Source organism: Symsagittifera roscoffensis, chromosome 8 (genome assembly GCF_963678635.1).
Source record: "Symsagittifera roscoffensis chromosome 8, txSymRosc1.1, whole genome shotgun sequence".
NCBI classification, from domain to species: domain Eukaryota; kingdom Metazoa; phylum Xenacoelomorpha; order Acoela; family Convolutidae; genus Symsagittifera; species Symsagittifera roscoffensis.
In genome coordinates, this window is record NC_087069.1 from 51,930,211 (window position 1) to 52,074,389 (window position 144,179).

A 144,179-nucleotide genomic window follows, 5' to 3' on the forward strand; every position below is an offset into this window, starting at 1 on the left:
GTATTTCATACCGAATTGGCCAGGGTGAGATTCATGTAATGTTTTTAAAACGGCGTTTCTAAGTGTAAACGGAATAACTAGTTTTCCATCCATATATAATAGTCCGTCGGATTCATGAAGTTCTTTCGAAAATTGGTGTAGATAACGGGAATTTGCGTTGATGTTATCTACTTTTTTCTGTAGAGCTTTAACGATTGGGTTTAATAATTCATCATCTTGCGTTAATAAGGCGACCAATTTTGCATTGAATAATGTATTTAAATCCAAAGGTCTTTCGGGTAACTTGAGATTTTCTCGGAATTTAGTTACTAACTTCTTGTGTTCTGATGAAAGTTGAAAATCGATAGAGACCTGTATCCCGGAAGTGGAAGGATTTACTACAATTTGGTTATTTGACATATTTACACTATTTATAAGTTTGAGATCCAAAGGATTACTAATTAAGCTACTGTTAAGGATTAAAAAATATATAAAAGCTGAATTTGATAGGATAATTTTAGTAAAATCAGTGTTTGAGAAATCCGAAGGAATACATTTAGAATTACAAAGTTCTGTTCTATAATGTTTCTGATTGCAGATTGAAATGGAAGAGCTGACGAAATTCAATGCTGTGATTATTACGTGATTTCGTAATTTCATGTAATGGGAATTTTCCGAAATCGAATTAATTGAATTACGTAATGTGTTTTCATTATCCGAAGGATTGAGTGCACTATAAATTTTTTTGGTAGTAGCAACTACAAATTCTTCGTCGTAGTGTGATGAGGGAATTGCTTTACCCGAAGGAGTTCTTGAAATTAAGTCTGTAAAACCCATAACTTTTCCCGCTAAGTGTTTGATAGTAAAATTGAATGGTAGGAGACGATCTACCCATCTTGTCAATCGGCTATGGTATGTTTTGTTTCCGTGATTTGGTGACAAAGCGGAAAGGAGAGCTTTGTGGTCGGTGATAATTTCAAATTCGGAGCCATAGAGATAATTTTTGTAATGTTCAACCGCCCATACAACTCCTAATAACTCTAATTCGTTTGTTGAATATTTCGATTCGTGCGGATTTAAAAATCTTGAAGCAAATGACACTGTTTTCCAAACTTTCTCATGAAGTTGTTCAAGGGATGCACCTAATCCATTATGTGAAGCATCTGTTTTTACTCTCGTGGGCTTTTTTACGTCGAAATGAGTGTTTTCGGTAAGATTTACTATTTCAGATTTAATCTTGACAAAAGCTTTTGAGTGATCTTCATTCCAAAGGAAAATTGACTTCTTGTTTAAAAGAGGTCTAAGCGGACTTCCGAGGGATGCTAGATTTGGTACAAATTTAATGTACTGATTAGTTGACCCGAAGAATGATCTTAATTCTTTTAGATTCTTTGGGGTTGGAATATCTTTGATTGCCTTGGTTTTATCGAATAATGGGGCGATTCCGGATTTCGATTTTTTAAAACCGAGCCATTCAATTTCTTTTTGGAAGAATTTGCACTTCGACCATTTAACTGCGAAATTGTAAGTGTCTAACGTTGATAAAATTTTGTAAACGATTTTCTTGTGATCGTTAAAAGTTCCTTTGGAAGCGACTAATATATCGTCGAGGTAGCAATTTGTAAAAGGAATGTTTCCCAAAGTTGAGTCCATGACTCTCTGAAACTCGTTTGGCATATCGCCGAGTCCGTAAAAACCCGTTAAAAATTGATAAGTGCCTGTTATATCTCCGCCGACTAGACTAAAGTTGCATTGGCTGCTAGTAAAATTGTCCAGTGCGAGTTGACTATATGCGTTCTTTAGGTCTAGGTTTGTAAACCATACTTCTCCGGCGGAATTGTCCGAAATTTGAGCCGCCACGTTATCAACTAATTCGTGTATATTAGGCATCTGATATTTGTTCTTGTATATTTGTTTGTTGATGAATTTTGAATCAAGGGCTAGCTTTATCGATTTGTCTTTTTTACAAGTAATAACTATCGGACTAATAAATCTGTCCTCGTCACAGTTTTCTAATTTTTTGATGTGTCCTTCGGATTTAAGCCTGTATAATTCTGTTTTTACTGAGTCTAGTAAGTGTAAAGGGACCCTCCTGCCTTTTAGTTGAATTGGCTTTAATGGTTCATGAAAATGTGTTATTTTTGTTTGATTCTTTATTTTTCCAATCCGAAGCAATAGTTGTTTGAAGGTTTTTCCAATCATTTCTATTTCATTATCTATGTCAAGTGAAATAACGGAATTGATAAACTTACAAGTTCTCTTGTTGGTGAGTGTTGCTTATTGTTTTTGTGAAACTTCGATTCCGACTTTTGGTAAATTGTCGTTTCCCAAGATGTTTTTTTCATGACCTTGAGTTAGAAAGAAGTGGCATTCCTTGTTGGACCATCCATTTGAGAAAATTGGGACAATTACTTTTCCAGTGATATTTATTGCATTGTTCGTAAATCCACAATAGAGTTCCTTGGTAGCTTTATCCACTGGATATATTTTCACGTAGGGGTCTCGTAGTCTCAACTCGTGTAACACATTCTGTTTAAGGAAGCTTACAGGGCTTGCTGAATCCACCTGTATGTTCAGAATTACTTGGTTTTCATTTCCTAAGCCGATATTTAGTAGTTTCTTCATCTCCTTTCCTTGATCATCGTAGATAGTTGTTACGTTTAATACTGAGTAATCGTCGTTATCGCTTTGTCCAGACTCTGACCATGCATTTATTACTCCACAGCATTCTCTATTAGCGTGGTCAATATGTACATCTGGTTGTTCCGAAGGATAATGATGATCCGTATTATTTACAATTTGGCTATCCACAATATTTACATTTTTACGGCGTGATTTACAAAGTCTAGTAAAATGTCCTCGATATTTACAAGTCGTACATGTTGTATCTTTAGCCGGGCAAACCGCTAGATGTCCTTTTGTAAAACTTCCGCCGCATTTCATACATGTGTTGTTTCTTTCGATGTTTAGGGTGGGTTCTCTTTTTACATTAAAATGATTAAAAGATTTGTTGGAAGAATATCCGCTGGATTTAAAAGTACTCGTCATCTTTATGTGGTTTGTAATTCCTTTTTCATCAATCAGGGCTACGTTTAAGGCTTCTAGTGGCGGTAAGGTTTCCGTGAGAAGTTTCCGTTGGATATCTGAATTCTTCATGTTATTAATAAAAATATCTCTGATCCATTCGTCTTCTCCTGTGGGAATGTTACATCGTTTTGCCATTTCAGCCAGTGCCCCCCAGAATTGTTCTAATGATTCTCTGTCCCTCTGTTTTCTGTTTAAGAGTTTGTGTCTTTCGAAGGTTATGTTTGTTTTTCTCATAAAAGCTGTGGACAAATTGTCCCAAAATTCTTTGAAAGAAATTTGTAGAACTTTGACTCTTGTGAACTTCTGGCCGAATATTTTCTTTCCTTCGTTTCCAAGGGCTAGATAAAGTATGGATCTTAGTTTTTTGTCCGCCTCTTCCAGTCTCATACCGTTGAATTTCTTGGTTTCTAACTTTATTGAGGCCATTTCTTCATCATCGAATCTCTTTTGTTCTTGGATATTCCTCTCGATGCGTGATGTTTTTTGAGCGTCGGATTCGTTTTCCGGCGGATTTTCCAATGTTGGGGGAGGTGGATGATATCGTTCCGTTGGATTCAAGAGATTTTCGATGTCGATATTCTCTTTTGCGATTATCGCTAGCTGGAATAGATCGCTCCACTCTTCCCAATTTAAAACTGATAAAATGTTCCTTTGTTACGGTTAATTCTACTTAGTTACAACTAAGATATGTTTAAAAAGTGATTTAATCTCTAAGTTAAAACATTTAAAAAGTGAGCGGTCATTCTCTCCGTCGGAGAGAATGAAGATAGCAAGGTCAAATCAAGATTAACCAGTTAAGATACTTTAAAGTAATTAGTGAAATAAAACAAATGGTAAGAATCACAACAAAAACTGAATATTTAAAACTTGACAATGGTTTCAATATTCGAATTAACCGCTGTTTCATATACATCATGCTGAATAAAAATATCTAATTTGTGATAACGTTTTTGATTGGAAAACAAAGTTTTGAGGTTTTACAAATATCTTGAAACTAGCCACAAAACTTTTGCTTTTGTTGTTTTTCCGACTTTCGTAACAAAAGTAACGAACTATTTGTGCTCGGGGTGGTTTTTTTTCTTGAGACAAATTTCGGCTTTTTAAATAGCCATTTTTGATGGATTTTTTGATATAATTCAAAAATCATTCTTGCCCTGAGCTTAAATTTGAAAAGATATTTCATCTGTGATTTTTTTTGTAAAGTTATATGGGCTTAGAGACTGCGATTTTGGCCATTTTAGGACAATTAGCGCGCTGATACATTTCGCGCTATTAACGCGTAAGCGGAGATTTAATCCATCTTAGAAACTGTTCCAAATTAGTTTAAGGAAGGTTGTTTGTCATAATTGATTTGTTAGTAGGAGCAAAATCTATCACTTTGTATTTAATATGGCGTGTGGCGTGATGATTTTCTGAAAAAAGGCTCCAATTAAAAAAAATTATTTGATTAGTTTGTTTTATTTGAAAATATGGTCGATTTTTGTGAGCGTTGCGTTCATTTATTAAATGGTGCATTATATATTCATTTCGGGAAGAATAAAAAAAACTGGTGATTTAAGGTTCCAAAAGTTAAACCAAAATCGAAAATAGGTTAAATTATTGCTAAAACAGATGCTTATGATTTCAGTCGTTCGAGCTTTGCTAGGCTAAACTGGAATGCCTTACCGCTTTGCCCGCTTACCCCAAATTCTACTGATAAATTTTTCACGAGAGTATATAGGTATGGCGACGGATAGGGTATTCGAGCCCACATGCAAAATGCTTTTCAGAGTTTTGTCGAATAATGATTTTTTTGTGTTAGCTGCTCAAGTTTTTATCAGACTTTGTTGTTGGCTGGTCTGTTTGTGGATGTTTATAAACCACATTCTTGAACATTTAAATTTGAGAGCCGATGAAATTTGACAAACATGGTCTTAGTGGGCTATATGTAAAACTTAAGCTACCATGGCCTTAAGATAAGGCACTGGACTTAAGATGCAATGGTAAGGCGCTGGCCTTAAGATGCAATGGACAATAGTCTACCTGGGTTCAAATCCCGGTGGTAGCAAAATTTATCTAGTCGTAATACAAAAAGAGGAAACATCATATCTAAAAAAAATAAATCGTCAGAAATTGCCAGATTTTCTTTTCATTATCAAGAAGTTTTGTTAGCTGCTTAGAGTTTGATCCGAAATTGTTCGTAGCTGGTCTGTTTTTGAATGTTTATAAGCCACATTCTTGAACATTTAAGTTTGAAAGACGATGAAACTAGACGAATATGGTCGTAGTGGGCTATATGTAAGACTTAAGCTACTATGGCTGAGTGGTTAAGGCGTTGGACTTAAGATCCAATGGACAATAGTCTACCTGGGTTCAAATCACGGTGGTAGAATAATTAATCTAGTCGTAATACACAAAAAGGAAACATCAAATCTAAAAAAAATAAATCGTCAGAAATTGTCAGATTTTCTTTTCATTATCAAGAAGCTTTTTTAGCTGCTTAGAGTTTGATCAAAAATAGCTGGTAGCTGGTCTGTTTTTGAATGTTTATAAGCCACATTCTTGAACATTTAAGTTTGAAAGACGATGAAACTAATATGAAAGACGATGAAAAGACGAATATGGTCGTAGTGGGCTATATGTAAGACTTAAGCTACTATGGCCGAGTGGTTAAGGCGTTGGACTTAAGATCCAATGGACAATAGTCCTCCTGGGTTCGAACCCCAGTGGTAGCAGAATTTATCTAGTGGTAGCATATAAAGTGACGTCAAATCTTCAAGCTGGGATGGCAGAGTGGTAAAGGCATTTTAATTTAACTTTTAGTGAACATAGTTCTAATCCAAGCAGTAGCATATCTTATCTAGTGGTAGCATATAAAATGACGTCAAATCTTAAAAAATGAAAACGTCAGATGTTGTCAGATGTAGCTTTCTTTACCAAATGTTAGAACCAATGTTTTTATGGTAAAAAGTAGTTTGGTTGAGTGCAGAGTTTTGAATGCTCGTCAATGGTTTTTCTATTTTTCAACTAAATGCATTGTTGGTTTTTCATTTCTTTACAAACCTAAAGCAATCTGTGACAAAATGGGAGCTCAACAATGAACGACAAGAAAAAAAAACAACGTTTCCAAAAATGTGAAACGCATGACAGATTAGATATGAAATTAAGGCTTCTATAGCTCACATTTAGTCCCTCAAGAACAAGAGTTAAGATCAAATTGGACAACACTCCTTCTGGCTTAAAAGGTAGATTTTTGAAATGTAGATTTTTAAATGCCCTTGGATTAACAAAACATTAATTAATACAAATTTCATAAAAATTATTTTACCATACAGTTTCGTACATACATAACATAATGAATCTTATGAAAACATAATAAATCTCGCTGATTAGCATTTTCACGTTGTAAAAACTGTATGAGAAGCTTTTTTCTTAAAATGAAAATTGTATGATAAACAATTTTTTGAAAAAAGAAGTCAATTATCGATGCTGCCGAAACTTTCTAAAATTAATAAATTTTACTGCTTTTCTACAGTTTTAAGGTCCAAAGTCAAGTTATTTAAAAAGTTTAGGATCAGAAGTCAGAAGTACGTAGTGGAGAAAAAATGCTTATCATACAAAATCCATTTTATCACGAAATTGTTTGGTACAAGTGTTTTTCATCATCCCTCAGATTCCTTGTTCACATCAATTGAGTGAAAGCATTTCAGCGTAATGCCCATTCCTTGAAATGGTTGGAACGCAACGTTTAAAAAACCACTCTTTCCACTTTTGCACGAGTATTCTATATCAACAAAGGTTCCAAATATGGAGTTTTTAGGCACTTTTTTTCAAGTCATCGTGTAAGATAGGAGCAACTCGATTGAATTTCAAGGCTATAAGTAACCTGCTTTTTTTATCTGCAGCATTTTGTGAGCGTTTCCATATCTGAATCGAGCTTAGTAGCAGCATAGATTTTCTGTTTTTTTCGTTGAAAAGCCTAAAGGTAGCTTCAGAGCTGGGATTTTTGTTTGAATAATACTTCAACACTGCACTTGAGTTTGGAAGCTTTTTTCTTGGAAGCTTTCTTGAAAACGTTAATTGTTTTCAAACCAATAGACGTTCTTAACATTAAAATTATTTGAAAAAGAGCCAATAGTTTTTTTCCCGAGCCAATTTGAGCTTTGAAAAAATTTGAATCACTTCAAAGTTTATTTGCTTGATGAGATTGTTCAAAAAGCTAATTTTTTTGCAAAGTGTTTGTAACTCTATGTAATTTGTCCGACTTTCGATACAAAAGCAACGGAAAATTTGTGCTCGGGGTGGGTTTTTTCTTCAGACAAATTTCGACTTTTTAGCTGGTCATTTTTGACGGAATGTTTTTAAGTCCTTCGGAAGGTAATGTTGTCCTGAGCTTAAATTTGAAAAAATATTTTACCTGTGATCAATTTTCGTAAAGTTATGAGGGTTTAAAGATTGCCATTTTGGCCAATTTGGGACAATTAACGCGCGATATATTTCGCGCTATTAACGCGTAAGCGGAGAGTTAATCCGTCTTAGAAATCGTTCTAAATTGATTGAAAAGAAGCTTATTTGCCATAATTGATTTGTTACAAGGAGCGAAATCAATCCTTTTGTACTTTATAAGGCGTGTGGGGTGATGATATTCATAAAAAATTTCAAATTAGAAAAAAGTTTCATTTTGTTTTATTTCATTTAATTTTTTAACCTAATTTCTGCTCCATAAACCTTAAAAAGCAGTGGGAACATTCGGGGTTTTGCCCTGATACGAGCAGTCTTGTTAGTTTTAAAGTTTTAATTTTAGTAGCTCTATGAATTAACTTAACGTTTTTAAGCTCCTTAAATCGGTTCGAAAAAAAAACAGACATTATCCATTAGACATTATTAATTAGGATGATTATAAAATCAAAAATTTAGTTTCGCCAAGTTTGAGGCAATAAATTTAAATAAATAGGAACTTCATCATTCAGTTTTAAATAGTTGGGAACTTCTGGCAAGCAAAGTTATATCTTGCAAGCAAAGTTTAAATAGTTGGGAATTTCATCATTCGATTACCTAAGTTGCTTCGCGTTTTTATCTTTTCAGCTAACAACTTCTTGCCTTGAATTAACTTGAGGTAACTCAAAACTTTTTGCTTGAAAAGGTTGCTTAAAATACTCAGATTGTTGCAAACCGGTGGATCATGCATTGAAATTATTTAAATTTTTCAAAGATTGCTTGATGAGCTTGATTTGAAAAAAAAAACGAAGTTCTTGCAAGTTGATTTGCGTTCTGAAAAATATCAAAAATTCAACAGCTGGAATTTTTTTGTTTCTGGAAATCATTTTCAAAAGTTTGAAATTTTTTCATCGCGTAGTGATTTTCTCAAAAATTTTTTCTTTTGTTTGCATTGATTATTTATACTACGGATATTTTTTTGGAAATTAAACCTCCCCGGGAAATCTCTATAGACGCCTTTTCATAAGGGAAGAAATTGTAGTAATTTTTAGATCTTGCGCGACCATTTACTTGAAATTTTGAAATTTTTTCATAGCTTTTTCGGTGCATGGCTGACATTTTTACGTCTGAATGTCAGTCATTCTTAGCTGATGCACTTGATACTCTAGTTCTTTCAAATTACTTGTAAAAGCAAAAACCACTAGTTAACCAACAATTTTATAAAAAAAAATTGTTCATGCAGCTTATTACCTTCGGTAGCTTTTAGGTTCACTAAAGCTACCTTAAATTCAAATCTTAAACTCAAACAAAAAAATTTCAATTTTTGATTGCTTGTTGAGGACTGCTGAAAAATCTGAAGACACAAACGATTAATTCTGTTTTTGCTGAGATAACTCACCCTTGAAGATGTGATCTCATTAAAAGAAATAAGAGAAACTTATCAACAGTGTCCGATATCCAATACCTAAATTTTGAGGCAGTGCATATTTTTGGCTAGGAGTCTTCAATGACACAAAGAAATCAAAAATTGCTATTTTTAATAGCAATAAATTTTTCAATTTTTCCATGAATCGTTTTAATATTTTTTAAACAAAATGATGGAAACTAAACCTCCACGGGAATTCTCTATAGACGCCTTTTCATAGTGGAAGAAATTGTTGTAATTTTTTACCTCAGGTTTTTATTGCTTAGACTCTTTTTTCGGTTTCAAATATACCGGCTAAAGTAATTTTGACTTAGTTGAATCATATTGCGTCATTTGAGTTCTGCCTGAGAACAGCTTCTTTTCTCAATTGCAATTGAATTGCAACAAAATCACAAAAAAAAAATTATTTGGTGAAAAATTGAGTTTTTTTTTTGAAAAAACTAATCGATCATAGTGTGAAATTTCTCTTTGTTTAATGACACTTAAAATTAACTCACAAAAAATGGAAACACAAACTATCGTTGCGTTTTTTACCTAATTGAAGAACGTAATTTGAGCTGAGGTTGAAACGTTTTTTACGTCGTATTCCATAGCATGAATCAGTGTGCGAAAAGGTATTCGCACATTTAAAAACTGTCAATTGAAATCACTTTCAACTCAAACGATGACCATTTGAAATCTCAATTTATTTTATCATTTCTAAACATGAAACGGATTGCAGAAAAAAAACTAATTTTAATTCAAGCAAGTGGACCACCAAGACAAAATCTGAATTTTATAAGAATCTGTTTCAAGCGTATTCAAAATTTTTAAAGTAAACTTGTCAAGCCATGAAATTTTGAAATAGTTGTCAAGGTTTTTCACTAAATGGTTTAGTTCGCAATAAATTTGAGCTTCACAGCATGAATCTTTGCTCAAAAGTAAAAAGTTTTTAAAGCAAGTTCTGAAGCAATGAAACTCGAAAGTTTTTAAAGCAATCTTTTGAGCAAGCAGCGTAAAGAAAAGTTCAATTTCCCAAACTCACTCGAACATCTTGATCGAAAAACTTTGATGCTCCCAAGCTAAATTTTGTTTATTTTACGACAAAAGAGAAAAGTTTGTTTTTCGTTTGCTCGCCGTAGAGATAAAACGTTAACGAAATCAAACAGACAAAAAAACTTGAAAATACTGTCTAGCCTTGAAAAAACTTGAGTTGATCTGGACTGAAGCGCTGCTGTCTTCAGCAGTTTCTATACTATTCTAAATTCAGAGAGTTCCAGAATGTCATTGGCATCTTTTTTTATTGTTGCACTCGACGTTAAGAACATTAAAATATTGTATTCATAGTGTCTGCTGACTTTCACTTAATATATAAGATGAATTGAAGTGTTGGGATTGATTTAAATTTGTTTCTGTTTTTTACATGTATTTATGAGTAGATCGCGTGTCCAAGTAGTTTTAGAAGCTAGAGTATTTACTCTGTTTAAATGCGTAAGCCTGTCCTTGTATAGGAGATCCATGAATAAAAATTGATTATAATTGAGTTTCACTGCCAGTGTTCACAAAAAAATTGATACTAATCAATGAAAAATGGATTATATCATTACGATTTTTCGAGCTTACAAAAATCATTTTTAATCCAATATAATCAATTTTTTTTTCACTTTTGTGGACACTGAAAAAAAAACTCAATTATAATCGATTTTTCTCCATTTTTTTGAGATGCGAATTTCACATAAAACCTTTTCTACGTTATAAACTAAAGTTGGTTATTTTTGATTATTTTAAAACATTGCTAATTTTGTTTCTTTTATGTTACTACCCGCTTCTATCCCCTCCTACAAAGGGCCAAACCTTAAGGGGGAGAGGTCAACGAAACGTTTTTGCTTTTTCAGTTTAGGTTTAGAAATTGAGAAGGCCGTACTCTCAGTTTGCAAAGATTTTGCACTACTCATTTTTTAAAAGTGGAAAAAAAACCCATTTAAATGTGATTTCGTACTTTTTTATAATCCGTTGTAATGGCTTTCAAATGAATTATAATGCAATTTAATTTTGCGAGAAAAAATTCATTTAAATCTATTTATTTGTCCAATTTTGTTGTCTAAGTCTAACATGGGAATCGTTTATCTTGAAATTGTTTTAGACCACAAAAAGCCATTATAATCAATTTTTTTTTTCACTTTTCTTAGATGCGGGTCCATTTCTGAGCCTGAGCCCGACTTGATAACAGAAATGATAGCAAGCGGAGATTTTAAAGTCGCACATTATAACTGTCGCACATGACTACCGCTACCACATAGAACCACAATGTTATGATTATTTTGCGGTTTCTGCTCACAATTTAAGGATTCCGCTTAAAGTTTGCGGATTCCGTTCACAGTTTGCGCATTCCGCTTACAGTTGCGGATTCCGTTACATTTTGCGGATTCCACAACAATTCAATTTAGTACACATAGATTTTATTGTTTGTTTGTGGATTCCACAAACTGTTCCGGAATGAACAAATACTGTTGCGGATTCCTCAAATGTGCATCTTTTTGGAGCCTTTTTGAGCAGTATAAATTTTTAGCTTTTGTTTGGGGAAACCAAAACAGCAAAGAAGATCAAAGAAAAGTAGCAATGTTGCGGATTCCGCGAGAAATCAGATTTTGGCCTGCTGCGGAATCCGCTTAAAATTCACAAAACGCACAGTTTGGCCTCGTACTGATATGCTAAAATACCCCAAAAATCCCATCTTTTTTAATAATACCAAAAATATAGACCACACAGCTGTCCAGCGAAATGCCCTAAAATTTTCCTGTTTCAGGAAGTATCTGTGACCTGCATGAGATGTGTGACGTAGCTCACAAGTACGGAGCCCTGACTTTTGTGGATGAGGTGCACGCAGTGGGTCTGTACGGAGAAAGGGGGGCGGGAATTGGGGAGAGAGACGGGGCGCTCCACAAGATTGACGTCGTATCCGGAACTCTGGGTAAAGGAATACCTTATTTTTGGGAAGTTTTAGTACAACGCTTTAATGATCTTTTCCCATTAAAGCCCCCTCCCAAAAAAAAATCAAAATGAAAAAACCACCACCGTGTATAGGAGATGTACTTGTTTCTAGGCTAGAGGGTATCAATAAAGTTAACAGTAAAAAAAACAAAAAAAAATAGTTGTCAAAAATAATCCATTATAATTGAAGATTATTGCAAAAAAGTAATTAACTACTTAAAATTAAAAAAAGTAATTAACTAAAAAGAAAGTGGACTAAGTGATGATAGTCCACTTTCCTTCTTTTTCTAAAATTGGTTATTTTAGCACAAATATTCAATAAAAATAAATTAGAAAACATAACAATTGATGTTTGTCCAGGCAAGGCTTTTGGAAACATCGGAGGCTACATCGCGGCTAACAAGACTCTAATCGACGTCATCCGAAGCTACGGTTCTGGCTTCATCTTTACAACATCCCTTCCCCCCTCAGTGCTCTACGGGACAATCGCTGCCATCCGAATACTGAAAGGGGAGGAGGGAGAGGTGTTACGTAATAGGCAGCAGGAGAATGTGAAGTTGTTACGTAATAAGCTGTTGCGAGTTGGACTGCCTGTGATTGATGCGCCTAGTCATATCATACCAATTCATGTAAGTTTTTTCGTTGCATTTTTGTTGTTTTCTAATTTTTTGGAACTTTGTTTTGTCACAATTTTGGTATAACTTATTCAAAGTTTGTGAGATTTCAGTCTGGCCATCAAAAATTTCAACAAATATCATCTATTTGTAGATAAAGAAGTTTTTGATCACAGTGCTGATGTTATGAAAGAAATTACAAAAAAAAATAGGTTCAGATCTGTCTATTTTGGCAAAACTATCAAAAACATTTAAAAAACTCTACTTTTCTGCGGAATAATTGTTCTGACTGTATGCTTCATCTAGTTTTGTACTTAATAAAGCGTGGAGGGGATGGTTTACAAAAAATCTCAAAATAACGGAAAACAAAATTTGAAAATTTCAGCAAGTTTTTGAAAGCGAACTATAAAACAGTACTTAAAAAGCAGTCGGAACATCCAGAGCTCCGCGCTAATACGAGCAGTCTTCTTGTTGCTTTTTCGCAATTTGAAGCTGTTTTTGCCTTTTTGTGTTTTTTTTTGTTGGATTTGATTAAGGCCATCAAAAATTTCTAAAATATGACCTCTCACATAGTTATAAAAACTGCAATTTTGATTGAAATTAAAATAAAAATATTCAAAATTAAACACTAGGTTTTGGAAATTTGCTTGCAAAAAAGTTAAAAAATTATTATTGAATGATGTTTTCTGTTCAGGAATTGAGCGGTGTCATTAAAAAAAGTTTCTATAGACCAAAATTTTTACCAAGTTTTGCCGGCGAAATGGAAATTTTTGTACCAATATTTTTAGGTTGGAAACGCAGAAGCATGCACAAAAGTATCCGATTACCTTTTGGACAGACACGATATCTACATCCAAGCTATCAACTACCCTACTGTAGCCAAGGGAACTGAGCGACTTCGGATTGCACCCTCGCCGCTTCACACGGAGGAGATGATGGATGAATTGGTGGGGGCTCTTTTCGAATCTTGGGTTGCGAATCGACTGCCGCTTAATGTTTTGGTGTCCCCGCCGCAAGGAAGTGACTTCTGTCGTGACAGGGCAGAGGAATTGCCATTGACTTTCAGTCAGAGCTGATTGCCTGTCAAAAATGGACAATGAAGGCATATTGTTACGATTTTCATATGTTAACGTTATTGATTAAATAACATCTGAACTGAATTATGTGCAAACTTGGGAAGATTTTAAACTTAAATAGTTTTCTTAATTTATGTTTGAATGTCAACCGAATGAAGCCTGGAATCCATACTAGCAAGCGTAGTCGGTTAGTGAGCATAAGTAGCATGAAAATCAGACCACACTCAGAAAAAAAATCGAACATGAAGACCAAAATATAAAATATCAAGAATTTTTTGTCCAAAACTTCTGTTTTTGTTCGTTTCTTAGAAAAGACTAGTGAATTAAGTGGGAAAAAAACAAGTGGTAATAATATAATAATATAGTAATAATATAATAGTATAATTGGTAAATAATAGTCGGTCGCTGTGCAAGTAGCACAGAAAACTCGTGCAAAAAAAAAACAATTCAAAAATGAAGTAAAAAAATCTAACTGATGTTTTGAGGACTGGATTGATTAATAGATATCCACTTTTTTTGCCAGCCCATACCTTTCACGTAAATTTTTTTTTTTCAAAGAATCGATTTATCTACGAGAAATTGAAATTGTTGAATATCACCTGCTGATTTGAACAAATTGATATGACAATGATGTGTGTTGAAATCAAAAATTCGAGACCGTCGACTCAGCTGGTATAGTTTGTGCTTGACATATTTTTTATTCAACTCTTTATGTCATCTTGCAGTTGCATCTTTTACGAACTCTTGGTTTTTGTAGTTTTCTTCATACGAGTCATCAAAAACGAAAAAAAAAATGTTTTCTAGGTTGTAGAGAGCCTCTAAGTGTGGAGCTGCATAAGAGCTGTATTAATTCATTTCGGCACTTTTCCGTTCATTGGTCGGTTTTATTTGAGCACTTCACTTTTTCCAAATCCTGATTGACATTCGATGTCCATCAACACTCTCGTTTGTGTATCTTGAATTTTGTTGAAATTCTGGGGTTTAGTTATACGTATCCAACTAAATCTAAAGATAACTTAAGTAGGCGAACAATCAAAAAAACTACAATTGTTTCTCTGTTAAAAAAAACATCGTATTTAGGCGTGAGTATACAAACATCTATCCAATGTTTCCAAATTTTTCCCTCACAATCTACTGAATCATTAAAACTTTCTGCTACAATTGTTGCATTTCCATATATGAATACTGTACGAGAAGCCTTTTTCTTACTAAAAGCAAAACTGAGGAAAGTCCCTAAACCTGTTTCATGAATAAAAATACGTTCTTCAAAAAAGTCCACGCAGAGAATTTCTTCACAGAAGAATCAAAAACAAAAAGAGTAGTCTGTGTATTGTCAGCAGTTTTGTCTTTTGTCTCTAGATGATAGCAGTAAACCAACAAAAACGACTTTCAACCAGTTTTTTCAAAAGGAAGCCTCCTAGACATAACCAAAAAAAATGTTTTTTTTTCTTAAATAAAATATTGAAAAAAACTTAAAAGATTAATTTAATAAGCGTCTATCGGTACCTAGTTTAGGCTGCAATTAAATTGTTGCCTAACCTATTGGTTTTTTTTGTGGTCATTCAGGGCATAACCTAAAATATAAAGCGAAACTTGAAAAAACTGCAGAATAAACAACGCTTGTCATATAATTTCATGGCATAGAACGAACGCTCATCTTGGTTTTCCTAATGCAAATGTTTTAAATCTTTGTCTATCTGTGGAATTTTTTGATAAATAGCATGCTATCTATAGTTTAAAACTGTAGTTTAGAACTGTTTTTGTTTTAGTTTAGAGCTGTTTTATAAGCACTTTTTATTAATCCATGAAAACATTTTTTTAAAGAATACGAAACGATACAAACATCTCTTTGTAGTTTGCTTTAAGGTGTGAGAGATAGTTTATTACAAAAACAAGAAAAAAGTGTTTTTTTGTCGTTTTCCTTCAATCTTTCAACCAAAACTTATTAGTTGGCCTCAAAACGCAATCAGAATAATTATCATCATAATGCTAATCAAATAATCATCAAGAAAACCAACTTAAATCTGATAATTTTGATAAACACAAGATACTTGCTTCATCCAATTAGAATCCCGTTATATTGATGTCTGGTACACGTGTTTATCATTTTGAAAATCACAGGAAACTAAAACTCCTTCAATTTGATAAGAAGTTTTTTTTGTATTCAAAAACTTTATTATTGTGCCGACCCAGTCTTAGGACGTTTAATTTTAAAAACACAGACTCCTGGACCTCTTTTTGGAATTGGGTTCTCAGTAAAAAGTCACCACTCAAACTCCTGGTTCATGCCGTCAAGTATTATCTTTTCGGATTCATACTTTCGGTAAAAAGTCACACCTCTATTTCTCGAGAAGTTTCTGAATACCACGAGAAGTTCGGTAGCCAAAGGTTTGGAATAAGATAAGTAGAATCAAGATACATCAAAAGTTACTATTTGAATTGATTCCAGTGGCTAATTTGGAATTTAATAGCACTGTGAAAAAACAAACCCCTGGACCAGAAATAATTATAGGGCTTGTTGCTTAAATAGCGGCCTCAGTTGATAGGTACTAGTTCTGCAAAATCACCAAGGTAGAAAAATCCTTCTGGGATACCATTTGGAGTTTTTAGTTTTTTTTTCCAGAAGAAAGGACACCATAATTTAAAAGATTGATCACTTGGGAAGTATGAATCAGGTTTGGATAAATTTGGTTGGACGCTATAAAAAACCCTGAATTATTTCTAGCTGACTGAATTCTATTGATTTTTTCGCCTGAAATTGTGCCAAATTTTATGAGCTGAGGCCTCAAAACTACAAAAAAATACCACAACTAGCAAGGAAAGTAGAAAAAGGAATCGAACTCTGGAAAAAAGAATTGAACTCTTGGAAAAAGGAATCGAGCAGCTGCAGTGCAACTGAAAATGAGGCGAATACATTGTAAGTGAGAGTTTGACGTTTGCCGAGAAATGGGTGACAAAACTTGGTTGTTCGTAAAAGTGAATTGATAAATTAGTTGTTTAGATTCTTAGTTCCAATTTAATATTTGTTAGTCAAGCTTTGACTAAGAGGAAACATAGATTGAGAATCAGCATAAATATACACCTAGCAAACGATGTAGCAAAACAACAGAGTGACCACGCACAGCGTAACACTCAGTATAGGCCAAGCCAGTGACCTTGAACATAACTGGTAGTGAAATTAGCAGCATAACTGCGAAAAGGCAAGTAAAAAGCCAGGTACCGAAGGTCACCTCATGACATTTCCCGCGGAAGAGAAAAATTTTGAAACTGATTTCAACATTTTTGTAATTAATAAACTGCACACAGATGGGCATTAGATAGATAGCACCCCTATCCCTCACAAATGCAAGGTGGCAAATAATATAGATTATATTAAGTTTAGCAAAGTATTGAATAGTTTGATAGTAAACAATAGTCAATCTTCATCTTGAGTTTAATTGACCAATGAGGAGTAAGACGCTTCCAGCAGAGCCAGTTGAGGTCGATCACGAATAAGCGTTTTCTAGGCGAATGCGAGAACGGTAGAACGCTCCCAGAGGGTAGGTCACAAACCTCCTCCCTCAATCTTGTATAACTTTAACAGAGTGCCGTAAAGGATCCACAAAGAATTTCGTAGCCTTCTTGCTACGTGATGAGGTCCTGACAACTTCCGAATCATCCACTACTGGCTGGGCGGGAAGAGACAGAGAAGGATATGAAGAGTGTGTTTCTGGAGGTACGTGTTGTGAGGATGGAACAAAACCCTCAGAAACAACCTTATCCCTTGTAGACTGCTGAGGAGTAAAACTCGAATCAGCAAATGTGACTGGCGGCAAATCTTCCTGGAGCCTTGGTCGCTTCTCCACTGGGGTAGATTCCCGAACCACCTGTAGAGTATTCGGACCAGATGAGCCCTCACATGAAGAATCAACTGTGAGATCCACCAACTGTGATACACTAGGGTCGTCAGGTCGTTTCTCTAACAGGATTGGTTGAGAGCGAGTAGCTGGCCTTTTTTCTACACTGCGTGAAGTCGATCTTGGTGCTTGAAGGCGATCACCTAGTGTGTTTTGACACGCTGAAATGTTATTACGGAAGACAAACATGGTTTTTACGATAAACTTTTCCTTTGTCAGTAACATAAGTGTGATCGGTAATCTGAGTAACCTTGAATTCTGCAGACTTATAAAGAAGTTTGCCGGACTGACGATCTATATTTTTTCTAATGACTCTAACTCGACTAGGATTGGATAAGAGAAGGGTTTCCAATTTACTTGTTTTAGTCGGGCGACGGGGTTGAAGAATTGGTAAGCGACGGGAACTGGCCTGAGCCCCTGGGTGCATAGTACCTGACTGACCCTCCGAAAAACAGAGTGTGATGTGTGAAAGACCTGTTTTTAGAGAACGAGCCAACTCTGAGGCTCACTCTCAGCAACATTACCCTCCAGGGAGAACATGGGCTTAAATCGTTTGGCAATCGGAGGGCTGGCACTTCCTCTCGGCACCACCTTTGCGCGATCCCGACTGTAGTCCTGGCTAGCAATTTGGTCCGGCGTTACGAGGTTGCGCTCAAGTCTTTGTGCTGAAGTATCAGAATTAACAACATTATGAAAAGCCTGTGACCATTCAGTATTTGGCTCATGTCCAAAATGTAATTCAAAAGGCAACTTCTTAAGTATAGAAAGATTACTCTTGCAAATAGCTTCAATTATCCGCTGAAGCGTCTCTTTAAAAGTATCAAAATTAGGATCAAGTTTCGCCGTGCCCAATTTGCGTTTCATAGTCTGTATCATACGTTCAATTAGATCAGAGCCTCTATGATCGCCAACGGGTGAAAGAATATGTCTAATACCTCTACTAGAACAAAATTGTTGTACTAAATCATTCTTAAACCCAGAGCCATGATCAGCCATGATAGAATGAGGTAAACCATGAATACGTATTTAGGATTCAAGGAATTTTGTAACCTTCTTAGCCCCAGTAGTTTTAGTAAAAAGAATAGAAGGAAATTTCGAGAAACGATCGATAGCTACCAAGAGGAATATCTCCGCAACTTTGTCATCTAGTATAGGACCAGCAAAATCTAACTGAAGCTCCTGATTTGGCCTTGAAAAATTAGGTAATGTTTGAGCGGTATGAAAAGTCTTAACAGGTTCAAGATTCTTACCATTCAACGTGCATTCACGGCATTTCTCACAGGTTTTAACAATCTGTCGGTTTGAAAACGGCCACCAAATGTACTCTGAGGCTGACATCATGGCCTTTTGTCCGGGATGAGAGCGGTGAAGACGAGCAAGGACAGCCTGCCTCAAAGCTTCGGGGATTGCTAACTTGTTGTCAATGATCACACAATTATTGACGACCGCTGCCTTGGACCAGAATTGAGCCATGTAGGCCCCGAGTTTGTTGAAGCTAGTGACATCCTTATTAATAATAGCCCGTTTCATCGGGCCCAGGAAAAGATCTTCCTCCGTGAGCGAGCTCGGCTAAAATATCGGCGTCAAACAAACGTGGTAGTCCCACAATGCCTTTATTGGACTTCGAGAGAATAGGTTTACCTCCGTTAACTGCAAACACGCCAACCTTAGCGGTTGTGTGGTTTTTCTCCGGTTGAGATAAGCGGCACCTCCTCATAGTCTCCAAAAGTTGATTGTGTCCCTCGTTTCTGGAGATAGTCCTGGCGGCAACAAATGGAGTTTTCGCTGCATGCTCACGGGTTCGATTATGCTGTCGTATCTGATCCAAACGAGAGATTCGACCTAACTGACAAGATCTCATTGTGGGACGCGGGCTCGGTCGTCTGAAATTCGTTGAGCTCAGAGGAAAGTTTTCTACAAAAGAGAGGAGGTCAGTTTGTTCCGCCGTCGAGTTGAGTATCGTTTGTGAGTCAGGGGATGAACGAGTGTAGAATGAAAGTCGTTAGCAGTAGGTTGTGGGTAGTAGCTGGTGGTAGAATCGGATCTGAGGAGTCGATACTTTGACAGTGAGATTTTACAAAAGAAAAAGATGAGAAAAGTGAGTTATGACTGTTTTCAAGCAATTCAGGTCGGAGACAAAGATTTAGAGCGAGAGAAACCGGTCTACGATTTTTAATTTGAATACCCGTTTCTGATTGGTCGACAGTTGCAGAGCATAACTCGACGCCGTCTCTCGGTGAGATACTTGAAACACGTATTTGCATAACGATGCATTAGATCATAACGAAATTCTGATGAGAGCAAAGAAAACTTCTGTGTGGGAGGATCAACGACTTCTTGCGACAAAGGACACAAGCCATCTCTTGAATTATTCAAGTTAAAGGAATTTATAAAAGTTAAGGCCGAATTAAAAGCCACAATAGACTTAACAACAAAAAGCTCGTCATAAATCGAAGGCGCTGGAGCTGAGATGTAGGATAGCGAGAAAAATAGTTCGCAATACCCAGTGTAACCCAAGGGACATGAATAACTTCGAAATCAAAAGGTAACAAACGATCCGCCCAGCGAGAAAGACGCCACTGATAAGTCTTATTATTATAATTTTCACTCAATGCCGAAATAATGGCTTATGATCCGTCAACACTTGAAAACAATTACCCAACAAATACGTACGAAACTGTTCACACGCCCAAACGATTGCCAACCACTCTAATTCATTTGGACTATACTTCGTTTCTGCATTATTGAGAAAACGCGAAGCAAATGCAGTCGGAGCCCAAACTCCCGGTTCAATCTCCTGCTCAAGGCAGGCTCCTAGTCCGTTATGACTAGCGTCACATTTTACCCGAGAATTTTTCGGAGAGTCATAATGAAACAAACTAGGGATTTTAGCCACCAGATCGATTATACTCTTGAAGGCACTATCTTTTTCCTCTCCCCTCCGAAACGACTGTTTGTTACATGCTTTTAAGGATTGCCGAAAATGAACTGTATGAGTATGTAACTCAGATATGAACCATTGTAGATGATTTAGCCTTCCCATAAATGAACGGAGCTGTTTCAAAGTTCTTGGGGGCTTAAGTGATTGAATCGCATCTATCTTTGAAAATTTGGGAGAATAACCGTCCTCATTTGTATCTTAACCTAACCAAGTGAATTGGTTAACCGAAAGTTCACACTTACTAAGCTTCAGTGCCCAGCCTTCTGCATCGAGTCTCTGCATCACCTTTTCGACCAAGTTGTTGTGTTCTTGAATATCTCCCTTCGTGAATACTAAGATATCGTCCAAGTAATAAATTACACCCTCTAATCCTTGTAACGTACAGTCCATTGCCTTCTGGAACTCGGTTGGTATATCTGTTAAACAGTAGAACCCAGTCTTGAACCTATAAGTCCCCGTAGCATCCCCACACAAGATTTTGAAGTTACAGTGACTACTAGTAACAGACGATAGAGGCAATTGACTGAAAACCTACTTCAAGTCTAATGAGGTAAACCTAAACTTTCCGGGTACATCCTTAGTGATTATCTGAGCCACTGAATCAATGAGCTCATGAATGTTTGGCATCTGGATCTTGTTCTTCCAGATCTGCGCATTCATCGGCTTAGCATTTTTGGCAAGTTTGATTGAGCCATCCTTCTTGGCTGTCAACACAATGGGCGCTATGAAGAAATCGGTCGTACATTTATCTAGTTTTTCGATGTGACCATGTTTCACCAACTGCTTGATCTCATTAGCAACTCTGTCCTGGATACGAATCAGAACTTTAGGTCCTCTAACTTGACGCGGTACCAGAGGGAACTTAAACTTTGTGTATACTTTATGGTTCTTGGATCTCCCTAATCGACTAAACACATGTGCATATTTCTTGGCGAAGAAAGAACTCCAATAATCGGAAATTGGGTCTTCAACCTTAACTTCAAGCTGCTGGACGGGCTCCACCCTCAGTTGGGTAGTCACCACACCTAATTGATCTTGCAAATCTAAGTCCAAAAAGTTTCGGGTTCTTTTCTCGGAGACAAGGAAACAAGCCTCCTTTACTTTCCAGCCACTTGAAGAGATCGGAATGCAAATTGAACCAAGAAGACAAATCGGTTTCTTATTATAATTGACACACAAAGTATCTATAGGATATTGTGTGATATCTCAGATTTAGATGGACGGGTTACGCTGAAGTAATACGTCACAAATGCGTTTGTTGAAGAACGAGACCGGACTTCCCGTGTCTACAGTTGAGTAGAAGAAACTTCGCCCAGTACGCAATTGGATACTACGACTTCTTGGTTTTCCTTCGTTTAATTTTAGAAGCTCGATACTATCAATCCTGACCGCGCTTTCTATTTGCAGAACACCGTACCCCGGTTCACTATCATAATCAGCGTCTATAAAATTACAATCGATGAGGGGGTCTGTCACCTCCTCATTTTCGTGAACCAATTTTACACGTCTTTTTGACGAATTACAACATTTGGCAAAGTGACCTTGTTTCTTGCAAAGATTACACGTAACCTCTCGAGCCGGACACGACTTTCTATGATCCGGGCTAAAAGGATTGCCACAGAAATAGCATGATTTGCTGCCTTTGTTGCTTTGCGCGTTTTGCCGATTGAATTAGTTCTGAGGAGAATTACATTTTCCTCGAGCGACTGGATTAAGAAAATAGGCTCTTGTTTGACCTTTATAGAACTGGAGAACTGATTGTGTGGAAGGACTTTTTGAACCGAGCTGATGTACTTGCCCTCTTTTCACACTCCAGAGTGAGTTTGAAAGTGTCATCCAAATCTAATTTTGCCTTAATTAGTTTTTGCTTAACGTCCACATCACGAATTCGTCCGATGAAGAGATCTTTCAAAGTATCCCTCTCATGAGCTTCGGGCCAATTACACAAAGCAATCTGAGCACTGAGACGAGCGTAGATTGAAGAGAAAGTATCGTTTTCCAACATGAGTATAGTGTTATACAATTTGATACGTTCAACAGTATAATCATGTTCCACCTTGAACAGTGTCTCACAAGGATTGTGAAAATCACGAAAAGTAGTAACACTAATGTCCGTGTGCGGTTAAGAATCTGCGAAATTTCGCTTTCCTTCATTTCCCAAATCGAAAAACAATCGTGACTTCAAACGAGCTTCAGCTTCGTGAGAAAACCAGTTCTGACTAATTCGAGGACCTTTCCTTCTGCGCTCGATATTCATTTTATTTATTCTACGGACCGCCGCTTGATCTCGGAGGACTCGAGCATTCGCCTCCCCAGCGTCTTCCGTGGGACCCACTTCCTCTGCTCTGGGAGGGGGTTCATCGATGTTCTCCGCGGGCTCCACAAAAAGTTACTGAGGATTTATGTTGTCCTTCAGCCCCACTGCCCGGAAGAATTGCCCAATCCAAGATTCCCATAGGAACGGTGGTTGATCAAAGGTTTCGCCCAAAATGGAGGAATACCTAACAGGTCAGTCCTGTCTTCATTCACAGGAACTGCTGGCTGCGCCATGACATATGCCGAGAAATGGGTGACAAAACTTGGTTGTTCGTAAAAGTGAATTGATAAATTAGTTGTTTAGATTCTTAGTTCGAATTTAATATTTGTTAGTCAAGCTTTGACTAAGACGAAACATAGATTGAGAATCAGAATGAATATACATCTAGCAAACGATGTAGCAAAACAACAGAGTGACGACGCACAGCGTAACACGCAGTATAGGCCAAGCCAGTGACCTTGAACATAACTGGTAGTAAAATCAGCAGCATAACTGCGCAAATGCAAGTGGTAAGCGAGGTACCGAAGGTCACCTCATGACAGAGTTAAGCTGAAGACTGAATATCGCACAAAACTAGTGGATTCAATTGGAGAGCAACTGATTAAAATTTGGGTTCAACTTGAATATGACATTTGAGCTACTCAGAGCAAATACCTGGACCAAAGAAAATTAAATCGTGCCAGGAAAAATTGGCCTCAACAGGAGAATGAAAAATAATTCAGGTTTTCTGATTAAAACGATTCAGGTCGGGAATGAAAAAGAAAATTGACACAAAATATAACCGTTGAGGATGGTTTATTAGCTACCCCCCCTCAAAAAATAGGACTTGAAATTTGCTTGAGTAAAAGAAGAGTGAAGCGGTCATCGAGGGATTGTCTGCTGACCGGATATTTATAACCTATATTAACACATAGAAGCCAGCAGGCATCCCCCCCCCCCCGCTCCCCACATATACACCCCTGATCAGCAGGACTCACTCAAGTAGCAGAAGAGTGAGGTGATCAGTCAGGGGGGGGGGGGGTTCTGTTTTGATCTTCCTGGGATTCTTAGTTCTGACTACCTTTCCATGCATGGTGGGTTCATTTTCGATATTTCAAACTAAACATAGAGTAGGAAATAACGGTAGAACAAAAAACATCTGGAAATGTTCATAGTATGTTGTTTATTTTGAAATTATCGGATACGATCAGTTATCAAGAGGTTTTCGTTGAATTTCATCAACATCCAGATATGGTTTAAGTGAACTTTCTCTCAATTTTAAGTGATTATGGCATCAAAAAAATCATTTTACATCAAGGATCTTACTTTGATATGAAAAAGTGAAAGAACTTCCAGAAATTGCACTTTTTGTTGTAGCATGAAACATTCAGTACTATTACAGACTGAGAAAAAATTATTTTGGAGCTTCAAAAATGTGTGTTCTTCTATCCCATAGCAGTGGGTTTGACAAAAATTGGATGTAGTTTCTGAAACTTATGTTTGATTTTTCCTTGAAATTTTTGTCTTTTTGATTATTAGCAAGATAAATGTGATAAGTTTTTCAGATTGAATGTTCGTTTTAGCCATTTAGCGAAAAATTTGAAACGTCTTGGATATTTTATCACTTGATTAAAATATAAATAGGCAGAGCGCTTTAATTTTGTCTTTAATTTATAAATGTGGGTTACTTTTTGACGAAAAGCTGAAGTGAAATCTAATCAATATATATTTTTTAAATTTTTCCATGAATATTGCGAAAATTGATCTATTGAATAGATTTTTTTCTTTATGTTTACCTTTCCATGGACAATTAGTCAATTAAATATACATGGTGCAAAATGGAGAATTTTCGACAGATCTTGCATCTAAAATGAACAATTTTTTTCTTTTCTTTTTCAAAAATTATGGTTCCTTTCACGACTTTTTACAGTTTTTAATTACGTTTCAGCTAGATATCAGCATTGTTTTTGCTAATCTGAATTTTGCTCTTGTTAGAACAGTGTATAAATCACGTCCTGATTTTCTCGATTTTAAGTTTTGAGGGACAATTGAAGTAAAGTTCAATTTTTAAAACAAAAAACTGGTTTACACAAATTGGGATTGGTTTTACCCTCTACACGTAATTTAACATTGATATTCTGCAATTAGTTAAAAAGCGATAAAAGTTTGCCAATAATCTTGAGAATTCTGCAGAAAAAAACTAAATGTTTACCATTTCTTACCATGATACTGAAACTTTGTATTTTAATACATTACACACTACAACTTATCTTAATACAATCAAGTTATTTATCAAAACATCAAAAAATCTTTAAAAAATCTAAACACAATCCTTATTCATCGGAAAATCAGGCGCCAAAATCTTTTTTTTTTTCTAAAAGATGGCATCTGAAATTTGGCATTACACATACTAATACATGGGGCAACCTATTACCTATCTCAATACTTGAAAACCTACTTCGTATCTTAATACAAAGCCTGCTAACCGGATGACTATAACTTATCTAATTACATGGGGGTGAGCAGGCACCCCTGATCACCCCACTCTTCTAGTACTCAGCTCAATTTACTTCCTTTTCAATTCCCTTCTTTATTTTTGATGTAAGATCTTCATTGAAATAAAACAATTCAAAAACCACTTTGATAGCTGTTGAAACCTTTTGTGCTGATTGCAGAAGGCTGGTTTTTTATATTTAGTTTTCAATCCAAATAATTGCACTAATTGCTTACAAGCATCTGGCTCCTTGATCAGCTCTGCTAAATTCAAACTGTGATCGGTGGCATTTGTTGAACTATCAGACCAGTTACGTTGCTAGGAACACGAAAAAGTATTTTGTATTTGAGGAGAATTAGCAATGTTTTAGGGATAAAGCATCACAATAGAAGCAATAAAAGTACCCTTCTTTTTTGTTCTTTTTGAGTGATTATTATGACAAGCTGATCGATCTTCATCGATAACAAGCGGGTTGTTCTCTCGAAAACATTTGCATGCTGATGGAACATATAGATGTTTAGTAGCTTTTAGAAGGTCATATGTGGGACAAAAAATCAACCAAAAATTTTCAGATGTTCATCTTTTATATTTATCCCCCTCATTTCCTTAAATTTTAGTCATTAAATTCATTTGTTTGTTGCAGTAAGCAGCAAAACTATCAAGATTGTTTCTTTTTGTTCACGTTTGTTTTCCAGCTAATCAAAATTTCACTGAATTTCAGTGCTGCGCAAGCGTCAATAGCGCTCATTCAATAAAAACTGGATGAAAACAACTACAGTAAATGTTCAAATTCAAGATTTCTAACTGGGTTATTGTTGAAAAAAATTTATCAACAAAAACACAAAAAAATATTTGCAACAAGTTGCATCAAAAACAAATGGAAATAAATGGTGGAAAAACTATTTTTTTTGTCTTTTCTGTTTTTTGTTTGAACTTAACCAAAATTCAAGGAAACAATTTTGAAAATTTTAGTTTAAATCAATTCACCCGGTTACTCTGAATCAGCAAACTAGAAATTTGCACGACAAAAAGTGCAGTGAAAATTCAATGAACAGCGAAAAATTAAGTAAGCAAAATCATTGCAACCTAATAAATTGTTTTACTAAATTTTGGAAAAAAAAGTTCTGCTGCCCATTGCAAAAACAAAACGGCTTGAATGAGTTAAGTAGAAAAAGAATTTATTTTTACAAAAAAGACTATGAAAAGAACCTCTAGTGCTCGTATTGCTATCGAAATAACTATCTTGTGAAAGTAATTACTTATTTAAGCAAAACTAAAGCATTGTTTTTTCGTCATTAGAAAACAAAGTCTATTGGTTTATTAAACTAATAATTAGCATCCATTGAGACATCTTCTACACTAGCTGAATTGTTGTCTTTCCTATCTGCCCAGGCAAAAACTTTAATTAGATCAGTCTACACAGACCCTCTATTAGTTACCAGTTGTGTTGAAAAAAAAACGACGCCGTTGTCAATTTTTTTCTGAGGGCAGACTAAATTCATAAAGTCTTGATGAAAAATAAATAAATACAGAACATGAACTGGGATAATCAACAGATATAAAAGGAAAAGATAAAACTTATAACAGAGTGTTGAAGTTTTATTATAATTTTACTACGATCAATTCTCACCTAAAATTGGAAATAGATAATCAACCGGTACGGGGTAGATATTGATTCTAAACATTTTGAGATTTTGTAATTGTCTTGCTTAGAGTATACACAAAGCCGTAGCGATACAGTGGAACCTTATACTTGTGAAAATACGTGTTAATTTATATTACAAAGCAAAAACTATTTCCTGTCGTTATTTGTTCATGCTGCCTTGTAGTTAATGATTGTTCACGTGAGATTACAAACCCCACCACGAGATTTTTTCGGCTATCAAAAATCTAGAATTTGTCTTTTTCAGGAAACTTTTTATCCCACGACTCACATAAAAATTGTTTTATGGTACATCGAATGGTTTTGTGAGACTAAGTATGAAAATCAATCTTGTTGTTCCGACTTTCGATACGAAACTAACGGAATACTTGTGCTCGGGGTAGTTTTTTTTTTCAGACAAATTTCGACTTTTTAACTAGCCATTTAAGACGGAATTTTTTAATATCATTCAAAAGGTATTGTTGTCCTGAGCTTCAATTTGAAAAGATATTTCACCTGTGATCGTTTTTCGTAAAGTTATGGGGGTTTAAAGTTTGCCATTTTGGCCAATTTGGAACAATTAACGCGCGATATATTTCGCGCTATTGACGCGTAAGCGGAGAGTTAATCTGTCTTAAAAATTGTTTGAAATTGGTTGAAAGAAGCTTATTTGCCATAATTGATTTGTTACAAGGAGCGAAATTTATCCTTTTTTTCTTTATATGGCGTGTGGGAGGTGTAAAATTCAAAAAAAAAAATTTCATTTTATTTCAATACATTTATTTTTTTAAGGTTATTACTGGTCCATAAGCTTTAAAAGGCAGTGGGAACAATCAGGGCTTCACCCTGACACGAGCAGTCTTGTTTGTTTGTTTTTCTAGATAGTCAGATTTTCAATTTTTGTAGCAATCGTTCACTGTGAACAATCAAATAGCATGTACAGTTTTGCAGATGGAGAATGAAGAAATTGGCCGACTTTTCATTAATTATTAGATTCGCCCTATTTTTAAACACTCAGAAAAATTTTTGGATCAGTAATTCAAACTAGAAGCTAGATATTTTTCGCTAAAATATTCGGTGCCGGAACAGTTAAATTATGGGCTCTTGTTTGAAAAACTAACTTTATATCGAGTCCAAATCAGTCGATAATAGTTGGCTAGGGCTAACTGTACGTTAGGTCTTTTGGGGGTGAGGGATATGTTAGGTTACCAAGTAATGCTCGCTAGAAGTACAAAAAAATTGTGCGCAAACCATTATATCTGCGCGCTGGTTTTGAAACATTTTTTTTAACGTAATCCATTTTGAAAATGATACATGGCTAAGCGGAAACCGTACATTGGCTCACTTGGGACGGAAAAAAAACTGTACGTTAGGTTACTAAATTTTGCTCGATAGAAAACAAAATTTTTTTTCGGTACGGGAACCAATGCACAATTTTCGACAACCAATTTTTATACTGAATTCATTTTTGAAATTACTAATAGCAGGGTGGGAAACTGCACGTAAGGTCACCTCTATTTCTTTACTAACTACGAAATGAGGTGTATTATTTTTTTTGCTGGCCATCGGTTAGAAGCGGATTATGAGAAAAGCAAATGTAAAGAAAATTTCAACCTTAATTTTCGTTGATTGTTTATGTTGATTGTTTTGACATCACCGTAAGGTCAAAAAACAGAAAAATTGCACCCTGAAGTTTTCTTATTTTTCAGTTTTACATTGACTGTTTTGGCATTTAAATCCTGTCATTGTAACTTATCCCCGCACTCAGTATAGGGAGTTGATGATCAAATTATGCTATTATTATGGTCATTCTCTATAAAACTTTTCCAATCATCGATTATAAAATACTATAATTGCTACAAATAATTTCAAAATTAGCGTTCAATTTTTTTATTGATTCAGGAATGGTTCATTATCTATCTTTTGCATCTAAGATGCTCGTAGCTTATGCTTATTTTATTTTTTTAATTTTGTGCATTTGAAAAACCATTTAGCAAATTTCAACTAAATTTTATTCAGTTTTTTCTTGGATTATGTTTCAGCATGATGCCTTTTTTGTTTGATGAAGATAAAAATATGAGTAAATTCTTTTAAGCTAGTGATTTCATAATTTCAAGGAATATCTATGGAGTTTTTGTTAAATTTTTCTTTTCAGATTAACCAAAGGGCACAGTACATTTCACATTTAGAGACCTACTTATTTACGGCAAATTATCAATCCATTTTAAGAAAACGGTAACATTTTGTGTGAGTTTGTGATAAGATTGAGATAAGATTGTGATGAGTATTTTGATTGAAATCTATTTTAAACTTTTACAAAATGTTGAGAAGATGGATTTTCAATGAGTTGAACACCTTGAAATGTTACCTATAATTGTATTTTAATCTATGCTTTTCTTTGTTCCGGTGGTTTCTTTCTCCGATAAAAAAATTAGTGTTTTCAGTATAAAACTTATTACCTTGTTAATATTTTGTTCTTTTTTTCATTCAATTTCTTTCAACTTTCAAAACTAGTTCTTAAATAAAAAACTAGTTTAGATAAATTGAAGAAACCATTGGGATACAAGCAATTTAGCTTGAGATAAACTCTTTTCTATAAGAAATGAAAAGTTGATGGAAGTAAGAGAAACTGAATAACAAAAATTGTTGAAGCGAAAACAATCGTAACTAGGAGAAAAAATAACGGCAATGTGTAAAACCCTTGAGAAATTTTGTATGCAAAAACTTGAACAAAATTGAAAACTGTTTTTGAAAATTGCTTTTAAATCGTAGTTAAAGCATTCAAGAAAGGCATCCAATTCATTTGAAAGGCTTTTGGCAACTTTTAGCTTTTTTTCGGGAAAGAATTGCTGGCTTAGAAGTTTTCTTGAATGAAAATTGTAAAACAGGGAAAATCCTAAATCTTTATGACAAGAATTGTTTTGCAGGATGGTAAAACGGGATGGCTTGGATCACCAATTTTTTTTTCTCGACGTTGAAAAACATTTTGAGTTTTCCTTATTGTTCCAAAACGATATATCTAAAAAAAAACCTTTGCTCTATACGGTAATTTATTTACCGATAGAAGATTTTTTTTCAGATTTTTAGTTTTGTCCAATTATGGACAAAAAATCAAAGGTGTTAATCAAGTTTTTCAGAAACATTAAAAAAACTTGAGATTCGATTCAAAAAAAGCTCAAAAAATTCAGTACAGATTTAAATAAGTTCAGAAAATTGTCTAAAGAAAGAGAAAAATTTTGGACAAACTTATGTAGCTTAATTTGATAACACAATCTAATTGGATGATTCCACGAGTCTACGTTTGAGTAGTTTTATAAAATTACATCTCATTTTTTCATTTTTTAAATTTCACTAAATCTTAAATCACCAAAGAAAAAATAAAAAATGTTTGAACGATTGGTTTTCTTGTTTTTTTTTTATGTAATCTCACAGTGGACGGAACATTTGGTGCTACTTGCTCAAAAAATGACGCTTCTTGTTATATTAGTGAATTTTTTTCAAAAGGTCATTTTGTGATTTGCTTTATTATAAATTTTGGATTGAAGTTCTTGATTAGTAGTTTAAACTAAATTTGTTCAAAGAAATTTGGCAGAAATTTGACAATTCTTTACAGTTAGATTGTTCATTTATAATTTTTGGAGTTGTTTTTTTTGTAATATTCTGAAGAAGCATTGCAAATTTAACCAGTTCGTCTTTTAAGGTAACTGCGATTGGCTGACAGAAATAAGACGTTTACCATTTTTAGAAAAGCTACATTTTTAACACCATTTTAAAATCGTGTCTCGCGGATTTTGAAATAATACCTGAGCTCTATGTCTGGCAAATAAGACGACAGTTGCATAAGACGACAACCGTTTTTAAGGGACTTTTCGGCTATGCTGCGCACAATTCTCCAATTGTATCCAACATAAACTGCTTAATATCGAACAGTTCAATTTAAGTGTTTTAAAGCTCATTTGGGACCAAGAGAGCTATCTACCCCTAAATCAAAACAGGGGGGAGATCGTTCAGATGGGGCATTATTTGTCGTCTTTTTGCTCTGTCGTCTTATTGCTCTGTCGTCTTATTGCTCTGTCGTCTTATTGCTCTGTCGTCTTATTGCTCTGTCGTATTAAAAATCCTTACGTTCTATTTGCCTAACACCCCTCTGCGTCTTGTTTAATTTGCCAAAATACAGTTTCCTGATTGGTTCTTTTTTTTTTGGTTGACATTTTGCTGATTAGTTTGATAAAAAGGAAGAACTAAATTGGCGCCGACATAAAAATAATCATTCTAGCAACCGCTATTGAAGCTTCAAAAAGAGCTGACGATAATTTTCGATTAATTTTCAGCAAGGAAATTTAGTTTTCTTGTCGTCTTGTTCTTATCACTAATTTTATGTCATGAAAATTATAAATTTTGTCGCTGATTATCTTTCTTTTATAAGAAAATGAAAATAGCTTCCTATAACCATTTTTGCTCGCTTTATTTCCCGGGGTAAAATTATTTTTATTAATTTCTACAATTGCTTTGACTGAAAAAAAGGAACATATTGTTTTTTACTGTTCGTTGCGTATTTAAGCTTCTTATTTTCGTATTCGGAAAAAAATCGATTTTTCAATCCTTATCGAAGACAAAATCATCCCTTAAGGGACTTTGTGTGTAATTTGATCTTCATTTTGTAAGTTCTGAACACAATATGAACGCAATTTCGCTCTACGGTTCTTAACATTTTAACCCTAACTTAAAGTTCCTAAATTGAATTTCTTTTTTCTTATTTTCTTACTTTTTCTTTTTTTACTCTTGAAGAAATTGTTCAATTTTCGACAACCAGAGCTAAATTTATCTCCTTGCGATAATATCTTACATATTGCTCATCCCCGCTTATATATGATGTATTTTCAGGTTATAACATTTTCATATGAGCGATATTACGCCTACTTAAACCGAAAAAAATAGCCGACTTTTTTTGTCAAATTTGCTTTTTTTACAAGGCTCATTGGGTAAAAAATATGTAGTATCATTTGACAGTGTTTATTGCAGCATCAAAAACACATTTTTCAGCAAATGCGAAAGTGAAGTGAAACGCCAAATTTAATTTAAATTGATCGAAAATTTGGTTCAAATTACATTGTTTTACCTGTTGTCTAAAAAAAACCCTTTTGCCCCCTGAAAACTACCATTGGGCTAGCTTTAGTTTACCTGTGTGTTTAGTTATTTACCTTCAATACAATTATTGCAAGTAATCAGAATTGAATGAAAAAATAGGAGGTTCTCAGTATGTTTGTTTTACCGTCCCTTCATAAATCAACAAAATCCTTTTTGCTAGTTCAAATTGCCTCCACGTAACGTCAATAAATTCTTTTAATTTGTCCTCCTTATCGACAGGTTCAGATAAAGTTCAACCATCAAACAGCATTTCCATTTTTTTTATATCGTTTCATTTCGAAAAAAAACTAACGATAGCAGCACACTCTTTGGTCGGTTTAACATTTTTTTCACTGGATTAAATTAGTTTTTTTCTTACTGAAATTTCGATTCGATATGTTATTCCTTCTTTTCGTATTTTCTTCCAATTATTTAACTTCCATCTTTCATTTGGCTCGTCTTGAGTTTTAATTTGGGCTCTAGCGACGGGCAACTCAAATTTCAAACCCTCATTTCTAGCTTGGTTAATTAACTAGTTAAATATGACCTGATATCTGAGTTTACCTGAAAAAGCGAAAAGTCACGGTTTTCATTCTTCATTTCACAAAAGTACTCGTCGGCCCATAATTGAAGCGAAGCATATTCACCTGAAATTTTCCCAAAACACCCGGAAGAAAAAAGAAAAACTACGAACTCAAATCGCATTCAATTCCTGCGTCATTATTTTATTTTCATTATATTGCTGAAAAGTTCAACACAAATATTGAAAAAGATATAAGTGAAAGAATTTCAACTAACGTCACTTTTTTCCATTTTGAAACTGAAATAGTTTGCGTTCTGAGCTATTTTCGTAATTGTCGTTCAAGCAAATTTATCAAAAAAAAGTTGAATTTGTTTTACATTTTGATTAACTCAAAATGGATCTTGCTAATCAATCGAGTGTTAACGAAACTAATCTTGAAGTTCTAGAGTCTTCAATTCCCATTTGGTTCGTTTTGGGAAAAATCCTTCTTAACATTATTGGAATGCTTGGAAACTCGACGGTTGTTTTTATTTACCTGAAGAAGAAAGATTTCAGACCGAGCGAGTGTTTCATTTTATCGATAGCCGTGATCGATTTCTGTTTTTCATTCATAAGTCTACTGTTATGGCTAGTTGAGGTCGCTTTTCACGTAAGAAGCGGCACTTTAAACAGTTCACTTTACACTTTTGTAACTTTTTATTCTTTATATTTGGTTTTTTGGATGAGTTTCAACCGCTATGTTGCAGTTGCCCGACCTCTGGACTATATGTCCAGGTTCACAGCGCCAAAGGTTTATTCGATTTTAGGCGGGGGTTTCATTTTTGCCCTCATTTACGGCTTAACCCCGGTATGGTATTTCAATACAAGCAGCCCGACAACAATGCGAATTGTCGATGGATTCTACTATGCTTGTAAAGTTCTTTTTATGAGTATCGACATTGTGTTTATGTGTGTTGTTTACACCAACGTAACCTATTTGGAGAAAAAACGTGCTGAAAAAGTCAACAAAAATAACTTCGACAAGCAAAAAAAGAGCTCCAATAATTCAAATCCGAAAAGCAGTTTGAAGCGAAAAAGCGATCAGCGAAACCAATGCAGCACCAGCTATGGATTCCAGGAATCAGTCGCAAACGAAAATGATACCAAAAAAGGAGCATTTCGGTTTCTTTTTGGATTGAACTGTTTCTTTTCAAGTTGTGAAAATTGCAAAAATTGTTGTAAGGACGAAAATCAAAAACTTCAGTTATGGGATAAAAACGAAAATGAAGACTTTGAAGGTGAAAATTGCAACGATGAAAATGATAAACTTTCTTCATCTCTAAGTTCACCATCAGCTGCTAATGTGAAAGGTCATTCGAGTTCAAAAACTGACAACAAAAAAGTCGGAGCCACAAGCGAGATTTCAAAACAAAATCATCATAAAAGCGAAAAGAAACAAACGAAAAAGCAAGCAAAACAACGTAAAAAACAACATGAAAAACAAAATGAAAAACAAAACGAGAAACATCAAGGAAAACAAACCGACAAAAACGAGACAGAAAACGATCCGGGCAAACTTTCTCCGAGTTGTAATGGGCATTTGCATACGAAGGTTATCAAAATAAGGGAGACGCTTCCAGATAGTGAAAAACTGAGAGGGAATTCCGAAGGTAATTTGATGAATTTAAAGCAGACAAGCTAGAAACATCTGAACACTTTTTGTTTTTTTTTTATCAAAAAGGCTTAATGATTATGCATCTCAATTAGAATCAGAATACAATGATTTGGTTTTAAGGCTGATTAAACTATTTCGTTTGATTATTTAGCAATTCCAAATACCAAGAAAAACAGAAGGAAAAATTCCGAGCAAAAAACCTTTTGATCAATTTGTATTTTTAAAAAACATATAAATAAGTGAGCATAGTTGGTAGCAAAAACGTCCCCGTGAAAAAATTAAATTGCATGAAAACTTTAACGGGGACACATTTTCAAAAATGGGTCATAATTGAAGACCTTAAGCGTTTCGAAACAAGAGAAAAACCGAACAGGATATAGCCCAAAAATGTTCGAATGAAAGTGCTTTGTAGAATAATGTTCGTATATTTATAAAATCGTTTTCAAAATGTTTGCTTTAATTTAGCCGAGGAACTTTTGACCTCAAAACGAAAAACTGTTTTGTAAAATAATCATATAATCAGAAAATCGTTTTCAAAATGTTTGCTTTAAATTAGCCGAGGAACTTTTGACCTCAAACAAAAAATTTTGTAGAATAATTTTCAGATAATCATAGAATCGTTTCTAAAATGTCTGCTTTAAATTAACAGAGGAGCTTTTGACATCAAAACAACCCGAGTTGAAATCTTCCGTTCCGAGCAAAAAGGGCTTGGAAATCGTGGAAAATGAAGACGACAAAGACATACAAATTGGCGTGAGCAATGTTCAGATTGAAGTCAACGATTGCAACGGAAATTCAATCCCGATTCGCACACTGCAAAACGGGTCAGTTTTAGTTGAAAAAAATCAATAATTGTGACATTTCTATTGTATTTCACTGATTTGACACACTGTAACATGCCTTATTAGATTTGCTCTTGCAACTGATAACTTAAAGAAGACAAAATCTAAAAAATTGCAACCTTTTTTAACAACTCCGAATGATTTTTCATTTCTAGATGATTCTTTTTTGAATAACACTATTTAGATTTTTGGTGCTGTTGATTCGTCCAAATTAAGAATTTTTTTTAAATCATCCAAATTAAGAAATGGATTTATGAAAAACAAGTAAAATTTGAGAAGTGAACTTTTTAAGTTACTTAAAATAAAATAAACAGAATCATTCGACCGCTTACGGCTCATCGTTCTCTTTGTGCTTTTTCCTGGCTTCACATAAAATAAAAGTGAGACCCGTTATTGATAATTGTACATTTACCCATATTTTGAGTAGTTGTTCTTTTTGATACAAGGCAATTGAAAAACGAAATTGAAATGAAGTGTCAATCATATTGAATCAAAATACACTTGAAGGAGCTGTGATTTTTAAGTATAGAAAATTAATGCAATTTTTGACCGCATAAGGGTCAGACTAGAGATTTTTACATTAAATTCCCAGATTTGCTAGCCCCGTATCACTGAGATGCAGTAGTTCTTAATAAAAAGGAAACATTTCAAGGATTTTAATTAACTGATAAAAATTCAATTTAAAAATGCATAACAAGGGAATATAATGCAAACGTTTCATACAACTACACCTAGAGGCAGGCGCAGACCGTGGTTTTTCGCTAAGTGAAGGATTTTGAAAATCAACATAAATTCTCATCTCTCCCGAAAATAATAAAAAAAAATGCTGCTTTGCAAAACAAATTAATAAAAAACATACCAATATTGACTTTCAAAGCTTTTTTTTACAAACCTTAGACCTTAGAATAAAAAATTTTTTATAGTTTCCCCAATTTTCGCATCACGTTTAATGGTTTTTGAATACAGAGGCTTCATAGAAAGAAAAGCGTTCAGAAATGAGAACCTAATTAGCTTGAAACCGGCCCTGGAAATTCACAATAGTTTTTCTGGTTTCAACAGAAGAAAATTAATTTGGGTTGCAGCCTTTATGTTATGTTTAGACATAATATTAAGTTGCCTATTTTTGATCTGCATGATAAAAAACTTTCTGATTCTTTAACACTTTTCGTTGCATATAAGATTAAATTCACTTCTTTTGCTGTTAGCACTGGTTTTGAAATTAGCTACAAAATTTTTCCTCTAAACATTTTTGCCGACAAAACCCGCACGTGATGAGTTACGTGCTTCATAAAAAGTCAGCTATAAGGGTGGCTTTTGCACATATAGAATAGAGATAGCGCACATAATTGAGACCACAAAAGTGCTATATTCAATTCCTGTCCAATTTTTTTTCAATTTGAATTTTTCCTTGGAAAATTTTGAAGCTTAATTTTTTTTGGCTTCTCCAAAAAAGTTTTTCCCTAGTCTAAACAATATTCTTTATAGTCCATCTCAAGTTTTAATACTTCTTCTCAAATTTCCCTCTACCTGTCTTTTAAATATGATTTTGATTGTAGCAATTTTCTTTTTTTTTTGCTTTATAGTTTTGTTTTTGGCTTAAATGGTTTTAGCTTGAATATTTCTTTATTTACCGTGTAAAACGTAATTTAAATGTAAAAATACATTTTCATTCGTTTGTGCTATGCGGGTTTAAAGTATTCGCAGCATGTTTTGCTCGAACTGAACTTCACTTAAGACAAAAACAAAAAAATTTTGTTTATGTTGAATTTTTTGACAGTTTTTTACAAAGTGCTCTTGCCATATTTTTTGGCCATTTCATCCGTACCGTCTTTATAATCATCACAATAAATGTGAAGCTTTGCATATGTTTGTAATTCAGAAACTTCATTTTCCTGAGGGAAGTTTTACTTTTTTTTCAAGGAAATTTATTTTTCTGTCTAAAAAATTGCAATTTCAGCCCAAATTTCAGTCCTTTTGTTTCCTTGATACGAAAATTTGTTTTTATGATACGAAAATGCCGTTTTTTTTTGTCTATTAGAATGCAGTTTCCCACAGACTACAGACTAGTTTTGGTAATGAAACGCAATGCAATTTTTTTATCAAGGTCAGATTTGAAGATTCAAATTTACTTTGTGCAGCAACGGCTTTTAAAAATTATTTTAAGAGCCCAGATCAGTTTTTTGAAGTATTTCCGGTTGAACTGCCGAGATAATTTTTCTACAAATTAAATATTTCGCAGAGCAATTAACCAAATTCTCTGTTTGTAACAAAATTATTCCTTCAGCCTTTTTCCAAAATAATTTGGTCGACTTGTCTTTTTCAATTTTCTCAGTTTCAAATCTTAATTTAGCATGGTTTGATCAGTATTTTTTTTGCTGATTAATTTTCACAATAATACTTGAAACATTTTGCCGTTTCGACCTTATCACCTTCAATTAGTTTCCATATTTAACTGCTCTCTTTTTGGGGGTTAAAAATTGTTTTGCTGTTAAAATTGAGAACACAGTAACGTAGTAAATATGTTTGCGGTGTTTTTTTCTCTACTTCTGAGCAAATTCAACTTTTGAACCAACTTTTTTTTATGAATTCTTTTATTTCATCTGATGAAAGATATCAAATTCCTCGGTTAGACTATGAAAGAAAAATCTAATTACGACTTTTTAAAAATGTTTTGGTTGTCTCAGAGTAGTTAATTTGGCTATTTTAAGGAAGTAAAACTACTCCATGTTGGCAGTCATTTTTATGATTCAGCTATTCTTATGAATGAATTTGCATAACTTTTGTAACTGTTACACAATGGTGACGTAACTATTACATAACAGTTACGTATTTTTGGTTGAAGGGCACTCCGAGCATTAGGAGCATCGTCTTGATGCAAGGAGGTTTGTTTTTACATTATTAGAAAAATTTAATTTCGGGTAAGACTTTTATAAGGCGGTTATGTTTTCTCTTAAATGATAAATCGCTGCTTCAATGCTTTGCAGCGGGATAGATTTATCTCATTAAAATTACCAACCCTAGTATTAATTTGGTACTCTTTCTGCAGAAATTGTTTTTGAAAATGTCGTATGATTTTTAAGGATCATAATGATGATTTATATCGTAAGTGAGCTTAATTGATGAACCCAACTCTAGATTAAAAAACCCATTAACATCTGATACATGTTTTTGATTTCATTAGAACTTCAATTTTTTCCCCAAGGGCGTCTTGTCGCTACAAGAGATGATTATCCGTGCGTATCGCATTCTAATTAGAGAAAGAAGATGTTTATTCATGTTTTTTCCCAATTCAGTCCAATTTTGGAGTTTTGTTCGTCTCTTTTTTCAACTGATTCCAAATTGCTACGCTAGGCAATGTTTTTTATATCTGCATTTGCCAATAAAAGAAATTTGTAGAGCATGGCGTATACCTCGTAAAAATTATTACAGAGAAGTTAAACAAATTGATCATTTTTCTTCCCCGCTGTTTTAGTTTCAATTGTTGCTTTTTACTTTTTATTAAGGTTTTATAAAAAGAAGTCATATTTAATGAATGATTTTGTTTATTGAAGATTAATTTGAAAGAGCTGAAAAAGAGCAGCACACCTATGAAAAAGGAAAGTGATGAACGATTCGTCATTTTTCTAGTTTTCAATTTTTTTATTTTTCATTAGTTGTTTTTTTTCCAACAAGATTGTAATTTTTGACTTAGCAAACTTATCTGGATTTTACCTCAATAACTTAATTTGCTTGTTTTATAAGTAAACTCAAGTGATTTTTAAAAAAGCATTTTTTTATTTGAATGATATTTACGATGAAAAATTATCCTAATTATGGTTTCCGAAGAGGTTGGATTTTTGGCCATTACGAGCAACTCAGAAAAACGAATGAGCCGAGATTTTGTTACGCACACTTCCTGAATAATTTGTTTTGCATTTGTAAATTGAAATGTCGCTTTTGATAATTTTGACAAATTATTGCTTGCAACGAAATTTCACCGCATAAAAAACCATGAGCTTTATTTATTTTCCTTCAATGGTGTTGTGCGAAAAAATCTCAGCTAATTAATCTTTTTAGGAAATTTTAATTTATCAAAAACAACTATGCGTTTTGGGTATGGTGGTAGTTCATAGCAGAGGGCAAGTCGTAGCTAGCGATAACACACAGAAAACACAAAAAACTACCATTCTTCGCAATAAAAAATTTGTCTGGAAAGAGATGGAACAAAACGTCGGTTAAATAGTCGCTTGCAAGTTTCTTGTTATGACGAAAAAAAAACATTATCTTTTGAGTATCGAGCAATTCGTTGAAGGCGTCAGCTCATACTAAGCGATATTTCACCCAACTTATGAAAAGATGCAGTCCTCGCAAACCAATTTAAAAAAGATTACCTGCTGAGTCAATCAGCAAAATAGTCCAAATTGAATCGCGCACCTAGTAAGCATAGCTGTTGGGTTGTTGGGCAAGGCTAAATTAAATTATTTCAAAAAATAATTTCTTTATATGGTAAATTGTTTTGCCATAAAATGTCACTCTAAGATTAGTATAAAAAAACGCCTGCCAAATCGATCAATAATTTGTTCTTTCGCAGCATTTAACCCATGGAAAAATTGTTTCTGTGAAGATAATTTGAGTTGTGTCGAATGTTTCTGTTCTCAAACAAACTTTTAGTAGATGAAAAGAAGATAAAAAAACGCTTCTAAAATTGTTTTTCTAATTTTACTTAAGCTATGATGTATTAATTAATTCACAATTTGAAACTAAAACTCGGAGCAAAAAACTGATTGACAAACATCTGAAAAATAATCAAAAGAAAAAAAAATTGTCCGTTGGGGATTTTTATGTTCTATACAGTCGGAGTTGTAGGAGTTTTTGGTTGAGTGGAACTTTCATAACACCTTATTAAAATTTAGTATCACCCGCATCCAAGTTTAGGCGTAAATAATCGATTATAACGGATTATTGTGATGTTTTTTTTTGATAATTATAATTGATTATAATTACCAAAATTAGGTGTTTAAAGGATTTATAATTGATTATAATCGTGATATTTTCCAAGAGATTATAATCTCTTATAATCGATTATAATTGATTATAGTTTTTACAAAAAAAAACCTTAGAATCAATTATAATCTCTTATTTTGCCAAAACTTTGTCAATTCAAAACTATAATCGAATTAAATCGTATGGATTATTATTTTTGTTTCAATAAGAAAATCTCTGAAAGAGAGATCTCATGAAAACTTTGGTTCATCTGAACACAAAGTTTTACCTCGAAACAAAAGTTTCATTGAGATTTTTTCATATTAATGGAAAGCTTACCGCGGTAGATGAAAAATAAATCTTCCGAATCAATCATAAAACTAACTCAACTTGCTGATGTTTTGGTTCTTAAAAAGCTTAAAATATGCATCACAAAACAACTCTAATGGGGAAGAAATGAAAAAAAAAACTTTATAAATTTGAATTGATTGGAAAATTTTAAAAACTTTTTTCTCATTTTTCATAAGACCAACGTTTACAAAAACAATAAAATATGAGCAATTTAGATGCAACTACGAAGACAAAATGGACAAACAAAAGGGATTATAATCAATTATAATCGATTATAATGGATTTTTGTGCAAAACCAATGAATTAAAAATTTGAATAAAAATAATGGATTATAATCAATTATAATCGATTATAACTGTATCGAAAAAGGGATGAATAAATAATTGATTATAATTGGTTATAAAGGATGATAATTAATTTTAATTTGATCTTAAAAAGAGAGATTATAATCGATTATTAATTGATTAAAATCGATTGTTTCCCAATTTTAGTAAGACGGGTACTAAAATTGTATTATAATCGATTATTAACGCTTGAAATTGGATGCGGGCAGCCACTTTTAAAAAATCAATGTGTCCTTTCTTTGTTTCATTGCGCCTGTTTTTTGCGACTGTATGCTGGCTGAGTTAATTAAAATTGCTGGATGGATTATGGATGGTGTTATATTTTACGACTAATCACAAAAAAAACAAATATGTCATCAGATGTGATCTATGCCTATGATTTTAAAAAATTTGAAAACTAAATTCCTGTTTCCTGAAAATTGTTTTATTTGATCGGCTGCAAAAAGTGAAGAAAGAGTCATAAACTTTTAAAAATTCATAAGCTTTTAAGAATTTTTGAGCTGCTTAGGAGCCAATGCATTTTGTTCCGACTTTCGATAGGAAAGTAGCGGAATATTTGTGCTCGGGATGGGTTTTTTCTTCAGACAAATTTCGACTTTTTAACTAGCCATTTTTGACGGAGTTTTTTTTTATCATTCAAAAAGTATTGTTGTCATGAGCTCAAATTTGAAAAGATGTTTTTACCTTTGATAATTTTTCATTAATTATGGGATTTTAAAGATTAACATTTTGACCAATTTGGGACAATTAACGCGCGATATATTTCGCGCTGGTAACGCGTAAGCGGAGAGTTGATCCGTGTTATAAATCGTTCCAAATTGGTTAAACGAAGCTTATTTGCCATAATTGATGTGTTACAAGGAACGAAAACTATCTTTTTGTACTTTATATGGCGTGTGGGGGGATGATTTTCATTAAAAATTTCAAATTTTAGAAAAAAAATTTCATTTTATTTTATTACATTTAATTTTTTAAAGTTATTACCTCTCCATAAAACCTTAAAAGGCAGTCGGAACATTCAGGGCTTCGCCCTGATAGGAGCAGTCTTGTTTGTCTTTGTTCTGCTGCTATCATGATCCAATACATTTTTTTCTTGAAATTTTTAAAGTATTTCAAATAAAATCATCGGTTAAATTGTTCTACATTACACTTGTAGAACAATTTTCGATGTAGGATTTTCAAAAATTTCGAAAATTTTGACGACTTCTTTTTTTTTTAGGTCGACCAAATTGATTTTCCGAGCTCTCCTTAGCTCTAAAAAGACGCTGTTTTGGCAAATTTTCTGCGCCGCAGACAATTTTTTGAAAAAACAGGTCAAAAAGCCGTTTTTGGGCACTTTTTGGAAAATTTTGACAAAAAATGCGTTTTTTTTTTGGCGCGCGCTACCCCTCAGAAATAGTATTATTGGCGCCAAAGGCGCTTTTTGAAAAATTTTAGGGTCAGTCGGCTAAAAATGGATTTCCTAAAAAGTACCAAAGGGGGACCCTTTGGGTCGGCAGAGTGTCATGATATAGCAATCATGATATAGCCTTATCTTTCTATGAAAAGTAGAGCATCAGAAGCAAATTTGACAAAAGTTTACAGCTGATTTTTCATCAATTTAAAACTAAAAATTGTATATTGCAGCGTTGAACTCTCGCAGCGTTTAATTTCTCGGTTAAACATAGCCCAATGTTGCTGAAAAACTTATTCATAAAGCAACACTGATCAGCGATGATGATCTATGCACGTTCAAGAGCCAGAAGGAACATTATTTTTATATGAATTATTTTTTGGCTTTTTGTTTCAGCTGCTAAAAAATTGGTTCTGCTTGAAACATAAAAATTGTAGATATAATTTTTCGGGGCTATTTTTGTTATCTTTCATCAGAAATGGAGGTTCAAATTGTGATAGCTTGCAGCTATTTTTTTATGCTTTTATTACATAACACATGGTTGCTTCAAAGGTAAAGAATGAATAAGTCGATTTGCTCATATTTACAGTTCCTTGTCTGTATCTTTTGTATTGCTTTTTGAAAGCCAACATGATAGAAATGTTCTTATCTATATATCTATTTACTGATTAAAGTGGGATTTTAACAAATTTTTAAAAACCACCCGAAGTTGTATTTTTCATTTCATCTGAAAGAGAAAGCAATACTTTTGATGAAAAATCTATACAGTGTCATATATTTTTTTGAAGTGAAATAAACAATTTTTTTGTTCTTTTGTAGGCTTCCCAATCAGATAGAATAGCTTCAAACTATTTTTATAATCAAAGATTTTGTCTATTAACTAGTTCCAAAATTTATCCAATTTGTTCACTAATTAATGCAAAATTCTTCAAATTTTGGTCTTGAAAAATTATTATGCTCTAATTGTGGAGAAAACTTTGACCATGACTCAATTTTTTTTAAACTAAGGAAACCGCAAAGATTTTCTTGTTTTTCTTTTAGGAACATGAAGTTGCGTTATGGTTTTTCTGATGAGCAAGGCTGGGAAAAGTTTTTATCAGTGTAAAGTTCCGAATACTTAACTCGTCCTCTGAACATCCGAAAAGTAGTTATCCAAAAGTTAGAGAAAAACTATTTGCAATTGTTTTTTGAGCTCAGAATATCATTATTTTCCAGATTCTCTAAAAACTCGAACTGTTTATTCTAAGCAAAAAAAAACGCAAATGTGTTTTGATCGAAAAACCACTTTTTTTTCTCGACCCAAAATTGTTTTCAATATTCTCGAAAATGGCATCTTGGAAGTTGGATTCATGGAAAAAATCTGAATTTTGATTTGCTTCATTGAGTTGAGGTTGGCGCAATCTAATTTTAAATTTGAGTGGATTAGATGCAATCCAATTTTAATAAGTAAGAAACTCTCATTAAAACACCAAGGAGTGGCTATAAAAAGATTGAGCAAATTGACCCATTTGCTCATTTCACTCAACGAAAAGCAAATCAAAGCTCAGATTTTTCCATTAATAGTAGCGCATTTTAAAGACCCGACTTTTGAAATTAGTGAAAAAAACCAAAGTCTGGACTTTCAAAGTCTGGATATGAGTCTGGGACCTTGACATGGAAAATAGAAAAATATCCCGAGTTTTAAATCTGCTCATTTTTGTGATAACTCCATTACATTAAAGCAGACAATGTTATAAAAAGATAGTTTTGGTATGTTTAAAACTGTGCCTTAATTTTTAGTCGATGACTATTGCTTTGAATTTTATAATCAATTGGAGCAAGACGGGGTTACTTATAAATTTTTGCCCAAAAATTATCAATCACTCAAGCAGCGGGTATCCAGAAAAGAAAAATATTACTGTTTTTGTCCTATTCACTTCAATACACTTGGGTTGTTTCATACTGCTCCAATAAATGTTGGAGCAGCAGTAAAAAATTCAATAAAACTAAGCCACTTTAGCGAATGCAGGCAAAAACTTGATATGAATCCTGAAACTATTTGTTTGAAACTATTGCATTCGGAAAAAATTTTTTAGGCGAAGTTCTAATTTTGTACTGAATATCAGGTCTCTTCACATCTTTTCGATAAATTAATGAGAAAAATACTATAAAAGAATTCAACTATTTTGTAAATGACGGGCTACAACATGTGCTGTAAAAAGTTTCTAAGGCGAAAAAAGAAGAACATAGCCAGCAGACATCTCGAAAATAGTCAACATACGTTTGTAAACAGAACAAAAATACTGATTTATCAAAATTCCTTGAAGCTCTTTGATTTTTATTGACAGTTAATATGATTGACAGTTATCAGACAATTTGAGAAATACCAATCAACCCTATTTGGGAAACCTAGAATTTTAGATTTAAAAGTTTTCTTCGGCGATAAATATGAAAATTAATGCACACAATTTTTTCGTGACTTATACAACTTCGCTGTTCGATAGTGGAGCTTGCCTTCGTTTTAACAAAGGAAGTGAGTTAATTTCAAAACAAATCAGACGTGAAAGCGCAAAAAAGTAAACTTGAGACGGAACGAATTGTAAGGTTTTCCTTAAAAAAATCACGACCTACGTGAAAATCTGAACTAAATTTATCGACGCTTTAAAATCAAACAGTAGAAGTTATACAAAAATCTCAAAATAAAAAGAACTGGACAGAACCTTGCAGGGAAAAACAATTAAACAAAAAAAGATTCAGATTCAAGGGTAGCGCGAGCCAAAAAATAACAAAACGAAATTCAAACTTTTATAAAGAGTTATCGGCTGAATATCTTAATTTTTTTGCTTTTTTTCATAAATCAGGTATGAGATATCTAAATTTCTGCTGCCTCGAGCGCTAATTGCAGCAAAAAACTTAGTTGTTCTCTGCTAAAAGCTTACTCTTTCACTGTCTAGATCAGAGTTTTTTAAATAAATTTTTGAATTTTTAAGAGCTCATGAACTTGATTTATCCAGAAAGTATTTTGCGATTTATAAAAAGTCTATAATTATGAGAAATATTGTCTATATATAGTTTTGAAAATAGTATTTTGATTTTTCTTTTTGGTTGTTTTTTGCAATGTGGTGTCTAATCAGAAAACTTGAGGAACCAGTTACCTGAATTGACAAAAACTTAGTTCTCAAACTATCCATACACTATAATGAAAACTATTACATAATTTTACTTAAAATCTTTGTAAGCAACTACTTAAACAAACAACATGTCAATTCAATGCTCTTTGCTAATGTTCTATTTTTGCCAGTTATTAACAGAAAAAAAAAGATTTTGCAGAGGTTTTCATAGTTTTGCTTTGTTATTGAAAATAATTTTTACCTCCCATTTTTTCTTTGATAATTGTATGGCAAGCAGTTTTTCGACGAGAACCACATGCTTAATTTTTGCAAACAATTTGCTCCTACTCAACAAAAACCCATTTCTTTTTTCGAAAATAATTAAACCTTTATATTTTTTTTTTCGATTTTTTAAATTTTATTTCAGATAAATATTGTATAATACAATTATCAAGTATTGATATTAAAATGTTTTTTTTTTTCATCCGACAAATGAAATTTCTATCGGTGACTAGAAAAATTCAAGGCCATCAATTAGACGAATACTTTTATTCAAAACTTCAAAACAAAATTTGTAAATTCTATGAACAATTTTGACAAGCTTAAAATTCAAACTCCATATATAGAAATGTATAATGTTTTTTGAAAGGAGGCCAACCCGGTTTGTCGACAATGGCCAACCATCTTTCTTTTGTTGCAAAAACAGTGCTAGCTAGCACTTTGTTCCGATCTAAATTCTGATGTTTTCTCAAGGCTATGAATAAAATTGACTCGTTATTTGTTTCTAGCATCTTGTTCACACTGCATTTCATTTCAATTTGTCTGCATTTACAGTCCAAGACAAAGAAAACAGAAACATGTTTTTGATCGGCTTCCTTTACCGCTTTTGTTTCCTTCTTTGCCTGCGTTTTCCACAACCTCTGATCAGCGCTATTTGAAGACTATTTAATCTTCAAAGAGAACAAAAGAGAGAATGTGAAAAAGGCATCTAAATCAATGGCTGAAACCATTTTTTTTCAGATAAAACATACGGGCGTTCTTTTGATAGATTAAATCGCCTTTGATGGTTTCTCTGCGCTTCTCAGAAATATTTTTTGTTTTTAATGTTGTAGAAAACAGTCTACATTGAGAAGACTTTCATTTTTAGTTGACATTTAATATAAACGGAAAATTTTTTAATCGGGGCCGAATTTTAGATGAGCCTATGGACTTTTAGGCAGACTACATTGCTTTTGGCAAGCTTTTAGAGCCTTCAAACAACTATTTTAAAGTCGTTTTTGCTAGCCGCGAATCTATTAAAGGTGTTTCAGTCTGTCGCTTTGACAAAGGTATTATGCTTTGAGCAATCAGTTTTTGGTTGAAAATAATTGACAACTGACATTGAAAAAACTTTTGATTGCAAAATTTATTGTTTTTTGTTAAAATTGATTTGCTAAAATAATTTTTTTTAAATAAAAAAACATTGAAAAGATTTTTAATGTCGGTTAATATGTAATGCCAATCAAAATTACTTATGAGTGCAAGAATGTAGATTCTGTGCCTCGAGAAATTGTCAGCAAGATAAAATCTACGGATTATACTACCACTTAGTGAAAATATTTTCATGTTATCTCTTCGATCCGAAGACTTTAGCATAAATGTTTTAGGTAAACCGCGTACATCAAAAATACTTCAAGGTCGCTTGACCTTTAATGTCAATTAAAAAGTAGTACTAAGAGATTGAGTTTTCATTCAATTTGAATACGATTTAGTTGTGAGCAAATCAGATCGAAAAGTAAACAACCCGGGTTGACCTCCATACACCGAAAATGCTTATCATACAATTCCATACATCAAGTGTGTGGAAAAATGCTTGTCATACAATTTTCATACAATTTCTAAAAATGATTGAAAAAAGATATAAACTTTTTTCTGTGGCTGTTTGATTCTAATAAAACAGTCTGTTAAAAAAATCGAGGTTTTCGTTTTTTGAAAAAAATGCTTATCATACAATTCCCATATATTGAAATTGTATGACTGGCATTTTTTTCATGCCGACACAAAATATTTTCAAGTAATTTTGAAAATTTGACCCAAAATTTTTTTTTTCTTGACCGCAAATCGAATTTCGTACGCAAACAAACATTTTTCGAAAATAATTTTTTGCATGCAAAATTTAATTTTTTGTGTGCATAACGTAGTCCTGGATACAATAATATTGGCTTTTATTTTCTTTTGACTTAATTTTTTTTTTCAAAAACGCTGAAAATTCCTATTTCCTTTGTATGGGGTGTTTATATATGCCTTGATCAATGTCTGATAATTTGAAAATTCAAAAACTTAAAATAATCACCATTAAAAAATTTTGCCAAAAATTAAAAGTTTGTTACTTTTTTTTATATCAATTGTGAAAGACAACCTAACTCAGGTCGTTTTCTATGCATTGTAAATGCAAAGACCGTCCAAACTTTGGTGCTTTGAGCAACCAAGGTCTTTGTCTCTTGTGTTCGGTTGCAAACACAACCAAAAATTTTTCAGAAAATAAATTTAGAAAGAAAAAATCAAACTTAGGTTTATGGAAAATGGTTTATGGAAAAACACCTGTCATACAATTTTCATTTATGGAAAAATGTTTATCACAGAGATTTCATACAATGTTCTGTACGTATGGCATTGTATGGAATTGTATGACAAGAAGTTTCTCATATATGGGAATTGTATGATAAGTTTCGGTCATCCCGGGAAGACTGCTCGTTTCAGGGCGAAGCCCTGAATGTTACGACTGCTTTTGAATGTTTATGGAGCAGCAGTAAAAACATAAAAACATTATATGAAATAAAACAAAATGAAAAAAAAATTCTAAAATTTGAAATTTTCAATGAAAATCATCCCCCCACACGCCATATAAAGTACAAAAAGATAGTTTTCGTTCCTTGTAACACATCAATTATGGCAAATAAGCTTCGTTCAACCAATTTGGAACGATTTATAAGACGGATTAAATCTCCGCTTACGCGTTAATAGCGCGAATTATATCGCGCGTTAATTGTCCCAAATTGGTCAAAATGTCAATCTTTAAACCCTCATAAGTTAACGAAAAATGATCACAGGTGAAATATCTTTTCAAATTTAAGCTCAAGACAACAATACCTTTTGAATGATATAAAAAAATTCCGTCAAAAATGGCTAGTTAAAAAGTCGAAAGTTGTTTGAAGAAAATAAACCCACCCCGAGCACAAATATTCCGTTACTTTCCTATCGAAAGTCGGAACAAAAAAGTATGTTCACCAAAATTAATAACTTTTTTCTTCCGAATTTTTAGAGAGTATACTGTAAGTTGCGATTTAAAACAATTTAGAAATCAATATAAATGTTTTCTTGCTTGTTAGTTTATTCAAACATCGCCTCTTTACTTAACACAAAAAAAAACGGTTTCATAATTTTTCTAACTGTTACCAATATTTAATAGCCGCCGGATATAAACCAGGCGCTTGAAACTTCTTGATGGATATAAAAGAAGTTCAAAAAGTTTTCCTCGATGTCAACAAAAACAGGGAAAAACTTTGTTTTGTTGTCCAATTTAAGAGCTGATAATTTTTTTTTCAGTTGAGCGGCTTTTTTTAAGTTTTTCTATCCGACCATGTCACTGCACGAAAGTATGTTGGTGGAGTTTTTTCAACCAAATTTGATAAACTCACCCAAACTGTAAAAGAGCCAAAGGTAGTATAAAATCAAAACGTTTTTAGCCCAAATTTGGGTTTCAAACAAATTTTTAGGAAAAAATCTCTCTCAAAAAAAGTTGATCTGAACAATTTCTTGATGAGAGACTTGCCTCTGGAAAAAATTATCAAACAATTTTTGCTTAATCATAGCTGCTACGCTATAAAACAATAAGTACTTTTCCTCTGTGAATTCTTTGTAGAGGAAAAATGAAACGAACAAAAAATGGCGAACAAAATAAAACGAACAAAATAAAAACTTGCTGAAAATTTGTTATGAGACCAGATTTACTCTGATTTTTTCCTATTATTGGTTGTCAAATTGAAAAGTAAATTAATTAGAAAACTTTTTTTTATGCGTGTTTACAATTACCTAAAATAAGTCCACCTGGTTTTGCAGATGACCAGAAGTAAATTTTATGGAAATCAGGGGCGGGACTGAGGGAAAAGTACGACTTTCCTCTGCAAAAGTTCAAATGCTTTGTACTATTTCATGACCTCAAATTTTCGGATCAAGTTAACACTCGAACTCAGAATCAAGTTAACATCCTCCCCCTAAACATTCTTTGATGAGGAAAAAGGAAACGAACAAAAAATGGCAATTTAAAAACTTGCTGAAAGTTCGATATGAGACCAGATTTACTCTGATTTTTTCTATTATTGGTTGTCAAATTGAAAAGTGAATTAATTAGAAACCTTTTTTTATGCGTGTTACCAATTACCTAAAATAAGTCCACCTGGTTCTGCAGATGACCTGAAGTAAATTTTATGGAAATCAGGGGCGGGACTGGGGGAAAAGCACACCTTTCCTCTGCAAAAGTTCAAATGCTTTGTACTATTTCATGACCTCAAATTTTCGGATCAAGTTAACACTCGAACTCAGAACCAAGTTAACATCCTCCCCCTAAACATTCTTTGATGAGGAAAAATGAAACGAACAAAAAATGGCAATTTAAAAAATTGTTGAAAGTTTGATATGAGACCAGATTTATTCTGACTTTTTCCTATTATTGGTTGTCAATTTGAAAAGTGAATTAATTAGAAACCTTTTTTTATGCGTGTTACGAATTACCTAAAATAAGTCCACCTGGTTCTGCAGATGACCTGAAGTAAATTTTATGGAAATCAGGGGCGGGACTGGGGGAAAAGCACGCCTTTCCTCTGCAAAAGTTCAAATGCTTTGTACTATTTCATGAACTCAAATTTTCGGATCAAGTTAACAAACCCCCCCCCCCCCCCCCCCAAATAGACCAAGTTAAGATCCTCCATTCCAGCGTTCAATATAATTTAAATCTGCCTAGCGCTGCATGTAAAATACTCTTTTCTGATTGGCTGAAAGTTCGAACTCAGAACCAAGTTAACATCCTCCCCCTAAATGAATTTGGGGGAGGGTGGAGGGAGGATGTTAACTTGGTCCAAATTTTTGTCGATTTTTTATCACTATATTGCGTCGCACGAATTGCCTTTTTTTTAGAAAATTTTGCTCACTTTTTGAAACCAAGTTCTCTATATTAATAAAATTTTGCTCTAGTTGTTGCCTGTGCGTGCTATACTTATCAAACAGATTTCAAACGCAAATTCTAGAACTAGAACATTTTTTTGCTTTAAAGAGAAGATTGATTTAAAAAGAGTGACCAAAAGTTCCTCAAAAATTTCCTGCAACGGTGCAAAATTTTGATCAGAAAAGTTCCTCAATGAAATAACAACCATATGTTTACACGCCCAAAAAAGCCTCCAATTTCCGTTGTGCTCCGTTTCATGTTTTTTCTCGAAAAAATATGGTCTCAGTCGAATTTGTCGGCTTTTAGAATGTTCCATCAGTTTGTAAGTAATCATAGATTCAAATATATGCAGAGGCTTCTCTTCCAAAATAATCGTATCAAGTGCGATAAATTGCTTTTTTTATTCTCAGATAAAAATTATCTTCAATGGTTAGAGTTTTGCTTTCAAGCTCAGTGGTAAACTCTCGGAGCAATTTTAGCATCTTAATTGATTTACTGTTGCCAAAAACAGTAAAAAAGTGCCCTATTTTTTATAGCATGAGCTATTTCCGTCATAAAATACGAGAATGAAATCAGGATAGCCCATTTCCTTATCTGATTCTGAATATTCATCCTGAAAAAATTATATCCCTTCAATAGCGGGCTACTTAGCCTAAAATTAGAAAACAGTGAATTTAGGTTTTCAGATTATTTGCTCTGTCTCAATGACAATTTCAAAGGGGACCTAAATCAGTCAATTTTCTGAAAGTTCTGCAGAAAGGAAATGAAATCCAATAATTTTCGCCGTCAACTATTTGTTTACCCCGCATGGAAAACATTGGCCGTTGGTATTTTTATTTGCTTTTCTCAGTGATAAGCAATATCCGGTTTGGCAATTCTAGTTGTCTCAACAACGTCAGAAATTTGTTCTCTAAATCAAAATCGAACTCAAAACCAGTTTGAAGATGTCATTTAGACATAAAAATTAGCCCCATAGCTTTAGGGGGATGTAAGTTTTTCGGAAATTGAACTAAAAATTTTGCAATCAAAAAAGTAAATTACGGATTGCAGAAACAGGATACGGAAAAGATTTTTTCACATATTGTTAACTTGGGGCTGTTTTTTGATTTGATATTGATTTTATTTAACCCTAAGTTTTATCAAGGGCGGATCTAGATTTTCCGCGGGAAAAAGGATAGATTTTCATAAAACTTTCGATATTATTTCAAATGGACTTTACAAGTTTTTTTTTTGTAGAATAGTACCAAATTTTTTTTTTTGTAAAATAGTAGAAAAAGGTTTTGTTTTTGGTTTCAATGAATTCCTACACAATGATGCGCCCCCTAAAGCATTAATTTGGGTCATAGAAGTTCATGGACTAACTCCTGCAATTTGTCGATCAACGAAAGTAACAAATAATTAGGGCTTAACCAAAAATTAAACAAAAAAAAAACGTTTCCTGTATCTTCCTTAGATGTTCATACTTTTTCACCTTTCTTTCATAAGATGTTTTGTGATGTATCAAGTAGCTTTCCTTTTTGGATTAAGAGCTTTTGTTTTTTCTTAGTTACCCCATATTACCTTGATTGAAAAGGGTATTAGGTTATATTAAGGCAGAAGTAATTACTTGCAACAATTTTGAGAAGATTATATATTAGGAAATTATCAAGAGGGGGCTTCATGTGATAGGATCCGGAGCGAATGATAGTATCCTATTTCAAAAAGAATCCCTAAATTTTTGTGCTGTTTTCAGGAAATGAAAAAAGGAAATTGACGCTAAAGTTCAACTCGATTCAATTTAGCAAAATAAGAAATGCAATAATCTCAAATTGAATAAGCTAAGCTGACTAAACTTAAAAAAAAACAACATTTAGTTTCAGTTCGACCAAAAATGCCTTGCATGTTTCTTATTGCTTTCCAATTTCCGTTTTTGTTTTGAAATTTTCAAACTAACCAACACAAATAAAAAGAGTTCAAAGATCATATGATACTTTCCGATTGATTTATCAAAAATATATATGGCGAAAAATTATGATGTAGTTGTGCTCGGAATAATTTTTTTTCTGTCAAAAAAGTCAAGGAACTTTATTACCAGAAAAGTTTTAAAGGAATTTTTTTTTTGAATTGCGTTCTGAAAAACCTGTCGTCAGTTTCACATTAAGTAAACTTAACAAGATTGCTCGTATCAGGGCAAAGCCCTGAATGTTCCGACTGCCTTTTAACGTTTATGGAGCAGTAAAAACACTAAAAAAATTAAATGTAAAAAAAAAAATTTTATGAAAATCATCCCCCCACACGTCATTTAAAGTACAAAAAGATAGATTTAGCTCCTTGTAACAAATCTATTATGGCTAATTAGCTTCTTTCAACCAATTTGGAACGATTTTAAGACGGATTAACTCTCCGCTTATGCGTTAATAGCGCGAAATTTATCGCGCGTTAATTGTCCCAAATTGGCCAAAATGGCAATCTGTAAACCCCCATAACTTTACGAAAAATGATCACAGGTGAAATATCTTTTCAAATTTCAGCTCAGAACAACAATACCTTTTGAATGATATAAAAATTCCGTCCAAAATGGCTAGTTAAAAAGTCGAAATTTGTCTGAAGAAAAAAAAACCCACCCGAGCACAAATATTCCGTTACTTTCGTATCGAACGTCGGAACAACAAGCATATGTTTTTGCGAAAATTTGGGGGTTTTAAACTTGCCAATTTGGCCGATGTGGAATAAATATTGCGCAAGTTTCATCATTTTTCGTTAGATTGTGCGTTGGATTGAGCGCAAACGGCAAATAACCTTGCTCAAAATTGGTTCTAAAATGGAAACGCATTAGTAGAAAAAGAAAATATCAATTTGTTTTGGACATTTCGCGGGGAGAAGAATCAATTTTTTCTTAGATGCACTCTTTTGTTGACACAATTTTGATTTCGGCTTATGACGTAAAATTGAAGATCCAAATTTCTAGTTACTAGCGGATGCGGGTACTGCAATTGCAAGTCGCTAATCAGTGCTTTTCATTACCAAAAATGCTGGTTTACCTGCGCCAATTTGGCATAAACTCCGCAATCGCAAATCAGTACCAAGTCTGTCTTCGATTTAAGTTAACTTTTTGTCGTCAAGTTTGTCGTCCATTTTGAGTGCGCCAAATAGCGATAGAAAACAAAGTAGAAAACTAATCTAAGAAATTGACAATATTATCTGATTTTGTTTTTATTGACTAAATAGGAAATATACGATACAATTAGATCTCCACAAAAAAGGAAAGTAAATCTAATTGACGCCATTAAGTATTAACTCCTCATATTGGTTTCAAAACCAATAACTGGTGGCATTTATACACAATGTTCTTTGCGCATAAATTTTTTCAGTTTACTCGCCTTAATTTGTAATCTGACTATCGAAGAAAAGATAGCATATTCGTGCTCGGCATGGTTTTTTTCTCAAACAATTTTTTCTAAATTTTAACTAGCCGCTTTCAAACATAAGTTTTTAAACTATCGGAAAAGATGATGTTTTGAGTTCAAATTTGAAGAGATACTTCACTTGTTTTAAGTTTTTTATTTTTATATCAGTTTAAAATTTTTATCTTGACTTGTCAACGAAAAATAACACGCGATGTTTAGTTTGTTCATTTAACGCATAAATGACTGTTTAATCTGCCTCAGAAATTTTCACAATTTAAAAACTGTTTTTTGTAGGTTTTTTCCCAGGAAAAATTAAACATCAATTTATCGATTTAGAGAGATAGATAGAGAGAGAGAGAGAGAGAGAGAGAGAGAGAGCGAGAGAGACTGCAGTAAAGCTGCATATTCTCTAATTAAAATTTGAAGATGTTGCAACTTCAAAAAACATCAAAAAAATTGCAAAACAAATTGCTTACTTGTAATCAAAAACTCAAAAACCAGTTAAAACTTAATCAATTATTGAAGAAAAACACCGCACGGTTGTTGTCATAGTTTTGTCATTTTGTTAATTTTTTGTTAGTTACGTTCATTTCTGAAATCTTTTTAGCGTTTCCTTTTCAAATGGTTTGTCGGTTTATGTTCCAACAACTAAAATTTTAATTTTCAAATGGTTCAAATTTTTCAAAGTTTTTATTGTTTTGAGATTTGATGAAAACGACGAAATTTTTGTCTTTAGGGTATTTTTTCTTTCAAGTTTCATTTTTTTAACCAGCTTTTTTCGATAAAATTTTCGGCAAATAACTGATACTTAACTTGCGCAAAGTAAATTACTATTAAAAATTTACACTTTAAGGGACATTTAACGCACAATTTTTTTCGTGCGATAAAAGCGTAAGCGGCAAATAAAAAAATTCCAAATTGTTTTTGAGCAGGAGTTTTGACTTTGATACTTTAATAAAAGGTTGCCAGAGGCAAAATAGATCTATCTGTTTTTTGAACAACACTTTGATGGAAAACTATAAGAAAAATAAGATTATAGTATGTCCTGTTTTTTAAGGTTTTTTCATTCAATTTAAAATTTATCGGGAAATTAATTGGTGGTCGGATTAATCAATGCTTTGTTCTGGCTCGAAAAGTCTTGATCATTTTCTGTTCTTTTTGTTCATTAACAGTTTAACATAATAGTCTTCAAAGCCTTATTTTTAATCGACGAAGTCAGTTCTTTGAAAATCCAAAAGGCGACAACGAACTTTCAGGAAAAAAAACACTTTGAAAAAGTTATGTAATTTCTCAATCTCGACACTATCAATACCAAATTGAAAAAAAAAATTATTGGCACATCGAGCCAGTTGAAATTTTATAATAGGTATGTAACATCTTCATCTCAATTATAGGACATGATTGCTGCATTAAATCTCAAATTTCGTACTTGATTGCTGCAGTTAATTTTAAAACTTTGATTTTTCCCTTTTGATAAAATTGAGCTTTGAGCTTCGCCACATAACGATTACAAACAATTTTTTTGAATACAAATTATAATTTTACAAAAAAACCAGGATATTAAATTGCGCCCAGCGGCGACGCTTAAAGAAATGTTTGAAGAAAAAACAAGTTATAACAAATTGACAAGTTATAACAAAAGACAAAATTTTATACTTCCCCAAAAATTTTCGAAAAGTTTAGACTTATTCCTTTAGCTTAGATTTTCTGTTTTTTAAACTATGGTTTCAGACTGCGCTCTGAAATATATTTTTAAAAAGTTTCTTATCTTTTTTCTCATTTTTAATTTAATTGTTTAAAACGTTTATCTATCACAATCTTAAGAATTAGATTTTTTCTTCTATTTTATTATAATTGCAAATTGAGGCAAGCAAACTAGTCCCAACCACTGAGTTGCCACAAATCAATTTGAGCGCATTAATCCGCCGCTTACGCGTGTTATAAGCAAGCATTATATTGTGCGTTGATTATACCCAACTGGTCAAAATAGTAATTTTAAATCCCCATAAATTACGGAAAATGATCACCGACAAAATATCCTTTTGAAATTTAGCTCAGGACAACAATATTTTTTGGATATTTTTTCAAAAAGGTCGAAAATCGACTGACATGAATATTCCGCACTTTCTTTGAGTCCTTGAGTCATATATTAAAACACAAACTTTTGAGCATTTACACGAGAAAATTTTATTGTTAGAAAAACATTTTGAAATTAGCTTAAGAAAGCATAATGAATTTGCATGGTTGTCGGTGATGAAATTTGCCTTTTTTGTAAGTCAGGGTAGCTGTTAAATTTTAAAGCTGCTTAGAAATTTAATTTCTTGTGTTTGCCGCTAATATGCTTTTCCTTTCTCCATCCGTGGCAATATTGCCCCGTCTAATTTCGTCTCCTAATGTGCAACCCTTTTTTATGACCTACGCGGGGACTGATTTCTATTGAAGTTTATAATTGGTTGTTGCTTTGAAGCAGCAGTCCTGTACATGCTAATAGATGATTGAAGAGGAGATTATTGATTGGAAAGATGTATTAGTGTAGTGTAGTGTATTAGTATTAGTGCAACGATTTGGATTGGAAAAAGAATGTTCGTAATTTTTTAAATTTGGTTTTTGGTACAACAAGCTAAAGATCTTGGATTCGACCCCGTAAAATTTTTAACCAAAAAAAATATAAAACTATCAGCAATTCAGCAATTAATTCGGATCAATTCAATTGACCCCCCCCTCCCCCTCCTATGGGGGAATTGGATGCTTTAGATAACCTTAAATATGAGTTTTCAAACGTTTCCAAGAAAAATTGAACTTCGAGATTTTTTTATAGCTGTTTCGGGGCAATATTTTTTGGTTGACCGAGAAAATTGTTTTCTTGGTATCAAAGGCGATCTCCCATCTGTGGATGCCCACTGAATAAAAAACGTGTCGAACTTTTAGAGGAGGGAGTGTTTTCCTTATCCTTTCTAAATCAATCCCTGCCTGAAAATGGTTCCTTAGAACTTCAAAAACCTGCTCTACTTATTTTTTATTGAAGCTTTTTATTCTCAACATTTGCTGGAATTTTACGCCTCAATTTTGTTATCTTTTTTGAGACCATTTCAAAAAATCGGTTGAAGTTTTTATTGGTCAATGCATCTTTCGCCATAAACTCATCCATTGTATATGGTTTTAATTTGACCAACTTGAGTTCCAGCCTAGTCTGGAATTAGCATATTTTTTCTCAAAGGCTATTTTTATCACTGCGCACTTCAAGTTTATTACATGGCAATGTGACAAGACGAATCGAAGCAGATCAGTTTATGACATTTTGAATGAATAACAAATGAGCCAAAAGAGAGATTTTTTGTTTTCCATCGAAAAAAAGGAAGCGCAAAACCAATTAAGATTGAAGCGAGGCTTAAAATATGCATTTGTTTGGTGATTTTAAAGTTCAACGCTCTAAATAGGACGTTCTGAGTTTACCTTTAAGATCGTTCAAAGGCCAAAAAAGGTTGTTTCTTGTCAGCTACCTGCCAAACAGAAGACTTTATTGATTTAGCGCAGCAGAAAACAAATAAATGAGATTGTATATCCGGTGTTTAAATTTCAAAGAAGTTTATTAGAGGAAAGAACATGTGTTTTTGAGATAAGAAACCACTAAATCAAGGCTTAGTGTTGATATTTGCCTACGGGTTAGCATCCGGAAGTATTTGCAAAGAATGACCAGTTTGCTCATTTTAGGGTAAAACTCTGATGGTTCCATATTAAGGGTTTAAGGAAAAGTCACCATATTAAAAAAAATTTAAAAAATTTTAAGCAAAAATTGAAGAAAATGGGTTTTTCAGACTTTTTTGAAACGCAGATTTTTCACGCAATGAAGAGAGCAAAAAAAATTATCGAGCACCCAGTAATTTTTTTATTAGTTTCAAAGATTTTTCCTCAAATCAAATTGAAAACAACTTCTGCTAAATTGCAGCTCACATGTTAACTAAAACAAAAAAAAATGCGCGTTAATTGTCCCAATATGATGAAATTGGCAATGGTCAAACAGCCATTTTTTTTACAAAAAATTGTCACAGTTAAATTATTGTGTTCAGTTTGAGCTCAGGGCGTCATTGTTTTTGAGATGATACCAAACTGCATTCAAAACTGGCTAGTTGAAAATACATAACTTCTTCAAAAAAAGAAGAAATATCACAAAAATTTCAACCTTGTCGACCAAGTCGAAAATATTTTTATAAAGTAAAAAAACAGAATTTTTCTGGAAGCTCGTTTTTTGTTGATCAGAAAAAGACAATTATACCCATAAAACTTGGTTTAAATCTAATTTTATGCTGCCAACATGGTGTCAAATTCAAGATGTCATTACCCAAGAGGAAAAGAAATGTTTGCAACCGATTTTATACATAGAATGTAGCAGATAGAAAAAGAGACTTTAATAGATTTAAAACCGATGAAGTTTATTTAAAAACTCAAAAGTCAATTTACATCGGTTCTAAATCGGTTTAAATCTGTTTTGTCATAGTTTTTGGGTATAATTTTTCTACGGTTTTAATTAACCATAGAATGGATTTTCCACTACTTTTTTGAAGACCCAAATTATGCAGATTACACACAGTTTGTTTCCAGTTTATCTAGCCTATCAAACAAAAGAAAAATAGTTCCAGACAAATTTTTAACATATGCCCGAAATGTTTAGCCTGAAATGGGCGACAAGCATAAAAAATATCTAAATTTTCTGCGCCAAATTTTGCTTATTTTTATTTTGGTATTTTCAACTATATGCTATGTGACTATCAATTATGAGACTGGAACATTGATAATAAAATGACGTTCGAAAAAATTTTGCATAGTTGTACTTCTCCTTACCGCGGGAACACTTAGTTCTGCACATTTTTAAGGGAATCCCTCAACCGCAAAAGCTTGCGGTGCAAAACTCTCTTGTAGATTTGATGGTTTTTACTATCTTGCAAATTTCCATTTGAATCGATTCATATCGATTATTTTTGGTACAGAGAATCTCTTGGCCCTAATTTTTTTCCTCTTATTAAAATGATCTTGCCACCTTTTTCCTCTTGGTACCCAAGAGAGAACCTCCGTTTTTTTCCTCTTGATACTCAAAAGAGTTTCTCCTGGAAAACTTTTTTTTTCTACCGTAAAAATCCATTTAAATCATTCTAAATCAATTTATGTATCTAAATGGGCTATGGTTAATAGATTTGTATACAGTATTTCATCAGGACCAAAATCGGTTTAAATCGATTTCAATCTCAAATTTGTCAATGCGGGTTTGTCATTGCACATTTTATCGATGCTAGCCATGTGTTGGTTGCTTCAGCTTGTGAGAGAACTCTAATCTAGATATTACAAGTATCACAGTTGAAGTTCAGATGCTCTCAAGTGATAAATCATATCAACGCTATTCTAGTAGCGTTTTGAAATAAATTCGAAGAAGTTCTCTGTGCCAAAACGATCCTTTCGAGATTTTTGCTTTTTAAATTTAGCGTTGATTAATGATTAAAGCAACTTTTTGAGGATTTTTTCATTTGCTCTCAAACACAAAGAGGCGGAGAAAATGTTTCGAATAAAAAGAATGTTTTTCTTGAGGTTTTTAAGCAAAGTTGAATGCGGTGGGGTCGGATCATTCTGAACAAAATTATGAAAAAAAAACATCTGAAGTTTTATTGAAATAACTTTGTCCTGGCTTAAGGGGATTTCGAATTCTTCATAGGGTCTTGTTTTTTGCAAGACAATAAACACATATTGTAGGAATCACAACCAAAAACAAAAGAACAGCTGACTGCAAATTATTCCTACTTTGACTGCAAATATATATCTACCATTTTTTATCAGATATTTAATTTGAATGAAATCATATCGTAAATTTTTATGTACGTTTTTGACTCCATAAAATTTCAAATTATTTTATCAAAATGCCATCTAACTTGTAGGAAAACATATCTTGCCAAAACATTGTTTTCTAGTTTTAATAGCCTGTATTGAATTATCAACAAAGAGCATTTTAACATACACTCCAACTATGTCCAGCAGACTGAAAATTTTTTTGCAAAAAATGAGCATTTGCCAGGGCGTCAATAAATTAGGAGAATAACAAATTATATATTTTTTCTTTGTCAAGAGAACGGAAACGCGAAAAAAGCTACGAAGCAAAAGCTAAACAAGACTGCTCGTTTGAGAGTAAAATTCTGCATATTCCGTCTGTCTCATACTAGGTCTTTCGTAGTTTTGTTTTGCAAAAAAAAGCGTTAAAAAATTGATTTTTCAAAAAAAAAATTGCTCCCACACGCTAAAAATGAAAGCTTACATTTTGAGCTTATTTGGCAATATTTTAATCAAATAGTTTGCCGCAATCAAATTTTTCAGTATTTATAATTTGTTCTGATTTGCAGCTTAGGCTAAGGGTTTATGCATATTAGAAGCTTCGCGCGCAGTTATTTCACCCAAATTGCATTTTACTTTTTAAGAAAACAAATGAACCAAATGCTTCTATGATAAAGGAATTAAGTGAAAAAAGAAACTGGTTATTTGATATCTCATCAATTTTTTCCTAGGATGAGAACCGATTGCAACAAAATTGCCTCGCTGAAATTCGAAAACTGGTTTGTTTATAGGCCCTCGTGATTTCAGTCATTTCATTTGCAATCTGTCTAAGAAAAGGATTTTTTTTCAACGTATAATAGTTCCCTGATTGTCATGGTATATGTGTTATTTTTTCTAGCAAGCGTGAAAATTTGATTTTTTTAAAAATCTTATAAGCCCCATTTGACTGACATGGTATGCGTTTAATAATAAATACAACCCTATTTGAAAAAATCTCTTTTTATAAAAAAATGATTGGCAACTTCCCAAATGGTATAATTCCCAAATGGCATAAAAAAGAAACTTTTCCCACATGGCATAAATTCTAACTTTTCGTTGTAAGTCAAACGTTTTCTATCAATTTCTAATTCTTTGTTTTGCGAGAAACCAAACCATGTGGGCAAAATATGAAATCAATTGCTTCCAAACAAATGTTAATCGACAAATTTGGCAAAAAATTTGACCACAAGAAGCTAATCAGCAACCAAAAGCTTATGCTTTTCGCTTTGGATAAAAAACATTCAGCATCTTTTCAAGATAAAAAGTCAATCGACATTTTAATTGACAACTTGACAATTTGTCTCATATTTTCATCAAAAAGTTGTTCTCGTTTTTTTAATGCAACTGTTGCATGAAAATTATGCCATTTGGGAAGTTTTTCATTTTTAAGCCATTTGGTAATTATGCCATTTGAGACGTAATCAAATGATTAATATACAAAGTTTATTTATTCTTTCACCATTTCCCAAGTTTATATGGGTATTAATGTCAATTTAGATCTTATATTTGTCAGCTGAACTGAAACGTCAAAACATGATAAAGGAGGGAGTTTTAAACGAAACAGGAAGTGATCAAAATATCAAACAGGAAGTTAATCAAATCTATTCATGCATTTTGTGTATATTTTTAGATTAACGTTTAGCCAAACGTTTAGCAGAGTCTTTACGTTGAAGTACGAATCGATTCAGGTTTAGTTAGCTTTGAGGGCATTTTAGTTTAAATAGTTTCTCAATAAATTAGTTGAATGGAACTTTCAGACAGGAAACCAGGATTTTATTACGAGGGTAGGGGGGGTTTTGAAAAAAAAACAGGCCGTTTTGACAAAAAAAAATGCTGTTTTTCGGAGAGCGCTACCCCTTGAAAACTATACTAAATTAGCGTTGAAGGTCTCTTTATAAAAACTTTAGCGTTAATTGATCAAACATGGATATAAAATAGTACCCAAAGGGGATCTTTAGCTAGTCCTGAAACTAAATCGGAATGGATCTCGTGGGGGTTTTCCGCCTAATTTAATCCGCTACTGAATCAGTTTATCAGGAGCAGACGAGCCTCTCAACAAAATCGATTCCTGGAGGAATTTGAATCCTTTGAAGCCAACAAAGCCATTTTTGTTTATTTTTACAGAGTTTATATTAAAGGCCAATTCAGTGCAAAAGAGCTGAAGATAGTTCAAAGCGCTTGAAAGTACCCATGTTTGGGAGAGCCGTGAGCCGGAAAAAAAATTACATTTTGCCAAAAAATGATACCAAAATTATAAGAAAAGTTTTAGGGTCGATGATCAGCCAAATCTGGATATTTTAAAACAATACCCAAGGGGAGACTCTTTGGGTCGGCAGGGGGTCAAATCCATAAAGGGGGGGGGGGGCGTGGGGGCTAATTCCGCCTCCACTCCACCTTGTTTTTTTTCCTGAAATGATCGTTAACACAACATGAGAATTCGGGTATTAACTATATTGAAACTTTTGCACTTTCCCGAATTGTTGCAAGTCTAAAATAGGCATTTTTTAAATCACATTTAGTAGACTAGTAGTTTTGTGAAACATTCAGCGGTAATCTGCGGTATGGTATGGACATTTGATTGATGTTCTTTGTGAAATCATTTTATTGTTCCGACTTCCAATTTAAATTTAATAATAATACAAATTATTGTTTCCAAAAAAAAACAGTTCTAACATTTCATCTGCTGTAAAGAACGATTATTTTTGTTTGATAAAAATCTACCCCTGAAAATTCTGAGAATTGACGCTTCACGGGTAGTTTGATACCGACGATAGAGAGTTATTCTATAGTAACATACTTCGATTGCACTAAAAATGGACACAATTAAAGGAAAAGGTATTCTTGAGTCCTTTTCTTCCCGTTTCTCCATGGAAACGAATCAGGGTCTAAAATGCACTGTTTTTCGTTGGTGCCTACAAAAAATATATTAAATTTAAAAAGGATTAGCCTTGGTCAAAATGACTATACGAGGTTATTTTTTGTCAATAAGTTGTCAATTTAGGGAGTTTATTGATTTATTACATCAGACAGAACCAGAAAAAAAAGATTGCAAAATGGAATTGAAATATGCATTAAACGAGGAAATATGGTTGCTGAATTACTGCATTCGTATTACAGTATTTTGGCTGCTAATTTTGAATTTTCATCTGACACAGGGGCGGACTTAAGGAAGCAAACGCCCCCAAAATCCCCCCTACCCCCAGTCAGGGATTGGACTCCTTAACCACCCATAAGGGCCCCACCTTTGGTGTTTATTTAACGACATTTCTTTTTGCCGACCGACCCTAATTTTTTTAAATGGGCTTTCGGCGCCAATGTACACTATATTTGAGGGCGAGCGCGAGCGGAATAAAACATGGTTTTGTGGTAAAAACCTTTTTAAAAAGTGCAAAAAGCGACCTTTTTGGCCTGTTTTTCAAATTTTCACCTGCGGCGCAATTTTGTTTTTGTGAATTTACTGATTTTCTGTAGCTTTAAGAAAGCTCGGAAAATCAATTTGATCGACCTAAAAAAAGGTCATAAAAATTTACGAAAATCTTTTGAGAATCCCCCTGGGAGAAAATTTTAGATCCAACCCTGTCATCACATGATCTGTTTGAAAAATAGAATTTAGATAAAGTGCTAGAAGAGTGGGAATTGGAGGATATGACACAAAAAAATTTTGTAATTTCTACGTAGATGGGAGATGCATATGAACAAAAACTTAATAATCTTTGAAAAAAATTTGAGCACGTTCCGACATTGCCTTTCATGCGTTTTGTTTGGGCTAAGTATCAAACGCCAAAGTGGAGGAGCTTAGTTTTTTGTCCAAGAGAACGGGTAGTAAATCAGTTTTTAAAGAAAAAAACTGAACACGAAGTTATTTTTTATATTTCGGTATTTTTTTTTTATTTCGTTATTTCGTTAAATTTTTTAATTTTTTTTCAGTGATTTTATTGCTTCGATCTGATTTTTGACTGAGCAATACTTTATCACTTTTTAAATCCGTCATTCTTTGTTGAGACAGAAAGTTGAAATTCTTTAAAAAATTGGCGTCTCCAATTTTTCAATATTTGAACCAAGTTTTTTTATGAGAAAAAAACGTATCTCAAAATTGCATCGATAATCATCAGTTTCCTTATAATCTAAGCCCCATTAGATTGATGTTCGGTGTGATTCAAAATCTTTCAAAACTAAAAATTTGCAAAACTTCAAATCCAAACTGGAAAGCGGAAAAAGTCATTCTTCGGTAAATATATAAATTGTTCATTTGAACTAATTTTTTTTTTTCAATTTTCTTGTTTTTTTTCTGAAGTTTATCTGCTTTAAATTCAACTTCAGACAAATTCAGTGCTTTTTAACAAACGATAGACCAAAAAAGAGTCGAAAAGTGCTTTCAATTGTTTTTAAGTTATGTTGAGGGCCTATCCTTCGATTGAATTAGCTGCCATTCAAAACTTGACTGCTGTCGCGGGTTGTGCTTGAAGACTTATCGAACCGAAACAGATACCAAAAAGTGAATGCTTTTAACTAAAAATAAAAATCAAATACATATTTTTTCAAAATTAGATAGAAATTATGGTTTGTTGTCACAGCAAATATCAGTGCCGATTTATTGTAAGATAAACAAAGTTAAACTAGCATCGACGAATCAGAACGTGATCAATTTTTTTTCATTATCGCAGTGCTAATGCTGTGCTGTAACTACCACTAAAATTATCATTGACGTATCGGTGAATCAGTATTGAATCAAACAAACAAGAAAAGCCATGCAAAATACAGATTCAGTATTCAACAATTTTTTTGTCCTTCAAATTTTTAATTTGATTTTTAGCTTGAGCAAGAATTTTTCAATCAATAAAATCTGCCACATAAATGACTTGACCAGAAACCATCTGAGATAAAAATCAGTTGGATCCCTTCATGATTTCCACAGCTAAATTTTCCCGTGGTAACAACCATTCTTTTTTTAGTTCAAAACTTTCTTAGCTTTTTGTAAAAATTCTACACAAAATTAGAAATCTATTGAAGGAAATTAATTTTTTGATTCGAATCCCAATTTTTCTTACTCTTTTACTTCAGTTTGAGGTAAAGGTAATTATGACATATAGGGAAAACATTTATTATAAAAAGTATTGAACGTAGAGAGTACACTTACATATATTTCGGGGACTTTTTTGTTGTTTTTTTTTCCAGGTTTTCTGTGTTTGGGTTATCAAAAGTCCTTCAATTAGTCCACGCTAAAGTTTCATTTTTTGCTATATGAAATTTAATTGGTCTTCTAAGTTTAACTATTTTTTTCCAATGATCAGGTTTTTTTTTAATTTTCTAAAAAAGAAGGAACAAAATTTACATCCCAGCGCTAATCCAATGATGAAAGATTGATTGTTGATTCATCAAAAGAGCAATGTAGATTCCTCGTTGAAAAAAAATAACATTCTGCGATGACTCATTATTGGCACTGCGCCAATTTATTGCTGCAAAGTTTATCCATGAAACAAAATTGATTCATGGCTAAAAAAGTTCGTAAGACAGTTATCAATGTTCAAACAATTTTATTGTTAAGATCCATCAAGAGCAAAATATGATAAGTCAATTAAAGCAAAAAAGAGTAAAATTAATGTAAAATAATTGCCTAATATGTGAAATATTTTCTTGATCCGATTTTCATAACGAAAGTAACGGAATGTTTGTGCTCGGGGTGGTTTTTTGTTTTTCACACAAAATTCGATTTTTTAACAACCTTTTTTTACGGAATTTTATAATTCATTCAAAAAGTATTATTGACTTGAGCTCAAATTTGAAAATTTTTTCTACCTGTGATTAATTTTCGTAAAGTTATGATTGTCTAAATATTGTCCTTTTGGCCAATTAGGGAAAATTAACGCGCCATACCTTCCGCGCTATGAAAGCTTAAGCGGATATTTGATCATTCTTAGAAATCGTTCCAAAGTGGTTGGAGGAAGCTTTTTTGCCATAATTAATTTGTTACTAGGAGCAAAATCTGTCACTTTGTACTTAATATGGCGTGTGAGGGCATGAGTTTTACAAAAAAAATCTCAAATAAAAAACTTTTTTTTTTAAATTATATTTATTTTTTTTTCATCTAATTACTGCTCCATGGATCTTAAAAAGCAGTCAGAACAATAAAGTCTCCACCTTGACACAATCAGTTTTCTTTAATTTTAAAAATTCACCAAAGAGAACAGATCAAAAATGACAAATTCTTATTTTAAAAAAGCACAATGAGTTTCTAATATAGTAGTAGTTTGGCTGATATGATATACATGAGAAATCTTGGAGAATGTTGGAAACCCTTGGTAAAAACATACAAAGCTTTTTTGTTTTTTTTTCTATATCAAGTCTCCGGTTGTTTCTTTCATTTTTGTTCTTCCGCCACAATTTCTATCAAAATTATAGCCTAAGCAATATATGTTTTTGTTTCTCTTGGTAATAAATTTCAAGCTGTATTTCAATCAAGCAAATTTTTAACGAGCTGTGCTCATTTATTATTAATTTTCCTGCAGCTAGAGAGTGTTAGTTTGTTCAAACTTGACCTTAGGGACTTCAAACAAACGAAACTGTTTCAATATATTGTTGAGTTATTTTCCTCATTTTGTTTCAATGAAACTGGGAAGTCTTTCAAATAGCAAAACACAAAACTAATTTCCTGTTTCTTTATTACCAAGGGTAAAATTGCCATGTTTCTAGTTTGCTTTCGGGCTAAATGTTAGCATAGTTGGGTTTTGTGTTTTGTGTCAACTAACAGGAAAAACATTAGGTTGGTTTGTTTTGGGTTAGATATAAAAGGATCTTGAGCTCTTAGTCTTTTCTTTTTATATGTGGAAAATATGCTTTCGTGTTTTTTCTTATTTTCTAATAATTTGTTTATTATGGGCAGGGCAATGCTGACCCATATATAGTTCATTTCTAGAAATAAATTTGGATCTTTTTAAGTATTGCGCAACCCCTCTTGAAAACTCGACGCCTTTTTCATTCTTTTGCAGGGGTAATAGCTTTCAAAGAACCAACTCCTATATGCTTAACCGTTGATCTTTCTAATTATAGGGATAATTATAGTTATATTCTAATTCATAATTATAATCTAATTTTATAATTATATTCTAATTTATTACTAGCAAAGAATCAATTCATTTTTCACTTTAAAAGTTCATAGATAGAGTTTATTTTTCTATAGAAGCCGAAACTCAAGTGAACTTGATAGACCTTTTCCTTACAAAAAATCGGTTTGTACAAAACCAACTAACGCATTGTGAGTTTTTGCGAATAAGAATCGATGTTTGATTTTTTCTCCGAATTGAGTGGCTCTTATTGCCCTGCATTAGTGGCTGGTCGCAGATCATTGATTATATTGAACTTCAAACCGCTGTGTTTTCGACATTTCAGCTAATTTTCCTCCAATTTTGCTGTTTAAAAAGTCATGTAGAATTGTAGAAGAATTTCCATTTCCGCTTAACGGCTTTCAAAAAATAGCAAAAATTTGTATGGCGGTAATAAAAAATTATATTTCTGTTTTCATTTTTTATGATTATGAAAATTAGTTTTTATAAGATTGCCATATGCTGCTTGTATAAAACAAACATAATCCAGACTTTTTTTAGTTTGACCACTCCTACAACATAACGTTCATCTGGCATGAAACTACCTTATAATAATTTACATGAAATAGTGGAATAAATTTGGCATCTTGTTCTGAAATTTAAATCTCAGTTCAAATCATTTCACGAATAAAATGAAAAAGAAAGTTTTAGCGAAAGAGAAAACGCGAAAAGTTTTTTCAGTATTATGCTAATTGAGCAGTATGCTAGTCAATGCACTGGCTTTTGTTGGCCATCAGGTTGGCTAGAAAAAATCCAGATCGTTAAATAGGCGCAAAAGAGTGATAAAAAATGCAGTAATTTGCAACTTTAGTGGGTAGACTTAATTTCATTTTATTGGGTCACAAAATTATGACTTTGAAGTCTGGGTCTTCTGACAACAACATAAAATTTTTTGGATCAGCGTTGAAAATCAATTTATTACTATATGGTTAAGGGCTCCCATGTGCGATGTTTTGACATTTAGAGAAGATTTTAGTTTTTGTTTTGAAAACTGTCTAGGAGAAAAGTAAATATATTGTATTTCGTCCCCAAATTTTGAATAAAAACAGGGTCAATATACTAAACCAGTTCAGATAAGTTTTATTAAGCATTATCTATTATGTCAGCAACCCGTGTTAACCAAAAGTACTATGGAAAATAACTAATCATAAACTTTTCATGCAATTCCATTAGTACAGAAAATTGCATGAAAGGTCTTTGACAAGTGATTTTACATATGTCGAATCTTATAACTAGAATTTTTCCACAAACCAATAAATGCATAGAAAACAATCTGAATTGCCGTAGAGTTAATCACACAAGTCATATAATGAAAGCACGAAACATTTAAAATTTGGCAAAAGTTTTCAAAGTGAAAATCTTCAAAATTCGAAATTTTAAAAATCAGGCTTTAATCAGAGCATACATAAGCAAGCCATACAAATTATATAGGCGTATTGGAGGGTTTTTAAAGATTTTATTCAGCAGGTTGGTAAAAAATCATATTGTGTTTGTATACAGGACTACGTTATGCATCAAAATACTAAATTTGCATGCAAAAAAATTTTTCTAGGAAAATGTCTGTTTGAATACAAAATTAGTTTTGCGGTAGAAATAAAAAAAACCCCAGATATTTTGGGGCAAAAATGAAACTACTCAAAAAATTTTGTTGTCGCTATCAAAAATGATATTCTTACATGTTCCATATGTGGAATTTTTAAGATTGGCTTCTTTACACACAAAAAAAGACATTTTTTAGGGCAAAGCACGGACTTTTATGCCGAAACAAGAAAAAAGTTCTTTGAAGTTTAATGGCAACATTCTAGCAAACCAAACAAAACTTTTAGGAAAAATTTCTCAAAAACTAAAGGATGAATGCTTTAGTTTTTTTTCTAATGCGTTTTCCATTTTGACAGTTACAAGTGTTGACCAAAGTAGCCAATCATACAATTTTCATTTCTGCAAAAATGGCAATCATTCACTTTTCTTGCAATTCCAAAAAAAAGATACCATACAAAAGATATAGGCGTTTTGAGAATTTTTGAAAAATCTTATTCGGCGAAACAGAAAAAATCCAGTTTTTTGTGTGATATCCGCTTTGTCTGCTATCGTGTCATTATTTTAATTTAATATTCAAAAACAGTTCAGTTTATAATGTGATAGCATGCACAAACAAAATTTGTTCTAGTCTTGCCTAAAGGGGACTTTCAGAAACATGACTCGAAGCTTCGTTCAATCAATTAACAGCGTCATGTTGTTTTTGCTAAGAAAATTGTACAGTAGCTCGATTAAGTGCAGCCAGCCATGCGAATAGTTTTCTAGTTGTCAATCGATAACCAATCTCTTTGCCGATTGTTTTAAAACCATTCATTATACGTAGTTGACACTCTCTCTTGGTTAAACTCTAATTGTAAAATTAACTTGAAATATCGCTGCTTTGACCTAAAAACTCTATCATAGAAGCTTTTTTAAACTTTTAGGTTTTCTTTTAAACAAATAGCACCAAAACATTTGTTTGATGCAAAAAAAACAACGGAAATTAGAAGCTTTTCTCAAAAATTAAAATAAGAGTGCTTAAGTTTATTTAATGCATTATCCACTTTGACAGTTACACGTGTTGACCAAAGTAACCAATCGTACAATTTTCAATTTTGAAAAAATGAAAAAAAAAATGAAATCTTTTAGTTTTCATGCTATTTATAAAAACATGCCATACAAAAGATATAGGCGTATTGAGAGTTTTCGAAAAGTAATAGTCAGCGCTACGGAAAAAATTCATTTCTTTGTGTATCCAGGGCTACGTTATGCACACAAATTTAACTTTTAAATGCAAAAAAAATTTTCGTCGAAAAAATCTGTTCGAGTACAAAATTCCCTGTGCGTTTGAAACAAAAAAAAATGGGTACTTCAGATACTAACTGAAAAAAAAATGTTGTCGCTATCAAAAAATGTTTTTCATACAAATTCCATATATGGAAATTGTATGATTAGCTTTTTCTAAAACTTTTTCATAGCGATACACCAATTTTTTGCCAAAACAGGAAAGAAGTTCTTTGCAATTTAATGATAACATTCTAGCAAAGTGTATGAAATTACAAAGACTACTATCTTTTCATATATTTTTTAATGGAAATGCATGTTTAGCATTTGTGTTGTACGGAGTTGAACCTGGGCAGTATAATTTGAACTTTTTTTAGCTGTTAACTTCCGCCGCTTCTGTCTGATATCGTGCCATTTTTTTAAGTTATTATTCAAATAACAGTTCAGTTCATGATGCGATAGCATGCACAAAAAATTGTTCTAGTCTTGCCTAAAGCCTAATTTCATATACATGCCTCGAACTTTTGTTCAATAAATCAACAGCATCATGAAATAAACAGACCTCAAAAAAGTCCGATAACCAAAAAAAGTGTCTTTTTGTTAAAATCCCGTTTTTGTTTAACAAATTTGTACGGTAGCAAACTTAAGTGCAGCCAGCATTGCGAAAAGTTTTCTACTCTTTAATAGATATATAATCCCTTGCCAATTGTTTTAAAACCATTCATTATACCTAGATAACACGCTTTCTTCGTTAAATTTTAATTGCAAGGAAGACCTGGCAAAAAGTCTGCCTTAACCTTAAGTTTCTACTTCAGATTTTTGTTAACAATGTTTTACGTTTTGTTTTTAACAGTTTGCATTAAAACATGTTTAGATGCAGAAATCGGTAAATTATGAGCACTTTACAAAACTCACTTTAAGAATGCTTAAGTTTTATTTCTAACTTTTTGCTCTTGATTTTAAAAGTTAAAGAAGTACACCTTCGCTTTTAAAATTTTAGGCAACCAAAATATGTTAGAAAATTCGACCTTCACAGACCTACATCTTGGTTGTTGTTTTCTCAGAACTTATCTTTGGTTTGCCATTGAAGTTTGATTATTATGCATGTATCTTTGCAGCGAACACAGCATATGCAAAAATACATGCATAAAAGATAAGAATTTGCATGAAATAATGCATAAACATGCAAATTCCAGTTTCATTCGTTCTTACCGAATCATTTTTGTACAAGCTTCAGTACTTTTTTGATGCTATTTAAATGCATAAGTCTTTATTTAAATAATTTTCACTGATCTAATTTTTGTTCCAATTTTTGTAAAAAGCGACGGAAACTTGAGCGGATTGCGGATTTTTTTCTCAGATAGTTTTCAGAGTTTTTTTGTATTTTGTAAAGCTATGGGAGCTTGAAGGTTGTCAATTTGGTCAATTTGAGAGAATTAACGAGCAATATTTTTCGAGTCGTTTTTATGTGAGCGATGGTTTAATATGTCTCGGAAATTGCTCCAAATTGAATTTACGCTTAAAAAATAGTTTTTTTTTCTATATGCAAACTATCTCACCTTATAGTTTACATAGAGTGTTGGGTGATAGTTTTCAAAATCTCATTTAGAGAAACTGACATTTTTTTTTTGTTTTTTTTTTTAATTTTTATGTTTTTTCCTAAGGCAATCACTACTCCACTGGTTTTAGTCTGAACTTTAGGCTTCGCTTTGATACGAGCAATTTTGTTGTTCCGACTTTCGAAGAAATTAGGAATATATATACTTCGGATTGCTTTATATTCAGACCAGTTCTCAAATCAAAATTGGTTTGAAAAATTTTACTCATGCTGAAAGTGTAAATCGCAATATTAACGCGTGGCGAATTATCCCGAACCACTAATTCGTTCCAAATGGAATTAAGGCATACTTACAGAATCGGTATGTCAGTATGCTCACGAATGTTATATTAACCACCTGGAATCAAGATGCGCAAGCGAACTTACAAAAAAATAACAACCGCGTATTCATACTCGTCAGTAAGTGGACAAATACTATAACATCTAATCAGAATCGATATGAGCAAGCAAACTTACGATATAAGTAATCATTAATTATTAGTTTCGTACTTTTTCTTTTTGGATCGATTTTGCTTGGTTAATTTAGTAATTGACTAATTACTGACGAGTATGAACAAGCGGTTGTCTACTCACTTTTACCTAACCTTTTTTAAGACTTAAAAATTGGTTATGGGAGGTATGACTTCAATGTTAGTCAAAATTTGATACTTTTATATTTTTGATGGGCTACAAAATTTGATAGGCTTAATTTTATAGTTTATCAATATTTCACCAAGTAAGAATTATTCGAGACTTTTTATTTTGCAATCGGAACAATCAGGGCGATGCCTTGAAAAGAGCTGTCTTTTTGTATCTATTATGTAATGTGTATTTTCTAGTGAGCACGCATAGCCAAGAAAAGTTTTTAGCACATTTCATTTTTTAGATAGCTAGAGCAATTCCACGTCAATTCAAAAATGTTGAGGTATTACTTTAACATTAGCTTAATGGTTTTAAAAAGTTATTTTTTATAATTTTGCTGGTATTATACATAAACAAATTGACATTTCGAACCAAACATTTTGAATAAAAATTCAACGTCTTCTAAAAAATATTTTATACTAATGAGGGGTCATTTTTTGCCAGATGTTTTTTGGTTTTTGAACGGCCTACTTCAAGTTTTGAACACAAACAGTCCCATCTTAGCGGCTGAATGACTTGATAGTGATTGATATGCTGATTGCTTGCGCTGTTAGCATTAATTGGATCAGACCAATTTTCAACTCAACAGCCTGAGATCTGTAAAGAAGATTAATTATGTGCATTTGCAAATTGAAGCGTTCGTGAAAATTCGAACCAGCAACCATATGACTTCTAGCAACCATTGCTACCTCTTGCACTATTCAAATCGGAGCATTTGGCTTGCGAGTTCCTGAGTTCAAAGATTGTTCGATTTTTTCAAGCTAGTCAAGATTTTGAACAGTTAACAGTTTTTTTTTCAAAAACAGCTTCCGTGTGCATGAATCATATCTCTGATCAGGGCGTGTTTAGAGAGGGCGGGCGGGCGGACGCACTTCTTTAGGGATTCGACCCCCTGCTGACTCAAAGGGTCCACCCTTTGGTACTTTTTAAGAAATCCATTTTGGCTGATTGAGCCAAAAATTTTTCTAAGGGCGCCTTGGACGCCAAAATATACTAATTTTGAGATGGGGAACGCACGCCGAAAAAACGCGATTTTTGGTTAAAAAAATTCCAAAAAGTGCCATAAAATGAATTTTTGCATTTTTGGGCTTGTCTTCTTAGTGCTTTCGCAAAGCTTGGAAAATCAATTGTCGACCTAAAAAAAGGTCGACAACATTTTTGAATTTTTTTTTTAAATCCGCCCCCCTCCCCCCTCGAGAAAATCTTAGATCCGCCTGTCTCAAGATCATTTCTCAAACTGGGATAAATTATGGTCTTCAGTTTCTTGAAAATTTTTACTAGATCGAGGACGAATTGAAAAAAAAAATTGCACGTAGACGAGCAAGTTTTGCTCTTTAGCTAGGGTTTGTTTTCATCTTCTTCAATTATCCTGAAAAACAATGAGTTATAAATTAAATGCAAATCCTTAATTTAACATCTCCCCTGTTTTCTAAGTGGGATTAATTTTTTTCTTCTGATTTTCGATGAGTGTAATGATTATTTTAAACGAAAGAAGTAATTGCCGAAGTCTTAGTAATTACAAAGGGAGAAATAAATTAGTATTAATTGATGATTTTCCACTAATCTTCGTGCGGGTTAGGTTATTGCACCAATGACGCTTTTGTTTTCAATTTTTTCTTTCGATTTAACCATTTTCTTTCTTTTTTTTCCATTTTTTAAATTCTTTTTAGTCTCATATTAAGTGCAATTAATTTTCATTTTAAGGACTCCTCAAAAATGCGAGAGGTTTTGTTATTCCCTGATTTCGATTTTACACTTTGCCTAAATCATTTTTCCAGCCTTGTAGTTCCTTTCTAGCCCAATTTTAATGAGATCAATTAATTTAGGAAATGGTTCAAGTCTTCTCTGAAAATTGCTGTTTCTGGTCTTTTGTAGGGGCAGTTTGTGTTTTCGCGCCATTCAAGCATTTGCTTTCCCGCCCTAATTCGTCCATAATTAATGAACTCTTCCGCAGGTCCAATTTAAATTCCCCCTACCAATTTTGAATAATTTAGTCTTTCTTTCGCCGATTCTGAACAGAGTGTGAACAACTCGTTAAAGGCTGTTTTGAAATTATAATAAACCGGTAACTTTCTTTTTTGTTCAGCACAAATACGTGACCAGAAAATTGAACCAAAATCGATTTCCATGCTCACAGATTTTTGATGATCAAAAAATAATATTGATCGGTCCAGGGGAGGATCTCGAGGGAAAGGGGGCGGATTAAATTGATTTTTTAGCTCTCCCAAAAAACTAAAAACACCTTCTTTTAGTCAATATTTCTGCGCGCAGGTAAAATTTGAAAAAACAGCTCGAAAAATGCTTTTTAGGCACTTGTTGGAAAATTTTGAACAAAAAGTCGCGTTTTTTTTGGCGCGCGCTTCCCCCTCAAAATTGGTAATTGTTGGCACCAAAGGCACTTTTGGAAAATTTTAAGGTCCCTCACTCAAAACATATCTCAAAATAGTACAAAGGGGAACCTTTTGCGTCGGCAGGGGGTCGAAGTCCTGAAGAGGAGATGAGTCCGCCTCCACCCCCTAAAACCGCTACTGGACCGTTTTATAATATCGAAACAGCTTTAAGAGCAAATCAAGCACAATTTACGATATGCGCGCAATTTGTTGCATATAGTTTTATAGAACCCAGTCCGCACCAAGCGTTCATGGATTCCAGTCGATTATAATGGATTCCCGAGCCAAAAAAAATGCATTATAATCCATTACAGATGTAAAATTTAGACCACCAAGTTGATAATATTGCCATTATAATCGATTGTTTTTGAAAAAAAATTAATCCATTGTAATCCATTATAATCGATTAGTTTTGAAATGAAAATCAATTAAGATCCATTTTAATCGATTATAATCCATTTTATTTTACGAACTAAATTCGATTACTTTGGCAGAAATTTTGCAAATTTTGCAAAAAGTTTGCAAACTATATGCCATGTTTTTCACTGAATGCCATGTCTCAAGGTCACCCCCTCAAGTTTATTTACGCCTCCCCAACTAAAGGGAGGAAGGGCAAACAGAGGGGACTGGGAGTGGGAGTAAACGTCAATTAATAACCCCCTCCACCTCCCCTAAAGTCTACGAAAAAGTAATCCCCCCATGTTCAACCATAAGGGGCGCGAATGGCGGTTGTGGTTAACGGGCAGGGAGGGGGGAGTAAAATGAGGGGGGCGAGGGGTAAACTGAGATTGATTGAAAAGTAAAAACAAAGACATTTTATTGTGAAATGTCACGTTTTATGAAACGTAATATGTAGCAACTGTACTCAACAGGATATGAGATAACTCTAAAAAATTACCAAACTTCATGATTAATTTTTGGAAAAAATCCATTGTAATAGATTATAATCGATTATATTGGATTATATTGGCATAAAAATTTTAGGAATATAATCCGTTTTTAATGGACTATAATCGATTATAATGGAGTATATTGACATACAAATTTTAGGGTTATAATCCATTTTAAATGGGTTATAATCGATCATTTTAGCTTTTTATAGATGCTCACCATATTATGACAATATAGTCGACTATGATCCATGGGCACTTGGTGCGGGATGGACAAGTCTTAAGACCTGTCAGAACAATCAAAGAATGTCAGAACGATCAAATAAAACAAAAGAACAAAACATCATCAAAAAGAGCGTCCTTGTTGCGAAATACGCAGGTTGAAAAATGTTTTGTCTATTGAATTTAAATCGAAAAGGCGAAAAGATCCTTCTGTACTAAACCAAAAAAAATCTTTGATAATGTAACCGTGTCTTAAAATTCGTTTTAAAAAGTCCGAATCTTTATCAATACTTCTGAATTTATATTAAAACTAGCACAATTTTTTGAAAATAAAAATACTTCTGGAAAACGAACCTTAAATTTTTTATTGAAACGTTTAATTTTTGAAATAATTGAACAACTTTTTATCATACTTTGCTGAGGCTGTCAAAGTTCATAGGTTTCAATGACGTTACAAAGAAATGCAATCAATTAAGTTTTTGATTGGCAAGAAGCGAACACTTGCTCTGATGCTCTCCGTTGCGCTCAATTTGGCCCGAGAAAAAAATGTGTGCGTAAATCAGTGCTTTTCGCTTAACTGGATGGCTGTTATAATAAATGAAGCTCGACGCTAGACTTTGTGCCTATTTACTTCGGTCAATCAGTTAATTGGCCAAACAACTAAGTTGCCAATCAAAGTATGTTGAAAGACATTTATTTCTTTCTTACTTCTTAAAAATTGTCTTCTAAAAAACCAGTCCTCCAGAAGACACTCGTTGAACATCATAAAAAAAATTTAAAAATTTTCGCCAAAAATGGAATAATTGATTGCCGGAAGCTGCAATGGCATTTACCTAATTTCATACTGTCGTAATTGATTTTTGCGTGCAATTAATTTTTACAGCCCCAGGCTGTTTATGACAAAACGTCATAACATGAATGAAAAAAAAATACGCGAGACTCTACTTTGAAATATATCAGGCGATGCCGTTGTGTTAGGTACAACAAAGAGGCTATTGCAATTTTCATAAAAAATTTGCTTAGATGATTTTTCCACTTAGGCTCAAGCTGTTGAGAAAAAATCATTCATAGGGTTTTGATTTTGTTTCACACGAACTTGTAATCAGTTAATGATTGTGCTTCCTCTCGATTTTAATACAGTTTGGTGACCAAACTACCGAGCGAAAAAGAATAACCAAAATTTTATGATTTTAAAACTCAACATCTTGAGCATGGTTTTCGTATTAGTGAAGCAAGATCATGAGTAGATTAGCATGAAATCTAAAGTAATTCATCAAAAATCTCAGCCCAAAAATTATGCTCCTTCAAATATTTATTTGACAAATCAGATTCCGTCTTTCCCCTCAAAAAATTCACTTGGTTTGACTTTCTTTATGATGTAAAACGCTTCTAAAACTAAAAAATGGAGCTCCTAAAACTAAAAATTATTAGCTTTCTGTTATCCAAATTGGAATGGTTTTGTTTGTGGAATGAACTTCGCAGGCCGAGTGAAAATTTAACTACCAAAATGTGAAAATAAATAATTGAACAAACCTCACAGAACTCCAGGAAAATGAAAAATTTCACAGCAAAATTTTTTTTTTTCAAAAACCAAGAACTAGGAAAAAAAATTTCGTGTTTTTCAAAAATTGAAAAACCATCTATTTTGAAGATTCGTTTTGTTACGGACAGCGCGTAGACCTTAAAAAAAGTAAAAGTAAATCAGTTTTATTGAGGGCTCCTTAGGGAGATTTAAAAAAGTTTTGACTGTCGCTTTTAAAAACTTATCACCCTTTTTCAAACTTAAGGACAGTTTTTTGAAATGTTTTCATGTCGAGGTAAAAAGAATGATTTCTATTAAATATTCGCAAAGCACTTGACTAAGTTAAATCAGCGGCATGCTCCTTGAAGGAAATTTTATCAATCTTTTTCAGTACATTTTTGATGTATTTTCCCGTTTTCGCAGCGCAGTATACATTTAAGACTTTCAACTTTCGATAAGACTAGATTTTGATGAAATTTCCCATTCTCTAGATATCATGACATTATCAAAATATCTAAGTATCATTTTGAGAAATTCGTGCCATTTCCGTGGCTTTCAAAAAACTAGAAAGGTTTCTTTATCTCGAAGCAAAAAGTGATTTTGTCAACACAAGGAAATTTTTTTCTTCACGCTACTTTTTTCAGTTAACATCTGCAACATCAATAAAATAAAATTGATTATATCAACTTAATTATCTGCGTATAACTTTCAGTAAGTATGGACGTACAAAAAAAGTAAAAAAAAACTACCAAGAGTGAAATTATTACTATTTTTTTTACAGCTAATTGTAGTTCCTGCGAATCACAGAGGAGCTATCAGTAGGCCTTAACAGTCCTGTCGAGGATAGTCCGTTTGTATTATTTCCCCACATTCCAGACTGTGTTATTTTGTTGAGCGAAGCTCTTTTTTTGCGACTCAAGGCCGTTTTTGTGCGTCTAGAACTTTCAAGTGGTACCACTTTTGCAGCCAAATATGGTCAGGTTGTGGTAGACCTGAAGCTAGAGGTCAAGTGAGAGCTCGTCCTCACACACTATCATTGCCATGGCATGGGATCGATTACACGATCTGACGATTCTAAAGTGAACGCCTTACCACTATGCTAAGTGCCCCTTATGATTGATAACCCAAAGAAAATCAAAACTGTAGAAAAATCGCTAAAAGAACAGCGACAGTGATCTACAATAGCGTATTTTTGAGTGTTAAAAATATTTTAAAAAAAAACAAAAAACCTAGCAAGTCCCCAAACTACAAAATAGGCTTTTCATCTTTTCAGTAACATTTTATTTTTGATTGTATTTCTTAGTAGTAGCAAAAAATACGATATTGAAAATTTTGCAAGCTAATCGTAACATTTTGGCAACGGCTTTCCGTTGAACCATTAGTGAGAAAAACCTGAGATAGCGCAGACATAACGATGTAAAATTCAATCAATTATACATGAAACGGTGACGCAGATTAGCTCCCACTGGCATATTACAGAATTAGCGATGATTAATGGTGGGTTTCAAAGAGGGAGTAACAAGAACTTCTTGAAATATGACGTACAATTTCTTGATTGGAAAGAGCAGCAGAAAAATTCAGTTTTTCCAAATGACACAAATAGTTTTTATGCAAATATTTGCTTTGTAAAGTAGTTTTCCTTTTTTATATCTAAAAACATTTATTTTCGAAAACATTTTTTTTTCGAAATTTTCGAAAATTTCTCTGAAAAAAAGAAAAAATTAGCACCGAAAATTTGTTTTTATTTAAATTTGTCTTATTTCAAACCAGAAGTTTTCGACCAGAAACTATTGTCCACTCGCAAAAATTCTTTGAAGGATGGTGATTAGAAAAAAAGAAATCCCCCTTAAATATTCTTCAACTTTAATAATACCGTAATTAAACTGAACTCATATTAATCTCTCGTAACACAATTGCAATTCAGATTAAGGTGGGACTAACATTTACTAATCTTTACTTTTTATTAAAGCAAAAACGATCTCGAGAAAGGATTTTATGGTTTTAAGGAAGGTATTGAAACCGATCAAAGATGAGCTTGAGTTAAATGTCGGCATCGGCAAGGGGATTTATAGCTGCGCAAAGAAAAAAAACGAAAAGATGGTTAATGACCCGGAAAAGCGTCCGCCCAAATGCTTATATATGGTACTTATTTTCAATTGAATTTCACTTATATCGATCGGTAAGCGAAAATTAACCCGAGAAGGTTGAATAAAAAAAGATCCAACAAAGATTGACCCGAAGAAACCGAGGTCAATTGCGCGTAAAAAATATTAACTTCACGTTCAAAACTTCTGAAAAGTTCTCAACGTTCAATTGGAAGCAGTTTATTAAAAATGTCAACTACTTGTTAGTAAAGTATTTGCTTCAAACGTTTCTCATAAAAATGCTTCAATTTTTTAGACTAGAGATAACCAATTTTAACATCTAAAGAAATTCAAATACTTTTTCAATTATTTGCTTCAAACTTTTCGCACAAAAACGCTTCAATTTTTTTTAGATTAGAGATAACCAATGTTTAACATTTAATTTTAACTGGGTACAATAAAACAGAAGTTGCATAACAGAAGTAGGAAAAATAATCAGTTTTCTTAGAACAGTCGTTTTGACTGAGTAGAGGAAGCAGCCTGTTTCCTTTCAACTTCATTCAGTGACTGCTCACTTCTGGTTCAGTTGTCAAAGAGCCGATCTCTTTAATAAACAATTTTTAATTGCAATAGGTTCTAATACTTTCCATATCTCCAACCACCACAAGCGGCTTTGCTAGTTATACTAGTTATGAATAATATTCATGGTGTAATAAACAGTTATTTTGCAAGTTTATTTATAAAAGTCAAATGTGTTTGAAAATCTAGCAATTGATCGAGGGGGGCTTATTTTCAAAAATAAAATCGAAAACTGTTTATAGGTCAACTAAACTGATTCTCTGAGTTTTCTCAAATATAAAGCCTCTATAAAGCCTATAAAGCCTCTGTTTTGGCCAAAATTCAGTGTCGCAGCCAAAGTTTTGAAAAACAGGCCAAAAAACGTGTTGTTAGAGACTTTTTAACAAACTTTGGCCAAAAAATTAAAGCGCGCAAACCCTCCCCCCCCCCCCCCCCACCCCTCCCCCCAAATGAGTAATTTTTGGCACCGAAAACCCCTTCAAGGCACGTCAAATAATGGAAAAATTTTAGGATCAATGAAGGTCTTAAAATAGTACTAAAGGGGGATTCTTCTGGTCGGCAGGGTATCAACTCCCTGAGGGAACTGAGTTCCCTACCTAAATCCGCTACTGGTAAAAGGCTTTCAACTTTTCGTTTGTTTTTTTTTTTTAAACAATTAAATTATAATTTTTAATTTCTAAATCAAATATTTTTTTTTGTTTTAGAGTTTTCATTTGTGAGCCAGAGTTCCAGAGCAACAGCGATTCGACCAAAAAAGATAACAGCGACCAGGAAATAGCGGAAAAGGATATTGAAAACGAAGAACTTCAGCCTATGCTGTCAGATTATAAAAACAGTCAAGAAAACTGCAAAAACGATTTTAGCTATCAATCATCATCATCAGAAAATCATCCAAAACTCAAGCCCACAACAACGGTCGAAAACGAAAACAAATCAAATATTGAAGCAAAAGAACCACAGTATTCTTTAAACTCTAAGTCCAATTTAGTTTTGAAAGAAGATCCAAAACTTCCGGCTTGTAACAGTAACGTCCCTAACTCACCGTCAAAGAATTGTATTGAAACCCAAAATAAAACCAAGAAAAAATTTAAAATCTCTAAGATGGAGAAGAAAAAACGCGAAAAAGAAACTTCAAAAATAGAAACCAAAAAAGACGTAAAGTTAAGCACTAACACCATGACTCATCAGATGATGAACCAATGCGCAAGCAAGAGCAGTTTGCTTACTGTTCAGAACTGCAATCAAAATCCGTCGACTCAAGAGTCATTTGCCCTGAACACGATTAGTCCTACACCCACGGTTGTTGGTACTCCAAACGCCACCCCACAGGTTTGTCGAAAAAATTAAGATAAAAATTTTAAAATGTTCTATAAATTGTAAAAAAAAAGATTAATTGGGGTTGACGGTATCTTAGTGCTTTACAGAGAGTTATTGTGAATTTTTTGCGTTGTTTCTCCGGTGGATTAGGGCAAATAAAACGATGAAAGTTTCAAATTTTCACAAGAAGGAAGATTTTGAAAGTCATTCAACTTCATTAGCTCTTTAAAAAGCCCGTATTATACGACTTTTTCCCGCTGCAACCAAATTCAGCAAAAAAGCAGGCAAAGAGGCGTTTTGAGAAACTTGTTGGGAAGTTTTGCCAAAAAATTGTTTTTTTTTCCGGCGTTTTCTCCCTCAATATCTCCTCGATAGACAAAAAGTCGTTCAATTAATCCACAAAAATTAAGCCAAAACATTACTGAAAACAAATATACTTCTTTTTTTTCTGAATATATGTAGGCAAAAGCTACAAAAACTTAATTCAAAAAGAATTCGTCACTTTAAATTTATGGGAATTTATTTTGAAAAAAAACATTTGTTTTCCATGTGACAAAAGAAAAAAAAGTTTTTTGCTTTAAAGTAAAAGAGTTTGTAAGCATTGAAAAAACTGTTATGCGCAACATAATTTTCTAATCTTTCTTATTTTTTTCAGATGACGGATTCAATGAAAATAAAACAACAAAATGTTGTCACGAATATACTAAATAGCTGGAGAAAAAAACTTAGGTGACGGAAGAAATGAAAAAAAAAAAAGAAAACCCTTTTGCTTCTTTTAAAAAGTAATGAACGCAATGAAGCCTTTTATATAGGTTGTGATGATTTTTTGTGCTTTTTAGGAAAAAATCTCAAAATTTGTGTGCGCTCAATTTTGACGTTTTTCACGTTTTGACTTTTGATTTATTTTTAAGTTCAGTTGAATATTATTTGTTAAAAGAAAAGGAAACTCCTCTATTGAAAAGTGAAAGTGCAAAGACCACGAAAAACGTGATTGACTTCTGGTTTCGAAAATGGAATTTAATTATAGAATTTTCCATCTAAAGAAAAAATTTAGCTATTAATCCAATTTTCTCAGATTGGGTCACTTTAATCGAAAAAACTCATTCATAAATTGTTCCAGAAAATCAAAAAGCTTTAAGGTCATCTAATTTTGTCCCTTGAAAAAAGACTGATGAGGTTTTTTCACAAGGTGTAGTTTTCTGTTTACTTGGATTCATTGACTTTTTTCCTAGTGACTCTTGGATATGTTTACTTATTTCTGTGTTTAACAACTTTATGAATCGACTTTATTCATTCACGTTAGGTCTAAGCACAAGTTGCGATCCTCTTTCTTCCCAGCGACTTTTAAAATTATCTCAATTATCTTGTGGGGATTGGAGTGAGTTTTTTATTTCCTTCTACCCTTTATCGAACAACTCTCTGGGAGAAGTTGGGCAGCAGGGGGTTGGGTGGATAATAATCGCTTATAAAATTATTGTAAAAATGACAAAAACAATAGTTTCCTTTACAAAAATGGATTTTGTTAATTGGTTTGGATCACAAAGAAAAAAGTAAGTGCTGAAGCAAATTCTAGTCAATAGAAATGACCATTCTCCGGCAATACTTGTCAGCATCGAGCACCCATCGATTAGAATCGATCATATTGTCATTCAATAGTTGGTATCTATAAAATTTAAAATGATCGATTATAAAACATCAAATTGGATTTGCTTTTAACCATTTCTCGATCAATGTAATCCACGATAGCTTATATCGTTTTTTTAAAGAGCGACGAACCTAGAGTCTTTTATGGGTCGCACTGATTTTTTTTGTCTTTTTTAGCAAAATCTTAAAATTTATTCAGCCTGAAATTTTCTTCTTGGCAGTTTGACTTTTGATTGTTTCTTAAGTTCAGTTCGTTTCCTTTTTTAAAAGGAAGGGAAACTCCACTATCGAACGGAAAAGAAGTAAGAGTCATGAAAAACGTGACTGACTTCTAACTTTGAAAACGCAATTAAAGTATCAGATTTCCCACCAAACAAGTTTTACCAATTATTAATTAATAAAGCTTTAAAGGCATGCATTTATAATTTAAATTTGGAAAGTTTAATTTGTTTTCAGTGTTTTTTTTCCGTGCGATCATTTGGATATCTTTTTCAGGCTACAAAGGCAATGAAAATTGAAATCAGAAAAATACTGTTGTTGTTATTTTTACAGAAGCTGTAAAAAATAAAAAAAAAACTGTAAATTTAAACAAGTATATTTTTCTCTTTTTGTTTTTTAGGTGACAAAGGCAATGAAGAGTAGAGCAAACAGACAGAAGCGAGTGACGATGACTCTGTTCTTTGTGAGCATAGTGTTCGTTGTGGTCACTCTGCCATACACTTGTGTGGAAATGTACGAGAACGTACCCGTCATTCTAGGCCATGCCAGGCCACAGGTAATCATATTTAAGAGACAACATTGTTAGCCATGTCAGGCAACGGGTAAAACATGTTTAAATTATATATAAATTACACGAAAAAGATGGTATCATAACATGTTTGGTTTTGAGTGTACATTTATAAATTTTAGGGTTAGGACTAGCGCTTTTTGACACGAAGCGTTTTTTGACATTTAGGTGAACCAATTTTGTTCAAAATCTTACCGCAGTTTTAATAGGCTTTCTTAAAATCTGATTTTTCATCAAAATAGGTTTTTTCCTGATTTTTGTTTCATTTTAAAAAAGATGAAAGTTTTTTTGACATTTTAGTTGAATCCAATTTATTCAGTTTTCGTTCATACATTTTCTTTTCAGGTGAGTATGGAGTTGAAATTGGTGACCTATTTGACCTATTGTCTGAACTTTGTGCTGAACCCGGTGGTCTACTTATTCGCCAATTCCTTCTACAGACAAGAACTCATCAAACTCACCAAACTCATTCTGTCCAGTCCTGTGAACTACTGCTGCAGAACCTGAAAACTCTACATTGAAATATCAAAAAAAACTACAATACCCAACAAAAAAACTGAATTACGAAGCCAAACGGCACCAGCGGATTTAGGGGGGGGGGGTAGAAAGAGAGGTTTGTCGGACGACCCCCCCCCCCTCTTGGCGATTCGACCCTGTGTATATGCATATTTATTTTAATATGTTTATATTATGAGAATTGTCATCAAAATCCTCAATAAGGCCGCTCGCTTTGATCTTTTTATGATCGAGCCGACAATTTTTTATCATGTTTGAAGACTTGTCCTTGGGTTCCAGTGATCTAAACACACCAAAAACTGCACCTCGTCTATCCAGTGAGCAGTTTGGCCTCGTAATGAGAAGACTTGTTTGTTCTTTTTATCACAAAAAAAATCAAAAAACAAAATTATACGAATCTATAATAAATATCAATGAAATGACTTTTTTTACAAAAGGATTCGCATTCAGTTGTTCATTTCACCCAGTATCGAGGCAAGGATATTTCGGCGATCAAGGAAGGGGGGGGGGGGGTCATTAACTGAAGTACTATTTGAAGGCAAAACATTTAGGTATAAACTTACTTTGGTCCAAAAGTGTGCAAATTCTATTGAGTATGGGTGGGGAGGCGGGAGGGGGGGGGGCAAGTGCGAGAAAAGGTCACATGGGTTTATTCCATTGAAAATTCAGCCTGAATAAAAACGTTTTGGAAACTTATAAGTAGGAAAAAAATAATTGAAATGAATAATATACATGCTGCAAAAATTGCTGTAAAGCTTTGATATCAGAATTTTATTAGAAAGATACAAATTTCGTAGATTTGATGTTATATTCAATCAAGAGCCCTGAAAGTTGTTTTTGAATTTATATATCAATTTATTTATTGAAAATTTGCAAATAGAAAATGTTCCTTGTTTTTTGTCAATGTATGAGAAACACTGACGAGGCAAATTTTGCTAGCCTAGACCATAGATTGTTTAGCAGGAGAAAATCTAGTATTCGATGCAAATAAGTATTTATAATGAAAAAAGTTTTCAGCGTTTAAATTGACATATAAAAATGAATAAGATAAACGAAATTGGCACAGACAGGAAGAAAGCGTACAGAATAAAAATTGTCCTATTTGAGCAGAGTAGAGAAAATTCTTAATTTGCGAGGTTTTTAAATTGAAGCTTTCAATAAATTCTGATATTATGTTAAAAAAGGAAAATATTTGCAGTCGCTTTAATGTTTTCATTTTTTCACTAGATTTTTACTCAGTTATCTGTTTCGTTTTTCAATGAACTAAGTGAAGACGCAAATTTTGTTCTTGCAATTTTTTTTATAATTAACAGTTGATCACGTCGTGGCAATTAATTTTTGTCACCATTGCGTTTGTTTTCTTTTGAAGTTCACCTCAATTTTAATTGCCTTATAGAAAGCAAACTACACTCTAACACAAAAATTAAGGGCGCGGCATAAACTTGATTCCCATTGAGTTTTAAAAATGGGGTTGGTGTTCCAGTGAGAAAAAAATTCTACTGAAGCAATTTTTTGTTTATAAATTTTTTTTCTGATCTCTTGCAATACTGGGGCATGCTTAACTGTATCATCCTGATTTGGATTTTTACTGAACTTTGGACCCAGAAAATTTCAAATATGTTGCCTTGGTTTGATATCTGAAAACTATTAGCTATGAAAAAGTTTCGATCTCCTATCAAACCCTCTAATTTCACTTCTCCATTTGAGAATGTTTTGTGTCTGATTAGAAAGTTTTTAAGGAAAAAAGAAAGAAAGTTTCAAGACTTTGATGGACCTGGCAACTGACGTGAATCCTACAAAATAAATCTGATATCCAAAAATTGAAGATTTTAGGAGAGCGTTTAATTATCCGATTACAAGTGTAGCCTAGAAATTTAATCCTAATCGGACGTTTTTCATAACACAAAAATTGCCTTTAAATGAATTGCAATTTTCACCAGATTCAAGCTTTATAATATAAACTTGAAGCTTAGCATTCCTGGGTTGACATGAACTAATTTCTGTTTAAAAAGTATTGTACTGACATGTCAAAAAATGCAAAGTGATTATGCAGACACGTTTTATGCTAGTGTTTCACTCTGATTTAATTCGATTTTTTCTCTTCAGATTTATATTTCGATCAATTGATTTTCCAATTTTAATGAAACATAAGGTTTTTTTATCAAATGTGAAATTTGACCGTAGATTATTTCATATCGTTTACAAAAATCTAACTCTCAAAGCTCAATCGCGGCTTTTAAATACCTGAGATTGGTCTGTGATCAATCTGTTCACCCAAGGCGACGAACCCGATACAACGCTTTTTTTTAGTTTTTAACAATTCATTAGAATCAAAAAAAAAATCTCAAATTTTGGATATAGGTATGCTAACAAACTTTAAAAATTGCTTCGTTTTGGAAATGCTTGGTGCTTTTTTTCAAAGCATTCAGATTGAATATTTTTTGAGTCCGGAAACGCTTCTCGTTCTGGTTTTATTTTGAATGTTTTTGCCGAATAATTTTGTGGTTGCACTTCAGAAAATAAAAAATTAATTTGTTCTAAATACACTTTTTGTCGTTTTTGATGAAAACGGCTCTGCAATTTTATTGATAAAAATAACAGAAAGACAAGCAAACTAATCGTTTACCAGAAAAATATATTGTTCACTTTTAATTCGTGTTTCAAATTTCAATGCTGGTGGAAAAACAAATTGATCGAACATCTCCAAATTACATTTTCGATTTCTCTTAACTTTTTGAAACTAGTTTCCTTCAGAAGGAACCACGAGCCTTTTTTGTTTTCTTTTCTTACATACTTGTATGTTTTTTTTAGTTCTCAAGATGAGAGAAAAACAGAAAAAGCAAAACAATTTTTGCTTAAAGGCTCAAATTGTTTTTAATATGAGTAAACAAACTGCAAGATCGTATATCAAGCCGAGAAGTATAGAATCTTATATCGACCTCAAGTTCGTTTTTTCAATAACTTCCTCCTTTTGATCATCAGAAAGATTCTTTTTTAGTAAGAAAAAACACCAGAAAAATTTCTGTATCGCGCAAATTTGTTCTCAGGCAAATTTGTTATCTGTATCGCGCAAATTTGTTATCACAAAAAAGATGGATAAAAATTGATTGAAAATAAAAAAAAATTAGATAAGCGAACCACATCTAAAAGTTGCCGAACCCTTTTTGCTATATCTGAAGCTAAGTGGATCCAAGCTTTAAGTTCATCAGAGCAAATTGTAAGACCTCTTAGATTTGGAAATTTTTCGATTAATAAAACCTGAAATGAGTTTCGTATAAGTCGTTTCACTCTTTTTATCAAAAAACATTCAAGGAGTTCTGACAGTTTCTCAGTCACACAGGCTTTTTGCTAACTATTTATCAGAAATTAATCAGATGTTTTATTGCGAAAACTGAGGCGTTCGTTTCTCATTGAAGGGTTTTCGCAACACAGGCGCTGCTTTCACAATTGTTTAGTTTTGATCAAGTTCGTGCTTGTAACCAAGTTTTAAACCTAAAGCTTCTTCAGCTTAAATTTTTTCCAAGTAATTGCCTTGCTTTAGCAAGTTTCAAAGCAAAAAATTTTGCAGTTATTAGCTATACGGCACTTAGTAATGTTTTTTTTTACCCTAACAAATGAGTGCTTAAGTTTCTACTAGTCTTATTACCTCGCCTTACTTCAAATTTTCCATTCGCTTGGTTCATCCCCTGAAGTAAAAAAACATAGACAAATTTCTCAAAATCAACTAATTTTGGTTTAAGGGATCAACATGTTGACAAGAACATTCAACTATATTTTAATGGCTTTTCTTTGATAGATCAATCAGTTTTGTCTTTTCTCGTAAGAGTTTGATTTGTATACTTTTTCCAAGATTTTTAGGCTCCCCTGAAAAATGTTCACCAATTAGACTGTCATACTAAGCTAATTGTAAAACTTTTAAAAGAGTCATAAGAAAACAATATGCCTTTTTGTCGTTTACTACGTTTTTCATCTGAAACTAATCGCAACACAAATTCCAGAGCGCCTAAAAATCAGAAACTTGATACCTAGGTTCAAAAAAAAACAACTACAACTTTCATCAAAACTGGAACAAACGCTTACACAAAATTAACAGATATCTGCGTACATTTAACAATAAATTAGGACACAATGATTTTTAGCTTGTATCTTTCCGTTGGGAATGATATCTGAGCAAAACTGGTTTGAGATATTCTCCACTCGTCATTATAAAAATCTGAAACGAGCTCTATTGTTTCCGAATTGAGACTAATTGGTAAAGTTTCAAACTCTCATAAATTTTTTCAAATGAACAGAACATTTTTCAAATTTTTGATCTCAGGATGCTAATAAACCTCAAACAGCAGCAAAAAAGATTGCAATATGATCTTGCTGAAAAATGAAAACAGCAAAATCATATGATCTAATTTTTTTTGCTAGAAGGCACAAAACTGAAAGTTGTGTTTTTCTCTGGTCACAATAAAGCAAAGCTTCGAATTTTATATATGTGCTTTTTGAGCTTTAAAACAACACGTGCGGTTAATAAACACAAATGAGCAGAGAAAAAAATGATTTTTGTGCTGTTTTAAAATGACCAATTCTTAACTTGCTAAACACATAATTTAATGCTTACAGTCATATGAAAACCGGTGAAAATTTAATATTGCTGTTCAAGAATGAACAAAATAGCGATTTAAGTATTTGTCTTTTTCGAGAGTGTTTATAGTTTTCATTGGTTCTAACAAATATTATTCGTTAAATCATCCAGCGGTCAGGGAAATTACTAAACTCAGACAAAACTTCGTCCCTCAGGTTTGTTTTAATTTTCTTTACACAGGTGTTTCACAGGTTAAAAATAGTTATAACGCTTTTGAAAAAAAAATAGTGAAAATCATGTAAGTCTGTACAACTCTTCAAAAAAAAGACTCAATAATTCATCCATTTGACGGGAAAATGTCCAGTAAAATCACTGTCAAATTTGCAATTATGGAAATTTTGATGTTTGGGAACCTGAGTTTGGGGCATATCGAAGGCAGAATGTATGCTTAACGCTTCATTGTTAAATTGCTTTTAAAATATTAGAGAACTTCTTTTTTTAGAACCATTTTGTCTCCTTTTGGCGAAAACTTTATTGCTGCCGTTGATAATGTGTAATGATGAAAAATTATAGCCTCGAATACTGATATATTATGAGCCCCGAATATTGATGAGAACCTTACTCTGAATAAAATATGAAAAACGTTCTTCTTATAAATTGCTTGGGATCCTTGTAATGCTCATGACATGTTTGGATTGACCTTAAAACTCACAGAAAAACAACATTCCCGTGCTTGCCATGTGATGAAGATTCATACTTCTCACATAAATCGAATTTCCAATCAATTTCATGATAGATATACTTTTAACACTTTTTCAGTTTTTTTGTGGAAAAATCTGCTGATATTGAGAAACGCCAAGATATTGAGAGGCGGAACATCCAAATTGCAACTAGGTTATGAATTCTTTTTTTCATGCTTGGAGATAAAAAAACATTTTTTCTCCCCAATTTTCTGTTTTTTTGGTTGATGGCAGTCTTCTTTTGGCTCCTCCCTTTAAGACATATAATTTTTTTTAGTATTTCTATTCTTGTAGTTATCAAATCCCCCAGCTCCCACATAATATATATATATAATTAGATTAAATTGCTTCGGCATCCCGCACCGAGAGTCCATTGATTTTAATTGATTATGTTGTGATTATATTGTCAGTATCGTTAAGATTAGGAAATATTTAAACCATAATAATCCATTAAAATTGGATTATAATCCTAAGATTAATAAGGTCAAAAAAATCCATTTTAATTGACTATAACGGATTTTTTTTTTGGAGATCACTGATAAACGTACAAATTTGTTTTGAAATTATCTGATTTCTTGTTTGGTGCAGTTGCCACATATACATTTAAATTTTAGAAAACTCACATTGGGTTTTATAAAATTTTCTCAATTTTTCCAACACTTTTCAAAAAAGTTTTAAATTTTTCCGCTTTTTGCGACTTTTTGTACCGACTATTTTCACCATTCAACTCACCTCCTCTACCTTCATTTCACTACCTCGAGTTTAATCCTCCCCCCCCCCCCACACACACACACACACACACTTCATTCTATCCCCTCCCACAATGTTTAATAAAAACCAGATTATCTTACCCAACTTAATTTTGGGGAGAAAGATTAAACAAAATTTCATCAAGATCATTATTAGCCCACACACTTAGAGATATTGACTAGATATTCTTGAAAAAATTGGCAAAATATTTGCAAGAATTATCAATTTTGGAGTTAAAAAAAGTTATAATCCATTATAATGAACTATATTGAATTTTTTTTTTCAAAAATTTTCAATTACAATGGAAATATAATCAGTTTAGTGGTCTGAAATTCACCTGTAAGGGATACTCATGGATTTTTTTGTGTCTCGGGAATCTATTGTAATCAATTATATTCCATGTGCGGGACCATAACCTCAAAAATCAATCTACTTTAAAAAATTTATAAAATGTCCAGAGGTGTTCTAAAATGGGATTGGTACCAGAAATAAGCAGGAAAATTTTTTTTTCTGACAATTTTTAAGTTTTTGGATGAATTCCTATTTTTATCTGACTTATAAACTGGACAGTCTGGAAAACAAAGTTCATCAGGGAAAAGCAATATGGGTGTTTAATATATTTTTTTTCTGTATAAGAGCAGAATATCTGTTTAGAAATTGTATGGCGAAAAAATGGTTGCATTGTAGTAATTCAAACTTGCTCATTTACTTTTTCATACCATAAGACCATCATCATTGGAATATTTGTAATGTTGTAGAGGAAATGCAAACTCAAAAAAACAGACGAAATTACGACTTTTCAGCAAAGTTTACTGTGAAAATTCTTCATACTTCAAATCTTGAACGAATATAAATTTTACATTTTACTTTATACCAATACCATAGTTGTGATTTATTCATTAGAGAGATTGCGTACGTTTAATAAGTTTTATCTGCGTTTCCAGCTGTTATAAGTTTTTTCTCTCTATTAAGTTTGCTCAAGCATGTTCGTTTAAATTATTTATTTATTCATAATGTGATAACCATCGCAGCTTTATTTTCATCTTGAATACAAATCAAGTTAGCCCATGTTTTTTGCAAAATTTATTGAACTTTTCTCAAAGTATAAAATTGAATCAAACAAAACATGCAAATGATATGGCCACCACCATAGCTTTACTTTCACTCATAACAGATTGTATCTGTTTTATAAACTGAGCTAAATTTTTGATCTAAGCGAAAGTTTTGGAGTTTTTATACAGAGCCATTTTATTTAAAAGTTTTACGTTTGTTCAAACATTGATTAATCTATACACAAAATCTTATAAAAGCCACCACTGCGGCTTAATTTTAACGAAATGAAATTTGGAATATAAATTATGTTAGCTCACGGTTTTTTGCAAAATTTAATTTTGCTTCTATTCTAAAACAAAACTCAAGCATAAAACTTATTTTTCATTTAAAATGGCCACCTGCATAGATTCATTTTCTTTCAAAAGAATGTTACAACTAACCATATGATCTTTTTTGAACCGTACGTTTAGTTGCTAGGTACATTTTTATACATTGAACATGATTATTGGTTTTATATATGCTCATTAAAGGATGAATCAAAGTTATAGCACGTGTAATGAAACGTTTCTTGTACTTTGACTGTAGAAATTAATTAATGATACTCAAAGTTTATCACCTCTCGTAATAAACAGGTAAGAATTTGATCATTTTGACGGAGAAGCGTGTAGATTTTTCTGATTTCCTATACACCTAATATTATGGCTAAAAAAGAAGCATATTTTTCAATAAAAAAATTAAATAAATTAAAGCAACCGGAGGAAACAGGCGAAAAATTCAACCAAAATGTTTTCATGGAACCGAGTTTGAGTTCAAAACTGAAGCTGAGTTTTGATTTTTTTCCAAAAAACTCGACACGCGTTACATTGCAAAGGCGCAAGTGTTTGCTCGAAGGTCGCCTGAGTTTAACAATAAAACGGTTTTCTGCATGATGTTTTTGCGACTTTTTCCAAACATGATAAATTGATCTACGTGTAAACTTGACTTTGCAAGAAACAAGCAATTGAATTTTTCAGCAATATAGATGCTATTTTAGATGCAACAAATTGCATTAAATTGACTTTTTTTGAAAATTTATACTTCAAAATTAATTATCTCAAACTCACTGATAAATTTTATTGATCAATGATAAAGTTCAAATCAAATTAACTACAATAACGGGGATTCCTACCTTAAAATTTTGTTCTCTTCATTTAAGAATTAATCGTCAATGATTCAATTCCTCAAAAGTGATTTCAAATTTCGTCACCATAATATATTACCTCATAAAAATATTGTGCTAAAAGTTGAAATTTGTTGCAATTTTAAAAGCCTGATTTAACCCTGATGTAATGGCATGCTAGACATTTAGATACCATTGAAAACAAAGTTGGAAACGAATTAAACTTAAGCAGTTTATGTTTATAGATTCAACTGGGATGTGAACCTAAAATGGAATTCGGCTCCTCGTCGGCAGCTGGGCCCTCTTCCAGCTACAGCCAGGAAAACCAACCCATTTTTGGAGTATGTCCAGCATGCCGTGAAAAATTGAAAGAGAGCCGCGTGTTGCCATGCGGACACTATGTTTGCGGTCCAGACTCGTCTAATAGATGTGCTATCAAAATAAGTGGCATGAGCAATCCAAGGTGTCCAGTTGAAAACTGCAAATACAACAAGACGAAATTCAGACGCAAATTCACCCATGAAGATTTGGCTGACGGGCAACCAGAAATGTCATCAGCTGCACCACCTGAGTACAAATCCCGCCCACCATCGAGAGGTAAACCAAATTTTCATAACAAGACGCCGATTTCAATATGATTGATATGGCCTAAGTTGAAGGGTCCAATGGAAGTTCCCAGGTTCATTTTGGAGTCCTATCTTTCCATGTGACCTGATGTTACTGGACTTAGAGATAAAATTTTAAGAAACATTTTTTGATGCGAAATTACTATTAGTTTTCACTATTGTGAGTTTCCAATCAGGATTTTTAAAATTGAGTCTCGATCAAATAGTTAATTTTTTATTAAATTGAGATGAACACGTTAGATATTATAAAATGAATAAGTGGAATTTAAATTAAATCAAATAACGTTTTCTAGTCTTTGCTAGTAATTTTTGTTAGTTGCAAATTTTTTTTAGCAATCCATGTTCGATCGAGAATTGTATCAAGTTTTTTGTACCTCTTTTCTGTCTTGTGATATTTTCAGTTTTCTTTTTCAATTCTGTAAAGATTAAGTCCAATTTTTTGCAAAATTCAACGCCATAATCTTCTGTCAATTCCAGTTTCACCCCAAAGTGAGAATAAAAAAGGTAGTTCAAATCCAGATAGCAGTCAAAAATGCCTCAGGCTAATATGATTAAATTTATAAGTGAAATGTCTTTGGTGGCAAAAACTAACCAAATCAGTAGGTCCGCTGCTCGGTGGTAATATTCATATTTTTTTCTAGATCGTGTTCCATCAAAAATTTTAAAAACTGAAATTAGCAAAGTTTTGGCACCTTTCAAAGTTTTATTGATACAGAGCCTTGGTAATGAACACTGGCTAGTTTTCGCGACATTTCTATTTCCATTTATTCCTTTTATGAAACCTTTCATTTTAATTTTTTGACGTGATCAAACTTTTCTCCAGCATCTAATTTTCGCCCGCAACGAATGGTCGCTTGCTGTCGGGAATTCTCAATTGGGACAAAACTTTGTTTGCTGCGAATTGTCGCATCACGCACTTTCCCATATAGAATAGGTTTAAAAAAATTTCATGTAAAAGTCTTTTAATCTCACTGACCATTTTGAGAATTCCACATAAGTGCCAACAAAAAAGATCAGAATACAAAAGTAAATACTCTAAGTATTATTATTTTGTATAATGTAAGCTTTCATGAACGCTTTTGTCCAAATAAATTTCAATTGAAAACAAGGCTGGTCGTATTAGGGCAAAGCCTTGAAACTTCCGACTGCTTCTTCGGTTTATGGAGCATTAATAACATAAGAAATTATGTTATAAAATAAAATGCATTTTTTTAGTTTTAGATTTTTTGTGCACACGCCATATAAAATCATCCCCCAAGCGCAATTTGTTTCAAAATCTTTCTCCCTCACGCCATATAAAGTAATAAAGGATAGCGAAACGGAATATTTGTGCTTAACATAACTAAAGTAACGGAACGTAACGTAAGTTACGGAATATTTGTGCTCGAGGTGGGCTTGTTTTCCTTCAGACAAATTTCGACTTTTTAACTAGGCGCTTTTGACGGAATTTTTTTTTCTATCATTCAAAAGTTTTCATTGTTTGAAGTTCTTAAGTTTGAAAAGATATTTCACCTGTGATTTTTTTGTTAAGTTTTGGGGGTTTAAAGATTGCCATTTTGAGAAAATTAACGCGCGATATATTTCTCTCTATGAACGCGTAGGCGGAGATTTAATCCGTCTTGGAAATCGTTCAAAATTAGCTATATTTGGTTCATTACTAGAAGCGAAACCTATCACTTTGAACGTTATATGTCGTGAAGGGGCTGATTCTTTCAAAAAAAAATCAATATTTTTTTTTACATTTACATTTGTTTTGTGATTGCTGCTCTATATACCTTAAAATGCTTCGCCCTGATACGAGCAATCTTGTTAGGACATTTAAGTTAAATAGTATTTTGAAGGTAAATCATACGCTTTTTGATCAGTGTTGAAGACTTTATAGGAATTGAGAAAAACCGGTGCGAATTTTTTTTGTTTTAGATGAATGAAAGCAAAAAGGGACAATTGTGTCTCGAAGATTTCCAAAGTTTCAGTTTAATCTGTTTTTAATTCTGTTTTTTAATCCAATTAGTATGTTTTGAACAATGTTTCAGACCATAAAAAAGATGTAATTTTCTAGTTCTTATATTAGCACCTAAGAACATCTAAAATTTTCAAGTCTAGATTTTCGAATTATTTTTATTAATGAAAACAATTATGAACTGAAGTTTCTGTAAAAAAAAGCCCAGCAACCAATTAAACTCGTTTCACGATTAAATTTCATTGAGAATATTTATGCATAGAGCCAACTCTTGTGAGAATGACTGCAAGAAGGTTTTCAACAAGAATGACAATTTCGTCCGTTCAAAGCATAGGAGAATGTCCTTCTTGTGGTAACAAACTGACATGTAGCCGAGTGATGCCTTGTGGACACTATGTGTGCAACAAATGCGCTATTTCCATTTGTGGAAAGAGTAATCCCAGATGTCCAGTTGACGATTGTAAGTACAGCAAGAGGGACTTCAGATGCAAGATCACACATGAGGATCTGGCTGACGGACAACCAGATCTATCAACCGATTTGCCTCCTGAATACCAGTCGCGCCCGTCTTCAAGAGGTAAACGAAAATATCCGCTTTCAAAGATGTTGCTTCTAAACCGAATTTAGGCACAATTTATCAAGTTTTTGGCAGTTCTTTTCACCCTTAATTGGTTTTAATTGTTACGTTTCAAAATTAACACATTTTTTTTCGTAGTTGAAATTGAGAACAAATAAACCCTACGAGCTAACTCTTCCTTGACTTCGTAAAGTGGTTGGTTGGAAAGAAAAAATTCACTCCAATTTTCAAATTTCTAGATCAAAACTTTGTTCATCTAGTTGCAAGTTTTGATTGCTCTAGACCCGCTTGCGGTACACTTGAGCAACAAAAAAGAGCTTCGAACCACTTGCAATACAATACAATAAAGTCGAAAAATTATATAAAAAAACGAATTTGTTTTAAAAAACTAGGTCTATCATATGGACAAACTAGTTTTGAATAAAAAAACCAAGGCAGTAGAAATAGAGAAAATGATCGGAAAAAATTATCGAGCGGTAACGAAGGAAGCTAACCGAGCAAAAACCCCATTACGCTCAAAAAAATTGGTGACCTAAAATCTAAAAAAAAATTCAAGTCCTTTTTTTCTAAAATCACTTATACACACGCAGATAACAGCATCAAACGACTCAAAAATAGATCAATTAGCCCGTGTAAAAAAAATAAAAACTATTAAACAGGAAAAAAAAAGAAAAAAAACAAAAAAAATCGAGTTGATAAAAATAAGAACAACATTAATAGCAAATTTCTCAAAGAACTATAACACAAAAGCCAAAATGCTCAAAATATTTTTCTTGCAGAATCTATCGGAGGAGATGAGAAGATGAGGCCTGCGAATTAAATTAATTATGGGAAAAAGTCTAGTACCAAGTTGAAACACACTTGCGATCACTAGTTTAATTTAAAAAAAATTCGTTCAGATTTTTACTATCATGAAAAAGCCCAAATTATGGCAAAAAACTTTCGCAAATTCTTTCTTAATCATTGTTTTTGTAATTGAAAAATTTGATTTTTTTTGAAAAATTGTATTCAACAAATTTCTTTCGTTTTCAGTTTCTGCAACACCTATGTCACCAATTTCACCAACCTACTCTGACACATGTTCAAAGCCGAGACACAACAATGCGAAGCTCGATTTATTCTGCAACAAATGCAAAGAATCAGTTTGCAAACATTGTTGGAAATCAGACCATTCAGACAAAAAGAACCACGAAATTGTGCCTTTCTCGGTTCTCCTGAAAACTGAAAAAGATATTGAAACTCGAATTGGGCTCTACAAAACTGAGTGCTCTCAAATAAAAACGTTGGAATCAGAGTACAAGTTTATTCAAGAAGACATCGAAAAACTTCGACAAAAGCAAAAAGAAATTACAGAAACTTTTGTTTTGTCTGATCTGAGAAAAAGTTCAACTGAAGTTAAACTTGCTATGCAGAAGAATGTCGACGCTGTTATAAAATTGAAAGCCAAAATCGGTGCCCAGTTTGACAAAATAACTGAAAAACATGGCCAGATATTTGAGGATCACAGAAAACAAGCTGTTCTGGAAGAAACCTCGTTAGTCCCGAATGATACAGAAGAGAATGAAGACAACTCAGCAGTTGGTGACGAAGAATCCGATAATGAATTACCAGGTAAATTAACCAAATTATTGGCATAAGTTGATTACCTAAAAATTTTAAAAAATGGCATAGACGAGAATTTGCACAAAATTTTGCCGTCAGTCAAACTGAATTTTTGAAGTTTCATTAGACGGAGGTATGTCTACTTCTCATTTTTCTTTTTTTTCAAGTTTACATTTAAAGGTGAAATTACAAGCAAGGCAAGTTTTTTTCTCAACAGACAAATTTGAATTGGTCAAAAAAATACTTAATACATATATTTTTTTCAATTTTAACTATTTTTTTCAGTTTCAGAGAAAACAACATACATCAAATAGTTGCTTTTGAACGTGTTTTCGATTGCCATTATTCATAAAACTATCAGTAATACAATTAGCTTTTTCAGTTCAAGTTAATTTAAACTGAACTGAACACGAATTCGACTTTCACTTTTTTATAATTAAATGTAATTTTGATATTTTGATTTCGCAATTTGATTTTGTTTCCAAAATCGCACTTTGATTTTGCTTTAGAACATTGCTTGTTTGAGATAACATGTTTTGATAAAGGCCGCTAATTTTCAAGTGTTTGTTGTTTGGTTTATTTATACTCTGCTTGAATTGACTATGAAAAGTTGGTTGACGAATATGCTCAAACGTTTTTTTATAGACTTTAGCGTCATAATTCAGCAACCCTTTTTAATTGAAATATTGCTGATCTTTCCAATCGCTTAAGGCAATGACCAAGAAAACCTCCGAAAATTTGTTCATTTTTTCTTTAATGTTCACATCTAGTAAATTACTGAAGAACATTTACTTAGTGAGACAATTTTGACGAGCTAGATATATGTTAAAACTATGAAGATAGCAAGGTTCTGCAACTTATACATTTTGAGTGCGTCTGTTACGGAGACTGCTCTAGGAAGACTGCTTACGGAGACTCTGCTTCTTCTGCGTCTTCTTTTCTGAATGTCAGTATAACAATAACTTTTGAATTTCAATTTAAAAATATGTCATAGGTAATAAACACAGGGGCGCAGCAGTTTGACTCCATTTGATGTACTTAACTTCTCTGACACGCATCAAAATACAAGCGATGAAACAATTTATTAAACTTCACACTTATGAAAAAACGAGTAGTGAGGAGATAGAAATACAAAGCCCAAAAATTTCATTCTATTTTAAAAAAACCAAACAATTATTTAAAAATGAAAAAGATCAAATTACTGAAAATGATAATTTTTCCAAAAATAATTTGAAGACAAATTCAAAATTTTAAAGTTCAATAAATATTTAAACGTAGTATTAAAAATCTTATCAAATCTGGAGCCGATAACAAGCGCCGATTTCAAATATTATTCTTATTTCAAATACTCATTTTTTTGAAATGTCTTACGGTATGAAAAACAAATGTGTTGTTGAGAGTTAGTTTTTTTCACCTTGCAAAATTTCATAACAATCTGTTAACTTAAAATTAGTTTTTCATTGAACCAACATTAATGAAATTACCAAAATGAAATTGACAAAGAAATAATCTGAAAGCTTTTTGTAACTGTTTCAACACATTTAAACAACGCAAAAGTAAAAGATTATAACAACTACATTATGAAAATTAGCAGATGACAACTCAAAATAACATAGGCAAACAATAATTTAGTTAGCAAATTTATGCGAAATTAAAGACAGTTATGAATTTTTCAAGTTCTAGTTTTATAGGACTGCAAGATTGCTGTTCTTCATTTTTCAAAGAAAGGGTCCCTACTTTTCGGAGAAAATGGGCGACAAACGAATGAGAAAAAAAGCAAAAAAAATTCAAATTTTGTCGAAAAAATTAAAAGTTAAGCCAAACTTGTTGTGTGAACTGACAAAAACATTTAAGGAGGTTTTGGGGGCTGACTCAGACTTTGTCAAAAAATCCAGTGGGATTTTTTCCATTCCCATACAATACCGAAGAAATTAAGTTTAAAAAAAAACATTCGGAATGTATGCCGACGTATTTAATGATGACCCTCCAGCAATGAACTAATTCAAAAAACCTTGTCTTTTCTTGCGCTTACATGACTCTGCCCTGCTTTGTCACTCCTTGTCTATCCCGACTTCTCCTTGCCCTGCTTTCCTTTACGCTGCACTTCCCCTCTTAGTCCTTCCATCCTTGTCTTGCGCTACCGTGCCTCTCCTTGCGCTGCCCGGCCGCTCCTTGCTTTGCGCTTCTCTGCCTTGCCTTAAATTAAACCGCCTTGATCGGTCTTGCTCTGGGCTGCCTTGCTCTTGCTTGCTGCTTTCCTCTGCCATGCTTTTACTAATCATACCCCTCCTCGCTCTGCTTTGTCTCTCCTATCTTTGCGCTAAGCTGCCTTGCCTCGTCCCGCCTTACCGGCTTCTCCTAGCTCTACGTTGCCCTGCTTTTTCCTAATCTGATCTTTTCCTCATTGTCTTGCCCTCCTTCCACTGCGCTACCTTACCCCTTTTTGCACTGCCCTGCTTTGCCTTGCCTTGCCTTACGCTACCCTGACAATTTGCACTGCCCCGCATTGTTACACCTCTCCTTGTCCTGCCATGCCTTGCCTTGGGCTGCCATGCATTGCGCTGTCTGATACTCCTTCCATCGCGCTGCCCTTCTCCTTCTTCCATTGCGCTGCCCTTCTCCTCCTCGCCTTGCGCTGCCCTAACTTGACTTGCGCTGCCCTGTCATGCCCTTCCTTGCCTTACCTTGCGCTACCCTGCACCTCGAGCTGCCTTGCTTTGTCATGCGCTGCCGTCTTGCCCGTCCTGAATTTCCTTGCCCTGCCATGCCTTGCCTTAGGCTGCCCCGCCTTGTCTCGTGCTACCCTGACACTCTTTGCGCTGTCTCGCATTGTTATACCTCTTCTTGTTTTCCCATGCCTTGCCTTGCGATTCCATGAATTCCGCTGCTTGCTCCTCTTCCATTGCGCTGTGCCTTTCTCCTTCTTCCATTGCGCTGCCCTTCTCCTCCTTGCCTTGCGCTGCCCTACCTCGACTTGCGCTGCCCTGTTTTGCCCTGTCATGCCATTCCTTGCCTTACCTTGCGCTACCTTGCACCTCAAGCTGCCTTGGTTTGTCATGCGCTGCCATGTCTTGCTCCTCCGTGACCTGTCTTGCCTCGCCCTTTTTCTTGCTCGGCATTGCACTGCCTTTTCTTACGCTGAGCTGACGCTCAATGCCATGCACTTCCCTGGCACTCTTTGCCTAGCCCTGCCTCGCCTTGCATTTTATCTCGCTCTGCGCTGCCCTGCCTTGCCTTGCGCTACCCTGACAATCTTTGCACTGCCCCGCATTGTTACACCTCTCCTTGTCCTGCCATGCCTTGCCTTGGGCTGCCATGAATTGCGCTGTCTGATCCTCCTTCCATTGCGCTGCCTTTCTCCTCCTTGCCTTGCGCTGCACTACCTTGACTTCCGCTGCCCTGTCTTGCCCGTTCTGACCTTCCGTGCCCTGCCATTTCTTGCCTTAGGCTGCCCCGCCTTGCCTTGTGCTACCTTGACACTCTTTGCGCTGCCCCGCATTGTTATACCTCTCCTTGTTCTGCCATGTCTTGCCTTGCGCTTCCATGAATTGCGCTGCCTGATCCTCTTTCCATAGCGCTGCCTGATCATCCTTCCATTGCGCTGCCCTTCTTCTCCTTGCCTTGCGCTGCCCTACCTTCAATTGCGCTGCTCTGTCTTGCCTCACGCTGTCCTGCCTTGCACTACCCCTCAATGCCCTGCCCCTCTTTGCCTTGCGCTACCCTGACAATCCTAGCGCCTACCCTGTTTTGCCTCGCGCTGCCCTGTCTCAGTTTACCCTTCCTTGCCCTACCTTGCCTTCCGCTGCCCTAGCCCTTTTTGCCTTGCTCTGCTCTACCAGTCTTTGTTTTGCTCTGCCCTACCTTGCCTTGCTCTACCCTGCCGAGCCCCTCCTTGCCTTGTTCTGCCTAGCCCCTCCTTAGCCTACCCTGCCTTGACTGGCGCTGCCTTCCCTTGCTTTGCGCTGCCCCACGTTGCCTTGCGCTACCCTGCCCCGCCTTGCCCTACCTTGCCTTGCGCTTCCCTGCCACTCCTTCCGTGCGCTGCCCTACGTTTCCTTGTGCTGCCCTGCCCCTCTTGCCTTACCTTGCACTGCCCTAACTTGCCCTGTGCTCCCCTGCATCCTTGCTTTGCGCTACCCTGCTCCTCCTTGCGCTGCCGATTTTCCGTACGCTGCCTGAGTTACCTCTCCTTCACTTGCCTTGCTCTACTTCTCTTTGCCCTGCCTTGCCTTGCACTGCTCTGCTCTGCTTTGCCCTGCCCAGGCCTTCCTTGACATACCTTGCCTTGCGCTGCCCTGCCCCTCCTTGCTTTGCCTAGGCTTGTATTGCTCCATCCTGTCCCTCTTTGCGCTGCACTGCCTTGCTCTACCCCTCAATGCACTGCCCATCTTTGCCTTGCGGTACCCTGCCACTCCTTGCACTGCCTTTTACTGCCTCGTGCGGCCCCTCCTTTCCGTGTTTCCTAGCGCTGCCCTGCATCCTTGCTTTGCGCTACCCTGCTCCTCCTTGCGCTGCCGATTTGCCGTACGCTGCCTGACTTACCTCTCCTTCACTTGCCTTGCTCTACCTCTCCTTGCCCTTTTACCTTGCCTTGCACTGCTCTGCCTTTCCCGGTCCAGGCCTTCCTTGCCTTGCGCTGTTCTGCCCCTCCTTGCTTTGCCCCAGGTTGCATTGCACTATCATCTCCCTCTTTGCGCTGCACTGCCTTGATATACCCCTCAATGCCCTGCCCCTCGTTGCACTGCGGTACCCTGCCCCTCCATGCGCTGTCTTGTACTGCCTCGTGCTGACCTGCTTTGGTGTTCCCCTCTTTGCCCTACCTTGCCTTGCGCTACCCTACCTTGACTTGCGCTGCCCAAACCTCGCATTGCATTACCCTGTCCCTCCTTGCACTGCCCTACCTTGCCTTGCTCTGCCCTGACCTTACTAGCCTTGCGCTGCTCTACCACACCTAGCTTTGCTCTGCTCTACCTTGCCTTGCTCTAACCTGCCTTGCCCTCCTTTCCCTGTTCTACCTTGCCTAGCGCTGCCCTGCCCCTCGTTGAACTGCGCTGCCCTGTATCCTTACATTGCGCTACCGTGCTCCTCCCTGCGCGTCAATTTGCCGTACGCTGCCCTAATTTGCCTTGCTCTACCTCTCCTTGCCCTGCCATGCATTGGCTTGTCCCGCCCTGAGCCTCCTTACCTTGCTCTACACTATACCTCCTTGCACCTTGTTTTGCCTCGCGCTCCCATGCATTGGTCTAACCATCTTTGCCTTACCTTGCCTTGCATTGACCTAGCCCTATTTGCCTTGCGCTGCTCTACCACTCCTTGCTTGGCTCTGCCCTGCCACACAATCCGCCCTGCTTGAGGTGCGCTGCCCTGCCTTGATCCTCTTTGCACTGCCTTGCACCGCATTGCTTCTCCTTGCTCTGCGCTGTTCTGCCTTCTCAAACGCTACTCTGCCCCCATTGCCCTGCGCTTCACTTCACCACCTTGCCTTGCGCTGCCCCTAACTTGACTCGCCCTGCCCCAACCATGCATTGCACTACCCTGCCCCATTTTGCGCTGCCCTACCTTGCCTCACGCTGCCCTGCTTTGCTCTATCCATCCTTGCCCTAACCATCCTTGCTCTGCCCTGACGGTATTTGCATTGCGCTGCTCTACCACTCCTTGCTTTGCCTTGCCCGACCTTGCCTTGCTCTACCCTGCTTGCGGCTCTCGATTTGCCGTACGCTGCCCTAAATTGCCGAGCTCCGTCTCTCCTTTACCTGCCTTGCTCTACCTCTCCTTGCCCTGCCCCTCCCTTCGGTGCTTTGCCTCGCACTGCCCCAACCTTGCATTGCGCTACCCTCCTTTTTTTACGCTGCCCTGCCTTCCCTCACGCTGCCCTCTTCCTCTTTCTCTTGCGGTACCCTGACTCTCCTTGAGCTGCCTTGCCTTGGTCTTCCCCTCTTTATCCTACCTTGCCTTGCTGTGCCGTACCTTGACTTGCGCTGCACTGCCTTGCATCGCCCTGCCTTTCTTTACCCTGCCATGCCTTGCCTTAGGCTGCCCTGTCCCAACCCGGCATTGCATTACCCTGCATCTCTTTGCACTACCCTGCCTTATTCACGCTGCCCTGCTTTACTCTATCCATCCTTGCCCTACCTTGCCTTACTCTACCCTATGCTGCTCCACCACTCCTTGCCTCGCTCTGCCCTACCTGGTCTTGCTTTATCCTACCTTGCTCCTCTTTTCCCTGTTCTGCCTTGTCCTTCCTTACCCTGCCCTGCCTTGCCTAGAGCTGCCCTGCTCTGCCCTGCCCCTCGTTGACCTGCGCTGCCCTGCATCCTTGCCTTGCGCTACCATGCTCCTACTTGCGCCTCTCAATTTGCCGTAGGCTGCCCTAAATTGCCGTGCGCCATCTCTCCTTCACCTGGCTTGCTCTTCCTCTCCTTGCCCTGCCTTGCCTTGACTTGCGTTGCTTTGTTCGCCTTGATATTTTTGCCTTGCGCTAAACTACACCTGCTCTGAATTGATCTAACCCTCTTTGCCTTACCTTACCTTGCGCTGCCCTGGCCCTATTTGCCTTGCGCTGCTCTGCCAATTCGTGTTATGATGTCCCACCTTGCCTTGCTTTACCCTGCCCCTAGAGCCGACCTGCTTTGTCGTGTGCTGCCCTGCCTTCCCTCACGCTGCCCTCTTCCTCTTTCTCTTGCGGTACCCTGACTCTCCTTGAGCTGCCTTGCCTTGGTCTTCCCCTCTTTATCCTACCTTGCCTTGCTGTGCCGTACCTTGACTTGCGCTGCACTGCCTTGCATCGCCCTGCCCTTCTTTACCCTGCCATGCCTTGCCTTAGGCTGCCCTGCCCCAACCCGGCATTGTATTACCCTGCATCTCTTTGCACTACCCTGCCTTATTCACGCTGCCCTGCTTTACTCTATCCATCCTTGCCCTACCTTGCCTTACTCTACCCTATGCTGCTCCACCACTCCTTGCCTTGCTCTGCCCTACCTGGTCTTGCTTTATCCTACCTTGCTCCTCTTTTCCCTGTTCTGCCTTGTCCTTCCTTACCCTGCCCTGCCTTGCCTAGAGCTGCCCTGCTCTGCCCTGCCCCTCGTTGACCTGCGCTGCCCTGCATCCTTGCCTTGCGCTACCATGCTCCTACTTGCGCCTCTCAATTTGCCGTAGGCTGCCCTAAATTGCCGTGCGCCATCTCTCCTTCACCTGCCTTGCTCTTCCTCTCATTGCCCTGCCTTGCCTTGACTTGCGTTGCTTTGTTCGCCTTGATCTTTTTGCCTTGCGCTACACTACACCTGCTCTGAATTGATCTAACCCTCTTTGCCTTACCTTACCTTGCGCTGCCGTGGCCCTATTTGCCTTGCGCTGCTCTGCCAATTCGTGTTATGATGTCCCACCTTGCCTTGCTTTACCCTGCCCCTAGAGCCGACCTGCTTTGTCGTGTGCTGCCCTGCCTTGATCCTCCTTGCACTACCATGTCTCGCTCGTCTTGCTCTGCGCTGCCCTGCCTTTCCTTACGCTGCATTGCCCCTCAATGCCTTGCACTGCCGTGACAATCCTTGCCTAGCCCTGCACTGTCAATCCTTGCCTAGCCCTGCACTGTCAATCCTTGCCTAGCCCTGTGATTCTATGCCTCGCACTGCTTCTCCTTGCTCTGCGCTGACCTGCCTTCCCTAACGCTTATCTGCCACTCATTGCCCCGCGCTGCCCCACCTTGCCTTGCGGTACCCTGCCCATCGTTGCACTGCCCCGCCTTGCCTCACCTCTCCTTGTTCTGCCCTACATTGATTAGCGCTGCCCTTCTAGTCCTTGCCTTGAGCTTCCCTTCTCCACCTTGCCTTGCGCTGCCCTACCTTGCCTCGCCTGCCGCAACCTTGCATTGAGCTACCCTGTCCCTTTTTGCGCTGCCCTGTCTTGCCTCACGCTGCCCTGCCTCGCTCTACCCTTCAATGCCCTGCCCCCATTTGCCTTGCGCTACCCTGCCTCTACTTGTGGTGCCCAGTATTGCCTCGCACTTCTCTGCTTTGTTCTACCCCTCAATGCCCTCTCCTTGCGCCACCCAACCCATCATTCCTTGCGCTGCCCTGCCACTTTTTGCCTTGCGCACCCCTGCCTTGTGCTATCCTGACTTTCCCAGCCTTGCACTTCTTTGCCCTGCCCTGCCTCTCCTTACTTTGCGCTACCCGGTCCCTCCTTGCGCTGCCCAGTAATGCCTCGCGCTTCTCTACTTTGGTATACCCTCAAGGCAATGCCCTGCTCCTTCTTGCCCTGCCATGCCTTGCGCTGCGCTGCCTCTCCTTGCGCCGCCCAATTCATCTTTTCTTGCGCTGCTCTGCCTCTTTTTGCCATGCGCAGTCCTGCCTTGCACTGCACTGACTTGCCCCGCCCAGGCCTACCTTGCCTTGCGCTGCCCTGTCCCTCCTTGCCCTGCCCTACCTTGTCTCGTCCTTCTTCTTGCTCTGCCCTGCCTTTCTTTACACTGCACTACCCATCATTTCACTGCGCTGCCCTGGCACTCAATGCCTAGCTGTCCTGCCTTGCGTCGCACTGCTTTTCCTTGCCCTGCGCTGCCCCGCCTTCCTTTGCGCTACACTAATTTTCTTTGTGCTGCCCCGCCTTGTTATACATCTCCTTGTCTTGCCCCATCGTGCCCCTCCTTGACAGGCCCCCACCTTGCATTGAGCTACACTGTCCCTCTCTGCGCTACCCTGTCCCTCTTTACGTTGACCTACCTTGCTCTATGGCTTCCTGCCTTGCCCCGATTTGCCTTGCGCTGCCCTGGCCCTGCTTACCTTGCCTTGCTTTACCCTGCCCTGTGTTGCCTCGCCCTGCCTCTCCCAATTTTCTGTTATTTGATATGTTTTGACTTTTTCGCCTGTTGAATGTACTGTGACACATTAAACAATCTGAATTTTTCGGTAAAATTATTTATTTGTGGATTCCGCGACAATTTCATTTTACGAAACTTTGTCTTACTTAAAGGCTTTTATCGAATTTCCAGATATGCACAAACAACAAAGGCTGGTTTTTAAAAACAAAACTTGCCATTGTAAGGCTTGTCAGCATGTTTTGTACTTTTTTCTGATTCACAATGGTTGTAACAGTCAAACCGAAAAAAAAGAACATTTTTTACTTTAGAAACCAACTTCGCGGAATGTTCCCTCGGTCAACACAAACTGCAAGACAGTAGAAAACTTCCTTGTGGACATTTAATATGTGGTCCAAACTCATCTAAACGATGCGCGCATTTCATCTGTGCCAGTAGTGAACCCAGGTGTCCCAGAACAGATTGCAGAAACCATAGAACCAAATACTCATCAAACTTCAGTGTCAGCGATTTGCAGGTTGATTCTTATAATGGACTGCCTGCAATTCAACCCCCGCCATATGACTCGCAATTTCCAAGCGGTAAAAATTTGATTTTTATTTTAATTTAATACAAATTTAATTGTATCGACGATTAAGTTGGATTAAATATCAAACTGCGATGTCCAAGTTTTAACTTTCACTTTAGAGTCACAGTCAGACAAATTCCCAGTATGCAAATCGCATCGAGGCCAACGGATGGAGTTTTATTGTACAAAAACAGGCTGTGAAATTCAGATTTGTAGCGAATGCTGGACTGATAAACATTCGGATCACACAAACGACGTCGTCCCTTTTGAAAACTTGCTCGACTCTGAAACAGTCAAATTTGAAAACATTACTAAATTCCAGAAACAGAGTCGAAAAATTCTTGACATTTTCTCTGAGTACGAAACTATAATTAACGACGTAGATAACGCAATGAATGCCCAAAACTCAGTCATGAATTCAAAAGTAAAAGAAGAATTGCGTCAATTGTCTCAAAACGCTACTTTGATTTTGGGCCGACAATTAAACTCAATAAATGATGTGAAAACAAACATGTTGGATACATTTGAGCTACTAATTGAGTCAGGCAGGCGAATTTACAATGATTGTCTGCAGAAATATGTGGACGAAACAACGAGCACTGTAACCGCAGGTGCAGTTTCATCTAAAATCAATAGCGAAAACATTGGTAACATACAAACTGTTGACAAAAATAGCGGAGAAAAAAAAATTGATGAAGGCAGAAGACATCACCCAGCGAATCGATTGATGGGAATTGATGTTCAGAAACTTTCGGGCACAATGGAGATTGCTGGCAGAATGGTTTACGACAGTGTTAACAACCAGCTGATAAGCGTAGCTAAAAACAGAGAGGTACTCAAAGTGTACGGTTTGAACTTGAAATCGGCGAGTACAAAACTGAACAGGTCATTGAACTTGTCACGACTCAGAGAGAAAAGCAGCAGAGCCCATGATATATCTGACTTGGCAATTGACAGCCGTAATCGCGTGTATGCCTGCATTTATTATGATATTTGGAACTGTAAACCCTCAGTGGAAGAAGTGGAACTGAAAACCCTCAAGAAGAAGAACACATTAGATACTACAGATATTCTGAATGGAGAAGGGACATATTGGGTGCTGTTGAGTTATAATGACACTATTGCAGTAGTCGTTCATGATCATCGTAAACACGGAGCATACAGATGGGCTAGTGTGACTGTTTATTCCAATCAGGAGAGACAACATACAGTGCCCATTGACATATTAACTCGAGAGCACTATTTCGTTTCTACGAGACGCAATGTGTTGGTCAATGAGAACACTCTACTCCTCAAATGTGGATGGAGGAACAGAGTGGCAGTGGTCTCATTGCCAAAACCAAAACCACGAGAACAACAAACGAATGAATCGAATCAAACTAAAACACAAACGACAAAAGAAGCAGACAATCTGCAACCTGTTTATGTCAAGTATATCACTCTACGTGGAGTTAAAAATCTTATCAGAATGGTTTGGATACCATCTTTATTGGAGTCTGAAGACCAGCCTTCGACTAACTCATTAAGAGGGTATCTTTTTGCCTCGAGTTTGAATGAAAACTTAAATGCATATAAAACACTAGTGTACGATATAGACTTAGAGAGTGTGCTGTCCAAGGTTGAGAATGGTGAAGAGACAACAATTGAGCCCATGTCAGGAGTAGCACCGTTGGAAGACATATTTGTCTTGTGTTTCATAGATCACTCCACTATTTTTGCTTACACTTCAGAAGGCAGACTACGATTACTCAATCTCAATTATAGTCCACCTGAATGACAACTTTCTTACAACTGTAGACGCATGATTATGGTTACAATACATATCCGATTCCGAAACACTTCAAAAATAAGCATACATTGAACATACAAGGTGTGATTAGTCCAACTGAAATGAAAAATTCAGTTGTGTGGAAAATCCACTCAATTCAAGCCCTCTAATGATTTCATTTACGATATATTCTTAAATTTCTAACAACAACAACTAAGTGATTTTATAAATTAACCCGGAACTTATCATTATTTGTAATGCTTTAATTAATCATTCTCAGACAATTTTCTAATTAAAACTCTTTTTCACGAATATCTTTAACTACACGAATCGCTTTAATTAGCCCCATCCCCCTCCATTATTAGGTACAAAATTCACATATGCTTAAGCATGGAAAGATATCAGTCGTTATTCGTTACTAAGGTGGCAATTAGTTACTAGGTACCAAAGGTGGGGGGATAGTTAACAGATCCCAACTCACTTGAATATATTTTCGTTCTATGGTTAATGAAAAAGACAAGATATAAAGACTGTCATTTCAATTGGATAAACTGATCGCAATTTGAATAATTCCTAATCTATCAAACAACTGACATTTGCACATCCACTCAATCCAGCCAATAGCAATTGAGCAGACACTTAACGAGAAAGGATTTCATTAGACATTGCAATTCACATTTCATTGAATCAATTCGATATCGTTAAAACTGAAGCTCGGTTTTCGCTACTTATCCAAACGCAACCATACAATTTATTCTTTATCTTACAACATCTTAAACAGTCCTTTTGAAGTCAACAACATAGGTCAAATTATACAAAACATTATCTAAACTTGATTCTCAATAAACAAAAGCTGTTATACTAAAATTTGACCGTTGTTATTAACTTTAAGGGCTAACTGGCATTTTAAAAGTAAAAGCAAAACTTGACAATACTAATACGTTGTTGAAACAAAATACATTATTTTACACTGAGATTCGTTAACATACATTAATTATCTTATTACTTAATATTAATAGATACAATATTATTATTTTTAGAAAACTCCGACAAAGCAAAATAAAAAATAAGAAATAAAATATTTACTTATAATGAAATAGCGAATCAACAATAGCAGTCGTTTAATTAGAGCGCAAAAGGGGGAAACTTTGGGCGAGCATTTTTTTGGGGGAGGGGGTTTTGGGTTAAGGTGGATTTGAAAGCATAAAAAAACTTACATTACATACGTACATACTAAGGACAACAATAAGAAAGTCGTTTGGGTATCGAGGCAAAACATAGCACGGCGGGTTTGGGTAGGATAGGTTAATTCAAGATGAAAGTTTGTTTAATTATTGGCCAAGGTCAAATCCAAACGCAAAGAGAGGCCACCAACAAAGTCAGCTCATACGTGATAGTCAGCCAACACGTTCTATTGTTCATTTCTGTTGACATATACTTTTATATCGAAGCAAGCAAACAAATGTCACAACGAATAGAGCACAGTAGCCAGTTTTTCGCACAATGATTTGATGAAAATTGATTTTCTAGTGTGAAGTGATGTGTTTGTCATTTGTCTGAATATCGTAAAAAGTGACAACTTAGCACAGTTATTGAGTGTTGAGTGGGTTAGTTGTGTTTGCGTTTAGAGACACAAGCAATTCGGAAAATGATGTTCATTGGAAAAAAAAATTCCTTTAAAAAAGTCAAAAACATTTTTGAATTAAATCATAGTCAGAACAATGAAACAATTGAAAATTGCCTTGACTTTCCATTGAGTTAGTTTCAATTATGATAAATTATTCAAAAGTTTCGATATTTTTTCCGATTTGCTTTTTTATTTGTTATCGTTCATTAAATTTGATGGAATGCACTTTTCCCTCGGAGCGTATAAAACTGCACACTTAATCCAACTCAAGTTAACTCGACTCAAAACTTTCGATTGAAGCACTAGAAAAACGGAATTTGAGATGTACAAACATACAAACTAGAATCTGGACTTCCCTATCTAAAAGTTTCAATTCAAGATTTTTCATTTCTACGAATGAATCCAAAGCTCTGCTAAATCACATTGTTCGCATTTAAATTTTTAAGAATCGTCAATCTTACAACATACCAGCATTCTTACTGTAAACCAACCAACTTTTATTTTGAGAGAAAAAACCTGGTGTTAGAATATCGATAATATTGAGATATTTTTTTGGATTACTTAGATAATTTTTTTCCAACTTAAGCTTGCTGAACAAATGTTTAATTATTTTGAGCCATTATATGCTAAGGGCCAAAATAGGATTCATATGTTCATGTTTGTTGGTTATTTGAGGCCTAATTGAATTGAATGACTTTACTGATTGTTGGGTCAAGGTTGTATTGGTGACAATTTAAGCATCCTAATTAATTTACAGTTTTTTTCAAATAAACACAAAAAATACGCCGGTCAAATTGACAAAATCTTCACGAATGTTTGGAAACAGTTACGAAAATTTCACGCTTTTTTGAAGCTTCGAAATTGTCACCAACTATACAGCGATAAGGCTTTTAGCAACTGTTAGTTCTTGAGGGGATTAAAGGACAAAATGGGAAACCAAGCTATAAAAAATGAAGTGAATAGTAGAAAAAACAGCACCAGCAGAAAACATGAAATCTAAACTGCTCACAAGTTAGTTTTAATTGTTCACATTGTCAAAAAAAAACAACAAGACAAAAAGCAAGAGAAAAAACGTGGCATTACTCGTGTGTTAATGTTTCTTAATGATTCTGAATTCGTAACTAACTACGAAATTTGGAGAATTAGAAAAAATCGAATAAGGACAAAATAATCCTCTTTCGAAGCAAAATAACTTTTACTTTCGTTGCATCATTATTATTGTGCCATCGTTTTTTGAGCTCTATAGAAATTGTACAGAAAGTTATGGACAAAGAGAAAACGTGAAGGACTAGGACATTTAAATAAAATGAAAATTCAAAATTCCAAATTCTATAAACCAATCTAGATTTGTTCGAACAACAAGTGTTATTTATTACAGAAAAGACGCCTCGTTCAAGTAGCAACAGAAACACTAAAAAAACTTCACCAAATTATTATGCATCTCAAGTCTGTTTAGTAATTCTGTTGCATTATGAGGCCCAAAACAGAAATGAATTACCCAAAGCACCATTCAGACTTAGCCTCTCTTAGATCTAATTCCATTTCAATTTTTTTAATTATATTATTAACCAATCATTTCAAATGCAAACAACTAATACATCACACTCAAAACACCAATAAGACACGGATACGCGGTAAGCTATAATACATATGGATAAAAAATACTGAAATCAGTTGTTGTCAATCTAAGTTAACTCTTCATGAAAGCAGCCAGTTTTTCCATCAAGGTGGTCTCCAACTTTCTTCAGTTTTGTAATCTTCCTGGCAATTTAAACTCTGTTGACAAAGTTGCATTCGAGATTGACTTCTAAGCTCAAGCAAGACATTTGTTTCAGCAACCAGATACATTGAGTTATTTTTTTTCAAGTCGTGTAATTGAGAAATAAAGAGTGCTAGCATGGGTCATTGCATCGAATGATTATTTCAGCCTGCAATTATTTTTTTTGCTTTTTCCGTCAGTTTTCTCAGTCTCTTCCACGTGCAATTCTGTCATTATACAAATCTGTTTTTGAACCAATTCAGTTTTTCTGTTTTATATTTATTACTTCTTTGCAGTTATAAACCTCTTTGATGCCTTCATTCGTTTTTATTATTTTCTTTTCTCGTCTGTTTTTCTCTGTTTCTGTCTGTGTTTATCGGTTGTTCAATTAGAACACACTTCCGTATGGCATCGCGAGAAGATTCCCTGTTGTGCCTCCCATCTGCTCTGTCATCCACCGACACCTTTCCAGGTACTCGTAGGTCATCTCGTCACGTCCCATCGCTTGCCTAGACACACACAAAAAACTATTGAAACAATTGTCGGTTGAGTAAAAAAACAAGCACAAAATCTTATCAAGACATCTCGCAACAAACACATTGCGCAACAAATCTCAAAATTTAGCAATTATGACAACTCGCAAAATGTGATAATTGGTTTAAAAAACAGTCAGATAATCTCAAAATTATCCTCGAACTAAGGCATAGAATCTCCTACCTATCACTTAATAAATGCCTGTAAACTTTATTCTAAAATAAAAACATAGCCAAATAACAGTAGGAGACGAGTGATGAACGCAATGAAACTGAAAAAAAAACTGACTCGTTTTTTCAAGAGCCTTCAACTTTTGAATTTCGAAGAAAAAAATAGATGGCCTAGAAGCTTTTTGAATATGTAGAACAACTAATGATGGACACTTTTTTGATAAAATTGACTCAATGTGAGAAAACTGGACTAATAGCAAACTTTTTATTTAGCTGGAAAATTCGGTAATTATATACCCATTTCGAAATCAGAAGTCAACACGTTTTTCGTGATCTTTACCACTTTTGCTGCTCAATAATGGAGTTTGCCTTCCTTTTAACAACGACAATGTACTGAACTTCAAAAGAAATCACAAGTCAAACCGCGAAAAATCAAAATTGAGCGTGAACAAATTTTGAAAAAAAAATCAGCAAGACCTACATAAGAGTCTTCACTAAGTTCATTACTCTTAAACACGTATGTTGAAATATATGAGTCTTTTAGCTCGAAAAAAAAAGAAAATTACGTCCAACGCCTTGATTGCATTCAGATACGAATCAATCACAAAAAAATATTGCCAATTTGATTTCAAAATCTAATTACTCTTTTTAAATATTGTTGCAATTCCGTAAAATTCAGTGAGAAAAGCAAATCTTGATCTTTGAAGATGAAATTTAATGAAGGAAGATGAAAATTCAGGTAGTTCCATTTAATGAAAGCATAACAACTTGTAGATGCTCATAACTACCTTGAAAATCACGAATAATTACATATTCATACAAGACAACTAATAAGCGGAGAAACAACTAAATAATTTACATTCGGTTTTGCCCACGAACGAGAATTGGACCAGAAAGCATTCTACATGTGTCTTGGTTTTTTTCGCATTTTTCAATTTATCATGTTAATAAACTAAATTTAAAAATAGATAAATTTAACGACTATCGTTTCTAAAGAGTGTTTAGAAAACAAGCCTAACCGCGTCGGTTTTAAATCCTTTTCAACGCGAAACTATTCAGAGCTATGCAAAAGACCGTGATGGTCATCGCAATTCCCATGGATCTTCAGACAACCAACTCTGAAGGTAACGAATTCTTAGCTCACGACTCGAGGCCGGGTGATTCTTTCTCGAGGCCGGGTGACTCGAGGCCGGGTCGTTGAACAGTCACTTGGGGACATTTTTGAGCTTCACACCAACTGATACGCTAATGGTACTTTTAAAATCTGCAAATCGTTATGTTACCGAGAATACTTTGTATTGCTAAATCAAATCAGAGAGTGTAATTTACTCCAAAAAAGCAGCAATTTTGGCATTGAAAACAGAATTCCCTCAGTGTTGGTTAAAGGGTGCTTCTTTCAATTCGCGAGGTCAGTGTGTGAAAAATCCATGAATAAAGAGTGGTGGTTGATTACAAAAAGAGTTAAGGAAGAAAGCGAAATAACATATTAAACTAGCTTTAATCGACTTGAATCTGGCACCAGAAGCTTTGCACGCCAAAACTTAGCAAACTGATAGTTGGAAAAGAGTAATGAACGCAAGCAAAACAGAAAAAATCTGACTTGTGAAAAAATCTCAAATTCTGAATTTCGAAGAAAAAAAAAGATGCCCTTAAAGCTCTTTGAATTTCTAGAAAAATTTATGATTGGCTTTTTTCAGATAACATTAACCCAACTTTGTTTGAGAAAACTGAATCAGAAGATAAACTTTTTATTCTGCTGGAAATCTAAAAATTAAATTCCACCTTCGAAAGTAGAATTCGTTCACTTTTCGCGTCATTTCCACGTTCGTATTTGAAGAGTGCTATTTACGTAACTTTCAGCAAATGAGGTCAATTGAACTCAAAAAGTGCATATATACCTCAGCGAATTCATAGATGCATTGATGTGCTTGAATGCACATCTGTAAGCATTAGAGCATATTAGGACTTCATCCTAAAAAAACACCAAAAAAATTTATATAATAGTCTTCACTACAATTAATACTCGTAAAAAACTGAAAACAAACAACCCAAGCGATATCTCGACCAACGTGGGCCCGGATATATAAGTGGAAGTTACAGCTAAACTGAAACCTTTTTTAGCCAGCTAATCAGTTTAACAATGCGATAACTGGAACATAAAACAACAGTTCGGTCGCGGGGTGGTCGAACTATTTTCTACTAGGAACGGGTTACGATCACTCCACTGTAGCTAAGTTCATTCAGCAGATAAGAAAGTAACAAAATCTGACCAAAAACTGTCCGAGTTAGTTCAAATCGGAGGAAAGCCCAATAAATGTCCTAAATATGATTAATTTCAGCATAGGCTAACAAACTCTTTAAAATATCAAAACAATGCTCTAACTTTGCTGCTCTTTCCTCTTTTGTTTAAGTTTTTTTTACCGCCTTGATAGTTTACTGTCTTATTCTTTCACAGTTAGATTAAAAGAAAATGTAAATTTCTTTCAAGTTTTATACGACTTGTCTTTTCACGGCACATTGAAACTATAGTTTCTCCAATAGATTACGTATCCTTAGTGCAACTTCAGATAAAAAAATTAGACCAAATCTTCTACCAAGGGTGTTTGAACCCCGATTGAGTTTAATTAGTTGAATTCGAAGATTAAGTTGGCAGCACAAACATTTCTAAGCGCTTCAAACAAGATACTTCCAACATTCAAAGATTAGGCTACCATTCATTTTTTCTGCTAAATGTAACTCTTGCAAGTTTCTTCAAACTAACACAATGTACCCAACAAACTTGACATCTTTAATACTCGCTAACTTATGAATCAGTTTATTATAAAAAAACTTAAGTTTTTAAAAAATAATTTTAAAAAATTCAAAATTATTTTAAAAAACTTAAAACAAGTTTTAACTTATTATAAAAAAATTTAACCTAACTAACCTGTTCATGTAGAATTGGGTCTCCTCCTGTGCTTGTGCTTGTCTCTGAACATCACTTGGAACCAACTCCCCCGCTGACTGATGTTGCTGTTGATCGACTCCATTGGTGTCGCCATTCGCCTGTTGGGAGATTTGACCCCCAGCTGAAGATGCGACTGCACTCTGGGCCACCGAGGCCATTCCGCCGTTCACCTAGTGAACAAAATTAAAAATTTAAAAAACAAATTCAATATTAATGACTATTTCAACTTTATCATGATCTGTTACTAATATATTACACAGAGGCAAAGTTGCACTTCGCATATACAAGCAAAAATATGACCGGTAACGCTAATGGGAAAAACTGAATGAGTAAAAATTTGAGTCTACATAATAGCTCATTTTAAACAACCCAAATATGACGCATTAGCAGTACCAGTCAATTTAAAGAAAATTAACAACTAACAGGCCTCAATTTATCGAGCGGGTGCATTTTTACTAGTACTAGGATACGAAAAAGTTCATTAAAAACATCCGACCCTTCCAAGGTTCGAACGCTCATAGTTTGTTGCGGGTCTCCTTCTCTACCTCTACACTACAGATCCCTGATACCTTGGAGCTTAACCAGCTATTTGTAATAACATAGCCAACCGGACATAGATAGGAAAAAAGTAAAGAACGCAAGTAAACATTAAAAAAATACTAACTTTGTTTAAAAAATCTCAACTTTCGAATTTCAAAAAAAATAATAGAAGCCCCTTAAGCTTTTTGAATTTCTAGAACAACTTATGTTGGCACTTTTCTAATAAAATGAACCCTACTAGAGAAAACTCGATCAATAGGTTGTTTTCTTTTCCGCTGGCAATGTAAAAATTAAATTCCACTTTCGAAACTAAAACTCATTCACGTTTTTTGCGCCATTTCCACGTTCGTATTTCGAAGGTGCTTTGTACGTCACTTTCAGCAGATAAATCTCAATTGAACTCGAAAAGTGCAAATTTACCTGAGTGCATTCAAAAATGCATCAATATGTATGAATGCACATCTGTAGTTATTGGAGACTTTTAAGACTTTTTCCTGAAAAAAAAATCCGCATGACCTATATAAGAGTCTTAACTACGTTCATTACTCTTCATAAAAATCTGATTTAATAACCCTGGCATTGGCTATACTTAAAAGCTGGTTATTGATCTTATGAACACTTTCAAAATGAACATGAATGTTTGCGGCTTAGATTGGAAAAAAAGTTCATACTATCACACAAGCTTTGCTTATGTAATAAAAACGGGGCATGTCAACACATCTGGGCCACCCGAGCTAGCTATCAATAAAGCGGAAAAAATGCAGCAATAGTGCCAACGCTTTAATGCTAAGCAGACAAGTGCCAACAATTTAGAGAAGTAATTAATGCACGTTGGGTTGAAAAAAAGTGAACTCATAATAGGACATTAGGCTCGCTAAGTAAGAATTAAATCAAAAAACAAACAGGTAAAAATTAAATTTTGACAAAAAAGCAGAGCTTAATTAAATGGTTTTTGTAACTAAGAGAATAAAAAACATTGCGAAGAAACAGTTGAAAAAAAAATCAGTGAGGCAAAAACATAGCGAATAGACAGTTGGAAAAAAAGTCAATGAACGCAAGGAAAGAGAAAAAAAATCAGACTTGTTTTTTGACAGAGTTTCAACAATTAACAATTTTTTGTATGTAAAATTTATATTCCGCTGTGAAAACTGAGAACTAAATTCCCCTTCAAAACTAGAAGTCAATCACGTTTTTATCCGTTCGATAGTGAAATTTGTTTTCCTTTTAACAAAGTAAATGAACTGAAACAACGTAAATCAAAAATCACACAGCAAAAAAAAGCGAATAGACAGTTGGAAAAAAAGTCAATGAACGCAAGGAAAGAGAAAAAAAATCAGACTTGTTTTTTGACAGAAGTTCAACAATTAACACTTTTTTTGTATGTAAAATTTATATTCCGCTGTGAAAACTGAGAACTAAAGTCCCCTTCAAAACTAGAAGTCAATCACGTTTTTATCCGTTCGATAGTGAAACTTGTTTTCCTTTTAACAAAGTAAATGAACTGAAATAACGTAAATCAAAAATCACACAGCAAAAAAAATCAAATTTGAGCATAAAAAACAAAAAAATCACCAAAACCTATATAAAAGTATTCACTACTTTCATGACTCTAACATATCAAGACGCTTCTAACATAATCACATCGACATACATATTAAATTACACAGCTGTGCGACTGTTTTCTTTGAAGGAATTTAATAAAAAATGCTTAGGAAAAAGCTAAAAATTATATTTACAAATATTAGCAATGAAAAAAAATTGCGAATAAACAGCTGGAAAGTGTGCATCAATGAACTCAGTGGGGCTAAAAAACAAAAATACCGAAATTCTTTTTTTAAATTTTTCAGTTTAAAAAACTCTCACTCAAATCGTGCGTTAAAAAAAATCCGCTTCAAGCTCTCTGAATTTCAAAAATCGTTGATAATTGAGTTTTTTGAAAAAAAAAACTAATCCAATATGAGAACTTGAGCCAGCAGACGAATGAAAAAATGTTATTGAACTCAATGAGCCCCAAAATTAGATTTTCATTAAAAAAATATGTATCAGCTTTTGAGTTTTAACAAAAACAAAGCCAACAGACAATTAGAAAAGCGTCAATGAACGCAACGAAACAAAAGAATACTGAATTGTTGTTCGAAAAATACATGGCCTCATATCTCTTTAACATTCAAGAAACACTTTCGATCCACGCTTTTTTGATGAAATTAAACCAATTTGAGAAAACTGGAGCAAAAGGTAAATGTTTTAATCCTTGGGAATTTGAAAAAAAAACAATTTCGATATTAGTCGTTCGCGTTTTTTGCGCAATTTTCGCGTTCGTATTTGGAGACCGCAATTAACCTAACTTTTAGCAAATGAACTTGAAAAAAAAAACCCAAAAAGTGCTTTGTTTATGCATTATTTTGAATGAAGGCACTTCTGGAGTGGTTAGAGAACTTAAAATTTTTCAAAACTTCCGAATTTCAAAATAAAAAACAAATGGCCTTAAAACCTTTGGAAATTCAAGAATAATTTATGGTTAACAATTTTTTGATAAAAATAACCCAATTTGCGAAAACTGGATCTAACTTTTAGCAGGCGACTTAAAATTGAATTCCAAAAGTGCATATACTTTTAAAAGCATTCATAAATGCATTAATGTGTATCAATAGACTTTGGGGAGCTATAAGTGCAATTAGACTTCTTGAACGACAAAATCACCAAGGACAAAATAATCAATCACATTCTCTTAGGAGAATCTTCTTTCAAAAATCAACCCAATTTGAGAAAACTAGCCCGTAGATGGTTTTTAATTGGGTTGAGATCACCACATCCACTTTCGAAACAATAATTCAGTTTATTTCCACTCGTCTTTGCCTCCTTTTTACTAAAGAACTTGAATTTGTTCTTTTAAAAACCACAAGAATTAAAATTGTTGAGCTGTCGGATAAACTCAAGCTTTACTAAAATTAACAATTAAAACTTGAATCTTTTGAAACTAAAACGGGAGTGCGGGTTTCCTCAACGTTTTCCTTTTCATTGTTGCATTGATTCTGCATAAACGAAAATCAGCTTCAAAATCAAATGACCATAACAAAAACCAGTCTAAATCCAGTAGAAAGGATCTTGTTAACTATTTTCCCCCTATGGTACTTTGTAACGAATCCCCCCCCCCCCCCTATAAAGAGAGAGAATTGATAATTGGTCAGTTAAGCATATACGAATTTGGAACCTTGTTACGAATCCCCCTATTGCCATGGGGGGATTGTTAACAAGATCCAGTAGAAGGATTAAAAGTCGAGTGAGTACCCCAAAAGATCTGGCTAAAAACAAATCAAAAATGCGGGAAAAATGAATAGACATCATTTTACACTTTCAGCAGTGTGGACTGTTAACTAGCCACATTAAATACCAATTTCGCTCTTTTCCTTCATGCAAATCAGATTTGATTTTCATAATTACTTCGTTAACGCACTCGTTACGCCATAAAAATTGAAGATCACGTGACGTGAGAGAAAATGAAAAAGAGAAGCTAATTATTCCCGTGAAAAAAAAACACCGGCTATGACTATTTACCTGTGGCTGAAGGTGCTGGCCTTGAGCAGCAGCCGCAGACTGTAATGCACCGTGAGAAGCAGCACCGTGATAGGCCCCCGCAGCACCCGAGACGACCGCCGCCGCAGCTGGGTTGGCGGCGCCATTGGCGGCCGTGTAAGCACCATGGTGAGGATAGGCGGTGGGGGCGGCCACACCTCCGGCGTACGCACCTAAATGAGAAAAAATGAGCAATATTACATCGGTGGCGACTTTAAGAACTATTAGTGCACTGTATGCATCAAACTTGAGAACTATACTGTATAATATAGTCATTTCATTATCAGTCACTTGTACAGGCTACTAAGGGTGTTCTATCGACACATTTGAGTACTTATTTACAATTATTTGTTGGTACTGACATAGTTTACATCAGAAGTTGAAATTAGTTGCTTGCAGAGTACTGTAAGGTTTTCTCTTGATGTTTACTTTTTCGTATCTGATTTGTGTGATCACATTTAAAACCCATTTTCCTTGTGATAAACTTTTTCTGCTTGATGAAAATCGTGCAAAATTCTCAAAACATGAAATTCATGCATAAATTTTGAAGCAAAAGAATAATTTTCTAATTATTCTCAACACCCACGGCTGACTTCCATAGAAGGAAAATGCTTGTCATACAATTTCATAACTAGTCTATCGAAAAAATGTTTATCATACAATTTTCCTTGAAAAAACTGTAGGATAAGCAAATTTTCAATCAAAACGTTTTGTTGGAGAGTTATCTTAAAGTTGGCTTGAAACTCAAATCAGTTGTAGTTTTGGTTTCATAAGAGCAACTTTGGCAAGTAAAAAAAATAACTAAAAAAGGTTCATCATAGAAAAAATACAATATTGAGGTAAGAATTGTTTATCCCTTTTTGATTCCGAGCTGGCATCTGTGTTCAGATAAGTTTTACGAAAAATTAAATTTTGCTTGAAAAATTTGATATATTTTATCGATAAATTGGTCCAGGTTTGAGTTTTTCACCCAAAAATAACCAGCAAGTATTTTTCAAAAGCACAAAAAATATGTTCATTAATCATTTGCTTAGAGAAACCTTATTTTGTTAAAAAACTGGTCTTTTATTTCAACCACCGAAACGTTCGAAGTAAAAGCTTTCTAGTCATAACAAGATACATTTTTAGTATATAATTTTGAAAGAAAAACTTTTAAAAATTAACTTTCATGGCTTATATCACCAAAAAAAGCTTATCTGCGTGACACCTGCCAATTATACTCTGAGTGTTCTCATTATAGAAATCCTTGGTTATTGTGTATTTGGAAAAAAAACACCAAATTTCGGAACAGTTTTTTGTTGCATTTGCGTTTATGGAAATATCTTAGTTTCATAGAAAGGAAAAAAGCATCAACCAATTTCATCGTATAAAAAGTAGCTTGTGCTACTTTCATATAATTTTGGTGATGAAAAGTTTCGCAAAAAGCAGCTATTTAATTCCAGAATGTGGCTAAAAAAACTTATTTTAAAATTTAATAACATGAAAAATTCTTATTTTGCTCTTTTCATACAGTTTTTCGGTCCATGAAATTGTATGAAACTGCACAATTACATGGTATGAAATTAGAAGACAAGCATTTTTTCCAACTCGTGAGTTGGAAAAAAAATGAATGCAAGGAAACAGAAAAAAAACTTATTATTTCTCTAGTCATTTTTCGAATTTCAAATAAAAAATACATGACCTTAAAGCTCTTTGAAATGCACAAAAAATTTATTATTGAACTTATGCACACCAGAAAAATTCTACAAGAGTTCAATCGCCAAAAATTTGTATGAGAAAATATATTATTGCTTGATAGCCAAAAGGGCCGTTTCTTCTATAAAATTTAGGTGATTTTAATCTTTTAGAAATTTGTTGGGCTGTGTTAAAAGCTGGTTACATTATATTCTTTCTTATTCATTAACTTAGCAGTTTAAGCGCAATTCATGATACATAAAAACAGCCAGTTTGATCTATTTTTGGGGTGAAAGTTTAGCTGCATTTTCGCAAAACCAAACTCCATCATATTAATTCTGTTTAAATTCTGAGCAACTTTTGTCTTGTTCACTTTTTGTCTAATAAAACCCAATTTGGGAAAAACTTGTTTAAATTTTTCAACGTGCTTAATTTTTTCCGGTTAATTTAAATCAGAGCTGTAGGTCTCATAACGCATTACTTTTCAAGGGTAACATTACGTATTACTTTTTGTGTTTTTGCGCGGAAGTCATTTTTCGTCTCAACCAAATACAGCTCGTAGATGTGACTGATCACTAACACAATGTTTACAAACTCCAAATTTTGGTTCTTGTTTTTTCAAAATTTTTCTGCCAAATAAGCGTAATTACTGAAATTTAAACGTAATGGGATTATGCAGTTAGCGATCTATAAACACTAAACGAAACGTCGCTAAAACAAACAATGTTTCCGCCGAAAATCCTCCAGAGTCCAGATCTACAAGAAAAACATAGTTGACTTTTTTCCTTTCCAAGAATTATACAAAAAACAAATTTATACAAGCAACAAGTGTTCAACGTTCATTTACACTTTAAATTTATTCAATTTAGTTAGTAACTTTCTAAGATTTGACCTACCCTGTTGTTGCATTGCGGCAGCTGCCCAAGCCGGATTCTGGTAGTACATGTTGTAAGCACTGGCAGCCTGAACAGCTGGACTGTACCATGAGTTGGGGTCGAATGCGTAGGCTGCTGCCGCCAGTTGTGCCGAGTAGTCTCCCATCGCAGCTGCGGCTGACACTTGAGAGGAATAGTCTGAGGCTCCTCCTTGGTAGTACTGTTGCTGTGACTTGAAAAGCATAAATTATTTGAACAGTTTTCGAATTAATGCTTTATCCTTCATAAATCAATGCCTAATACTCATACACTTCATTATATCATTAGTGCCAAATTATAGACAAAATCGATGATGTTAAGCTTTGAAAAAGCGAGTAAGTACTCCTGTGAACAATACTTTCTAATTTATAAAATCAAATTAAATTGTTTCCAGTCAAGATGCAAATTCATCTTGATTTATATAAATCGCCATCTTAAAAAAATCCAGTCTGGGATATCGTCATTGGAAACATTATGTCTAATTCCATGCGTCTCTGATTGCATTTATGCTGATATAATTCATATACTATAGTTATTGGCGTAAACGAGTAACTCAGGCGTAGTTGAAACCTCAACACCAATTGTGGCAACCAAGCTAAGAATTTTGAATTTATTATAAGGCAATTTATCAAGCGATTCAACTAATTTTGTTAACTAAGTTGCCAGCCTGGTAAAAACTATTAACAGCCAACAGACAGTTGGAAAAAAGTCAATGGAATTTGAAGAAAAAAATAGATACACTTGAAGCTCTTTGAACTTCTAGAACAATTTATGATCGGCTTTTTTGATAAAAAATAACCCAATTTGATAAACTGGATCAACAGGTAAAATTCAAATTAATCTGGGAATTTTGATAATTAAATTCCACTTTCGAAACGTTTACACTTTTTTTAGGTCAACCATGTTCATTTTCTGAGCTCTCTACAATCAATATAAAAACTATTGAGACCAAATGTTCAGCCCAAAAAATTTTGAAATGAGCCAAAAAAGGCGTTTTTGGGCACTTTTCAGAAATTTATGACAAAACAATTGCGTTTTTTGGCGCGCGGTTTCCCCTCATATTCGGAATATTTTGGCGCACGGCGCCTTAAGAAAGGTTTTAGGGTAAGTCAGCCAAAATGGATATCTTAAAACAGTACCCAAGGGATGACCCTTTGGGTCGGCAGGGGTTCGAATCCATGGGGGGCTTCCACCCTTTTATACACTTCATTACATAGTTAATCAGTGGCGGATTTAGGATTGAGCGGATGGGGGATTGCGGACGCCCTTTGGTATTACTTTAAGACATTCATTTTTGGCTGAACTAAAATTTTTCTTAAAGCGCCAATATATACTAATTTTGAGCGGAAGCAAGTTCCCAAAAACAATTTTCCAAAATTTTCCCTGTGGTACTAAGATTTTGCTCAAAGTACGGTTTTCATTGGTTCATTGTTCTGGGAGCGCTCGAAAAATCTATTTGGTCGAATTAAAAACAAAGCTTGACAAAATTTTAGAAACAATTGCGAAAGTCCCCCTCGAGAAAATCCTAGATCCGCCCCTGTTCTTAATGAAATTTTAATGGCAAAATCGTTAATTTTGAGTTTATTAATCGTTCGTCAAAAAAATCCTTATTTTCTAAATTAAATGTTTGACTTTGTTTTACCTATTGAAATGAGTATATAAATGAAATAATTATACATCTATTTATTTCGCCGGGAACTCTGAGAGCTTAAATACATTCTAAAACTCAAACTGAGGAGCAAAAATCGGGCCGATATCCACTTAAATCTTTGCACTCACTTGAAATCTCTTTGCACTGTAATTTAAGCCAAACAAAAAAAAATTAAAAAAAAAATAGAAAATTTAACAAACTGACCGGACGCAAACCTAGGATCCAGGCCAAGCAGGTCAGAGATGCCACGAAAAATGAGATCAATATAATTCAAGCTATCAAGTAATTTTTTAAAAGAAGATGTTTACTTTTTTGATTTAGCTTTAAAAAGTCTATATTCCGATTTGATAACGCTTTCAAATCACAAGCGTAATAAGCATGAGGTGAATTAAGATCAATTGAAGTTAACAAGCGGAAGAATTAAATGAAAAATTCACACCTCCCACACATCGTTAAGTGCAAATTAGACCAAATTTTATTGGTATCCAAAATTTAACCAAAATTTATTGGTATCTTAATCACGACCAATGGATTATTTAAAGTAACGACAGTTCAACTCCTACTAGCTTCCTTTGAGTACCTAAAATTGGGCCTGAAAAACAACCTAAGCGATAATTCCTTTCAGCCACTTTCAAAAACATGGTCCGAGCAGCAACCAACACACGAAATGATATCACTCATATTCATGACGATTGAACTAAATCACATGTCCTAGATTAATAGGTGAAAACTCTGTAGGTTGTCAGTGGACTTGATTCGGAGAAAAAAATATATATTTTCTTTCATTTAGACTTCCATCAATCATAGATTGTAAACTAAAGCATACACGGAAAATGAACCAGCTAAACTTCAGCATTTTTATGTGAAGTCAATCACGTCAAAAATGGACTGAACAATTACGTACTCTAGTTTGGACACCATACATGTCAAAACTTCATGACCAGACTCCGAGCAATTCTAGAGCCGGTACTTCAAGCAGCATACTATTTTTCAGACTAAAGGAAACTAGAACAATTGTCTGCTGTCTAGAAATTGAGCGCAGCGTGTTGCATAAAATTCCAACTTTATTGGACAAATTAAGGTTGTAAAACAAGATATGCTGAACTGAAAACCGTTTGGAACAATGAAGTCCTTCCATTTGAGACAAATGTGAGAATTTCCAGAAACAATGTCAACATGATCGTGACATTTTCTGTGAATATGAAAATTTTAAAAACTACCTAAAGGAAGTGGTGGACGCTCGATTTAAAAAAAACGTCTATGTAAAACATTAAAAATTAGAAGAAAAAAGTCTATAAAAATTTTTAAAAATACGCTCAATAAACAGCCAGATGCTTGGAAAAACAGAATAAGAAAAGTGGAAAAAGTCTAACAGCATTCAGCCACAGGTTAGTGATTTTTCTAAAACTAGCCACCAAAAAAGCGGAGAGATAAAACAGATGCTATTAATTTGCTATGCTACGCATACAGCAGAAAGGCTACCAAACACGAGCACAAATACACGGGAGTTGGGTTGGAAAAAATTAAACCGTAATATAACACTACGCTCAAAAGCTCGCTGGTTGAAAGTGCGAACGAAGGCAGAGAACAACGCATAGCAAGACCGAAGATGATAGTTGACGTAGTAAGGATTAGAAAATCATTTCACATGGAGGATTGTACAACAACGTCAACAAGATGCTTATTTGCATGAAATAAACAACAAAGGTTACTATTATTTAATTTAACTGTACGGGTAGAGCTGAAATACGATGAGTTAAAAACAACAGGCAAAACTACCCTTCAGAAAAGCAAAACAAGAAAACTTCAAAATCACAAGGAAATAAGGAAACGAGCCTGAAAACGGAAACCAAAAAAAGCGCTTAAAGCCGATGGAGCTCAGGTCGCTGGTTCCAGTCAGAGCTATTTTGCCACTTAATTTCTGGAGCTACATAGTGAAATAATCTTGCTAGAAATTTTGATTGCTATAAAATAAACATAGCCAACAGACAGTTGGAAAATAGTCAATTAAAGTAAACAGAAAAATAATATGGACATACTTTTTTGAAAAATCTCACCTTTCGATTTTCAAAAAAATAGATGGCCTTGAAGCTCTTTGAATTTGTAAAATTTTGATAAAATTAACCCAATTCGAGAAAACTGGGCGGGCAAAAATATTTTTCAATTTGCTGTGATATCTGGTAATTAAATTCCATTTTCGAAATTAGAAGTCGATCACGTTTTTCGTGGCCTTTACACTTTCCCTGTTCGATAGTCGAGTTTGCCTTCCTCATAACAACGGAAATCAACTGAACTCAAAAGAAGTCAAGCAAAAACGCAGAAAAGTACGTTTGAGCCTGCAAAAAAAAATAAAAAATCATCGCAACCTATATAAGTGACTGAACTACGTTCATCGAATCTTAAAAAACATCTAAAAAACATAGCCCACTGATAGTTGAAAAAAAGTACTGAACGCAAGGAAACTGAAAAAAAACTGACCTGTTTTCTGAAAAACAGTCAATTTTTGAAATTCGAGAAATAGATAGCCTTAAAACTCTTTGAATTTGGAGAACAATTCGAGGACACTGGATCAATCGTTAAAAACTTCGATTTCGCTGGGAAATTGGGAAATCTGTTAATTAATTTCAATTGAAATATCCATCGAAATTAGAAGTCGATCTCACTTTTCGTGACCTTTACACTTTCGCTGATCGATAGTGGAGTTTCCTTTCCTTATAACAAGGGAAATTACCTGAACCTAAAAGTGAAACCGCGAAAAAGTGAATTCTAGCGAGAACAAATATTTCATCGACTCATGAATTTAAAATTTGTACGATGAAGAAAGTTTGCTGCCTCATGTTGAGAACGGAGAAGCGACACAATCCAGGTTTTTTCAAGAACAATACCGTTGGGAGACAGATACCTATTGTGTCATGACTACTCCACTATTTTTTCAGACACCCATGAGATGAAACCACGGCACTAAACTCAATTATAGTCCAGCTGAATAACAAATTACTTACAACTGCAGACGCAATATAATGATTACAACACATATCCGATTCATAAGCACTCTGAAAAAGCGTACTTTGTCATCAATCACGCGAAATTACTAATTCAGCTGTGTGGAAATTCCACTCAATTCATGTCTTTTATTGATTTCAATTTATAATTTTTGAGACTGTTTTCCTAATACAATTTTAAAAATACATTCCTGCGCACTTGTAAATAATTTTTCTATGGTTAAGGAAAAAGACAAGGTTTAAAGACTGCTATTTCAGTTAGATAAAGTAATCACAATTTGCACAGAGAGGCGAAGCTGAGTTTTTCACCACTTGCGATATAAAAAGTCACTGAAGCGCGCAAAAACTGAAAAAACGCAAAAGAAAAAACAACCGAAACTTTTATATGTTTGTCTTTAAATTAACTCATTTTGATACTATGTTTATCTAACTAACTTTGATGAAAACCTGTGGCGGATCACAACAACCAGCCTTGAACTAGCATGAAATACTACCGAGCGGAAACTATGCAGACCAAACCAGGATGGTGGGATAATTTAAGAGCGGAAAATATTGAATAATCTTCGATTTTTTTGGTCGAAAACTCGATGTGCCATAACTTTGAATCGAGTAGACTCAAAAGTTTTCAGACATCAGGAGAAATCAGAACAAAAAATACGCTGCACTAAGTCCAAACAAACTAAGACGAAACAATTATCCAAAAGACAAATGCTGGCGAAAAAACTCTCGTCCATTTTTTTTGTTCGATATCACGAAAATTTTGGTGGGTACAAAAAGGAAATACACAGGAGCCTGGTTACACTTGAATTGCACATAAAACACTATAAGAAAATCATAATGTTAACGATTTACAGGTTTTTGTGACTCTTTTTTTTCTGAAAACCTAGTCTCTTGCTTAGAGAAGTTATCGCTCTTCAAAAATACATAGGCTAGAAAGCACTTAAAGCAAAGTGAAAATCAATTGACTGAATGATTGAAAATTATACCGGGAAAACTGCGAAACAACTCAGAATTTCAATTAAGATTTCGATGTTTTAAGACTTCGATTTTTAACATAATTTTTTCTAACTTTTTCAAAGAAGGTCAGAGAAACGATTTAAAAATTCCAAGCATACCGTATAAAAGTTGAATTAATACAAAAAAAAATTGTAAACAAATAAAAAAAACATTAGGCAAATAAACTGACAGAATTCAAGCCGACATTTAATAAGCTGAAAGTTTGTTAGTTTTAAACTCAAACTGCCTCCGAAATTGCAGTCTTACTGTGCGAAAAAAAGCTCCTTCGTGGACATTTAATATGTGGTCCAAACTCCTCTAAACGATGCACGCATTTCATCTGTGCGAGAAACGAACCCAAGTGTCCCAGAACCGATTGCAGAAATCATACGGCCAAATACTCATCAAACTCCAGTGTCAGTGATTTGCCTGTTGATTCATATAATGGAATGCCTGCATTTCAACCCCCGACTGGAATCGCACTTCACATGCGGATGACATACTATTGTAAATTAATCTATCGAAGCTCAAATTTTGCGACGAATTACAAACTGCAATGTGAAAATTCAAATTTCGCATTAGCCATTTTAAGGTTCTCGGTCACTTCAATTATCTGTATCGAAATCACATCGAGTTCCAATGAATCAAGTTTCACAGCACATGAGCTCGCTGCGAAAGTCAGATTTGCAGAAAATGCCGGACTGGTGAACATTCGGACCAAACACGTGAAATGGTCCCTTTTGAAAATCAAATGCGAAGCAGTCGTTTTTGAAAACTTTATCAAATTTTAAAATCTGTGAATACTTTAAAATCAAATTTTAGTAAACTGCGAATAGTTTTTGAGCTCTTTTCTGAAACGATTCGATTCTTAATGACAAATAATGCAAGGAATATTCAGTAACAAAATGAAAGCAGTAACAAAATCAAAAGTGAACCACGGGTTGAGTCAATTTTTATAACGCTACGATGCAGACAAGATGGATACTTTTGAGCACCTAGTTGAGTAAGATAAATACATTGACAAGGCTGCGTTGCACAAACTTTTGGACGAAACCACATTGTAACTGCAGTTGATATTTTATCTACAATCAGTTGCGAAACACCCGTACCCGTTACGTGGACAGTCGAAAAAAAAAACGACAACGAGATAGGAATTGATAAACGGAGTAGAAAGCTCACGAAGCTATTGATGGGAATTGATGTGAATATTACGGTTAACATGAATAGTGTATGATGGCGTTGATTATCATCTCATATAAAAATCGAATAACAACCAAATCGACTTTACTATAACCAGTCACGAGATCAAATGTGAACCAAGCCAAGAGTTGCATCAATTGTCTCAAAACTTAATTCATGCATTTAGTCAACTAATTGAGTCAGGAAGGGGGAAATTACATTCAACATCTGCACCAATATGTGGAGACAAAAACCACTGTAAGCGCAGATTCAGTTTCTACAATCAAAAGCCAAAACACAGTTAAGGTTAAAATCATTTAAAAAATAACGGCGGAGTGAATGTAATTGATGAAGTTAGAGGACATCGCAGAGCAAGGCGATTCGTGAGAATTGATGTAAAAAAATATCGGGCCGACTGAAATGTCCCGGCAGAATAGTTATTAGACAGAGTAAACAATCAGCTGATATGCACACGTGATAAAAATGCGGGTGACTTGACCATACTCAAACTAAACGGGCTGAATTTGGAATTATTGAGCTCAAAACTGAAGAGGTCATTTAACTTGATATATAACGGCCATGAGAGAAAACGGCGCACAACAGATACATAACTTGGACATTGACAGCAATAATCGCGTGTATGTCTGCATGTTATATGTAACGGATGTTCGCATTAGTGGAGAATGGAAGAAGTGGGAAACTTAGAAAAATTAGACCGAAGAAAAACGAAGAAAAATTAGACACTTCAGGTATTCTGAATGGAAAAGGGACATTGTGGACGATGTTGGGGTATGATGACACTATTGCAGTACTCGTCTCTGATTTTCGTAAAGGAGCAGCCAAATGGGCTTGTGTGACTGTTTATTCCAATCAGGAGAGACAACATACAGTGCCCATTGACATAATAACTGAAGATACTGTATGTTTTCAAAGCTATGTGATGGTCAATGAGACCACGCTACTCCTCAGTTGTGGAAATAACAACAACAGAGTGGCAGTGGTCTCATTGCCAACACCAAAACCATGAGAACAACAAACCCATGACTCAAATCAGACGAAAACACAAGCGACAAAAGAAACAGGCAATCTGCAACCTGTTTATGTCAAGTATATCACTCTAAGTGGAGTTGAAAAACTACAGATATTGATTTGGATACCGTCTTTACTGGAGCCCGAAGACCTGCCTTCGACTACCTCATTAAGAGGGTACCTTTTTGCCAGGAGTTTGAATGAAGACGAAGATACAATTAAAACACTAGTGTACGATATAGACTTAGAGAGTGTGCTGTCCAAGGTTGAGAATGGAGAAGAGACAACAATTAAGCCTATTTTAGGAGTAACACCGTTGAAAGACATATGGGCCTTGTGTTTCATAGATCACTCCACTATTTTTGCTAGCACTATGAAATTGAGACCACGGATACTCAAGCTTAATTACAGTCCAGCGGAATGACAACTTTCTTACAACTGTAGACGCATGATTATGATTACAATACATATCCGATTCCGAAACACTTCAAAAATAAGCATACATTGAACATACAAGATGTGATTAGTCCAACTGAATAGGAAAATTCAGTTGTGTGGAAAATCCACTGAATTCAAGCCCCCTAAACAAAGGACCAGAATTTTACTAACTTAAAACGAGATTATATTTTGCCACAATAATGAAAACAAAGATATAATCATAACCTTAGTGTAAGATATAGGCTTAGAGATAATTTATTTACTGTTGTACACGGACGATCATGAGCACAGTATATAACTGATTCAGAAGCTCTGGATAAAAAATAATGGGTTTGAATAATCAGATAAAAAAACTTTCATTTTAATTGAGGAAACTGATCAATTTGAATAATTCGTCCATCAAACGACTGACATTTGCAGATCCACTCGATCCAGCCAATAGCACTTGAGCAGACAGAGGATTCTATTGGATAAGCTGCACTACAAGCAACAAAACGCGAAGAATTAGATTTAAGAAAGTTTAAATAAAGAGAAAAGGGCAACAAAAAACTATCAATGAGTTTTCAAAGGGAAGCCTCGAAAATCCAAAACAACTGCCCTTATAAAAATGTGCTACTGGCGCTTACAGAATCTAGCTAATAGTACAGCAGAGATGCATGCATTATACTGACAATACAATGCAGTAAAACTGCCACCATGATGAGCACTATTTTATGCGAGTTTGGGAAAAGTGAAGTCATTATCTAACACAAAGCTCGCAAGATCGCTTGTGTGACTTTTTTGAAATAATTATTTGTCGAATGAGCCATGGATCACTCAACAATTTTTCAACGACTGGTAATGCTAGAATACGAACACTCGAACTCAATTACGAACCAGCTGAAAAACACCTCTCAACTGTATACGAACAACCATAAACTACAAACACACCAAAATCAGAAGCTATCAAAAAATGCTAACTGTTCAACTAATTTATTCGAACTGATATCTAAGTTTTTATAACTCCACTCAATTAAAGTCTTTTATTGACTTCATTGGGTAACAATATTCTAAATTCTTGAATAAAAAGTATTTCAATTTTTACTTCATAGGCACCCAGTAATTTTTGTGGTTCATTTTTCTATGATTATAGTTTAACATCAAAGAAAAAAATTAAAGATCCTTTGAATATAGCAACCTTAGTTATGTTTCTTGCAATATAATGATGTTCTTTACCATTGATTAAAAATCTTCAAAATTACTTTCCAACAACATTATATTCAGACTAAATTTTGGTTTTAGTTTTATCTGCAATTAATAGCGAAAACCATCTTAATGTAAAAACTGTTGGAAAGAACACCAGTCTTCAAGGCGATTGCCGGTAATTGATTTGAAGAAATTTGTTGGCCTACCAACATTTACGGAGAGATCCGTGCACGACCATGTAAACAGGCAGATGATATGCTTTGATAGAAACATTAAGGGTCACTTAACTATACTCATAATGCACGGGTTGAACTTAAAATCAATGAGCAAAAAAACTGAATAGGTCAAGACTTTGATAAAACTCAGAAGAAATGGTGCACAAAATAATGACTTGGCCACTGACAGAAGTCAAATTCTAAAAATCCATTGGATAATAGGTTTTATGCCTAAGATGGGATATTTAGGAAGCTTTTAGGGTATGGTGACAGTATAGCAGTGTATTGTTCTATCGCATTACAGTGCAGTGTTGTATGTATTGCAGAAATCGTTTTGAACTATTGCCTAGACAGAGCATACCAATGGACTCGTGTGCTCGTTTTTTTTTTATCAGGAGAGGCAAAACAGTACATTGACCTATTAATTATAGATTGTTTTCTATATCCTACAAGCAATTTGTTGGCCAATGATAACACTCTTCTCCTCAGTTGTAGCTGTAACAATAGAGCGGCAGTGGACTCATTGTCAACACCAAAACCACAAAAACAACAAGTGAACAACCAGACTAAAACGCAGACTACAGGGAAACAGCCATCTTACAGCCTTTGTTACGTTAATTAGTCTAAGTGGAGCTGAAAATTATTCAATCTGACTTGTTTATCGTGTTTGCCCCAACCGGAAGACCAGATTTTGACTAACTAAATCAGAAGATACCCTTTTGCCATGAGTTTGAATGAAAACGAAGATGCATTTAAAACCATTGACTCCGAGAGTGTGCTATCTCATTTTGAGAAAGTCGATGAGTTAGCAATTCAGCCCATGTCAGAAATTACAGCATTGGAAGACAAGTAAACCTGTAATGTCATAGACCTCTCCAATTTTTTGCTACAACCATCGATTTAAGAGCACGGATACTCAAACTCAATCAAAGTCCTGCATGATGACAACTGTTATCTGCACGGACGATAAAGATTACAACACACACCCGACTTAGAAGCTCTGAAAAAACAATTTGTGCGACTAATCACACTGTATTGATATATTAATTTGGTTATTCCACTCAGATCAAATTCTGTATTGATTTCATTTGAGAAACCCGCAAACAAAACCAATGATTGATTTCATAATTTGAACTGGAATTTGAATTCTTTGGTACTGTTTTTATTTAAGTGTTCTTTAATAATTTTCAAAATTCATTCCTAGATCTCAATTCTTTTTTGTTCTATGGTAATGAAAAAGACGAGACAAACACGAAAAAGTTAATGACAGTAGATATTGCGTCGATGCTGTTAAGAAATACAGAACGGGTTACACATATAAATGAACAGCCAAGAAGCTGGAACTGTAGCTACCAAAGAAGAAAGGCAAGGTAAATCCGGCAGGAATTTTGACTGACACTTTTTTGATAAAATGAAAAACTGGATTAAAATGGGTTAATTTTTTTGAGCTTGGAATTCCAAATATTAAAATCCACTTTTGAAACAAGAAAGCGTTTTTTTCCGGCGCCATTTCTGCGTTCGTAATTGGTGAACGCAATTGAATTTGAATTAGCGTTTAACGCACCTCCGATGCTTCGAAATTTTTCGACAACTCATGAAAATCGCATATATTGGAAACAAGATCTGCAAACTTTTAGTGTATTCTGACTGCACCAATTATAGTGTTGGTAATTTCAAACTTATAAATTTTTTTAATTCCCATTTTGAAAAACCAGAAAAGCCTCATCTCGAAACCTTAATGGGCCTCCGGAGAAATTTGGAGGCAAGATTTGCAACCACTGAGAGTCCTTAAGAGCACCTACAATAGGGTTGGGAATTTCAAATTTAGTGAATTTTTTTAAACCTAAATTTCCCGAAAAAAAAAACTTAAAAAACGTCTTATCTCGAAAGCTAAAAGGATTTGAGCGCATTCATATTTAGAGGCAAGATTTGAGACGCCTGGGTGTACGCTAACAATAATGATGTGTCTTTATCAAGTTAGTAGTTTCAAATTTTGTAGGCAAGATTAGCAACTCCTTAGAGTACCCTGACAGCACCCAACGACAGGGCTGGGAATTTCAGATTTTTAAAACAAAATTAATTTAAGTTTTCTGAAAATTTTTGAAAAAATCACGAACATCGTCATAACTCGAAAACTACAAGGTTTTGATCCGTCATACGTGGAGGCAAGATTAGCAATCCTTCTGACAGGCCCCAAGTACAGGGTTGGTAATTTCAGATTTTGAAAACAAAATTAATTTAAGTTTTCTGAAAATTTTGAAAAAACAAAAAACGTCATTTCTCGAAAACTACAAGGATTTGAGAAGTCATATTAGGAGGCCAGACTCGCAATCCTTGAGAGTACTCTGATAGGATCTAACTAAAGGGTTGTAAATTACTTTTAAATTTGAGCTTTCTGAAAAAAAAATCACAAAAAATGTCTTATCTGGTTAACTAAATGTTTTTGGGCATTCAAAATTGGAGGCCAAAACTGCAACCCCTTGGAGAATGCTGACAGAATCACAAAATTGGGCTGCTTATTTTAAACTCGGTGAAATAACCACTAAAACCAAAATGTAAATGCATTAATATGTATGATGCACTTCGGTAGTAAAAGCAGGTTGAGACTTTAGCTTAAAAAAATATGAAGATCTATATGAGTAAAATCACTTCTTTCTTTTAAACTTAAAATGAACAAGAAAACCGAAAAAAAAATTGATTGAGCTTTTTGAATATTTTTCAACTTTCGATTTTCGAAGAAGAAAATATATCACAATGTAGCTCATTAAATTAGTTAGGTAGCTCTTTAACATTGATACTTTTTCAATAAAAAAAATCCTATTAAGAGAAAACTGGATCAATAGAGAATCTTTAATCCGAGAAGCTATTCACTTTTTCGTGGTCTCTTCACTTTTGCTGTTGATGGGGTATTTGCCTTCAGTTAAAAGAGGAAACGAAGTCAACTTAAAAAACAGCCAATCGAAGATTGGATGGAAGATAGAAATGAACGCAAGTAAAAAACACTGACTTACTTGAAAAATCTTCACATTCGAATTTCAAAGAAAAAAATAGATGCCGCATAAGCTTTTTGAATTTGTAGAACAATTTATGATTGGCGCTTTTTTGATAACAATAACCCAGCTTGAGAAAACTGGATCAACAGGTAAAGTTTTTATTCCGCTGGAAACCTCATAATTAAATTCGAGTAGAAATCGTTCACAATTTTTGGGCCATTTCCACGTTCGTATTAGGAGAGTGCTATTTACGTCACTTTCAGCGGATGAATTTCAATTGAACTCGAAAAGTGCATATATACTTAAAAGCATTTATAAATGCATCAATATTTACGAATGCACTTCTGTAGTTATTAGAGACTTCTAAGATTTTTCCTAAAAAAAAACTTTAAAAAAATCAGCAAGACCTATCTAAGAATCTTCACTACGATCATTACTCTTTAAAACCAAAATTCTAACCGCAAATAACCATTTTCTCGCATGAACAAAGATAAATATTCTACCTCAGAAAAAAAAAAAAATCAAAGAGCTGTTTAATGACTCATAATATTCAGACCCATATATAGATATCATCAAAATAAATTCAATCTTTTCCACTTAAAAACAAGGATTTTTTTAGGTACATTTCGAAAAGTTGATCATAAAAAACGGCAATTTTTCGGCGCGTGCACTCCCCTAAAAACTTGCACATATTAACGCCGAAGGTGTCTGTAGAAAATTTGATGGCTTAATCGTCCCCCCCCCCACCCTCTAAACCCGCTAGTGTGAAAACATTTGTATTTCACACCTCAATTAAATATTTTTAAAATTTATTATTATTTATTATAAGTACAAACTCTTACTTGATGCGGTGCTCCCGAAGTGTATCCTGCTCCTGATGACTTGTTCCTGTCATTGGTCTTGTTCACTCTGATTGGAACCCCCTCCCCACAAGACAGGTACTCCGTGCCATCCAGAGTCAGTGCCTTCTCTATTTCTGACTCATCGCTGAAGTTCACAAATCCGAATCTCTTCGTGCCTTGCTGGTCCAAGTACGTGTGAGCCGACACTATCGTCTCCGGACACTGAAAAGAAGAAAAGAGACATGCTCTAAGATGGCAACTTAATTCCTGAGTAAAACCGAAGGTTCGCAGCTTAAATGAAGTCTTTTCTATTATAACAACTGTTCGCTCTCGCTTTACTCGCTCGCAAGTTAGACTAAAACTCATAACTCTCCAACCAGTTTTTCTTGACAATGAGAACACTTCTGGGAATCTCGACAACGAGAAAACTCTTTGGAATTTTTTCCATCGAATCAAGACTGAATGGGCTTCAATATGAAATATGAAATCACTCGACCAATATTGATAATTATTTGCTGGCTTTTCGCAACTCACTTATCACTAACATATTCTAGAATTTGAAACTGGTCGGATCCAATCAAACTAGGCGCCAGAAAATTAGTGCAGACAAACTTGGGTAATTGTACACAGAACAATTTGATCTATCCGCCAACAGTTCGAGTACAAAAACTCAATAATAAAAATAACTTTAAGACTATTTTTTCTCATTTTATAATGCAGGTCAACTGATTTTTATTTATTCAATACTAGTTTTTTTAAAAGCAAGAGGATAAAAACGGTTTATACCAAATAAGGAACAAAAAACATATTAGCATTGGTCTTCAAAACACAAGAGTTGAGAAAAACTTTCAAATGGGACAAAACAATACTCTGACTTCATATGCATCGACCAACATTTAGACAGCATGAAACTAGTTTTGAGCGGTTTGAAAATCATTCGAAGCAACTTCTAATTTATTGTTGAAGCTTAAACGGTTTTTATTTGAATCGTGACAACACTGATCTTTATTTGGCAGATACCATTTTTAGTTTCAATTAATTTTCGGTTCACAACATCTAACAAATTCGTTCAAATTCAGGTTCCATAAAATCACGATGTCATGGCTAAAATTATCGTTTGATCAAACTCAAACGCTGGCTAAATGCTGCTGATTAAAAAACAACGAACAAATATTTTGGATAATATATAACGCATATCTTTAACTATTTGTTATCATGGTATTTGGACAGTATTCGTTCCAGACTGTAATCACCGTTCTCAATTGAAAACGATTACGTAAAAGTTTAAATTTAGTCAAATTTGCTGACTAAACACGATTTATGTAAAGATTACATAATTGTACAGCATTCAATGTACAGCTTGTGTGTATTTCGATTCACGGGGAGATCATTGACTTACAGCATTGAGATGTTTTGATTTTATTCATTTTGAAGGCAAAAAAATAGACGAAGCGTAGCTTCAGTGTCTTTCCTGCTTTCTCCTACCCTCTCAAAATCCGTGAAAACTTCGTTCATAACCGAAAACTAAAATGTTGTCATGAAAGTAGAAAATCTTCGTGCATCTTGTGTTATCCGGAGGGGAAACGACCCAAAATTAGGTCACTAATCAGATACATTTTATATCAAGATCTTTTGGACTGAATGCAGTTTTTAAGCAAAAAAAAAAGAATACATACGAAGACAAGGTTATTTAAATTACAAGTTGAAGGAGTAAATCAAAACACTTAGAAAAACTGCAATGAAAAATGCGTACATCAAAACAAAAAAAAGCAATTCTGTATGACAACTAGGCCGGTTGATTTCTTTTTAAAACAAAATTTTTACCGTAAGAAAAAAGAAGCCCTGGTCAGATTCGAACCGAGGACTTTTGCCTTCCAGGCTTATTCTTTATCCCCAGACCAAGTGATCCAGAATTATTCAGAAACTTAAAGTCATTATGAACAAAGATACCAAGTGATTCTGTTAAACAAGTTTTTAACGCAACAAAGTTTTTTTCTTCATTTTATCCCCCCACACGATATGTATATTACTAAGGGTGTGTTTGGCGTCTCGTTTTGTGATAATAGGATTAAAATGCTGCCCTAACTCTTTTCTTACGCGTGTTATAAAAACGCAATTCAGTGCTGATTTAAATTAAACGGACAAAACGCGTTTAACTTGAAATGTAAAACGCATTTTTCTCAAATTGGGTTGAGTTTAGGTGAAAACTTATGAGGACAAAAGTTGCTTAAAATTTTAGCAGATTTAATATGGTGTAACTAGTTTTGCGAAATTCGGGCCCGAAATTTTACCCCAAAATGGGTCATTTTGGCTTTTCTTAGTTAATCAAAAATCACGCCGAAAATACCCAGTCGATCACAGACACAATTATATCAAAGTGAGCCCCTCACGTAGCCCAACAAACTTTATGAATGGTATTTTCTCCAAAATAATGTATAAATTAATTTATTTTTGTTTGATAGACAAAAAAAGTTATTTATACTATATAAAATACCAACTTTTTATTTAAAAACAATTTTTAAACTATTTGCATTTTTTTTGAAGAAAAAAACTTTCATAAAGTTTGTTGGGCTACATAAGGGGGTCACTTTGATATAACTATGTCTGTGGTCGAATGGGTATTTTCGGCGTGATTTTTGATTAACTTAGAAAAGCCAAAATGACCCATTTTTGGGGTAAAATTTCGGGCCCGAATTTCGCAAAACAAATTACACCATATTAAATCTGCTAAAATTTTAAGCAAGTTTTGTCTTCATAAGTTTTCACCTAAACTCAACCCAATTTGAGAAAAAAGCATTTTAAATTTCAAGTTTAACGCGTTTTGTCCGGTTAATTCAAATGAGCACTGTATATCGCACTTTAATTTTTCCAAATTGGCCAAATTAGCATTTTCAATCGTCCGTAACTTTGCGAAAAATGATCACAGGTGAAATAACTTTTTAAACTTGAGCTTAGAATACCAAGGCAAAAACAACATAGTTCATATGGTATCAAAAAATTCCGACAAAAACGCTTAGCTAACAAGTCGAAAATTGACTGAATCAAAAAACACACCAAGCATAGATATTCCGCACTTTTTTGGAAAGTCAGAACAAAAAAATCTTATCGCAAGCTATCTTAACAAGTTAATCAGATTACAAGTTAAACAGTTATAGCACTACAGACGAAATATTATTTCGCCAACGGCTAGAAATCAAAAATACTTATCATTATTTGCTTATAATGGGTAGCATAATTGAATTTTAAATAGTTTATTTAATTTAACTCGTATTAACCTCGCAGTGTTGCAAAATCGACAGTTTAATTAGCTTTCTGGTTTTGATTTGCTTCAGCTTTTGATGCTTACTTATCTCAGTTTGTCTTCAAAATTTAAAGTTCAAAATTTTACGATTCGTAGGGACTAATAGAAAAGACCATCGCAAAGTCTTGAATAAAAACAACAGGCTGTTGTAGAAAAAGCACAGAATATTTGAACAGTATTTATCCTCGCAGATCATAATAAAACATAACCAACAGAGGAATTCAATGAACCAACGAAACATGATGACACTTCTATTGCTCATAAATTCACCCAATTAGAAAAATCTGGGTCAATAGATGTTTTTTTTTATTATTTCGCTGGAAAAAGAGATTTGATGTGGGAAACCGCTCCTAAAGTTCGGTCTCATGACAATTCGGGTACAAAAACATTTTTGAAAGCAACCAAAAAGCCAGAAAAATGAAATCAAACGTTTGATAAATTTCTGGCTTAATACGAACAAAACTCGCCAATGAAAAAATTATTATCATATTTTTGGATCTTTACCGAAAATCAAAAAAGAATTCTCAGATTGGCAGAAACGAATCAAGTCTAACTTCTAGAACTTGTACCCCAATTTTCTGTGAAACAGACCATAAGAATCAGACCTTTTATTTACTTATTGTCCACTTCATGAAGCGATTGATACCACTTCCGATTCTCAAAGAAAGACAGAAGCTAAAAAAAACTGAAAAAAATGCGGAGTTTCCGGTCACTTATGAATTGTAAAAACTGCACGTTTATGAAATTGTACAAACCATCAGTAAAACAAAGGCAGTATTATACTTGCTAATAATCCAAACCACAGCGGAGTCAATTTTAAAAAAGCGATAAGCTATGTAGTCAAAGTATCAAGAAGAAAAATTTTGGAATAAACTGACAAATGGCTTTAGACAAAACCAAATTTATACATTAAGCCCCACCTTTGTTGAGAAGAGGTCGAATAGCGCCTTGTTGCTGATGTTCTGAGCCAAATTGCCTACGTAGACTGAGTGGTTAGTTCTGCTGCTGGATCGAGACTGGAAACCGCCCTGGCCGTAGCCCGCCGCCCCTCCCATGTTTGGGAAAGGTGTGCGTTGCTGATTGCCTGCTTTGTGGGCCGCGTAGTTTAGCTTGAAACGGTGCATGCCAGGTACATTCAGAATAGGTTTTCCATTCAAATTCATTAGCACCTAAAACTCATTGCTCAAAATGACTAAGCACTGCACCAAAGAACTCTACCACGACCTGTGGCATCCCAGAAAAACCCCACATGATTTCGATATCGATCTATCATAATTCCAGCTATGTCGCATGATAGTCCCAAACCCCCCAAAGCCAGCATACTAAAATACTGTGGTGATGATACAAATCTTTGCTTTTAAGCTGGAGGGTGACTCTATTGGACATTTGGGAAGCACTCTATTTCCTAGAGTTTAAGCACTCTAATTCCATATCCTATTTCGAACTCATTGTCAAATAAACAGGAATCATACTGATTTTTAGATAGCTCATAGTTCGGTGATTTAACAATTTTGAAAACACAAGACATGCTGTAGTTACCTTTTCTGCATGGTCCGAATTCGGAAACGTAACAAAGCAGTATCCATTTCCAGATGATACTAAGTTGCGGCCCATTTTGACAGCCAATGGTTGTTCGTGATGACTGGCAAATGCCGCCATGATAGTGTCTTCTGTAGCCATAGGTGGCACATCTCCCATCCATAGTGAGGCCATCTGTATTAGTCTAGTAAGGTACACGGGTTATCTGAAACAAAGATAATCACTGGCATAAAGCTAAGATGATCACTGGCATTCACTCTTTTGCTGAAATTCCACTTTGTTGCTGAAATTTTCTGGTTCTAAATGAACTCTTTTGAACATATTCAGGAATGTCTCTATTCCAGTCCCCCTTTGATTTTCTCTGAAATTTGAAAGTCGATTTAAAAATACTTTATTTGGTATTAACTGCAGTACAATGTGTCAGCGCAAACAGGTGAACAAATTTTTACATTTTTTACATGCAAAATGCCATGCGAACAATTTTTGAGCAGCTTTATATTGTAATTTAGGAGGAGGGGTGGGAAACTGGAAAAAAAGCCTCAGAAAGTACAAAAATCTTTTATGGTGCACGAAAATTTTGACAGATTCAGATGTCAAAGCTATTCGCATGTGACAGAATTTCCAACTGTAATTTTAAATCAAACTTCTTAGCTTACAACTATCAATTTTTTTGCTCCAACAACATAAGGTAGAAGAAACTAAAAACTGAGATATTAAGATGTGAATTCAAACGTTTTCGGAACTGTGTCCATCGTCAGGTTAATAAAACTGCTGTAAAGTGAATTACAGACGTTAAAACATCATAAAAGATCATTAGATGGTTCTAAGCAAAAAATAAAAACTTTCCACTTTAAGTTTGATTAACTTTAGCATTATTGCGTAAGATTTTCGTAATCTTTATTTTTCTTAAAATTTTTGAGATTTTAATCTTACTTAGCGTTTCCTTATTAAAAAAAAACTAAATTACAAAAGGGGCCCTTCCGTTTAGTTACGGTAAGTGCACAAGCTGGATAGGGCCATACCAGCGATATAAAAATGCATATATATCAGCAATGAAGTCATAAATCAGCATTAAATGCATCGTCGTAATGTTAATTTATCTTAGCCGTCCTTCCTCTACAATAGCGCTTATGGAGTTGTCGATAAATTGAGCTTTGCTTAGCGATCTGCACCCCCTTATACAAAGTATAGAGCTCCTCAGGAGCGCGAAGCTTATTTTAGTTCTTATGCAGTTTATAGATTCTGGATAGCTTTCTTGTCTTTTTTCACTTAGTTTTTCGGCCAATCGCTGCATCTTCCGCGTGGCTGTTGGAGCAGCGCCACCGGTGCATCCAAAAATAAGCAGGCAGAAGCAACTCTGCTCTACGTTTAAATTTCTTTGCTGATATTTGGAGTTCTTCAGCGTTTCGTGGTATTTGTATGCATCCTTATGCAGTTTTCGCAATGTTTTGGCATGGGGGTTGAAAATTTCTACATCAAAGAAAGCGCGGCTAAATCGTGAACCCGAGTCCGTTTGCCCTAATGTCAAGTCGTGCCTCATCTACAGTTTTAGTTGAATTTTTGACAAAGTTTTCGCCTTGCAACGGCTGAAGTTTCGGCTCAATCTCGACGTCATGACAAACCTCGTTCATGAGGTTGGCGAATGTGTCTCTTATTTCATTGTGTCTTATGTGTGTAACCACCCTTTACACAGTGACGCGCATGTGTCAAGTTAAATTCAGCACCACATGCACATGTGAGTGGGGTTTTGGTTGGTTCCCATCCATATCTTAAGTAAATACCATCTCTGAACTCTGATTTATTCAAGTTGAATTTGTATCTGCTCAGTGGTAGAGCATTGAGCCAGTTAGAGGCTCCCTTTTCAGAAGCCAGGTCGATTGCGTATTTATCTGTTTCATTCAAGGAGTTAATGAGGTTTGTTTTTTTTTCGATTTGTTTTATCAGTTTTCAATTTTTTGGTTTTCGTACATATTTTTTCTTGCTGTGTTACTGCTGTAATAGGATCTTGAGATTCCAGTACCAGTGATGTTTCCTTAGACCATTCTAGGTAGCTTTCAAGATCAGATGGCAGCTTGATGTTAAGTCCGCCCATTTTAAGGGGTAAGGAAGATATCTCACGGAACTGGGGGTTTAAAGTGTCTTACCGACTAGGTTAGGTAATAATTGTTCTTTGATAACGTTTTCACATATTTCTAAGTTTTCCATAGTGTTAGGCGTTGTCCTGGCAAGAACTGAAAGCTTTTCTTGAACTCCTTTAGTATAGCAGGCAGAAACGTATTGAGGGGAGGTTTTAGCAATTTTCGTTAGTTTTTTCAAAATTTTGATTTGCTCATTCTGTTGAAATTCGAGGAAATTTTTACATTCAGATTCTGTTTCTATAACTGAACCAAGCACTCGCGCTCCTGCCTTTATAATGATTCCTGTATTTGCGAAGATTTTCTGAGCGTCACCGAGTTTTTCATCTTTGATAATGAGTTGGCATTTGGATGCTTTCACCTGGTAGCCGAAAAATTTACCCTGTGATACAATTTTATCGAGGACGGTTCGTAGATTTCTTACTTTACCGACTGCCCTTCCGTCGACTGCGTACCATTTCTGGGTTACATCGTCTACTGATAAGAGATTTATGAGGGGTATTATGGCTAGACCGTACATGGCCATTGCTAGTGGATCCCCCTGGGTGGTCCCTTCTTGAGAGTAGATTGTTTTTTTTTGTTAACGAATAGTTTAGATGGATTGGAGTAGGAGTTCTTAATCGCTGTTAAAAGGGAAGGGCAGGTGTTTTTGATGTTTTCTAGTGCCAGCTTTCGGTTCAGCGAGTTGAAATCGTTTTCGGCATCTATCAGTAAAATAGCATCGGCGGAAGTTTTGCTGAATTGATCTCTTAGCGTGTGGATCGCATATTCAATGCCACATTTTTGTCCTAGGCAGAGTTGGTAGTTTGAACCGAGCGACATGAGTTCGTTTTTCAGGCATTTAGTTATTGTTCGCCCTATTATCCTACGCATAACTTCTCCTATGCCTATGGGTCTTACTCCTGGATTCTTATCTAAGGGTATTAATCTGCATGCGTTATATGGTTCTATTAGTTCTGGATTTAGTTCTTCTGTGGCCAAATTTTTGGCAATTTTAGCAATTGTTTTTGAAATTTCAACTGATTGTTGCCCGAAGTATGTTAGAATACGTCACCATTCATTCGCATCGAGGCCAGATGGTCCATGCAATCCGTGCATTCTCATGGCTGCCCTCTTGATATGTTGACCGTTTATCTGATCAAAAATCGATGGATGGAAAGGAATTGTTTTGTTTGACACTGGTGTAATATAGTTCTCATTAATTGGTTTAGATGGTGGGTGTTTCTCTATGAGAGTCTGTTCTACTGTCTTACCTTTGACAATCTCGTCGAGCGAAAGAACGCCTTTAGATGTGTCTGTTAGTTTTGCAATTGCGCTTGATATTTTTCCAGTATTCATTAATTTGTTGAACTGTTGTGCTTCAGTTTCAGTTTTTCTTCTACTTCCTTTCAACAAGCGCATTTGCAGCGCCTTTCCTTCGTTATATAGTCGATCCAGGTCTCCGTCTTGCCATTGCTTAAGTCGCCTTGCTATTGTTTTGGATAGAGATCCATCAATTTCAGACTTGGTTTTGCACAGTATTAAGTGTGGAAAAATCATTGCTGCGTGCATTGCGAAGGTATTTTCGTTGTTTTCTATTAGGCTGCTCAAAGTTCCATTGAGGGTTTCAATAAAGTTATAACCAACTTTATTTTTTGACAAGATCATAAAGACCGGTTTCTAGTGGACCACTTCGGTGTATATTTTTCTGGTGGTTTCTTTGAGTTCTGGACAGGTGTTTGACCATGGTTCTTGTAATGTTCTGGATTCTATAGTGGAAGACTATCCTGAGTTTTGTGAGTGTGGGGCAGTGGAAGGGTGAGGGTGAATTTGGTGGAGCGTGGTTGTAGCTAGGGTTGGGGGATTGCATTCATGCTTGTCGTTAGCTGAGTGAAATTGGGAGGTGCAGCGATGACAACTGAAATCGCCATAGTGATCACTGCTGCGGGCGACGCCGCTGCATTTTACATGCATGTAGCCTGGGCATGTGAAGCACCAAACACCTCCGCCTCGCAGGCTGCTTTTACAAATAAGGCAGTGTGTCTGAGTAGCCATTTTAGGAAGGACGGCGGTGTCAAGTTAGCGAGAGAATTTATAGATTAATTTTGCTAGAAATTTTGTA

The 144,179-nt window shown here is 34.6% G+C and overlaps 4 protein-coding genes and 2 non-coding genes across 6 annotated transcripts; 5 read left to right on the top strand and 1 right to left on the bottom strand.

Moving 5' to 3' along the window:
- Positions 1-5,354: 5,354 nt before the first annotated feature.
- Trnal-uaa (transfer RNA leucine (anticodon UAA)) lies at positions 5,355-5,437 on the top strand. The gene has a single exon. It is a non-coding gene; the product is annotated as a tRNA-Leu (tRNA).
- A 260-nt stretch (positions 5,438-5,697) lies between these two features.
- Trnal-uaa (transfer RNA leucine (anticodon UAA)) lies at positions 5,698-5,780 on the top strand. Its single transcript has one exon. It is a non-coding gene; the product is annotated as a tRNA-Leu (tRNA).
- Positions 5,781-11,699: 5,919 nt separating this feature from the next.
- Positions 11,700-13,663, top strand: LOC134853288 (5-aminolevulinate synthase, erythroid-specific, mitochondrial-like). The gene is made up of 3 exons (XM_063869260.1): positions 11,700-11,858; positions 12,239-12,507; positions 13,281-13,663. Exons 1-3 carry the CDS (start codon positions 11,717-11,719, stop codon positions 13,566-13,568), a joined length of 699 nt encoding a protein of 232 aa, XP_063725330.1. The 5' UTR covers positions 11,700-11,716; the 3' UTR covers positions 13,569-13,663.
- An 18,581-nt stretch (positions 13,664-32,244) lies between these two features.
- Positions 32,245-83,722, top strand: LOC134853279 (uncharacterized protein DDB_G0286591-like). The gene is made up of 5 exons (XM_063869252.1): positions 32,245-34,136; positions 34,791-34,965; positions 80,088-80,712; positions 82,964-83,119; positions 83,477-83,722. Exons 1-5 carry the CDS (start codon positions 32,882-32,884, stop codon positions 83,636-83,638), a joined length of 2,373 nt encoding a protein of 790 aa, XP_063725322.1. The 5' UTR covers positions 32,245-32,881; the 3' UTR covers positions 83,639-83,722.
- A 4,468-nt stretch (positions 83,723-88,190) lies between these two features.
- LOC134853695 (uncharacterized) lies at positions 88,191-107,844 on the top strand. The gene is made up of 6 exons (XM_063869694.1): positions 88,191-88,435; positions 92,168-92,519; positions 94,771-95,085; positions 96,118-96,696; positions 105,811-106,080; positions 106,187-107,844. Exons 2-6 carry the CDS (start codon positions 92,192-92,194, stop codon positions 107,842-107,844), a joined length of 3,150 nt encoding a protein of 1,049 aa, XP_063725764.1. The 5' UTR covers positions 88,191-88,435; positions 92,168-92,191.
- A 3,565-nt stretch (positions 107,845-111,409) lies between these two features.
- On the bottom strand, positions 111,410-140,144 carry LOC134852963 (uncharacterized). Its single transcript, XM_063868855.1, has 7 exons — positions 139,944-140,144; positions 139,325-139,573; positions 135,104-135,325; positions 121,556-121,766; positions 118,968-119,158; positions 114,852-115,042; positions 111,410-111,730 (listed from the first exon to the last, which is right to left on the bottom strand). Exons 1-7 carry the CDS (start codon positions 140,115-140,117, stop codon positions 111,610-111,612), a joined length of 1,359 nt encoding a protein of 452 aa, XP_063724925.1. The 5' UTR covers positions 140,118-140,144; the 3' UTR covers positions 111,410-111,609.
- Between the last annotated feature and the right edge of the window lie 4,035 nt (positions 140,145-144,179).

Bases quoted from the DNA above. Each gene is read 5' to 3' on its own strand.
- LOC134852963 (XM_063868855.1), bottom strand. From the start codon at position 140,117: ATGGCCTCACTATGGATGGGAGATGTGCCACCTATGGCTACAGAAGAC. The intron at 139,574-139,943 runs GTAACTACAGCA...AATGAGTTTTAG, and splicing joins ATTCGGACCATGCAGAAAAG to GTGCTAATGAATTTGAATGG. The intron at 135,326-139,324 runs GTGGGGCTTAAT...TCTTCTTTTCAG, and splicing joins TCGACCTCTTCTCAACAAAG to TGTCCGGAGACGATAGTGTC.
- LOC134853695 (XM_063869694.1), top strand. From the start codon at position 92,192: ATGGAATTCGGCTCCTCGTCGGCAGCTGGGCCCTCTTCCAGCTACAGC. The intron at 96,697-105,810 runs GTAAATTAACCA...TTTTTACTTTAG, and splicing joins ATCCGATAATGAATTACCAG to AAACCAACTTCGCGGAATGT. The intron at 106,081-106,186 runs GTAAAAATTTGA...CTTTCACTTTAG, and splicing joins TGACTCGCAATTTCCAAGCG to AGTCACAGTCAGACAAATTC.
- LOC134853288 (XM_063869260.1), top strand. From the start codon at position 11,717: ATGTGTGACGTAGCTCACAAGTACGGAGCCCTGACTTTTGTGGATGAG. The intron at 11,859-12,238 runs GTAAAGGAATAC...ATGTTTGTCCAG, and splicing joins CGTCGTATCCGGAACTCTGG to GCAAGGCTTTTGGAAACATC. The intron at 12,508-13,280 runs GTAAGTTTTTTC...CAATATTTTTAG, and splicing joins GTCATATCATACCAATTCAT to GTTGGAAACGCAGAAGCATG.
- LOC134853279 (XM_063869252.1), top strand. From the start codon at position 32,882: ATGGATCTTGCTAATCAATCGAGTGTTAACGAAACTAATCTTGAAGTT. The intron at 34,137-34,790 runs GTAATTTGATGA...TTAAATTAACAG, and splicing joins ACTGAGAGGGAATTCCGAAG to AGGAGCTTTTGACATCAAAA. The intron at 83,120-83,476 runs GTAATCATATTT...TTTTCTTTTCAG, and splicing joins TAGGCCATGCCAGGCCACAG to GTGAGTATGGAGTTGAAATT.